Source organism: Trichosurus vulpecula, chromosome 2 (assembly GCF_011100635.1).
Source record: "Trichosurus vulpecula isolate mTriVul1 chromosome 2, mTriVul1.pri, whole genome shotgun sequence".
NCBI lineage: Eukaryota > Metazoa > Chordata > Mammalia > Diprotodontia > Phalangeridae > Trichosurus > Trichosurus vulpecula.
Genome location: NC_050574.1, coordinates 439,130,721 through 439,274,899, shown reverse-complemented (window position 1 = coordinate 439,274,899; position 144,179 = coordinate 439,130,721). Strand labels below are relative to the sequence as shown.

The 144,179-nt window shown below is 38.3% G+C and overlaps 1 protein-coding gene across 1 annotated transcript; it reads left to right on the top strand.

The window, feature by feature from the left end:
• Nucleotides 1–66,144: 66,144 nt before the first annotated feature.
• LOC118840002 (norrin cystine knot growth factor NDP) lies at nucleotides 66,145–121,247 on the top strand. Its single transcript, XM_036747514.1, has 3 exons — nucleotides 66,145–66,208; nucleotides 101,042–101,455; nucleotides 121,020–121,247. The coding sequence occupies exons 2-3, from the start codon at nucleotides 101,282–101,284 to the stop codon at nucleotides 121,245–121,247; spliced, it is 402 nt and encodes a 133-aa protein (XP_036603409.1). The 5' UTR covers nucleotides 66,145–66,208; nucleotides 101,042–101,281.
• Nucleotides 121,248–144,179: the final 22,932 nt, after the last annotated feature.

Sequence of the window (144,179 nt, the reverse complement as noted above, 5' to 3'; positions counted from 1 at the left end):
AATTTCATTAGTTTCTAATACAAAAACAAAACAAAACAAACAAAATATTCTCATATTCCACTACACAGCTTATGGTTGGATGCTTCAGCCATGGCAGTTTAAAATCTGCTAGCATTTTAAGTAAGCTGCTAAAGACTTTTTGCTGTATCAGATCACTTTAGTCTCTCTGAAGTGGATGCATTATGAGCCCCCAAGGAAGCATATTCTGAAATTCAGGTTGAGCTCATAGGTTAGGTGTTAAATCCTGGCCATAAAAACCTCATACATGACATATATTTACCTCAGTTTGCCACAAAGGATAGCAAATTTGAGTAATTTGAAGACTCCCAGGGGTGTTGTATAGAAAAATTTTAAATCATTTTTGCAGCAATGAGTTCACTACTCTGAGTATCAGCTTCGAAGGAAAGACCATTCATTAACAAGCTCTACCAGTTAGCCACATAGGGATAAGTACCACCCAAGAAGCCCCTGACATTTTTAGACAAGAGAAGGTAAGGCTCACTCCAACCAGGATATTTCACTGGGGAGTGGACTGATGTGCAAGTCCCTAAAACACCCAGTTGCTTAATATTAGGCAGCTGCTTGGTATTACAAAGGATAGTGACTATGGTCAAACCAGTTCAGCTCTCTGAGCTAGAGTTGCCTTTTCTGTAAAATGAGAAGGCTGGGCTTGAGAGCCTCTAACATCTTTTCAAATCTGTGATCCTATGAGCCTATAACTAGGTGCCTCCACCCAGCTCTAAACCCAATGGGCTTAAAATACTTGTCTGTCTCTTCTGGGAGTTTTCCCTTTTGCTCCTTTCTTGTACTTTCTCATCTTTGATCTCACCTTATTTACTGCTGGCTATTTCTCCACTGCCTACAAACATATGCAAATGTCCTTGGTTGTCAATCTTCAAGTGATCTTGCTCTCTATTCAAGCAATTATCTTATATCTCTTTCCTTTTTCAACCAAAGGTCTAGAAAGTGCGATCAGTACTTAGATATTCTACTTCCTCACTTCCCACTCCTCAACCCCTTGCAATCTGGCTTCTGACTCCACTACTCTACTGAAACTACTTTGTTCAAGTCCATTGTCCTCTTCTTTAGAGAAAAGAGCAGAACTGAGTCTTGGAGAACATCCATTCTCAGGGGGTAGAAGATGGATGGCAATACAGCCAAGGAGACTATGAAGAGCAGTCAACTAGAAAAGGAAAAAAAATCAGACAGAACAGTATCACAGAAGTCAGTGGGGGAGAGAATATTCAGGAGGAAAGGTCTGGGGAAAGGGGGAAGGGATCAAAAGCTGCAACTCTTTTCTCTCTCCACATTCTGTTTCTTTTTTAAAAAACTTTATTTTTATTTTATTTTTAATTTATGGAATAAAACAAACATTTTCATAACACAGTATGATAAAAAAGATGATTGTACATGAAACTGAAAATCTATTACGCACAACTTACTACTCTTTTCAAATATACAAAATTATCATGTAAATTTTTTTCTTTTTTTCTTCCTTTGGCCTTCCTGCCCTAAAGATAGCTACCATTAGACACAAATAAGTGAATATACGTAAATTATTCTATGCATACTTCTATTTATCAGTTCTTTCTCTGGATGTAGATAGAATATTTCTTCATATGCCCTTTATAATTAATTTGGGTGTATATGTTTTTAGCAGCTCTCTTTGTGGTGGCAAGGAACTGGAAATTATAGGGATGCCCATCAATTGGGGAATGACTGAACAATTTTGGTATTTGTTTGTGATGGAATATTACTGGGCTATAAGAAATGATGAGCTCAATGATCTTAGAAAAACATGGAAAGACTTGCATGAAATAATGAGCAGAAGCAACAGAACATTGTATACTCTATATCTTGATGACCTCATCTCTGCCTGTGGATTCAATCATCATCTCTGCAGATGACTCATATATGCACTTATCTGTCCAGACCTAATCTCTCTCCTGAGCTATAATCCTACATTGTCAATTACCCGCTAGACATCTTCAACAGAACATCTCATCAGCAGCATCTAAACTCAACACATTCCCAATTGACCACACTATCTCTCCCTTTAAATTCAGTTCTTCTCCTAACTTCCCAGTTTCTGCCAAAGCCACCACCATTCTATTAGTCACCCAGGTTCTCCAGAACAAGGTCATCCTTGATTCTTCCTTCTTCCACACCTCCCCCACTTCTCATCAGTTGTTAATTTATTGATTCTGATTCCATGCTCTTTTTTTCCATTCATGCTGACCTAATTTAATAAATAAACATCAGGCTTCATCATCTGTCACCTGAACGGATGTAATTAGCTTTCACATTGTCCTCTCTGCTCCCAATCTCTCCACTCTCCAAATCAACCTCCAAATAGTTGCCCCGCAAAAAATATCTTTCTAAGGTACTCATACCATCACCTTTCTGAAAAACCTTTGGTGGTTTCCCATTGCCTATAGGATAAACTACAACCTCTCTAGCCTTATTTCAAAGTGCTCCTTTTCACTCACTGTATGTTCCAGCCAACCTGGCTTCCATCTCTTCCTCTTAGCACAGGATGTTCCATATGTTCTGAATGGTCCTTCTCTTCACCTCTAATATAATCCTTCACTCCCTTAAAGCATCAGGTCAAGTACCTCTTCCTACAGAAAGTCTTTTCCAACCTCCCCAGTCATTAGTGGTCATTCCCTTCTCAAATGATCTTGATTTCCACTTTGTATCTTCTCAATAGAAATAAACATTTTCATTACCTAGTATAGCTAGGTGCTTATTACTTATTGAGTTATAATGGTATGCCCACCATGGTTACTCAAACCACAATACAGACTAAAATTCTGCCATCTGCATTTATCTCCTGCTCACTCAATAAAGACTCTGATTTTATCTCCGTTTCTATTCTATTCCAATGACCATGCTTGCTACATATGGTTCCTACCTGTTGACTGCCCAGACAAGAACCTGGTGGAATACTCCTAATCACTCATTATCAGCATTCCCTGATCAACTTCCTTAAAGGATAGGTGAATTAGCAGGAGACCTCTGTAAATAGGTTTGCCAAGGAGTCCTACTGATCACTCATTCCACTGGTCACAGGTATTATAAAACTTGAGTGGAGAACAATCTTTTTCTTGATTTGTTTTGTTGTTTTGGCTCCCCACCAATATCTCATTACTTGATGAAAGCCTAGGAAAAGTGGTATGGGATCAGATACACTTGAAAAGCAATGTGGCCAGCACGCATGCTTTTAGAAGACCTGTCCTAGTTAGACAAATGAGTAACAAACAGACCAAGGGATGATGGAAAAATGTGAATGCTCATGGAAAACTAACCCTTCTTTAATAGTCTATTTTGTCATTCTTTGACCAAGCTAGGGGCCTCTAGGTAGCACAGTGGATTAGATGCAAGCCCTAGAATCAGGAGGACGTGATTTCAAATGCGACCTCAGGCACTTACTAGCTGTGTGAACCTAGGAAAGTCACTTAACCCTATTTGCCTCAGTTTCCTCATCTGTAAAATTATCTAGAGAAGGAAATGGCAAACCACTCTAATATCTTTGCCAAGAAAACCCCAAATGGGGTCATGAAGAGTCGGACACAACTCAACAACAATAAAAGCCTAAGTTAGGGCTTTTTTTTAGGTCTAAACATTTGGTATGCATTTCCTGTAATAAAGCAGCATGTGATGATTATCTCTAGGATGTTAGTTATTTTTAAGATGATGGTTTAATACCATAGTTATTTGGTTTTTCAGCTGAACATCCAGCATCCAGATAATATCCAGCACATGTCATCCCCATCAGGTTGGGTGACCACAATGGCAGCTATTTTGCTAAATCCCCTTGAAACAGTTGAGATGGGAAGAAATACAATTTTCCTCTGGTTTATAGAGACTACAAATATGACACAAACATGTGTTGCACCTAGCATAAGTTTAGTCTTATATACAGAAGACCTTTACTGGCAATGTCCCTATGATATAAGATTACCTAGTTCAGAAAGTGACTACTATTGATTTCCGTTTTCTGATTATGTTACTTTAGTCATCAGCCATCACTTTTGGGGTGGGGGGTCTGGATCTGGTATTTCACCACAAAACAGCAACATATCTGTAACTAATTGTCTTAGACATCTTGGAAAATGGCTTGCCCATGGTGATACAGCTAGTCTGTATTAAAAATGGTACTTGAATTGAGCTTTTCCAGACTCCAAGATGGGCAGACCTTCTATGCATGACACTTTGCTACCTCTCCTCATATTCTTCACCATTCCTGTATGTTTGGTCTCCTTCTCTCTCCTATGCTATGTTTTTTAAAAACATTACAATAGATTGTGACTAAACAAAAAAACTTATTTTCTTACCTGAAAGAAGGAAGAAATATTGTATAATTAGAAGTGATCACTGAACACAAGGAGATTAATTTGGAATAATAGGGCAAATATATAAATTGGAAAATCATTTATATGAGAAAAAGAGGATCTTTAATAGGGCTCAAGGTTTCCCAAGGATTTTTGATATCAACCTAAAAGGTATCTAAAGCAAAGAAGAATTCATAGAATCCCAAATGCCAAAAATGATTTTGGTCAGCAGAAGAGAAAGGGCTGGGAAATGAGCTTTTGACTGCCAGTATGTGGAAAGAGAACCATTCATTTAGAGAAGGGGGGGGGGGGGAATCCAACCACACAGATTAAATTCTTGTTTAGAGGAGATTAAGTTTGATGTGTGCAAACCAATTCTTTCTGAAATATAAACAAGTCTGGATATGAGATACTCATGACCTTGAAAAAAAAGAGAGGTTGGAAAGGTTTGTGTATGCCTGGTAATCACAGCCACCACAGAAACACTCTTCACTTCATTGGCTCCTGCCCAAGCAGTCTCTGTAGGTCTTGGAGCGGGAAGGCTGTCAAAGGTGTCTCTGGGGGTGGTGAACTTGTGCAAAGCTGTTATTGAGGCCCAATGATTCAAGCCAATGCCACTGTTTCCTATGCTTGCAGAGACTGAAGGACTGTTCACACAGACATGGATTTGTTTTTGGTTTTTCCAGGTTTAAAATTGAGCAGGAAAATCGGAGCTGCCCACTAATTCATGGTCCATGAGGTCAAAAGAAATACTAGTGCTTTTCAAAGGTGACCTATCTATTTGATGCATGTAAATAACTAATTCAATAGCACATTGAGTACATTCAAATGTGCTTAAAATGTTCCTCTCCTCCTGAAGTCATGCAGAACAGAAAACAATCTCTTATTGTTTCAAAATAAGAAGGTTCAAAGAAGGCCGTGAGCAGGGAGTACTTCAAGTAAGGAGCATGAAGAAATAATGCCTTATCTCAGATAAGAAGACATTCCCTGAAAGGTGAAAGAAGGGCTTTTTTTTCCTATTTTTAAAATTCTGATGTTAACAAAGACCAATTAAATGAACCTTTCCATATACAGAATAGAACAGAAAATGATGATTGTATATAAAACTGAGAATCTCTATTATGCACAGCTCGCTTTCCTTTTGGAATATCTAAATAAATTCAACATGGTGCTTGAATAGAGAAACATTGAGGAGTTTCGTATCCTCATCTCCACCACCTGACTTCCTTCAGATTCTAGCTAAAATTGTACCTTTTATAAAAAGTCTTTCCTGATCCTTCTAAATGCTAGTGTCTTTCCTCCACTGATTATCTCTAATTTATCATATATATATATGTATATATGTGTATATATGTATATATATATATGTGTGTGTATATATATGTATATATATATCAGTCACTGTATATATATATATATATATATATATATATATATATATATATATATATATATTTACACAGTTTGCATGTTGCCTCCCCATTAAACTGTGAGCTTCTTGAGAGCAGGAACTGCCTTTCATCCTTCTTTATATACTTAGTGCTTAGCACAGTGCCTGGCATGCAGTAGGTGCTTAATAAGTGCTTATTAACATGTATGCCTGACTCCAGTAGACCCAGCATCCTATGACCCCTCATTTCATAAGTAGATCATATTTTTTTCATTTAGGGGGAACTTTCTAAGAGCTACTATGAGGCTCTAACCTTTTGCCAAGCACTTAGAACCTTTTGCCATGAGTGAATGAGGGAATAAATGGGGGTGGGGGATTGCTAAGCAGTTGTCATTGTTAAGTTGTTTTCAGTTGTCTTTGACTCTTCATTGTCCCATTTGGGGTTTTCTTGATAAAGATACTGGAGTGGTTTGCCATTTCCTTCTCTGGCTCATTCTACGGATGAGCAAACTGAGGCAAACAGGGTTAAATGACTTTTCCAAGGTCACTCACCTAGTAAGTTTCTGAGGCCAAATTTGAACTTAGGAAGATGAGTCTTCCTGACTTCAGACCCAGCACTCTCTCCACTGTGCCTATGTGCAAATCACTGCTCTAAGCACTAAGAGAGGGGCACAAATAGAAATGCAAGGCAGTTTCTGCTCTCAAGAAGTCAGCATTCTAATAATAAGGGAGACAACACATAGCAGGTTAGAAAGGGCCCCATGTTGGCAATGCCGATGGTGATGCATTTTCCTTAACGTCATCTTCATTAATAAAACTGTACAGTTTTCTGACATTGAGCCATTTGATAGTGCCCAGGGCTTTGGGAGTCAAGAACTCAACTTTTCCAGTTCTCCAGTGGCTGTGGCTTCTGAGGAGGAAGGAGTTTTTGCAAAGGAAGTCTCCAGGTCACATCTCCACATACATTGCTTCTTTTGATGATGGCTGCAGGGGCAGAGCTGGAGACAGAGTGAGGAGGGGGTGGGGTGGAGGAATAGGACACTACTATTTCTAGAGCTCTTGGGCTTGCCTCCATTGAGGTCTGAGGAGAAGTGGAGGTTGAGGCAGGGACATTGGTTTGACTGCTTGACATATGATGCCTCTTGTCTCTCCCTCAGGGGCCTTGCTACTTCTGATAGGCTGACTTGCCTAGCTCATAGGTAGCAGATGCAAAATATGGCAGCTACAAAAGATGGGTAGATATTCTCTTACATTTTCTCACCTTTTCTTAGGTATTATAGTATAGCAGAAAAAAATTAATTTTTTCAGCATCTCCAGCATCTGGCAACACCAGGGATCTGGGCTTTTCTTGCCCTCCATCCCACTTCCTAATCCTACCCAGATGTCACGAGAAGTGTGAAGCTTGAGGCACAACCCCACCCACCCAATTCCAGGGAGATGTGTGAGACTCGAGGAACAAATACAGAAGAAATTGAGGGACTTCATCAAGCCTCTGGATCTACAGGAAGTTCTGACAGGAGCAGAAGGAACATTACAAAAGTGCTAGGGGAAATGGGACATTAGCAAACTGCTTTCCTTCTCAATGAATTTAGAACTCAAAATTTGAAAAAAAAAGAATGTGAAAATTGTTTTTACATGTAATTGGGAAAAATAAAATATTAAATTAATTTTAAAAACAAAGGACAATATTAGGATAAAAGAATAAATTTATCCATATCTAACTCATATGCAGAATGAATGTCTTCTTGGAAGATGAGAGGGTCTCATTTATGAGTTTATCCCTGTGGGACAGACCCCACAAATGGACAATAAATTTGGCCTGGAAATGAACAGGAACAAGACAGCAGGCTGGATTGCTTTAGAAAATTGTTTAGGATATACCTCAGTGTACACTGAGGAAGTAGCAGTTCAAAGAGGAGGAGGGATGACAATAGGAAGGGATCTTTTCCCATGCCTAGGCCTACCCTGGACTTCAATCCCCTGGCACTTAACTAGAGGTGAAGTTGCATCAAGGATCGATTGGAGTCCTATCCAGACCAGCCACAGAGCAAGCCGTGTCAAGAAGATGTAGGAGGGTGGGGCAAACTTCACTGGAGGCTGGTTTGAGTGCTTTGGTTTCCTAACAGACTTAATGCTACCCCTATGAGAGACAATAAGTGGAAAAACAGATAGGGCATACTTAGGCCATAAGTAAAAAAGCAGATGTGGGAGTCTTGCAGCTTTAGGTGGGAGAGGTTAAGTCTGAGAACCTGGACTGTGTTTGGAATCTTCCAGGTTAGAGAAACATCTATAGTCTGATCAAGGGCTTCTTGGATTTAGGAGGAGATAGGATAGGGAGGATGGTGCCGCTAATATGTATAGTTTATTCCTTTTACCTCTAAGATCATAAATCTAAAAAATTAGCAGCTAGTTGGCACCATAGTGCACAGAGTACTGGGCCTGGATTCAGTCAGACCTGAGTTTGAATTTGGTATCAGACACTTACCAGCTGTGTGACCCTGGGCAGTCACTTGACTTCTATCTGCTTTAGTTTACTCAATTATAAAATGAGGAAATTAATAGCACCTACCTCCAAGGATTGTTGTGCCCTGCACATAGTAGGCGCTTTAATAGATGCCTGTTTCCTTCCTACAAAACAAATAATTACATACAATTACATGCGTATATGGCCAATTCCATTGTGCTATGCCCACATGCTTGAGTTCCATTAAGATCAGAAGAGAGGAGAAGATGGAGTCTCCCAATGACTGAAGGATATGCAAAAAGATTAATTAAATAAATCCACCCAGACTGTGCCACTAGACTAATGAGGCAGATCAGTGCCATCCACAAAGAAGCAGAGGGAGAGAATGAAGGTAGATACTCTCTGAGAACTTGATATGTTCCTCTGATGCCTTCTGGGGTTTGGCAGAGTGCATGACTACCAAGGTGACTGCCCTGGGTCCTCATCACTAGAAGGTCATGCAAATGTACAGTAGCAGTGCCATCTGGTAGGTTAAACTCACATATATTACTATGTCTGTGTGAAAGGTCTCTTCCTATTCTAAGATTCCCCATGGCTGATTGGTTTTCAATGTAAAGTGTGCTATAACCACCATCTACAGTGACAGCTTTAGACTGTCTTCAAGACAACTTATCCAGCTGAGGGTTCATTCTAAATACTTTGTGTTCACATGAGGAATTCCCCAAGGGCAAAACATCTGCTTCAGGCAAAGCGTTCTGCAGGCTAGCCTGAGCATCCCTCTACATTGTGCTCAGTAAAAGCCCACTGCCTCCATTTTCCCTTCCTGTTGCCCACAATTCCCCGCTCCTCGCTCTATGCACTGTTGGTAGCTGCCTTGCTATGAATCCTTCCCCCAGAATGACCTCTTGCAAGCTGGGCACAGACCCCAAATTGAGTTGGGGTACACTTCAACCCTCCGTTCCCTGCAGCTCAAATTCCCTTTAACTCCCAACAGTACGTTTCTTTTATTAACACCCTTTTATTAACACCAGGCCTGTTTACTAGCACATAAATCTTAATCAACCCCTGAAACGTTGCCACATTGCCTTACAAAGAAAGGATTTGCTAGTGAACAGTCAGAAGACATGCAAATTCTCCTGTTCTACCAAGAGAATTCTGTTATCAACCTCAACAGCCTTGAAGGCGGACAGAGACTTACCAAGGTCTATGGACATCATATCAGTGCTCTGCACAGTTTAACCTTTCGGCTGCCATTAAGAAATAGATATGGATGCTTTGAGGATTTTCAATGATTTTATATTATCTACGGTATCCTTTTATTAGACAATTGAGGATTGATTATATGGTATATTGGAAGGAAGGGTAACAAATGACATCATCCTCTCTACCCATTACCACCAAAAAGCATTTACTTACTAAGATAGTGCAAATTAAAGAGATTTCCCCCAAAATTATAGTATTTTCTATGAGAGAAATTATTTACAGATGAATCTTTTGGGTCATCCAAACGATTAGACTATTTTACGTCTTTTACTGTTAAAAATTTGGGAGAGCTAAGATGAGGAAGAAAGTGGAGGGAATTCTAAAATGAGGCCAGAAACTTGCAATTTAATTCAATGAGTATTTATTAAATACCTATTGTGTACAGATAGGAGATAGGTCTTGCCTTCATAGAGCAGATGGATTTACAGAGAGAAAAGATTCCCTCTCAGTTTCTCAAGTTATCATCTCTATGCTTTTTGCCTTTTAAAAAAAATTCAATTTTATTTATTTTCAGCTATGAATTCTCTCCCTCCCACTCATTTCTCCCTCCACTCACTGAGAAATCCAGAAAAACAAAACCGTTGAAAACATGTATAATCCATCAAAACAAATTCTCTCATTAGCCATGTCCAAAAAGAAAAAAAAGTCTTAATTTTCATGCCAAGTCCATCATTTCTGCATTTAGGAGGCACAGTGGATAGAACACTGGAGCTGGAGTCAAGAATACCATAGTTCAAATCTAACCTCAGACACTTAACAGCTGTGTGGTTCTGGGCAAGTCACTTAACCCCTGTTTGCATCAGTTTCTCCTTCTGTAAAACTGGCAACTACCTCTTAGGGTTGTTGAAAAGATCAAATGAAATAATTGTAACATAGCTAGCACACTGGCACATAGCACTATATAAATGAGCTACCTTTAGTCCTGTCTGGAGGTGGGTAACATCTTATCATTAGCTGATCAGAGATCCTAAGTCTCTTAAAGTTATCTACATTTACAATATTGTTGTTAGTGTACAAATTGCTTTCCTGGTTCTCTTCACTACACTTTGCATCAATTCAAACAAGTCTTTCCAGATTTCTCTGAAACCACCCAAGTACAATAGTATTCCATCACATTCATATCACCTCCATCCTTATCTGTTTACATGTAATAAGACCCCAGCAGAAAGTAAGTTCTTTGAAGGTAGAGACTTCTCATTTTGTCTTTGCCTAGTCAGTGCTTTTCATATACTAGGTGCTTAATAAATATTTTTTGGATATATACAGTCAATGTAACTGTATTCAAGAAGTACAAAGCAAAATGCTATAGGAGAGGAGGGGAAAGTTCGTCATTGACAAGTAGGATTAAGGATGACTTCATGGAGGTGGGGGCATTTTAATTAGGCTTTAATGAATTCCAAACAGCTTTAACTATTTGTTTCAGGCCTCCTAGATAGGCAGAGTGAGGTACAGGCATATCTCAGAGACATTGCAGGTTCAGTTCTAGACCACCGCAATAAAGCAATTATTGCAATAAAGCAAGTCACACAATTTTTTGTTTGTTTTTCCAGTGCATATAAAAGTTATGTTTATACTATGCAGTAGTGTAAAATAGTATTATGTCTTTTAAAAATGTACATTCTAAGTTTAAAGGGACTTTATTGATAAAAATGCTAACCATCATCTGAGCCTTCAATGAGTTGTCATCTTTTTGCTAGTGGAAGGTCTTACCTAGATGTCAGTGGCTGCTAACTGATCAGAGTGGTGCTTGCTGAAAGTTGAAGTGGCTGTGGCAGTTTCTTAAAATAATAAAGACAATAGTAATAATAAAGATGATAATAAAGTTTTTCCATATTGATTGACTCTTCTTTTCACCTGAACACTTGGAAGCTATTGTAGGGGTATTAATTGGTCTGATTTCAATATCGTGTCTCAGGGGAGGCCTAAGGAGATGGAGAGAAATGGAGGGACTGCCAGCCAGTGGAAGTCAGAACATACACAACAGTAATAGTTTGTTGTCTTATATGGTTGTGGTTCATGGCACCCCCAAATAATTACAGTAGTAACATTAAAGATCACTGATCACAGATCACCATAACAGATATAATATCAATGAAAAATTTTGAAATATTGTGAGAATTACCAAAAATGTGGCATAGAGACATGATGTGAGCACATGCTATTGGAAAAAATGGCACCCATAGACTTGCTGGGGGCAGGGCTGCCACAAACCTTCAATTTGTCAAAAACATAATGTCTGCAAAGCACAATTAGGTGAAGCACAATTAAAACAAGGCATGCCTGTACTCCAGTGAGCGTTAGAGAGAGGCTTTTTTATCTGGAGTTTTAGCTCTTCAAGATTTTCCCCTAAAACTCTAACTTAGGAAAATGTGTACAGAAAGATGAGGGTGAAAGTAGGGAAACAAATGACTGGAAGATGTTTGCTCTGCCACTGTAAAACACCACCTTTTAAAATATGAACCTTCACTTTCATGCCATGATTATTCTGCCTGGTGCAAAATCTTCATCAATTCAGCATTTCAAAAGCCTTAGAAATGAATGTATGTAAGGTAGTATTTGCTTGCAATGAAAAAAACAATCTTGTGGTATAATGTCACCATTAAATCCCCATTATAAGACAGTTTTATGCTTGTTATAAAGAAGCTTTAACAACTTTGTATGTAAGCACATGTCCTCTTGCTGTCCTATACCTTCTGAAATATAAACAAAGGAATTTATGTGAACAAATGAAATCTTAAAATATCTGGGTAGGTGGCAAAGCTGATTACAAAAGCACATTCTTAAACAAATCATTACTTGCATTGCAATTTAACAAAGCAGAATAAACAGGACAAATTGTCTCTTTTCTATGCTAAAGCTAACAGCTAACGCTTAGAATAAGCTTGGCAAGTGAAAAATGGATGAAAGGGTGTATGAAAAAGGTCTGTTCTAGCAACCAGACAGAGCTGTTTAAAGCCCCTTGACATCATCCCCCATTCTATGATCCTTTCTTCCATTCTCTGATGAAGAGCTGATCATCCTCGTCAAGCCCAACTCCTCTATGTGTAGCTTTAATCTCATCCCTTCTTGCACCCTGCAAATTGCTCCTCCCTCCAAATCACCACCTCATCTTGTCTTCCATATCTTCCATATCTTCTGACTCCTTTCCTGTGTCTAGAAATGCGCCAAACTAAAAAACAAACAAAGAAACAACCTTCACTTGAACCTACTATTTAGTTTTCATCTCATACCTCCACTCTCCTTTACAGTCAAACTCCTTAGAAAAAAAAGCCATCTTCCTATCCTCTCATTCACTTCTTACAAGCCTTACAGTCTGGTTCTTGGACTAATCAATCCACTGAAACTCTCCAGTTACCAGTTGCCAAGGCCTTTTCCCAGTCCTCATCCTTCCTGACCTCTCAGCATCTTTGGACTCTGTTTACCATCTGCTCTTTCTGGATACCCTTTCCTCTCTGGGTTTTTAAGAAATTACTTTCTCTCAGGTCTGCTGTCTTTCTGACTGCTCATTCTAAGTCTCGTTTGATGAATTTTTTTTCAGTTTCTTATTTTGAAAAATTGTTTTTTATGAATTTAACAACCATCCAGTGATCAAGAGAGATAAAATTATATTTATACATATATATGTATATATATATAAACACCTATATGCATATACACACATATGTATATATATATATATGAACAACTACGAGCTTATTAATGTATGTTTTGTGAATATTAAATCAAAGAAAATGGTAAAAAAAATCATCTTTTATTCCTGTCCCTTTCTGAGCTTTTTCTTTGTGTGTGTATGTGTTTAATGTTTTATTGATGCTATTTTCTTTTTCTTTCTTTTGCATCTCTATCACTGCCCACCTAATGCATCTCTTTTAATAGAAACCTTCACCCCCAAGAAACAAGTGTAGTCAAGGAAACAAATTGACACATTAGTCTTGTCAGAAAATGCATATCTCCTTCTATACCTCTAATCCATCACATCCCTGCCAAGAGGCAGGAGGCAAGCTTCAGCATGGTTCCTAAAGTGATGGTTGGTCACTGCATCAAACAAAGTTCTGAAATCTTTCAGATTTGTGTTCCATTGCATCACTGTGGTCATCACGTAAATAGGTCTCCTGGGCCCACTGATTCCACTCCACATCAATTCATAAAATCTTCCCAAGTATCTCTAAGTACAATTCATGTCATCATTTCCCTGATGTCATGGCCCTCTTCGAAAACAAAGGACAAACACACAAGTCTTTCACATTTGTTACTTCTTACAGCCCAATAATGTTCCTTAAGATTCAGATTTCATAATTTCTTTACTTATTCCCCAATTAATGGTCAATGACTTTATTTCCAGTTCTTTGCTATAACAAAAAAGTGCTACTACAAATATTTTTTAATTTTTTTATTCATTTTAAACTTAGATACGAAATGAGAAAAAACGTTGTCATATACATAGCAGAACATAGAGGATTCAATATAAAGCAATGCATTTGAATTTCAAACTGCTTACTTTAAAAAAAAACCTGTGTAATAAATACTAAGCATTGTTTTCAAAGTTACCCAGCTTTTCTCTGCTTCCTTCTAAGCTTTCTTTTTTTTCTCTGCTGTGCATTTTTATTTTTTCTCCCTCCCTCCCTCCTTCCCTCCCTCCCCACCCCTCCCCAGAGAAGGCTACAAATAAACACAAATATATATAACACATATGTACATATATACACACACATGTGTAGACATACACACATATCACATATATATGTATATATGTATGCATATACATATGTGTAAGACCATACTACACATATTTTTACTTGTCAGTTTTCTCTCTAGAGGTAGACATCATCTTCCTTCATAGATGCAAGTTTTTCTGTGTTTTTCTAAAGTCAACCAGCTCATCATTTCTTATATCACAGTACTATTCCATTATAATCATATGCCACAACTTGTTAACCATTCCCCAGTTGAAGGACATCTATCATTTTAGCCAGTCTGATAGTATAAGATGGTATCTCAAAGTTGTTTTAATTTGCATTTCTCTAATCAAGAATGATTGAGAGTAATTTTTTCACATAACTATATGCAGTTTTGACTTCTTCATCGAAAAGCTGCCTATTCATGGCCCTTGATCATTTATCAATTGGGGAAGGACTTGCATTTTTATAAATTTGATCAAGTTCTTTATATATTTGAGAAATGAGAACTTTATCTGAGAGGTTGTCTATGAGAGTGTTTTTCCCAATTTTCTGCTTTCCTTCTAATTTTGGTTGCATTGCTTTATTTATACAAGAACTTTTTAATTTCATACAATCAAAATTCTCCATTTTATACCTCACAAAGCTTTCTTTCTCATTTCTTCATATATTCTTTTATTCATGAGTCTGATGGTTAATATGCTCCATGTTCTTTTTTAAAATAAATTTTATTTTAATTTATGTAATAAAATGAGCATTTCCTTCTAATTTTCTTGTGATATCTCCTTTTATATCTAGGTCATGGTTTAAGGTATTGATCTATGCCCAATTTCTGCCAGACTGCTTTCTAGCTTTCTCAACAATTTTTACCAAATAATGAATTCTTATCTCAAAAACTTAAATCTTTACATTTGTCAAACACAAGGTTACTATAGTCCTTTACTACAATGTGTTGCATTTCTACTCTGTTCCACTGATCTACCTTTGTATATTGTAGCCAGTATCAGATAGTTTCAGTATCTACTGCCTTATAATATAGTTTCAATTATTTTTTAACATATGGGTCCATTACTCTTGTCTTTGCCCTCTTTGTAATATATGCCTAGTTGTGGTATTGTTTAGAAAAAAATGTATGTACAGTGTAGTACTTCTAGGGTATAGTTCAAAGTTCTTTTACAGAATATTTGGACCAATTCACTTCTACATAAAGAATGTATTAAACCTGTGTTTCACAGACATGCCAACAATTGCTATTTCCAGTTTTTGCTGGCTTTCCCATCTATTGGTGTGAAGTGGAACTTCAGAGTTGGTTGGGTGTTTCAACAATCTGGCTAGCAGCTGTTGTGGGGGTAGAAGACCAACACAAGCCCAACAACAAGAATGATACCAGCACGCTGCAAAAGCACAGGTTCTTTTGATCTGCTTTAGTAAGGAAAGCAACGTTAAGGGGTTGACAAGCTTACTTTAATTCAGCATACAAATATCATTCACTTAGTTCAGGGGAAAAAACCACCACCCTGAACTTCAGAGCAAAATACAAACAAAGTACAAACATGGACAGACAGACCTTGTCTCATTCAAATGCCAATACATAGTTACCAGAGTTTAACAAAGTCCCAGCATCTGGGTTTACAAGCTGGAGGGCCCTTAGCAACAGCTGCCCAGAGTCTCCCATCAGCACCATCATGAGTAAGAGCCCTAAACAAATTACAAACATCGACAGACAGACCAAATACAGATTCATAGTTACCAACATCTAGGTTCAGCCCGGGAGCTCATAATGTGGGCTGGCCCAGAGTCACTCGAGCCACCACTGCTGTGGGTAAGAGCTCCGAAGAAGAGAAAACCAACCCCTGGTTTTATATCTTTTTCAGGGTCAGGGGTGAGTCACACATGTGACTCACCCACGTGACCTAGAATCATCACAAAGAGGCGACTTAAACTCACAAGGTCTAAAAGCCTCTGCTGTCCCAGACATGTCACTCAAACTCATGTGTAAACTAGGCCCTCCCCTGAGGCAAGGAAGCACCAAGGACACCCAAATCTAATCAAGGAAACAAAGGCCAAACTCTTCAAGGGCACTTGGTTGAACTAAGTGCTAAGAGCCCAATTGGCTTACTAACACATAGGGGTTTTGGTTTTTTTATAATATGCTTAGTATTGGGGTACATTTCAATGTTGTTTTTGATATTTTGTATTTCTTTGTTTGAAAACTACTCGTTCATATCATTTGACCATTATCTTTTGTGGATTGGATCTTGTTCTTCTATATTTGCAGCAATTCCCTACATATCTGGAATATCAGACCTTTCAAAGACAAATGTGTTAAGAAGTTGCTCCCAGCTATTAATATTAACTGCCTTAATTTTGCTCATGCAAAAATTTCTCCAACTTTATGTAAAGAAAATTGTCCATTTTATTTTCAATGATGACTCTTATCCCTTGATTTATTAATAGTTGTGGAAATTATGTTATCTTTTTCTCATTGCCTCTAATTACTTTCTGATTTGATCTTTTATATTTAAGTAACTTAATGTGTGTCGTATGCTATCGGCCATTGGTAAATTTAATTTTTGCTATATTTCTTGGAAGTTTTTGATGATCAAGAAAGTCTTGACCTAATAGTTGATGTCCTTGGGTTTGTTAAACATTTTGCCGATGTGTTCTATTGGTTCTAAATCTTATTTGCACGGTCTGGTCCATTTTTAAATTAATGTAACAATGTAATATAATTTCAACTAATATAATATACAATATAGTTTATAATTACAAACTAATATAATTATATTAGTAGTATAAAAATAAGAAATAACATTTATACAACTTGCTATGTGCCAGGCACTATGCTAAGCACTTTACAGTTATGATTTCATTTGATTCTCACAATAACCCTGGGAGATAGGTGCTATTACTACCTACATTTTACAGATGAAGAAACTGAGGCAAACAAAGGTTCAGTGACTTGCTCAAGGTTGCACAGTTAGAAAGTGTCCAAGGGTGGATTTGAATTCAAGTCTATCCTCATACCAGCTCTGGTACTCTAGGTGCTCCACTGCTCCACCTAGTAAAAATATGTAGTATTGATTATTACTATTTTTATAGTATAACTTTGTATCTAGCTAGACCTGCTCCATACCTATTTTTTAAAAAAAAAATGTTTTCTTTTATATTTCTCTTGAGGCCCTTTTGATATTCCAGATAAATTTTGTTGTTCTGAAGTAGATGCTTAATAATGTTTTTGATTGATTGGTTGCTCAATTATTTTCATTCTCTGCTTCATCACTCCCTAGTTTTGGTATCAGAACCATATTTGCCTATTAGAAGGATTTTAATAGGTTGCTTTCTTTCTGTATTTTAAAACAATTTATATGTAACCAGGAGGTGTTGCTGTAGAGCAAAGTTAGCTGAGCTCTGACTCATTACTCCTCCTCCTCAGTGGCTTATGGGTGTGACCTTTTTTTGGTCCCTCTTTCTACTCCCTGCCTTCTTCACTTTGGAAGCTGGAATTTTCTTTGGTAAATCATCATTTATATGTCTGCTACTATGTGTCAGACATTGTGATAAGTACTTTACAATTATCTCATTTTATCCTCACAACAACCCTGGGAGGGTAGGTGCTATTGCTACCCTCCCTTTATACTTAAGGAAACTGAGGCAAATAGAGGTTGAGTGACTTGCCCAGGGTCACACAGCTTATAATTGTCTGAGGCTGGATTTGAACTCATGTCTTGTTCCAGGTCTGGTGCTCTATCTACTGCACCACCTAAATACTTAAAATATAGGTTATTCATAACAATAATCTGAACTCCTTAGAAGCAAAGCCAGATTGCTAGGATAGAGTTTAATTCTTTGACTTTTTAAAAAAAGTTCTATATATCACAGCTAGTTACTGGCTCACTCTATTTTCTTCCTTTCTAAGGCATGCAATAATTGTATAGACAGGCAATGCAAATGTACATGATGGATTGTGGATTATCATGGGAAAAAAGATTACAATAAGGATATTAATAAAGAGACAGACATGGGGAAGGGAATTGGAGGTAAGTAAAGTCTTTTGGAACCCTCCAAAGTTCTTAAAGTGATAGTGACCATAGACTGCCCCAGTCCAAATTCTTTGTTCCATTTGGCTGTTTGGGCTGCTGTCTTCCATCCCCTCACAGCCAAACTGTCAGCCTCTCATGGTCTGTGCCACTGTCCTCTCATGTTCTCTAATGATCCAAGTGTTTGTTGCTTTCTCATGGTCAGTGCAGACAGTCAGCCTGTCTGTACCATGTCATCTTAATCTTGGTCTGCCCATCACAAACTACATGTTCTTTTCAAAGCCCCCAGGAGCAGACGGAGTCTGGCTCCCAATTCAAAGATGGTGAAAGCCCAGATTATCTCAAGGAAACCTCTGAACTACAAGTACTAGAATGCTAGCCAGGTCTCAGACCCCTGCTAAATTCACGGCTTTAGAGTTAGTTGTTTCATAATGCTTGCTAAAATTTATTTGTAAATGCCTCTGGACCCAGGATATTTTTTTAACTTTGAGAGTTAATTAATGACTCATTTAATTTTTCTCAACATCACATATTTAGATCTCGCTTTCTTTTTCTGTTAATTAGAGCATTTTATATTTTTGTAATTATTCTCCTATTTTATTTGTCATTAGGGTTTTTTACATATAATTAACCAAAGGGAATTCTTACTATTTCTTTTATTTCTTATTCATCCTTTATAAGTAAAAATGACAAATCTTTAGGAGCCAAGCAGTGAAACTACATTATGCTTAAAAGGCACCATAAATTAAAAACAAAACAATACCAACAGTAAATAGATATTGAAAAATTACATAGCATCTAAGTACTAAATGGAAAAGATAACTAAACTATAAGGAGAATTAACCAGGAAAAGCAATAATCTCAAAATATCTCAATAGGTTCTTTTTAGATATTTAATTAGCATAGGGAATTATTAGTAAGGAAACTCCCTCTATCAATGCAGATCAGCATTTGTTTCTCAGTTTATAGTCTTATATGAATAAATGAATAAGGGAATGAATGAAAAATCTTTTATTAATCACTATATGCCAAGCACTGTACTAAGCATACAGGTTGCCTGGGGGCACTATGAGTTTAAGTGACTTTTCCCATAATCACGTAGCTGGTATGTGTTAAAGGCAGGAATTGAACTCAAGTCTTCTTGACTCTGTCAGGTTCATTATCTACTAGACAACCCTGTCTCGATAAGGTGATTGCTAATAATCTGTAACTGGGAAAATCTGATCCTACTCCTCTGTTTCTCTCTTCACTCAGACCAGAACTAGATCACTGTATCTTACCCTTTCTTTCTCTCCTTTTAATTCTCCTTCATAATTACCCCACTATAATTAACTGGTCTTACTATTCCCTTTTTAATACCACCCTCCCTTTAAAGTTCTGTTCTCCCCTCTCTTTCTCCCCATGTATTTCACCATTGACAATTATGTGTCTACACAACACTGTCTGTGGGTTGCGTTTTCAGGTAAATGAGGTTCATAAGATGCTCCCTCTTCCCAACCCCTTCCTTCATGCTTTCATACTTTTCCTCTGACATGTCCCTATAATAAGGGAGACACATTAAAAGCAAAAACAGTCCCTGCCACACAGGAGCTTTTATCTAATGGGATAGCTAATGTAAATAGGTATATACAAGATATAGATAGAGACAAGATATACATAAAAAGGCATATACATGATAAACAGGATAAATGAAGGACATTCTAAAAGTGAAGTAGTGGAATGGTGTTGGGGAGCCAGGAAGGGTCTCTTGCAGAAGTTAGTATTTGAGCTGAATCATGAAAGAATCCAGGGAAGCCAAGAGATAGAGGTAAGGAGGGTGTGGAGAATGTCCAGTGAAATATCATTATGGAAATAAAGACAGACTTAAATAATTGGAGAAATATTAATATCTCATTGGCAGGGTCAGTCAATACAATAAATGGGACAATATCATCTAAATTAATTTGCTTATCCTGGGCTATACCAATCAAATTACCTAAAGATTACTTTATAGTGCTGGGACAAATAATCATGAAATTCATCTGGAGGAATAAAGGGTCCAGAATCTTATGGGAAATTTAAAAAAAAAACTGGGAAGGAAGGAGTCTAGCAGTACCAACTCTCGAACTATGCTACAAAGCAATAGTCATCAAAACAATTTGGAACTGGTTAAAAAAATAGAAAAAAAATCAATCAAGAGAATATATTAGTTAGACAATATATGGAATTAAAGAAATCTAATAGCCTACTCCTTCTACCTAACGCTATACCTCAAATACCTTAATATTATCCCCAATTTTCTCCCCCTCTATTCCAGTCTCTTATCAATAACTAGTCCTTTCCTTTGCTAAGACCAGTCCCTCTATTGATCCTAGATGAAGTGGGATTGGCATGGTCCATCTTCCCTCTAGAAGCTGGAAACCAGAAGTGCCTGCAGAGCCCAAAGAATCTGAAAAGGGTTTAAGAAAGTAAGTAGATGGAAGAGGCTGGAGCTCTCTCCTCTCTTGCTCTTGTCAATTCTGCCTCATCCCTCAAGGAAGTAAAGAATATTGATCTCCACCAATAAGGAGAAGCTCACATCAGAGGCTCATGCTCATGGGCTTCCAGACTCAAGTTGCACATAAATCTGTCATTTTCATTTTGTTTACATTTCCACTGTCCTAATCCATCCAGGTTTCTCTTGCCTAATACCTGAATGCCTTACAATAACCTACTAAATGAGTCTCTTGCCTTCTTTTATCTTAAGAGGCTTGTACCTTTTATTATGCCTGTGCTCTCTCTGTTCTTCAATTTCTCCTATTCTCTGCTGTCTACAAGCATATCCATATCTCTTCTGTTCTTAAAAAAATCCCTCCACTTGAGCCTACCCAAAAATATTTTATATCTGTCATCCCAACTCCCACAAAAAGAAACTTCTAATTTGTTTCTGAGTCATTTCTGTCATGTTTGACTCTTCATGACGCCATTTGAGGTTTTCTTGGTAAAGATACTAGAGTGGTTTACCATTTCCTTCTCCAGCTCATTTTACAGAAGAGGAAATTGAGGCAAACAGGATTAAGTGACTCATGCAGGGTCACACAGCTAGTAAGTATCTGGAGGACAAATTTGAACTCAGGACAATGAATCTTCCTGACTCCTGGCCTTAACTTCCTTTTTTCTAGTCACTTTTCAACCTGTTCCAATTTGACTTCCATTCTTATGACTTAAATGGAACTGTTCCATCCAAAGTTATCGATGTTCTCTTAATTAATGAATTCAATGGCCCTTTCCTTGTCCTTTCCTGTTCTGTCCACTCTGCAGCACTGGACCCTGTTGATTATTCCTCCTTGGGGATATTCTCTCTTCTCTGAATTTTTGTGACATTGCTTTCTCTGCTTCTCTTCCTACCTGTTTGATCTACCTCATTTCTTTCACCAAATCATCATTTAAATCCTGTTCTTGTAGATGCCCCCCAAGTTCTCTTTTCTTCTCTCTACACTTTCTCCCAAAAATCATCAGTTCTCATGGTTTTGGCTATCATGCTTAACCCCTATTAACAAGTATATGCATGTATATAAATATGTACTTGCACATGTGTGTTTATATGTATTATGTCCCTATATACACATGTATCTATATCTGTGTACATATGTATTTCATCCTCTTTCCTGAGCTATAGTCCAACATAATTGTCTGCTAGATATCACCACTTTCAAATCTTCTAGGTATGACAAACTCTACATTCTCAAAGCAAAATTCATATTTTCCTCTTAACTGACCCCTTCTCTTCACTCCTCTTATTTATATCAAGAGTATTACCATTCTCTCAGTCACTCAAGTTTGCAGCCTCAGGGTCACCTTTAACTCTTCCCTTTCCTTCACCTCCACCATATCAAACCTGTTGCCAAATCATATCAATTCTTCCCCTACAAAGATTCTCACATTTGTCTCTACTTACATGGTCAGCATGCTGACTTAGGGCCCCTTCACTTTTTACTAGGACCTTTGCAACAGCATCCTAATTGGACTTCCAGCTTCAAGACCTCTTTCCAATCCATCCCCAGCTCAGTTACCAAAATAATCTTCCTAAAAAAACAAGTCTCATCATGTCCCTGCTCTAGAAACATTAGTGACTCCCCATTATCTTTAGTCTAAGCTACAAAATATTTAGCCTGGCATTTAAAGCCCTTAGAAATGTGGCTCTGTGCTATGTTTTCAGACTAATTATTCATCCCTCCAATAGACATTATAATCGAACTGGCCTCTCTGCTAGACAAACATGGCATCCTATCTCCCACATTTATGCCTCTGTCCGATCATTGTCTATACTTTGAATTCAGGCCCTCTTCACCATTGCCACTAGACTTCCTAGTTTCCTTTAATGAGTTCATGTTGCAAGTCCTAAGTGAGGCCTTTTTTGTCCCTCTAGTTCATGTTCTCTCCATACTTCTCAAATTTTCACATATGTGCTTATCTGTTTGTATATAGTAACTACAGCCATAGATACTATAGGATGTAACCTTGAGAGTAGGATACATTTGTTTCTGTTCTCTGTTTTATTTTTTTATCTCCATCACCTAGCACAATGTATTGAATATGGTAGGTGGTTAAAATGTGTATTGGATTTGAGGCAAGGAAACCATTTAGGAGGTTATTATAATGAATTCAGGTTTTAGGTCACTGCATGGATTAGCACAGTGGCAGTGGAAACAGAATGAAAAGAATTTGTAGAGCTTAGTGACAATGCTATGTGACATCATGGACAGAAATAGGCAAGTCAGAAGAAAGGGGCAGATTCATTTGTAAGATGATAAATCTCTTCTTTTCATTTTCATGTATTTGAAAGAATAGGAAGATGATCAAGTAGAACTCTTCAGTAAATATTTGGAGTCATTCCATAGAAATTTAGGAGAAAAGATGGGTAGGCAGAATTACATAGATAGATATGTAGATACACATTTATATCTCTATGTCACCTCTATACAAATCACTACTTGTATATAAATATATATGAATTTGTGCAGTGTATATGTGTGTATTGTATGTACAACATACTTATGTGTATATGTATATATACATATATACATACATATAGGTATGTATACATGTGTGTGTATGTGTATGTGAATGTACATATATATCTTCTGTTTGTCTAGTCATTCAGTCATGTCCAACTCTTCATGATTCTGTGTACCACAGCACACAAATACTGTCCATAGAGTTTTCTTGGTAAAGGTCCTGAAGCTGTTTGCCATTTCCTTCTTCAGGGGATTAAGGCAAACAGAGGTTGAGTGATTTGCCCAGGGTCATACAGATAGTAAGTATCTGAGGCTGGGTTTGAACTTGGGTCTTCCTGACTCCAAGCCCAGCTCTCTATCCACTGAGCCACCTAGCTGCCAGATAACCATTAATGTACAAGAAAATCTAGACTAAAAAAAGACCATTGGTTTACTCTGAATATATCAATTAATTAGAAATGTGTTGGCCTCCTCAAGTCAGATTTTTCTTTCATTTTTATTTGTTTGCTTTTCTAAAGAATGAAACAAGGCTGAAATAATATTATGTAGTCATTTTGTTTTGGGTATAGGAGTAGGGAGGGAGAAATCTAGCACCCAACAGCAATAAGAAATTATACTTAGAGCTGAAGGAGAGGTCATCTCTTAGTGCTCATCTAGTCCAGCCCTTTCATTCTATATATAGGCCCCACCTTACTTGTTAGCCTGGGCTTCTTCCCTAGTTCCTGCTGAAATTAGCTGGCTGAGTCTTCAGCACTTGTTTGACTACTACTCTCTTTAGGAATCTAAGTATAACCCAGAGAAACTGTTTAGTTTTTTGGTTTTATGGGTTGTTGGGTATTTTTTTTTATATTTTTGCTCATAAGCCCCCAGTGCTTACCATTGATTATTACCAGTAGCTTCTATTACCTTTTAGCAAAAGTATTTACTAAAATGATCTAAAAAGAATACGTGGCACAAAACATTCCTCCAAGACTAAGACCATATTCTCCCTTTGAACATACAGTCTTTGATTAAACTAAATTTCAAGTTAAACTTAAGTACATATGGCAAGGGTTAATTTACAATTTCTGGTCCCTGGAAGTCTTTTTCTCCCTTCATAGAGGCCTCATGAAGTTTCCCTTAAATATAGGGAGCCCCCAGCTCTACAAAGTTCTAAGATTAAGTGACTATATAGATGCTAAGCTGCCGCTTCTTTTCTGGCATGAGGAGACATGGTCTTTGAAGCTACTTCCCTCCTGTGGCTATCTTAATGTATCCATCTATGTCAGTATTTGTCCTCAGTGTGCCTTTTGCTATTCCAGGTGGGATAGGTTGCCTGATGCTGGTCCAGTCTCTATAATAACATGATAAAAAGCATTGAGGGCCTCCCTCTGCTCTCACAACCTGCTCTGTGCTGCCCTTTGATATAGGCACAAAGTAAGTTTCCTCAATATAATCCTCAGCCTGGAGTATCCCATTGCTTGTCTAACCCACTGTTGAACTGGGCAACTGCTAAAATTCCTCTCACTTCTTAAAGCCCCCAGGTGTGTGCTTAGTTCACTCAGTTAGCTGATCACTTAGTTCCCTTTTAACCCAATTATAGAGGAGTTCACACCTCATAAAGGGTGTGGACAATCTTGTTTACACATTTAAAAAAACCTCAAAACTAATCACTTCACAGATTGATTGAGGTGAGAGGGTCAGACCCTCTCGTTTCCTAATGTATGAGGCCCAAAGAGGATTTGACTTTTCTATGGTTATATGGATATGAAGTGGTATAATCTGGGATTCAAAGCCTGGGCCTTTGTCTTCAAATCAAGGGTTCTTAAGAAGGTACCACTTTGCCTCAATATATTTGCCATTATAAAAGATTATGTGTAACGTCAATTCCAGCAGATAGGTTGAGAGTGTGAGAGATAGCAGAGGGAAATGTAGCCATGTTGAAAGTAGGCACTGATAAGAATGACAACAGGAAAAGAAAAAATCCAGATGCCAAATGGTACTTGACACTGGACATAAAATATCCCTTACAGCATGTCAGTGGGCAACAATTTCACTTATAAGAAAATCTCAGATTGTCTCCAGGTTAATAATAATATTAGAGATAATTTTTACAAGTGAACCAAATAGGCAGTTCTATTGAACTCAACCTCAGTTTTAACCTCTGAGTATAATTTCTGAATATTGTCAGAGTCTCTCCATAAGAAAACCATTTCCATATTTATTAGTCCTTTAAATGAGTCCTACAAGTCACATGTCTACATTAAAAACATAGAATGGATCAAAAGAGGCTCAAATTACAGTATTAAACTTTAGATTACATGCCAGAATCACAATACCCTTGGAGCAACTTTTCCTGACCTTATTATGATTATTTTTAATATTTCCTTTATAGCTAATAAAAATGCCTCTTATGACATGGTCAAAAAACAGACATTAGTAATGGGCTTATATAGGAAACCAAATGTGTTTTGGGAATTTTACAAGCATACATATACACACACACACATATACACACATGCACTCACACATCCTCATGCACACACCTACAGCTAGATGGTCACATTAATAGAATGGTAGAACTAGATGGAACTTTTCAGATCCAGTACCATCTCTTCATTTTTACAGATCAACAAATCAACTGACCAATAAACATTTCCTAAGTATCTACTCTGAACCAGGCACTAGTCTAGACAAAAATAAAACAGTTCCTGCCCTGAAGGAGCTTACACTCTATTAGGGAGACAACATGTACTTACAATAAGTGCCTACAGAATAAATACAAGTTGTTGTCAATGAGGGGAGGGGGAAATTCTTACGGAAAGGATCAAGAAAGGCTTTCTGTAGGTGGTGACATACAGAGCTTTCAGGGAAATTAGGGATTCTATGGGCAAAGTTGAGGAGGACATACCTTCCAAGAGTAGGGTACAAAAGTACAGAGATGGTAGATGGGGTGTGTTGTGGGAGGAACACTGAAAAGGCCAGGTTGACTGGATTGTAGAATTTGTGAGGGGAGCTAATGTAGAAGGCTAGAAAGTTATGCTGGAGCCAGATTTTACTAGGTCTCAAATGCCAGACAAAAGATATTAGATTTTATTCTGGAGGGAATAGACAGTCATTGGAGTTTATTGAGCAGATGGGTGACATTTTGGTCTGTGCTTTAGTAGAGTTCCCTTTGGCATTGGTGGGTAGGGATCAGATTGGAGAGAGGCGTGACTTAAGACGTTATGGCAATAGTCCAAGTAAGATGTGATAATGAAATAGAATGGTGGCTTCGTGGGTGAAAAGAAGGATATGGATATGAGGGACATTGTAGAAGTAGAAGTCAAGTGATCAGATAAATGAGGTGGAAAGAGAATGAGTTAGCACTTGAAGATGATTCTAAGGTCGCGAATCTGGGTGAATAGAAGGATGATGGGGAAATTCAGAAGAGCGAATTCTTCAATGGAGAGACTGAGGTCCAAACAGGTACAAACACTTGCGCACATCACAAAGCTATTATGACTAACTTTATATGGTATAGTATACTATATGTAGTATATGCTAGAGTATTGCCAGCATAGCCAGGACCAGAATCCAGATTTCTTTTTCTCAGCCTAATGTTCTTTCCATAACATCATACTCCTGCATTATCAGCTGCCCCATCTTTTCTCCTTTCCACATGCCAGGCTAGTCCAAGGAATGGATTGCCTGATCCCAGAGGTACTATTGCCTAGCTTTGGGAACTGAAGTCTTGGTGATCTTGATACAAAGGAGATAAGGCGAGAAGAAGGTCCCAAGGAATTGTAGGAGTGATTATTTCAAACTCTTGCTTTTTTTGCACTTGTTAAGGACTGTTACACCATTGATACAACTCTCTGAGAATTGGAGGCTGGCTCCAGTTCCATCTTGTCTGAAGCAACCTTAGTCAGAACAGTACTGACTTGTTATTCATCTGGTTACTTAGAGAGGTGATAATAGTCAACTTATCTCATGGTCAGACTATATCTGTAATGTTTGTGGGCCCAACAGATTAGGAAGGCCATTGCTGAAGAGTGTCCAGAAGAGGATGAACAGAATGGGAAAGGGGTATGATCCAATGTTATATTAGTAACAATTGAAATAACTGGGGTTGTTTAGCTTGGAGAAAACTCAAGGAAGAGAGTGGAGCTATCTTCAACTACTTGAAAGGAATGGGTGGAAGAAGAATTAAATTTGTTTTGCTTGGGCCCAGAGAGCAGAGTTAAGAGTAATAGGTAGAAGATGCTAGGAGCAAAATTTAGGTTTGGCAAGGAAAGGTTTCATAACAATTTGATTTCTTTCAAATTGGAATTGTTGTGTTTGGGGAGATAATGGGTTACTCTTCATTGGAAGCCTTCAGTCAAAGTCCAGATGACACCTATAGGGTGTATCATCAGGGGATTATATATCCAGCATGGGTTAGTCTAAATGACTGTTAAAGTCCCTCCTAACTCTGAAATTCAGAATGCAATAACATCTGTTAAATGACCCCTAAAACTTAGGTATTTGCATCATTCTGCCATGTAGAATTACTGTGGAATCTTCCAAAAACCCATTCTTTCTTATAGCAGTAACCGTCAAATGAGTTGCATAAAAAAGTTTTGATTAAAAGTGATTAACTGGGGGAGATCTTGGAGATCATTTAATTGAACCTCCACATCTTATAGATGAGGAAACTGAGACCCAGAAAAGTGAAGTGGCTTGCCCGAGATTACACAACTGGTTTGAGCACTGGGGTTTGATGAAATCTTTCATGGATGGAGAAGGATCAAGTGTATGATGTATACACAGCAAAGAGGATCTTGCCTTGGATACACTATTTGAAGTGGAAAGAGATGCATACAAATGGTAATTTTGAAATGATACCATAATTCTGCCTATGTGATACCAACCTTAAATAGAATTAAACAAATTTAATTCCATACTATTGCTTAAGATTTTAGATGGTGACTCAGAAATGCAAAGTTAATTTAAAAAATATTTTCAAGTAAATGTCAAGTTTATACAAGGGATGCTGACAATTTCTGAATACTGTGAAATTTTAGAACTTGAGAAAATAAGAAATGACAGGAAGATCTATTTATTTTGTAGCAGCAAGACTATTTTAAATCTAAGTTCAATTATAGCTGAAAACTGTTGGGTTTTCATTTGAAGAAAAATGTTTTCTCTTCCTTACTTGCCAGGATTTTCACATGATCCAGTACACTTGAGCCAATGACTTAGGACCCTTTCTTTCACTGCCTAATTGATCATCATTTCCGCTATCTACTTCTATAAAGAACCACAGTCTACAGCTGCAAAACCACTGGGTGAATTTAATTTAAAAGCCAGATCCATTTTTTAACAATAGCTTAGTAACTATTATAGTCAATCTGACTTAGAATGAAATTGCAAAGGAAAAGGAGACTAGTAATTTAGAGAAAAGAAACCATGAATTCAACTAGTGATTTTTTATTTAAATTTTTATTGGTAACTTTTTAAAAATCATATTTTTATTCCAAACTTAACAAACATTAAACAAAGTGAACATTGTCACATACATAGTTCAACAGTGAAAAGTGCATAAAGTTACAGATCCTTACTATGTACAGCTTGCTTTTCTTTTTTAAGTATATAACAAGTTCACCAGGAAATTTCCAAAGCTGTTCTGCTTCTCTGTGCTTCTTTCTTGCCTTCCTTCTGTTCTCTTCTCTGAATTTTTTTGAAAAAGATACCCCAATGATGCTCCTTTCCTTTCCTTCCTTTTCTTTCTTTTCCTTCCTTTGTCCTTCTTTCCTTCCTTCTCTACCTCCCTCCTTCCTCTTTCCCTCCCTCTCCCCCTCCTCTTTCTGTCTCTGTCTCTGTCTGTCCATCTCTCTCTCTCTCTCTCTCTCTCTCTCTTTCTCTCCCACTTCCCCTAACCTATCCTTAACCCCTCTCCTCCACCTCCCTTTTGTTTTTCCCACCTCATACATTTCCTGGTCTGCACTATCCTTACAAAACACTCCCATGGAACAAAAGAAAACCAGTTCAACAGAACTCACTGGTACAGCCAATGCAGCCTTTTGCACGTCTTTACCAAAAAGAGGGAAGTTCAGCTAGTAGTTTAACAAATAATAATAGTAAATATTTTATGTAGTCACCCTTCAAAATGGTTTATGTGTATAGAATCAACTAAAAGAAAAATAGTTCCAGGGGTATGCTGCAGCCAGCTCCACTGGATCCCAGAACCTATTTTAAAATTTTCATTGTGAGCATTTACACCTGAGAAATTGACAATCTCTACAAATCCAAGTTTAATTTATTATTTTTTTGATTGTCTACACTTAAGAAAGTCATGGAAAAAATGTTAACAATGCAGACTAAACTTAAAAGTGTATCATCAGAACATTTTTTCCCCTCCAAACACTAGCCATTAAACATTTACCAGCACATCACTGATTCAGTATCCTCAGTTGGTGGATGACTGTGTCTATGTAGTAGAAATTGAGAGGTGGTTGACTATTTTAACTTCTCACTCTCTCAAATGTTGATCCAAATACCTAAGGCTTTAACAAAGTTTAGGATGTGCTATTGCAGTAAAACGTTACTAATTTAGATGTCACTAATTGGGAATTTGTAACACTACTAATATGAACTAAAAAAATTTATTTTTTGAAGAAAGAGCTTCATAGACAAACATTGGTATGAAAAATATGGTCAGAAAATATTGTTACAATGTAAAAGAACAAACTGAGTTCAAGGCTCCTCAAAGCACTATCAAACCATTGATGTGAATACATCAATACAAATGTATTTTTTTATTTTTTATTTTTCAACATTTATTTTCACAAGATTTTGAGTTCCAAAATTTTCCCCCTCCCTCCCTTCTCCTCAGGATGGCATGCAATCTGATATAGGCTATTCATGTATAACCATATTAAACACATTTCCACATTAGTCATGTTGTGAAAGAAGAATCAGAACAAAAGGGAAAAGCCATGAGAAAGAAAAAACAAAAAAGAGCCAATGGTATGCTTCAATCAATATTCAGACTATATAATTCTTTCTCTGTATATGGATAGCATTTTCCATCATGAGTTGTTCGTCGCACAATGTTGCTGTTACTGTGTACAGTGTTCTCCTTGTTCTGCTCGCTTCACTCAGTATAATTTCATGTAGATCTTTCCAGGTTTTTCTGAAATCCACCTGCTCATCATGTCTTATAGAACAATAGTGTTCCATTGCGTTCATATACCACAACTTGTCCAGCCATTCCCCAACTGATGGGCATCCCCTCAGTTTCCAATTCTTTGCCACCACAAAAAGGTAGTGCAAATATTTCTTAACTATTCTACAAAGCAGGTCCCTTACTGCTGTGGTCTTCAATCTTTTTCAAATAAACACCTTTATCAGTAAAAATTGGGGTGGGGGCCACACACACTCCTACTACATGACTATTTATTGATAATTATATACAAGTCTACTGTGTTATCATGCAGGTGTAACCAGAATGGACTCAGCTTACCTCGTTGAGCTTCCCTGGACACTGGGGCTTGCTCTTCCGGGGCAGGAGGCCCAGCGGCAGAGCCGGGGATCAGGGGGCTTCCTGTGTGATGAGTCATGGGGCTGGCTGAGGGGAGGTGTGTTAACCTGGTCTACGTTAGGGGGAGGGGCCAAGTCAAGAACCAATCGGCCCTGGTCGTTCAGGCGGCGCTTGATGATGTCAAAAACTCTATAAGAGGGGAGAGGACAGCTTGAAGATCCTCCTTGCCTTTTCCGGTTGGAGCCGCCTACATCCGAAGCTGAGCTGCTGGTAGCAGAGCTGACTGGAGGCTAGTGGGTAATCTTCTTACCGTAGAGGGGAAGCATGTATATGATTTTGCCTTATACCATCTCGCTTCTCTGTGGCCTCCTATTTACCCTTGTGAGGCGGACTTATTGGGCCTGGGAGCTTTTGATGAAAATATCAAAATGGGGACGCTGGTTTGTGGGATTGTTACTGTGGAGTATAAATACATGCTTTAGTTCTCCTGCCTTCTGCCTAGAGAATTCCTTATATCCTGCGGTTCCGGACCTTTTAGGCACATATGAGATTCTCTTTGAAATCATAAATTCTGCCTTCCTAATATAGCAGGTAATAAAACATATGGAAAATAGAAATTTAAAAGGATAAGATAAAGATTAAATACATATTTTAAACATAGTTTTTCTTTTATTTATCAACAGCACAAAAATAATGTTTGTTCTTTTTTAAAATTACTTTTAATACTAGTGATAGCAAGATGCTTGAAGATGTTTCAATATTTCTTTAAAATCTTGATTTAACACTAAAGTATGTGATATGGTTATTTGAAAGCCTGGTTTTAAGTTTAGTTTATTTTGAGACATGGTTTTAACGGCTGTCAAAGCTGCAAAAGATGCCCTAGAAAGATATGTACATATATTCAAATGGAAAAAAACCCTACATACTAAATCATGATACTCATTTTTCAATCCCATTGACTGATTTTCCTATGGTTTTTGTTGATGGGAAGCTAGCTAATTTCCATCTTCCTTAATGTTGTTTTTTGAACTAACCAGAAAATGTTGCATCTTTCTATTTTTAGCAAATGAGGACAAAACACACTGAATTTCTTACTTTGAAAGATTTTGAAATGAATTAGAATATTTTGCTTCATCTATGTTTTTTTAAAGTATGTAGATATGAGAATTTTTAATAGATAATACACTGTTTGCCATAACAAAAGATATTAAAATATCTTATTCATAGTGATAGATTCATCATTAGCTAATATCTCAAGGCACAATATATATTTGAGGCATTGAAGATAGTAGATGCAAACACATATTTCAAATAACCCTCTTTATGATTTTAAATTTTTGGCTAAATTCTTTTCAGATCTGATTGAGGTTATTATAAGGATGAAATGAGATAATACACATAAAATGCTTTGCAAACTTTTAAGTGTTATTGAATGTTAGCCATTCTTCTCCTTGGATTGTTTTTCTTCATAATGTGACTGGTGAAAAGCTCATTTTAGGAATACAAGAAATATAATCTCTGCCATCTTGTTTTTTACTGGAGCTCACATTATTAGTATTATCTTTAATCCATTGTTTTTTTGCAGGAATGTTTTTAAGCCATTTGTCTATTTTGACAGGGTTAGTCTAGCTAAAATTAAGTGATATGATCCATAAATCCACTTGACCAAGTGCATGCTAACTGTAAGATGCTGAAAATATGAATAAGTAAGTGAGCTGCCAATAGCAACCCTTCTGCATTGCAGAAGTCTCATTCTTGCCTCAGGATAGCTCACTGTAAGAGACAGGGAATGTGTGGAACACTTTATAGAGAAAGACAAGGCGAGCAAAGAATATATCTCAGTTCTAACTCCAGTAGTGACAATTGTCTTACCCAGCATAAAATTGAAATTCTTTTCCACACCTTCTCAGATAGGTGGTAGTGTGAACTTGGCCAAGTGACCCCCCCCCCTTATCAGAGACACTGGAACTCACTTTTGAGAGCCTACTGTTCAATTTTCAGGGTGAGCATTTATACCTTGGAAATCCGTAGAGGAAAAGTCTTGGGTTATTGATTTGTTGTTTGTCTAGACTTCAGAAAGTGATGGAAAAAATGTAATAATGAAGATTAAACTTTAAAATGTGTCATATATATATATATATGTATGTGTATGTATATATATTTATATCTATATACATATATATAGATATAGATATAGATATACATGTACAGAGCTGGGTGTTAAACATTTACCAACAGATCTTTATATAAAAATGTCTAAAGACCTACTAATATGACTCACTAAGTTGAATACCTAGGGGTAGTCTGAATAAAAGGAACTACCCTAATTAGTTTCTTCGTACCCTCTATCTGGATTAAATCATTGATGCTGGGAGGCTACATTATAGGCCACTGTTTAATAGGGTGTTTACCTGGGATTCCCCCTGCTTCTGGAAAGTGAACTTATTCCCATCCCATAAAAGTTCTTTTTGCTATCCCATTGTGGTTCTGTCTGTCCCAGTGAGCCTATGATTTGAACCCTGGTCCTTGGCCTAGTCATGGAGGAATCATAGGCTATCCAGGCTGAAGTCATGCCATTGTTTGCAGCAAATAAGAGAAGAGGGGGAAAAGGTGAATCCCTATAGCCTGTAAAAGAAGGAGGTAATAACAAACAGCAATTTGTGGAGACCTTTCATAGCCCTGGTGGCTTATGTGGAACCCTGCAGTTGAGACCATACTTGCACTAGAGGAAACTGTCAACCCCCAGGTATAGTGAGAATAAATTTTAGCAGGGCAGCTAGGTGGTGCAGTGAGTAGTGCACAGGCCCTGGAGTCAGGAGGACTTGCTAGCTGTGTGACCTTGGGCACTTAACCCCAATTACCTTGCCTTCCCCCTCTAAAAAGAAAAAGGAGAATAAGTTTTAGTCCCTAAACAAGATAGCTGGAATAAGTTTGCAAACTTAGCATAGCTGACTCCATTTTGTTTTAAGCCACCATTTTGTGATTGAGCTGTTTTGAGTAAGTTGTTTCTCTGTAAGTTGTCATTCATTAATCAAATAAGCAACTGAATGGTTTATAGTAAGCAATGTGTGTGTACTCTTAAATAGCTTTAAAACATGTGGACCCTCTGGTAAGATAAACCAGTATTGGAAAAAAATTATGAACAACTTTATCGGTGATTTTGAAGTAAGCTATGAATCAAATTGTGTGGTAAACAACTTTGATTAAAAGCGTAAAACCCACCTGAGACCACAAGCTAGCAAGCTTCTTGCCATCCTGATACTTTCATGATTCAAACCCAGACCATCTTCAGGCTATACTCCTATACTGAATGTGATAGGTGCTTATAAAACGTGAAGACAAATTGAGGACAGCAATGTCAGTCAGACCAGAGTGTCCAGCCTGTTTCTAGGTAGTGTCTAAGACTGGCTCCCATTCCCCACCCTTGAGACCCAAGCAGCCTGTGTTGGCTGGAGGGCAATGATGATTAATGGAGAAATGCCAGATGACCAGCTTGGAGGGAGATAAATAGCATCCAGCTGGGCAGAGAGGGAATCTTGTTGAGTCTGGTAATGGAAGAAATAATTATCAGAACTTCTTAGACTAAAGTTGGTGTTTTGTTCTTAGAACACACTATTTGCATGCTTTGATTAATAAAGTTTGATTGAATGCATTGAGAAGTGTAAATCTAATTAGTGTTTCATTACACTGGTTTGCATATTTAAATTGGCTATATACATATGCCATATGTTATACCAGGAAATAGTGAGGGTGGTGCTGGACTTAGAGCCAGAAAAGAGCAGTTGGGCAGACCTCAAGTCACATCTTGAGTGGGTCCTGCTTATTGTGTTCTCCCACATGAATGCATTTTTGCCTCCAAGGAAAGGCTGAAGGCTAACAACTGAAAGAGGTTGCTGAGACTTTGAAAGATCAGCAGATTGTGCCTAGAAAGGTTAGAGAGAATGTCTCTCTGAGGACCAACTAGTGGGAGAGTGGAAAAAATTAGAGCTGGAAAAGCATAGGGATCTCTTAAAGGTCATCCCAGAGCACTAGGACCCATCTGAAATTATACCCGGTCCAAAACAGGAATGTTATGGGTGTGAGGTAGGAAAGAAGATTTGGTGTTTCTATCTCCATAGATGGAGAGAGCTGGAAAGACCTTTGTAGTAGCTCTCTCAGAGTATCCTAGGGCACTGACTGGCTGCTTAGCTTTCCTCTAAGGATCCTTAATAAGTCTGTACCTGGGGTGGGGGAATGTTTCTATTTATTCCCCCCTTACTAGATGGTTCTTTTAAATCAAGGGAAGATGCTGAGATGGCCATGCCCAAAATGACAAGTTGCAGAACCACAGGATTGGAGGCCATTCTGCAAAATCAAAGCCTAGGACTGCACGTCCAATTTGTCAAGATGCTTTGCATTTGTAAGTATCTATACCCTGGATTCCTCCTGAGGACCTGGAAACCTATTAAGTCACTTTTGTTCAAGGAGAGGACTGTAAGGCTGTTGTTTGTACTTCATGCTGAAAGAGGACCAATGAATTATAACAAGAGACTTCATATGTAAAAACAAGGTGAATAAAGTATCTATCTAGAAACCAGCTATAGTAGTGACCGCTTCGGAACTTTCTTCTCCCTCCTCCCCCAACCCTCACTTTCATCCCCAGACAGCAGAAATATATGCCATAGTGTTTCAATGATCTGGCTAGCAGCTGCTGTGAGGGTGTAAGGCCAACAACAACCAGCTCACAGAACACTGCAAGCCCAGGTCCTTTTCATCTGCTTTATTAAGGAAAGCAACGTTAAGGTGTTAACAGTCTTACTTTAATCCAGCATGCAAATATCATTTACTTAGTTCAGGGGAAAAAACCAGCACCCTGAATTACAGACCAAATACAACTCATAGTTATCAACATCTGAGTATTCAGCCGGGGAGCTCATTTTAATGGCTGACCCAGAGTCACACGCCACTCCGGCTGTGGCTCAGAGCTCCAAGCGAGAATGCTAACCTCTGCGCTAATATATCCTGTTCAGGGCCCCAACCTCACCCAGGCTGGGCATGGAGAAGTTCCCCACCCCCAATATCACATCAGATACAAATCAATGGCTCCCAATTGCCTCAGTGCTGAGAAATACAAAAACATCCCACTTTATCTGCCCCATTCAGACAAAGGCCAGAATCATTAGTCAACAGCAAAAAGTCCCACCTTAACCAGCTTCAAAACCACTTCAAAACTTTCTCCTCCCTCCTCCCCCAACCCTCATTTTCATCCCCAGACAGCAGAAATATATGCCATAGCTGCTCAGCCAGGGAGCAGAGTGAACAACTGGTTAGGTGAACTTCCTCAGGCTTAATTACCTAGGGATTTAATTGTGTTACTCTCTAAGTTATACACCTAGGAGGTAGTCTTAATATGAGACTGTCCTAATTAGGCTCATTCAGGCCTCTCTCTGGATCCAGTTAGTTAACTATACATGTTATGGTACCCACAGGACAGTTATGTAGGGAAGCTACTCCATAGACTGTAGTTTTGTGGGGTCTTTAGTGGGGCTTCCTTGTAGTGCTGGAAACAAGAGTTTATCCCCACTCAGTAAATTATTTTGCTAGCAAGCTGTGGGTTCTTGCCATCCTGATACTTTCATGATTCAAATTCAGACCCCCTTCAGGCTACACTCCTATACTGAATGTGATAGGTGCTTACAAAGCATGAAGACAAATTGAGGATAGCAATGCCAATCAGTTTTTAGATAAAAAAACAGAAATAGAAGTTTGAATATTTCCTTCTTGGTCCCAAATGTATCATCTCACTTAACTTTTGGGAGGTATGTACTCTGTTTTGCAGACCACTGGTTTACTGTGCCCCAGAGCATCAATCACAACTGCTTTGAGAGGATCTTAGAGGTTACTAACGTAAAGACAGATGGGTCAGTAGATGTAGAAAGCACTACTCTCTTAGTTTGCTCATTTTCATTCACAGAAGGGAAAGTGATTAACTTGAGACACTCCTAAAGAGGTGGGGGAGGGAAGAGGAGATAAGGATAGGTCCAGAGACAAGAATACAACAGGATCTCTGAAGGCCCAGGATACATCTACAAGATGAAAGGAGTCCTAGTTGAGAACCCAGTTGAGGGTTCTAGTAAGATGCTCTCCAGGACATGGGAAGAAGAAGAAAGGGACCCAGTGAGAGATTCCCTTCTGAACCAGTACCCAGGTTTTTACACGCTCTTGTCACTTACCTTAAACTTGGGTTGACATACCTGCTTCATACAATAAGGCTTCTTTTTGATGTGAACAAGGGCCAAGTGTTTTTTGGAGGGATGAGGTCTCCAGTAGGCATCAGAGGTAGGATGTCATGTTATTAATAGGCAGATACCACTTAAAGAAGCAGTTAGGAATTTCCAGATTGACAGGTTTTCAATCCTTGAGATTTCAGTAAAGTGGATAATAGGCAGGAGGAGAGGGTTGGGATGTTTCTGTAGTGCTTCTACTCCAAGAAAGGCTACACTCAACAAAGAAGAATGGCTTCTTGGATTGACTTATACTGTCAGCCAAGTTTGACTAATATGAGGGAGAGTAATGGAATAGTTGAGGGAGTGTTCATATTAAAGTTAGGAAGGCTTGAGTTCAAATCTCACTTCAAACACTAGATGTATGCCCCTGGAAGTATCCATTAATTCTATGAGCCTCAACTTCCTTATCTATAAAATGAAAGTGATAATAACACTTATCTCATAGGGTTTTGAGGATGCAATTAGATGTCTTACTTTGCAAACCTTAAATCTCCATAAAAATTGAGTTATAATAATAATTATTATTATATATAATTGAAAGCAATAAAACTAAAATTTAAATGTATTACAGTTGGGCTGGGGGAAGGGGCTGCATTTAAACACAAAGTCTTCTTGAACTATGCTTTCAAGAATTTCACCTCTACTTATCCTACCATAGAATCTCCAGTGTTTTCAGGAAATGATACCATATGGTTTTGATACCCAGTCCATGGTAGAAGTCAAAATACCATGCAATCCAGCAAAGGTACTTCTTGTGCAATAATATTCAAAGGAGGATAAGAAGTATTCTGCAGGATGCACATTCAGGCAGTTTCCTTTCTAGATCAAAAAGAACCAGGAGGGAAAATAATAATAAAAATAATAACAAACAGGGAACTTTCTAGTTTCCTGAACTTTTCTTCTCTGGGCTTCCTCTGACTTATTATATTTTCAACTTTGCACTCACAACATTTTTTCCTCCTCATCTTTATGAAGAAACTCATAGAATAAGGAATTTATTTCAAAAAATAAAAAGTCAAGATAAAATCTTTCATTTTCTTCTTACAGCAACAGCTTTGTTCTTAAAGTGGTTCGCCTCCCCTTCCATAAGTTCAAAAGGTACTTCAATTTATAGCTGAGTCTTTTTTTTCCCTATGCTTTTCAAAGATCATTCCTGATTTATGCCTTTGGTGAGATGTACAGTATGTCTTAAGAAAAGACATCCTCTTGTTGCTTTGAAGAAACTCATAAAATGTCAGACAGACTGCCAAAGTGTTACTCACTAAAATAAAGCATTTATCTAGTAAGTCATTAACTTGAGTGGAGGGAATGGGATCATCCCTCCAGCTGATTGACTAAAGCAGGAGTGGGGAACCTGTGGCCACAAGGCCACATGTGGCCCTCTAGGTCCTCGACTTTGGCCCTTTGACTGAATCAAAACTTCATAGAAATCCCCTTAATAAAAGGATTTGTTTTGTAAAACTTGGACTCAGTCAAAAAGCTGAACCCAAGGACCTAGAGGGCCACATGTAGCCTGGAGGCTGCAGGTTCCCCACCCCTGGACTTTGAAATAATCTGAAAATCTTATTGTGCTTTCTGAGGTTTTCACCAGCATGAGCCCATCCAGTGGTTTCAAAAGGATGACTGCTTCTTTTAAAATCAATAAGCTTTGTTTTTATAGCTTTTATCTTGTTTTAAATTGGCTTTTTTATAGTTTACCCTTTAGTATTAAAATATATGTTTAATCTTTTTTAATATATACAGTTTCAATGGCCTTATTACCTTCAGGCCTTATACCATCTACCATCCTTTTCTATTTATTACTGCATTTAACTGACTTCATTAACTGGGTTCTCTACATAACCTGGAACTCTTTTCCCATGCCCAACTGGATCATAGTAGAAACTGTTGATCTTAGGGTAGCATTGTGAGATGAGGACTCTTCCCAAAGAACATGGTAGTCATTCTGGTTTTGTACCTCGTGTATTAACATGGACAAGACTGGAGGTGAGAAGAGAAGGGGGATTCTGAGAGATGAGTAAAGTTTCAACAATTTGCTTTGTTTGCCTTTCTAAGCTTAATCTTCTTTTTTCCCTTTAGAGTCAGATTTCTTCAGCCCTACTTTACATGAGTGGTCTTTGACATCCCACCAATACAATTAGACTTCCCAAAGCATATTTTTTCCTCTTGCTCTGTCCCCTTGATTATTTATGTGACTTTTTTATATCTGGATTCTATTCTAAGGAAACACTACCATTTTAAAATTTATATTTCTTTAATGAACAGCAACAAACACGAACATTTCAATATGTAAATGGAACATAAAAGAAAATTGGATGTAAAACAGTAAACTTCTATATATATACACATATTTTTCTACCACATTCAGCTTGTTTTTTTCCTATAAAATTCAAATTAAATATAGTAGTTTCAGCACTGCTCTATGTATATGCATCCCCTTCTGAACTTCTTTCTGCTATTTATTTTTGATGCTTCATTTACTCTCTTTCCATTCTTTCCTTTTTTAGTATCATCACTACCCCATCCTTCTGACTCTCCCACCTCAAATAAAAGTCCTACCTTGTAATAAGTAAGTATACTTACACAACACTAATCAACACATTGACTATGTCTTAAAATGCATGCTTCATTCTGTATCTCTAGTTCATTAACTTTCTGCCAAAAGGTGGGAAGTATGTTTCATCATGTCTTCTTCAAGCCTCTCACAATTGCTTTTCTTTACAGTGTTACAGTCATTGTATAACTCTTCTCCTAGGTCGGCATCAGTTCATACAAGTCCTCTCAGGTTTCACCAAATCATTATTTTTTCTGGCATATTAATATCCCCTTACATTCATATGTAGTGGTGGGGTAGTGATCAGGGTGTTTCAACAATTACTATTACCCTCCTTACTGTGCTACTGACTAGTTGTCAAGGTGTTGCTTTTTTTTAAAATATAAATAGTCCTTCTCTACTCTGAAAAGTATTAACAATGGAACTGTAATTTTCTTTATGCATTTGTTAGCTCCAAGTCTCCACCAGGGATGGCACTTCTGGCAAAACACCTCAGGGGTAGATCTATGACTGTCTTCCCCCAGAAGAACTGTATTCTTATTAAGTACATACTCACTTGAAAGTGCAATTGGCTAATGCTATTTACATAGACAAAACAAACATTTATTTAGAAAGGTAAAGAGACTTTCCTTGTACCCCCCAAAAAGGCTTCAGACTTTTATGAAGGAGCTCAAGGAGCGAAAGGAGATATAATAATTCCTTGGGGTCTATAGTATGGAAATAAGGAAAATTCAGCAACAGAACTTTTGTACAAATATTACACACTAGTCAAGTTACGGAGAAAAATTGTGATCAATGAAATAAATCATGAGAAAGAAGGAACAGGACCAAAAAAAAAAACCAACCCAAAAACAAAAACAAAAGAGAGAAAAAGAAAAAAAGGGGGGGTGGGGAAGGCTAGCATGAAGTGTGCCTCAATCCGCATTCATACTTCATAGTTCTTTCTCTGGATGTAGATAGCATTCTCCATCGTGAGTCCTTTGGAGTTGTCCTTGCACCTTGTGTTGCTGAGAAGAGCGAAGTCTGTCAGGGTTGGTCCTCACAGAATCCATATATCTGTAGATGTGTATAATGTTCTCCTGGCTCTGCTCCACTCACTCAGCATTATGTTGTGTAGGTTTTTTCAGGTTGTTATGAAGTCCGTAACATCCCCATTTCTTATAGCACAATAGCATTCCATTAACTTCATATACCACAGCTTGTTCAGCCATTCCCCAATTGATGGGCATCCCTTTGATTTCAAATTATTAGCTACCACAAAAAGAGCCACTATAAATATTTTTGTACATATGGGTCCTTTTCCCGCTTGTGTGATCTCTTTGGGATACGACCCTAGAAGTGGTATTGCTGGGTCAAAGGGTATGAACATTTTTATAGCCCTTTGGGCATAGTTCCAAATTGCTCTCCAAAATGGTTGGATCAGTTCACAACTCCACCAGCAATGTAACAATGTTCCAATTTTCCCACATCCTCTGCAGCATTTATCATTTTCCTGTTTTGTTATTTTAGCCAATCTGACAGGAGAGATGTGGTATCTAAGAGTTGTTTTGATTTGCATTTCTCTAATCAGTAGTGATTTAGAGCATTTTTTCATATGCCTATAGATATCTTTAATTTCTTCTTCTGAAAACTGCCTGTTCATATCCTTTGACCATTTCTCAACTGGGGAATGACTTGTATTCCTATAAATTTGGCTCAGTTCCCCATATATTTTAGAAATGAGGCCTTTATCAGAGGCACTAGTTGTAAAGAGTTTCTCCCAATTTTCTGCTTCTCTCCTAATTTTTGTTACATTGGCTTTTTTGTACAAAAACATTTCAATTTAACGTAATCAAAATTATCCATTTTGCATTTTTTAATGCTCTCTATCTCTTGTTGGGTCATGAATTCTTTTCTTTTCCATAAATCTGGTAAGTGAACTATTCCTTGCTCTCCCAAATTACTTATAGTATCAGCCTTTACTCCTAAATCATGAACCCATTTTGATTTTATTTTGGTATATGGTGTAAGATATTGGTCTATGCCCAGTTTCTGCCCTACCATTTTCCAATTTTCCCAACAGTTTTGAATTATTAGCCCAGAAGCTGGCCTCTTTGGGTTTATCAAAGAGTAGATTGCTGCAGTTGTTGACTTCTCCATCTCCTGTTCCTAACCTATTCCACTGATCCACAACTCTGTTTCTTAGCCAGTATCAGGTAGTTTTGATGACTGCTGCTTTGTAGTACAATTTAATATCTGGTAGGGTTAGGCCACCTTCTCTAGCATTTCTTTTGATTAATACCCTAGATATTGTAGACCTCTTGTTCTTCCAAATCAATTTTGTTATTATTTTATCCAGCTCTGTAAAATAATTTTTTGGTAGTTCAATTGGTATGGCACTGAATAGATAGATTAATTTAGGTAAAAATGTCATTTTCATTATATTAGCTCGGCCTAACCATGAGCAACTGATATTTTTCCATTTATTTTGATCTGACTTTATTCATGTGAAAAGTGTTTCATAATTATGTTCATATAGGCCCTGGGTTTGTCTTGGCAGATAGACTCCCAAATATTTTATAGTGTCTACAGTAACTTTGAATGGAATCTCTCTTTCTATCTCTTGCTGTTGGGCTTTGTTAGTAATGTATAGGAATGCTGAGGATTTATGTGGGTTTATTTTATATCCTGCAACTTTGCTAAAGTTGTTTATTATTTCAAGTAGTTTTTTACTTGATTCTCTAGGATTCCCTAAGTAAATCATCATATCATCTGCAAAAAGTGATAATTTAGCTTCTTCTTTGCCTATTCTAATTCCTTCAATTTCTTTTTCTTCTCTTATTGCTACAGCTAATGTTTCTAGTACCAAATTGAATAGTAGGGGTGATAATGGACATCCTTGTTTCACCCCTGATCTTATTGGGAATGCATCTAGCTTATCCCCATTACAAATAATGCTTGTTGATGGTTTGTGTAGATGCTATTTATAATATTAAGGAAGGTTCCATTTACTCCTATGCTTTCTAGTGTTTTTAATAGGGGTTGTATTTTGTCAAAGGCTTTTTCTGTATCTATTGAGATGATCATATGGTTTCTGCTAGTTTTGTTGTTGATATGGTCAGTTATGCTAATACTTTTCCTAATATTGAACCAGCCTTGCATTCCTGGGATAAATCCTATCTGGTCTTAGTGTATTATTCTCATGATAAGTTGCTGCAATCTTTTTGCTAATATTTTATTTAAAATTTTTGCATCAACATTCATTAGGGAAATTGGTCTATGATTATCTTTCTCTGTTTTGACTCCACCTGGTTTGGGTATTAGCACCATGTTTGTGTCATAAAAAGAATTTGGTAGGACTCCTTCTTCACCTATTTTCCCAAATAGTCTACAAAGTATTGGAATTAGTTGTTCTTTAAATGTTTGATAGAATTCACATGTAAAACCATCTGACCCTGGAGATTTTTTGCTAGGGAGTTCATTGATGGCTTGCTCAATTTCTTTTTCTGAGATGGGGTTATTTAGAAATTTTACTTCCTTTTCTGTTAACCTGGGCAATTTTTGTAGATATTCATCCATATCTCTAAGGTTGTCAAATTTATGGGCATACAATTGGGTAAAATAATTCCTAATTACTGTTTTGATTTCCTCTGCATTAGAGGTGAACTCACCCTTTTCGTTTTTGATACTGGTAATTTGATTTTCTTCTTTCTTTTTTTTAATCAAATTGACCAAAGGTTTATCAATTTTATTAGTTTTTTCATAAAACCAGTTCTTTGTTTTACTTATTAATTCAGTAGTTTTCTTGATTACAATTTGATTAATCTCTCCTTTGATTTTCAGTATTTCTAATTTAGTATTTAATTGGGGAGTTTCAATTTGCTCTTTTTCTAGCTTTTTCAGCTAGATCCTTGATCTCCTTTTTCCCTATTTTATTCATGTAAGCATTTAGAGATATAAAATTTCCCCTAAGAACTGCTTTTGCTGCATCTCATAAGTTTTGGTATGTTGTCTCATTATTCTCATTCTCTTGAATGAAGTTATTGTTTCTCTGATTTGTTCTTTGGCCCACTCATTCTTTAGAATTAGATTATTTAGTTTCCAATTAATTTTTAGCTTATTACTCCATGGTTCTTTGTTACAAATAATTCTTATTGCATCATGATCTGAAAAGTATGCTTTGACTACTTCTGCCTTTCTGCACTGGATTGTGAGGTTTTTATGCCCTAGTACATGGTCAATTTTTGAGTATGTGCCATGTACCAATGAGAAGAAAGTATATTCCTTTTTATCCCCATTCAGTTTTCTCCAGAGGTCTATCATATCTGCCTTTTCTAATATTCTGTTTACCTCCTTAACTTCTTTCTTATTTATTTTGAGATTAGATTTATCAAGTTCAGAAAGGGGGAGGTTGTGGTCTCCCAATATTATAGTTTTGCTGTCTATTTCTTCCTGTCACTCCCTTAATCTCTCCTCTAAGAATTTACATGCCTGTTTCCACAATCCAGCTAGCAGCTTCTGTGGGGGTGTAAGATCCACCCACAGCCAGCACCCAGAAAGCTGCCAACAGCACAGGTTCTTTTGATCTGCTTAACTAAGGAAAGCAAGGTGAAGGGGTTGACAAGCTTACTTTAATTCAGCACACAAATATCATTCACTTAGTTCAGGGGAAGAGACCAGCACACTGAACTTCAGAGCAAATTACAAACAAATTACAAACATCAACAGACAGACCAAATACAGATTCATAGTTACCAACATCTAGGTTCAGCCCGGGAGCTCAGAACAAGGGCTGGGCCAGAGTCACACGTGCCACCACTGCTGTGGGGAAGAGCTCCAAAGAAGAGACAGCCAACCCCTGGTTTTATATCTTTTTCAGGTCAGGGATGAGTCACACATGTGACTCACCCATGTGACCTAGAATTGTCACAAAGAGGCAACTTAAACCCATGTGGTCTAAAAGCCTCTGCTGTCCCATACATGTAAACTAGGCCCTCCCTGGAGTTAGCCCCACCTTGGGCCCCACCTTGGTTGCCAATCCACACCCACATAGGTTTTACACCTAATAGAGGTTTGGGCCTGGGGCTTAGCATTTAGTAAGACTCAATGAAATACACTGAATTACTCAAAGCAAACAAAAGCCAAACTCTTCAAGGGCACTTGTTGAACTAAGTGCTAAGGAGCCCATTTTGCTTACCAACACAATGCCATACCACCTGGTGCATATATGTTAAACAATGATATTGCTTCATTGTTTATGGTGCTTTTTAGCAGGATGTAATGTCCTTCCTTATCTCTTTTAATTAAATCTATCTTTACTTTTGCCTTGTCTGAGATTAGGATTGCTACACCTGCTTTTTTTTACTTTAGCTGAGGCACAATACATTTTACTCCAGCCTTTTACCTTTACCCTGTGTGTATCCCCCTGTTTCAAATGTGTTTCTTGTAAACAGCATATTGTAGGATTGTGGTTTTTAATCCATTCTGCTATCTGCTTCCATTTTATGGAAGAGATCATTCCATTCATGTTCACAGCTATGATTTCTATCTGTGTCTTTTTCTCCATCCTGTTTACCCCTGTTTATGCTTTTATTTCTCCCTTTCCCCTTCCCCTCCTCAACAAAGTTTTGCTTTTGACCACCGCCTTCCTCAGTTCACCCTCCCTCTTTATTCCCCTCCCTTATCTTTCTGTTTCCCACTTGCTACTTCTCCCCTCCCTTCTGACCACCCCCCTCTCTTTTTTCCCCCTTTCCCCTCCTACCTCCTGTAGGACAAGTTAGATTTCTATACTTATCAGGGTATGTTATTCCCTTCTTGAACCAGACCAGACAACAGTAAAGCTCAAATACTGCTCTTCTCCCTCCCTTCTTTCCCTCTACTATAATATGTTTTTTGTGCCTCTTCATTTGGTGTAATTTACCCTTTTCTACTACCTCCTTACCTCTTCAGTCATAGCCCTCCCTTTACATCTCTTAATTATGTTTTTCATCCTTATATCAGGCATTCACAATCTATGTGTATCCCTTTCAATTGTCATAATAGCTGTACTATTCTCAAGACTGACATATATATGTATATATATAAAACATATATAAGATGATATAATCCTATATAAAGATGCAAATAATTTGCCCCTACTGATTAATAAGGTTTGTGGGGGATTTCCTCCCTGTTTACCTTTTTATGTCTCTCTTGAGTTTTGCATTTGGAGATCAAATTTTCCATTGAGTTCTGGCTTTTTCATCAGGAAGGTCTGGAATTCCCTTATTTCGTTGAATGTCCATCTCCTTGCCTGAAAAACTATGCTCAGTTTTGCTGAGTAGTTGATCCTTGGTTGTAGTCCCAGCTCCTTTGCCCTTCGGAATATCATATTCCAATTTCTCCTGTCTTTTAACGTGGAAGCTGAGAGATCCTGAATGATCCTGACTGTAGTTCCACGATATTTCAATTGTTTCTTTTTGGCTGCTTGCAGTATTTTCTCCTTGACTTTGTAGTTCTGAAATTTGGCTATAATATTTCTTGGTGTTTTCAGTTTGGGATCTCTTTCAGGGGGTGATCAGTGAATTCTTTCAATGACTATTTTGCCCTCTGGTTCTAGGACCTCTGGGCAGTTGCCTTTGATAATTTCTTCAAAGATACTGTCAAGGCTCTTTTTTTCATTGTGGATTTCCAGTAGACCAATAACTCTTAAATTGTCTCTCCTGGATCTATTTTCCAGGTCAGTTGTTTCCCAATCAGATATTTCACATTTTTTTTTCTATCTTTTCATTCTTTACATTTTGTTTTACTACTTCTTGATGCCTCAAGGATTCATTAGCTTCCACTTGCTCAACTCTAATTTTTAATGAGTTAGTTTCTTCATTTTGCTTTTGAGTCTCCTTTTCCAATTGGTTGATTTTACCTCTCAGGGTGTCATTTTCTCTATTTAGATTCTGAATCTCTGTAGCCATTTCACCATTCTTATTCTTTAAGGACTTGATTTCATCAGTGGATTTTTTTCCATTTTTTCTTTTACCTCCCTAATTTGGTTTTTTAAATCCTCCTTTAGCTCTTCCAGCAATGCTTTTTGGGCTGGAGACCAGTTCACATTACCTTTTGAGGTATCAGATGTAGCTATAGTGTCATTGCTATCCTCTTCCAAATTGGTATTTTGATCATGCCTGTCTCCATAAAAAGAATCAATGGTCCTCGGTTTTTTTTGTATTCTTCTTCATGTTGGTTAGCCTTTTCCTGGCTTTACAATAAATTTCTGCCTTTGGGACTCAGGGCTCTCTGTCCCAGCTTTCTTATTCTAAGGGTTGTGAGTCTAGTTGTTGGCTTTGTGAATTATAGCCTTCAGTTTCCTGAGGTGTGGGGGAGAGGTCTGGCTCCCTGATGTCTCTTTCCCTAGGGTTGCTCTCCAGCCCTGTTGCTCTTCAGCAATGGTTCAGCTCTTTATTGTTTGAGCTGGTGTGGGCACCTCCCCTAGGGGAGCAAGATTACGTCTAGAGTCCTGGTGTTGACCCCTGCTGACTCTGCCCCTCTGGGACTAATGAACTTCTACTATTTGGCCACTGAAGCCCCCGTTCTGTCTTCTCTATTCTAGCGTTCTTTTTTTCCGAGAAATTCTCTGGGTGGGGGGGGCAAGGGATTAGAACCATTTACCTGGCCATTATGTCTCCCAGATGTTCAAGAAGCCGCATTTCATACCTTTGGGCTGCAAGCCTCAGGAGTTGGTGCTTCATAGCCAGTGGCGTTGCGCTGCCTCTCGTCGCTTCCACAGACTGCCATCCTGTGTTGGGAGGCCTGGGGATCTCTGCCAGTTTCGAACGCCCAGCTTTCTCCCAGCCTGTCTCCCACATAGGTTTCCCGGCTGGCCGCTTCTGCTTCGGTGCTGTCTGGGGCAGCCCCACACCTCAAGCACTCTCCAAGCCTACAGATTCGTTCCTTCGGCCTTCCAGACTCTCCTGGCTTGGAAATTTGCCCCACTCAGACTGCTCACGATTTCTAACTCTCTCAAATTTGCTCAAATTCACTTTGTTATAGGAATCTGACAGACCTTGTGAGAGAGCTCTGGTAAGACACTGTTTTCATGTGGCCATCTTGGCCCTGCCCCCCATCATTCTTTTTTCAAATGTCTGTGCCAATTCGATGGGTGTGAGGTGGAACCTCAAAGTTGTTTTAATGTGCATTTATCTTATTATTAGTGATTTGCGGGTAAGGAAGAATATGGTTGTTGAAAGCTTGCTTTTCTTCTTTTGAGACCTACCTTTTCAGATTTTTTGATCATCTATCCATTCAGTAATAGACCTTGTGCTAATATATTTATATCAATTCCTTTCATACTTTACGTATTTTGAACATTATTTGAAGAAGAGGTCCATAGGCTCCCTCAGACTGCCAAAAGAGTACATGATACAATAATGTTAAAAATCCCTAGTCTAAATCTGATTTTTCCCCAGCTGTTTTCTTGGTTTCCTAGAATTTTTACCATTGAATCACAGAATTTGGGAGGAATCTCAAAGACTAACTAGGCCAACCATATTGGAAGGAATATACAGTCTGCTATACCCAACAAGTGATCATCCTCTGCTTGAAGATCTCTAAGATGGAAGAACCTATAAGGAGGCACTCCCCACTTTTGGACAAGTCCGTTAGGAACTTTTACCTGACATCAAGCCTAAATTGGCTTCCTTGCAAATTCTTCCCATTAATTCTGGTTCTGCCCTCTAGGGCTAAAACGAAACAAGTCTAATCCACAGTCTTTCAAGCACTTAAGCATAGCTGTTGGGTCCCTCCCCCCATCCCCATCCCCATCCCCACAGTCTCATTTTCTCCAGGTTAATCATCCCCAGTTCCTTCAACTGATTCTCATATGTCCTTCAGCATCCTGTTTGCCCTCTTCAACTTATGAATGGCCTTCTTAAGCTGTGGTGCTCAGAACTGAAAAGAATATGCCAGATAATGTTTCAGAATGGCAAAGTGCACTGAATTTATTTCCCTGTTCCTAGAAGCTATGAGGCAGCTAGGTGGCACAGTGGACAGAGTGCTGAGCCCAGAGTCAAGAAGACTTCAGATACTTACCAGCTGTGTGACCCTGAGCAAGTCACTTAACCCTGTTTGCCTCAGTTTCCTCATCTCTAAAACAAGCTGGAGAAGGAAATGGCAAACAATTACAGTATCTTTGCCAAGAAAACCCCAATGGTGTTGCAGCCAACAAGCATTTATTACTAAGCCCATATTATATTCTAGGCACTGTTCTATGTACTAAGGATACAGTGAAAGGCTAAGGAAATCCAAAGATCACATTAGCTTTGTTGGCTACCACAATACACTGCTCACAAGTTCTTGCAGTCCACTTAAATTCCTGTTTATTTTTTCCCCTAGAATAACTGCTGTTTTCCACTCCTCCCCCATCTTATATTCGTGAAGTTGATTTTTTGTATCCAAATGCAAGACTTTGCATTTATCCCTGTTGAATTTCATCCAGTTGGGTCCTGACTGTCATCTAGCATTGTGTTATCTGCAAATTTGATGAGCAAACTATTTATGCTTTAATATGCTATGAGTAAAAATATTAAACAGAATACAGACAAGCACATATTACTAGATCTCTACTACCATGTTGACATTGAGCCTTTAACAACTACCCACTGAGTCTGGTCATACAACTAGTTCCAAATTAATCTGATTATATTATTGTCTAATCCATATCCCACTGTCTTCTCCACAAGAATAGTATGAGACATTTTATTGAAAGCTCTACTCAAATCTAAGTAAACTATATCCATTTATTATTTTGTAAAACAGTAAAGCCTTATCTAAAACAGTTGGAATCCTTTAGTTTTATCACTTTTTGTTGTTCAGTCATTTTCAGTCATATCCAACTCTTCATGACGCCATTTAGGGTTTTCTTGGCAAAGATACTGGAATGGTTCAACATTTCTTTCTCCATCTCATCTGACAGTGAGGCAACTGAGGCAAACAGGGCTAAGCGACTTGCCCAGGGTCACATGCCTAGTAAGTGTCTGAGGCTGGACTTGAACTCGGGAAGATTAGTCTTTGTGACTTCAGGTCTGGGACTCTATCCACTGTGCCACTTAACTGCCCTTTATCAAACACTAGACTGCTATCATCAATAGTTTATGGGTCTATGTTACCTAATTTCCATTAATCAACTTTTGTTTTTTAACCAGTCAGATGATCTTTGCTGTATATTTTGTAGTACAATTTGAGATTTGGTACTACTAGGCTATCTTCCTTCCCAATTTTCTTCATTATTCCCCTTAAGAATCTTGATCTTATGTTCCTCTAAGAATTTCACTATTTTTCCCCCTAGTTCTATAAAATAACTCTTTGGTAATTTGATCAGTACCTCAGTGAATCTGGCATTACTGAGATGATACCACCATATTTATTGTATTAGCACACCCCAACCACAAACCCTTAACATCTCTCTAGTTATGTAGGTGGGTCATCATTTCTAATTCTTGCATATTTCTTGGTAGTTGGACTCCCAGATATATTATGCATTCAGTAGTTATTTTTGTTTTTGTTTTTGTTTTGTTTTTTGTTTTTTGGTTTGTTTATTTTTTTTTTTTTTTTTTGCTTTTTGGCAAGGCAATTGGGGTTAAGTGACTTGCCCAAGGTCACACAGCTAGTACATGTGTAAAGTGTCTGAGGTCGAATTTGAACTCAGGTTCTCCTGACTCCAGGGCCGGTGCTCTACTCACTGCGCCACCTAGCTACCCCTTTCATTAGTTATTTTGAATTACATTTCACTATCTCTTCCTATTGGCTTTTGTGAATGGCATACATTGGGACAACTAGGTGCCACAGTGGATAGAGTGCACATCCTGAAGTCAGGGAGATTCATCTTCCTGACTTCAAGTCCAGCTTCAGATACTTACTAGCTGTGTGACCCTGGGCAAGTCACTTAACCCTGTTTGCCTCAGTTCCTCATCTGTAAAATGAGCTTGAGAAGGAAATGGCAAAGCACTCTAGAATCTTTGCCAAGGAAATCCAAAATGGGGTTACAAAGAGAGGGGCAAGACTGAACAACAAAACTAGCATACAGAAAGGCTGATTTATTTTATGGATTAATGTCCTATTACTTATTAAAGTTAATAATTATTTCAATTAATGTTAATTGACTAATTTTCTTGAACTAAAGCACCATGTTTTCTACAAAAATTGATTTTGTTTTTCACTTGATTATGCTTATTCTGTAAATTTCTTATTCTAGTCACTGATATAGAACATTGCTAGAACTATATCAAATAATAGGGGTGACAATGAATATCTTTGCTTATACCCAGATCTTACTGGAAAAAGCCTCTAGTGTTTCTGCCCTATAAATATTGCTAGCTCTTTCTTTTATGCAGATATTCTTTTATCATATTTAAGAAGTCTGTTTATTACAATACAATGTAATGTTTGTAACATAAAAGAATATTTTAGATTGCCAAAAGATTTTTTTCTGCATCTATTGATAAAGTCATGTGAATTTTAATTGTTCTTTATAAGGTATATTATATTTATGGTTTTCCCAATGTTGAATTCCACTGTCAGTATAAATTAATGGTATATTGTCTTTTAAATATGTTACTGTAACCTCTTTGTGATTTTACTCAGTATTATTCAATAGATTTCAATAGATATTCATTAGCAATAATTTTCTACAATTTACTTTCTCTACTTTATCTTTCCCTGGTTTAGATATCCAGACTATATTTGTCTCATAGATGATATCTGTTAGGATCACTTCTTTCCATATTTTCTCCAAACAATTTATACAATATTGTAATCAAATTTTATTTTAATATTTGAGAAATTTATAAATTCAACTGATCTGGAGTGGTTTACTTGGAAACTTTATGTCTGCTCATTTTCTTTTTCTGAGATTGAGTTACTCAAATTTTCTATTCCTTATTCTGTTAATCTAGTTTTGTATATGTTCATTTCCTTTAGTTTTCTACTTCATTGGCAAAAAATGTGCAAACTGTTTCTAATAATTTAATTTATTTCCCCTTCATTTGTTGTGAATTTTACTTTTTCCTTTTTATGTCAAGAAATTGCTTTTTCTTTCTTTTATATTAGATTAACTATCTTTTTTTTCTTTTTTAGGTGTTTTTTTTTAAAAAAAAACAGCTCCTTTTAATTTATCAATTCAACGTTTTTATTTTGCTTTGTTTTCAACTTTTTCATTCTCAAAATTTTAAATTTTGTGTTTGGTTGAAATTCTTACTTTTTTAGTTTGTTGCTTTTCTAATTTTTTTAAGGTGTATAGACAATTCATTGATTTGTTATTTTTCTCTCTTTTGGGAGAGATGAAAATACTTAGTCATATAAATTTTCCTCTTAAGGCTTGCCTTTTTTTCATCCCAAAAAGTTTTGGTATTTTTTCTCATTGTCATTTTCTTTAATGAAGTTATCTATTGTCTTTATGTTTTGTTCTTTGCCACACAATTTATTTAGGATTAAATTATTTGAATCCTTCCTTCCTACCTTTGAATCCTTTCTTCAAATGCCCTTCCCTGATTGTAATTTTTATTACTTTGTGTTCAGTAAAGGATGTTTTTAATATTTCCACTTTTCTGTAAAAGTTTTCTGAAGTTTTAAATGCCCTAATATATTATCAATTTAATAAAAGTGCTACAACTTCTTAGAAAAAGGCACATACCTTTCTTTTTTCATTCAGTTATCATATGTATTTTTGTTTTTTTTTTTTTGGCAGGACAATTGGGGTTTAATGACTTGCCCAAGGTCACACAGCTAATACACGTCAAGTGTCTGAGTCCGGATTTGTACTCAGGTCCTCCTGACTCTAAGGCTGGTGCTCTACTCATTGTGCCACCTAGCTGCCCCTAGCCTCTCATCTTAATTCTGCAAGAATGGTCATGTTTCAAATGTTTCTTGGAAACATATCATTGGATTCTGCTCTAAAATTCATCCTACTTGTTTCTATGAGTTGGTTTATTCCATCCATATTCACAATTATGATAGTTAATTGTATATTTCGGCCATCATAACTTTTCAACTTTTCCCTCATTTCCCCCCATCTTTTACAAAGTAAAGGCAATAGAGAGAGAAGGAATCTGATGAACGTTAGAAATCTGTCATTGAGGTTGTCTGCTCCTATTTCTCTGCCTCTCCTTTCTTCACAAAGCCCCAGACACAATCTTTGGTTCTTACACTTCATTACTTTCTTATTAATCACCCTTACAAATCAAATATGAAACCGACATTTGTTTTGCTTGTGATATTCCATTCCTAACTCTATTCTCCCTTTTATGCTCTCTCCATTTTTTGTGCTCATCTGTATCCCTATGAATTTTGTGTATTTAGACTACAAACTCTGGGTGTGTATGTGTGTCCTTTGTCTGGTTCAAATAAAAGTGAGGCCATGAGATACCTATTCTTCTCACTCCTTCCTCCATGTTTTTATAGGTTTCTTTTCCTATACCCTGTAAGTTCCTCCCTCTGCTTTCTCATTTTTCTTTAGCATATTCGTTTTCTTAGTCTTTTCTTTCCACTCTTAAAACCAACAAAGCAGAACAAAACCAAACCCTGTCCTTGCTTTTTTTCTTATTTAACTCCTCCCTACAAAACCCTTGAAAACATTAGAATTCTGAAGAATTAGTTCTCTCTTCTCACTTATTAGGTTATAATCTCTTCATCACCTTTTAGCTTTTTGTAGTTATTGAAAGCTATTTACCTCCTTAGGTTTGTTGTAACTACTATGCTTACATTTCAATGTTTATAGCCAGCTCTGGTCTTTTCATTAGGAATGTTTCAAAATCTGAGCTCTATTTCATTAAAAAATTATTTTTTTTCCTCTGTGGGATTATAGTTTTGCATGGCAAATTATGCTTGGTTATGTCTTTAATTTTTGCCTTTTGGAAAATTATATTCCAAGATTTTCTCTCCTTTATAGATGTTGCAGAATAACCTTTTACAATCCTAACTGTGGTTCCTTTGTGCTTAAATTATTTTTGGCTTACTACCTCCATTTTTGTTTTGTTTTTTTCCCCTTTGGCTTGGAAGCTCTAGATTTTGGCTATGAACTTTCTGCGTGTTTTCAGTTTGGGGTTGCTTTCAGGTGGAATCAATGGATTCTATTTTTATTTTGTCTTCTGCTTCTAATACAGGATGTTTCAAAAGTCTTAATTCATCTTTAAGCTATTAGAACTTAAAACTGCACTAAGACTTTAGGCATATCCTGAAGATTTGGGCATTTTTCTTTTGTGATTTCTTGAAATATAGTATCCAATTTGTTTTTTTTGTTGTTGTTGTTTTTTTGTTTTGTTTTGTTTTTTTGGTTAGGTCTTAGTTTTCAAGGAGATTAACGATGTTTCCCAGGTCGGTTGTATTTGATAGTAGATATCTTATAATTTCTTCATTATTTTCAATCATTTTATTTTCTTCTTTTCTTTTGCTTGGTTTTATTTTCTTATGGAGTTTTTATTATTTTGTTTTCTTATGGAGTCATTGAGGTCTGTTTGCTCCAAGAATTCTACTACTTGGGTAAGATTTTCTACCTTTTGTTCTGAACTATTTATTCTCCTTTCAATTTTTTTCCTTCCAGACTCACATTTCATTTATCATTTCCTTTCTTCTTATTTCATTTCTTCCAGCCACTCTTATTACCAAACCATTTTGCTTTTCCTCTGAGACTCTGCTTATATGTTATGGGGTTACTCTTCTAAGTGTGTATCTGATTTAGGCTTCATCAAAGTTGACCTTCAAACGGAGCAGAAACAGAGGAAATTAAACAAAAGATGAAGCTATTTCAGGTGTAAATGAAACATTCCACACCTGGGAAGGGTTTGGAATGTTCTCAATGACTCAATTGCATATGAAAAGAGTAGAAGATAAACAAAGCAATAGGTCCCCAAGTACAGGCTTCCTCAATACTTTAGTCCCCAGACACCAGTTTAAGATAAGTCTTAACAAGAATTTTAGAAATACAACTGATGATCATCATAGGTAAGGGTACTGGTACTTTATCACTGAGGGAACCCAGTTCTGAACCATAAATAATTGTAGAATAGAGTAGCTTCCATCATATTCCAATCTTAGGATAGAATACCTCTTCTACTCCCTACATGGAAGGTGATAAACCCTCAAAGTTAAGGTGACCAGGAAGCAGAATTAGAGAAATCCTAGGCCAGGGTTGGGGAACCTGCTGCCTCAAGGCCATATGTGGCCTTCTAGGTCCTTGATTGTGGCCTTTTAACTGAGTCCAAGTTTTACAGAACGAAACCTTTTATTAAGAGGATTTGTTCTGTGAAGTTTTGGTTCAGTCACAGGGCCACACTTGAGGACCTAGAGGGCCACATGTAGCCTCAAGGCCGAAAGTTCTCCACCCCTGTCCTAGGCCAAGGGTATCTGCCCTTTCTGAAAAAGCATAAGAGTATTCTAGGGAAAAGCGCATACCACCAATTGAAACAGCAAAGAAACACTCAGTTGAGCCCGAGGCTGGAGATGATAGAAACTACAGCTGCCTATCTAAGAACGAATATGCAGAGTCCAGTAGATCAGTCTATCCATGACAGACCCCATTCCCTGAGAGGTGCCAGCCTAGCAACTGAGCAACTTCGAAATAAACCCACCCAGCTGAGATCCTGTGCTCTGCAGTGAACAGAACAGCATAGATTAGCAACAGATGAACTCATTTGTCACCAACACCTCACCCTGCTGTGAATTTTGTGTAGACTCTGAAGAATGAAAAAACATTGAAAGACCCCGTTCTGTGAATTGTCTTGGACCCATGTGTTCACTGCACATCTGCCTCAGTACCATTGTAATTTAAGTTTGTATCCACTAAATCTGTCTCAGGCTCTGTTTTCCTTTGTGGGCGTGTGCTCCTATAGTTCTGAGGTTTTGGTTTCTTTTTAAGGAGGGGAGGGAAATTCTTTATGACAACTTCTCCTTGCTGTGCTGTTTGAGTAAATGTCATTTCTAAGTGCTAATTGAGTCTACTGGCTGATTGATAATGGGAAGCATACCAGGGAGGGCTCATGCACTATAATGTTAGAAGCGGTCAGCCCAGGAAACTGAGGAAACAGTTATCAGTCTGGTAATTCAATCTACCGGTATAAGTGTGAATCATGGTGGTGGTGGGGAACCCAGACAAGATGCTGTACTCTCTTCTTCTGGACTTTACTTCCCTGGGCTTCTCTTAACACATTGTTATATCTTCATTGCCTCTGGCATTTTCTTCTGTTTACTCATATTTTCAGCCTCAGTTCTTGGTTTGGGATTTTGCCCTCAGGCTAGTCCCCTTTAGCACTCTTAGATGGATTGGGTAGTCATTTTTTGGTGCTATCCCCATAAATGCTACTGCCAATGCCTATCCAGATGTGATAACTGTTATTAGGACCTACCCTCTTTCTTAATCCCTTACTTCTGTCCCAGTCTACTTACTAGTAGTCACTATGGGTTCTGCTCTCAACTAGACTATCTTTTCACTGTCACCAAATACAAATTAGTTCTATTCTCTGCTGCGGCCCTGATAGGTCCCAGGGGATGCTGAAGATCATGCTCATCAGGGCAGGTCATGGGGTCCTCATAAATCCACCAAGTTGGAGGGGCAATGACTGCCTGTGGCTGGGATTTTTTATGCCTTAGTGTGGCCAGGAAGCTGTGTTAGGGTAGTAAGGCCAATCAGATTCTAGGGATAACTTTGTCTCTTTTTAGAGAAAGTTAATCTCTGTTGAAGATAAGAGAAGAGGGAGGAAGGTCCTGGGCCTACCTTATGTTTTAGGTGGGGGAAAAGAAACAGTTTTAGATAAATGCTAGTGAATATTAGTGTTATCACAACTCCTCACCCTCCCTCACCCCAAATATCTAATTAGTTGCCAAATTTTATCATTTTTGTCTCTACAACAGCTTTCGCATTCAACCCCTCTATTCTACTTAAACATCTACCAACTTAGTCCAGGTCCTCATTACCTCTTGCCTAGACTACTGTAATAGTTATCTTAATTGACTTTGTTCTGTCTCTCTTCTCTAGTCATTTCATGGGATCAGAGTTCTAACGCTGTAAGGGACCTCAGAGGCCATCTAAAACCACTTCAATTTGTGGCTGAGGAAACTGAGACCTAGAGAGATTAAGTGGCACAGCTAGGTGGTGCAGTGGATAGATCACTGGGCTTGGCATTAAGAAGACCCCATCTTCCTGAGTTCAAATCTGGCCTTAGACACTTACTAGCTGTGTGACCCTGGGCAAGTCACTTAACCCTTTTTGCCTCAGTTTCCTCATCTGTAAAATGAGCTGGGAAAGGAAATGGCAAAGCACACTAGTATCTCTGCTAAGAAAGTCCCAAATGGGGTCATGAAGAGTCAAACAAAACTGAAATGACTCAACAATAATAGCAATAGTAAATGTCAGAGCTGAGAGTTAAATTCAGGTCCCCTGACTTTACAGCCCATGCTCCTTCACATGTACTATGCTCCTGCCAAAGAGATTTCCCTAGAGTACTTACTGATCTAGCTATGTCACTTCTTCTGTTTGTTCCCCCCCAAACTATCTTTTCAACCTTTATTATATATTACTTCCCTTTCTGAATTCTCTGGTTCAGCTTAAATTGGCCTTTTTGCTGTGTACAACATTCAATGTCTTGTTTCAATGCCTTTGAAAAGGCTGCTCCTCATGCGTGGAATGCCCTTCCCTTCCTTCCACCTCTCAGATTCCTTATTTTCTTCAAAATTCTGCTCAGGCGCCACTTTCTCCACCAAGCCTTTTAAGGTTTTCCCCCAGGTGCTAATCCCCCACCCAAAATTAACCTTAGATTTATTTTGTATAGTGGAGTGCTAAATTCCTTTATGGAGACTGGAAACTACACCTTTGCTCACTCCATTCTACATCTACTACTCTACCTGGCTTCAACTCCACAAAACCAGATTCCTCCTGGTCTCTTTTTGTGTGTTGTCTCCCCACCCCACCCCCGATAGACTGTGAGCTCCTTAAGAGCAGACTCTATCATGTTTTTTATCAACTGTTTCCCCAGCACTTAACATAGTGCCTTGCCAGGTAGTAGGTACTTAATAAATGTTTATTGGATTGCAGTGATGCATTTTTCTTTTGCATATTTATTCAGTACTTTTCTGGATATATCCAACTTGTACTTTTTCGTTTGTTTGTTTTGGAAGCAATTGGATTTGCAAAGTGATGCCCAGAGTCACTTGCTAGTAAGTGTTTGAGGCCCGATTTGAACTCAAGTCCTGATTCCAGGGCTGGTGCTGTCCCCCAACTTGTACTTCTCTTACCTGTGGGTTGGGTCCCCACTGATACATAAGATTCAAGTGATAACTCTGTAGGTCTTCACTCCTAACACTGATCATTATAGCTCACCCCACTGGTGTGCTTCCCATTAGCAATCAACCAATAGATTTAATTAGCTCTTAGCAAAGCTAATTACTCAGGCCACAGCAAACCTAGTAGTTATAAAGCATTCCTCCCATTTATCTGGGGCACATTCTTCTACAAATACGCACAGTGTCCACGGACAGAGTCGATTCAGATTTAGAGTCTGATAGTAGTAAGGCATATGTGTAAGAATCACATGTGATTCCTGCTACAGCAAAACCCTGAAGGCCTTTCTCTGTTTTTAGAGTCCTCACACTGGGTTCCCAGCATGGGCTACTTTCTTCAGCCTTATTTTTTTGTTGCCAGGGACAATGATCCTTGAAGCTTCCTCACTTGGGTCCCTTTCTTTCTAGGTTTCTTTGGAATTGGAGTCTCTGTTACCTGGTGGATGCAAACTCCCTCCCCACCTTTGCTGGCCTGTGGTATAGGCATAGGGACCTCCACCACAAATGCCTCTTTAACTTTCAAACTTACTCAATGTTCAATTCGTTAAAGCCCCCAGGGGAACTTGCTTGCTCAGCCAATCATGTTCTTCCCTTTTCATTTCAGTCAGAGATGTGTTCACATCCCAAAACACAAAGCATCTTGTTTACATTTTAAAATCTCATTATGTGTGTCTACATTCTGTGATTACATCAGCCAAGATGGAGATCAACTACCTCCTTGAGATTTATGCGGGAATATTTTTTCTCCCCCTCAGAATGTAAATTCCTTGAAGGCAAGGACTAGGTTGTTTTAACTTTCTCTCCAGTTCCTCATATATTTTCTATCACTTGTAAGTACTTAATAAATGCTTATTGATTAATTGATTTCTCTGACTGACAATGTGTCACTGTGTAGCCAAACTGGTAATGAACAATCTTTTCTGAAAGTAACTAGTCCCAGAATGACAAATATAGAGTCTGCTGCCACTCCTGTGACCAAAACCTTCCTAGCTTGGTAGGACTCTCCTCTTCTGTGCTGACTTAGCTTTCATCTTCACATCACGATGGGGCATCAGAGTCAAACTTTAGTGGAGGCTTAATTGATAATAAGTTGACTAAAACATTCTGTACCACACTTGTGATTTCAGGAGTGTGGGGAACTCCCTGGAGAGATAATTCCTTATACCAACGCAATCAGTACCTGCCCCAACAGTAATAGTCTTAGAGAATTGTCTGAAGGTAATAAGAGGATAAGTAGCTTGCCCACAATCACATTAAAGACTTGAACCCAGGTTCCTAAGACCAGCTTTCCATTCATTTTGCCATGGTAGGTCTGTTGTTGTTGTGGTTGGGTCATGTTAGTCATGTTCAAGTCTTCATGACCCCATTTGGGGTTTTCTTGGCAAAGATACAGGAGTGGTTTGTCATTTCCTTCTCCAGTTCATTTTTATAGATAAGGAAACTGAGGCAAACAGAGTCAAGTGACTTGCCCAGGTTCATACAGCTAGTAAGTGTCTGAGGACGGATTTGAACTTGGTCTTCCTGACTCCAGGCCTTGCACTCTATCCTCTGCATCACCTAGCTGCCTCTACAGTTACATATAGATTCAGTATAAAATGCAACCAGTGTTTCAGCAGAGATGGGAGAAGGCATCAGAAATCTGCGATGGCTTAACCTTAAACTTATTTCTTCATACTAATAGCAGCTTACAATCATATAATGGCTTAAGGTTTATAAAATATTTTCTCCACAATTGTTCTGTAAGGTTTCTATTGCAAATATCAACACCCTCATTTTATAGATGAGACAACTAACAAAGAGACATGACGTCACATGCCTATGATCATATAGCTTATAAGAGAGTGAGTCAAGATTTGAATACAAGTCTCCTGATTCCAAGTGCAGCAATATTAGGGAACTAAGCACATGTGGGGATCCTTCGCTGGAAGCAGCATGGTTTCTCATCTAACCTCTTGGATCATCCTATAAAAGACACAGCAGAACGGCAGACACTTTAGATTAAGCACTGGAGAGGAACTACCTGGGGAGGAGTACAAATAACCAAGAATCAGGAATATTTAGGAAAATGAAAGATATGTTATGAATTTTAAAAAATGCATATCCAGAGTGAAATACAATTGTCACAGCAGGATTAAAGGAAAGGATTGGGAATCTCAGCTGGGCTGCCCATAAATTTATTAATTTTTATTAATAAGTAACATAAGAGCTTTAAGGTTTACAAAGCACTTTCCTCATGAAGTATTTTCCCTGTGAGGAAGGCAGTATAAGGATTTTGTCTTCATGTTGCCAAATGAGGAAATCATCTCAGAAAGGTTAAATAATTTGCCCAAGGTTACATATGTAGTATCAGACTAAAACCCAGACTAGGATCTGACAATGCAAGGATTCATTCCCCTCCACCATTCTTACTCAAAACCATATACTGCTCCTTGTCCTTATGAGATACTCTATAATGGCATGCTAATAAATGTTTAACAACTGGCTCTCCAGTTGTTACATGGAAAGCATGTATACATGAATCACTTTTAAGTTTAATCTGCATCATTAACATTTTCTCACACAGCCATTAAAGCACTTGAATCATCAACAAAACAATAAACCAAGCCCTGATTTGTAGCATTTGCCAGTCTCTGAAGTGTAAATATACTTAAGCTAGAAATTTAACAATCAGCTCTTGCAAGCTAGTGGAGACTGATCTCTTGGACTTTTAGTTTAAGTTTAACTGAAAGATATTGCTATTTGTTCCTATGTATTGTAGAAATATAGACAAGTTATGCTAACATTAATGATAGGTATAGGTCTAGGTAGCTAGCTTCACATGAGCTCTGTGGAGCCTAGTAGATGCTCATATTTAGAATTTTGTACATACAAGGCAAGAGGCACATAAAGATTCAGAGAAAAATATAAATTGATCTGGAAAGTTGTTGGCTCTTACTAGAAGGAGGAGTGGATGAATGCACATTTGAATAAACCGAGACACCAGGATGTCCTTTCCCAGGAACTGGGGAAAGGATCTTAGAAGAGATCATATTTATATAGTCAAGGAGACAAGATTTGAGTTGAGATAGAGAATAGGAAATTTCCTTAATGGCATTTGTCCTGTCTTGAAGGATGATTTGCTCAGGCAATACATGAAACTTATCTTCCATACTTCCTTCATCTCAAGAGAATTTTCATTTTTTCCCTGAAAATGGAAAGTAAAAGGTAGTTACTTTGTGTGGATAGTGGCATTAAGGACTATAGTAGTGAAAACTCATAGCACAGTTGCACACTCACACACACATGCATATACCTACATGTATACATATATGTGTGTGTATGTTTGAGTGCGTGTACAGTTATCTCTGCCACATTGCAACTTTCTCCATTATAGTTTCGATATATCATGGGTCAGTATAAGAAATTAAACAGGAATTTTGGGGAAGTTTTGCAGAAGCTGCAGACAACACGAGAAGGCCAGCAGATGACTCTGAAAACATTTAGAAACTCAGAAATGCATAAAATATATGCATAGTATTGTATAATATCAACACATTTTATCTTAATACCATAATAATTCAGACTTCTTCTCTGGTACAAAGGGATGGCCAAAAACTTTTACGCGAATTTTCCAGATTATGGGGGCGCAATGCCCTTAATCCCCGCAATATGGAAGGGATAACTGTATATGTGTGTGTATATGCGTGTGTGTGTGTGTATCTACACATATATATTATATGCATATTTTAAAGTATGGTTAGTGTTTTGGAAAAATTCTTCTAGGTAGCTGCAACTGACTTAGAAATGGGCAAGCTGTTGTCCACTGGGGAGAAGGCAAAGTGGCAGTAGATAATGCCCTTCCTTGTGCCAGCCAAATAATAGAACTGCTGGGATCACTTTCAGGAGTGAGCCTGTTCTCACAAGCCAAATGCTTGCACATTGCCAAATGCACAAGTGTTTGTCATTTCTACACATTCCTTAATGCTTTTTTTTCTGAAGAACCTATTCCTGTGGGACTAGAGGAGCCAGACCATGGCTCATGAGAATTGAGTGCCCTTCCTCTTCTATCTTTCCACCAATGGAATATAAGCTGACTGGGATTCAAGGGAAGAAAGATAGAGTTTAGCCAGATGTAAAGTAAGGAATTGACTTTTTTTTTAAACTGAGGTCAATGGAAATCACATCGTTGCAACCTACTACAAGCTAGGTGGTCAACTAGGTGATGCAGTGGATAGAGCCACCTGCCCTGGAGTTAGAATTTGAACCTGAGTTCAAATTCAGCCTCAGACACTTACTAGCTGTGTGACCCCAGGCAAGTCATTTAACCCTGTTTGCTTCAGTTTCCACATCTGTAAAATGAACTGGAGAAAGAAATGGCAAACCACTCTGGTATCTTTGCCAAGAAAACCCCAAATGGGGTCACAGAGAGTCAGATACAACTGAAATGACTGAACAACAACAATATAGAAGAATGAAAAGATAAATTGGGTCCAGGTCGTTAAGGGCTTTAAAAGCCAAACAGAGAAATCTGTATTTATCCAAAAGGCAGTGGGGATCTATTGGAACTTACTGAAGGTGGAGGAGGTAACATAATCAGACCTGAAATGAAGGAAAATCCCTTTGACAATTTTGTGGAGCATTGGTATGAGAAGAGGCTTAAGGTATCAATTAGGAAACCATTGCAATAGTTCAGGTGAGAGGTGAACAGATCTTGAACAAAGGCGGTGACTGTGTGAGTGGAGGGAAAACAGACCAGATGGATGTTGTGGAGGAAGCACAAAAACAAGATTTGGCAACTAATTGGATATGTGGAAACATGGAAACTAAATTGAGATTAAAATCTGGGTTACTAATCTTGGAGCCTAGAAAAATGCCCTTGACAGAAATAGAAGAAATCCTGAGGATGGTTAAGTTAGAAGGTGGAGTGATATTGAGTTCTGTTTTGGACATGTTGACTTTGAGGTGTCTTTGGTACATACGATTTGAAATCTCTCATAAGCAGTCAGTGATGTAGGACTGGAGCTCAGGAGAGAGACTACGGTGGATACAGAAATCTCTAAATCTTGTTGGTATAGAGAGAGTGACTAAACCCTGGATAGCTATGAAGGGACCAAGATAGATAATGTATAGAGAGAAAAGAAAGCTAGGGGCAGAGCCCAACAGCTCTGCCACAGTTAGTGGGGCATGATAAAGATAAAAGGCCAGAAAAAGAGACAGAGGAGCATTTAGAGAGACAGAGAATGAGGAAATAGCAGCATCACAAAAATAAAGAGAAGAGAGAATATTTAGAGAGATCAGCAATGCCAAATGCTGCCAAGAGATCAAGGATTGATAACTTTATAGATGGATCTTTAAAGAAGTGCTTGGAGCAAAGAGATTTAAACTAATGATACAGCTAATCCATGTCAAGGACAGGATTTAAACCCTGACACAAAATGCATGGCTCTATCCACTCCACCACACTGCCTTTTCATGGACATTAAGTCTGGACATTTGACAGTGGCAACATCCAATCAGCTTATCCTCCTGCTAAATGAGATCTTAAAAGTCAAGCCAGGGAGTGCATTCATTGTTTCCACGATGCTTACTCAACGATAAGTCATTTCCTTCATTCTGAATACTCTGTTTTAAGGCCCAGTTTCCATCTGATTTTTGATCTGCTTCGTTAGACATTTAGCCAATATCATCATTTATCAAGTGCCAAGTTTCCTTTAAACACTTTGAACCTAAGGCTCTATCCATCTAGTCAGTAGATGCAGTTTGTGACTAAACAGTGCAGTCCCACCAGGCCAGATGGTAAAGGGGGATGCTCCTTAGGGTAACGTGATAAAGTTCAAAGCCTTTTTTTTAAAAGTCTTTTGTCAAAATAAGTTTTCTGGGAGGAAGGGGTGACCCTACAAAAAATGGTCATCACATGACCATTATCAATGTTGGACAATAGTTACTTACAATAACAAGTATTATAATAAACGGAGGATAAACAGTACTTCGGAGAGACAGCTTGACGCTTTGGACAAAAGGGCTGGCTTTGTATTCGGAAAAACCTGGGTTCAAATACTGCATCTGGTGCAGGCAAGCTGTGTGACCTTAATCTCTCAGTATCCCAGGCAACTCTATGAGTCTGTAAATTGCGAAGTGGTTGCTAATTTACAATAGTGGAGGGAACTTTCATAGAGAGTTGCCTATAACATTGAAATCAGTCAGGTCCTCATTACACACACTTAAAAACAAAACACTGAAAAAGAATTTTTCCATCAGGTCCTTGGTACAATACTCCACTATCTCCTAAAGGATGCAATCTCCACACTAGGAATTAATTCCATCTTTCATTAGTGCTACTAAGTAGCCTTTGCCGTGAGATTCTCTCCATCTAACATAAAAAGAATCAATTTAATAAAAATAAACAAACAAGCATTGGTAAGAAGAGTATTTGTGACCACTGATTCATATATTGGATCATTATCTAATTCTATATTTAATTTATTTAATTAGATATTATGTAGATGCCTATATAATACATATGCATATCCATATATTTGTATGTATGTGTATGTACATATACACATATATAACCTTTATAGATATATGTATATAACTATGTAACTATAAAGCGATATATGTACATATGTGTGTATACATATATATATACAGTTTTTTATATATATATATATATATATATATATATATATATATATATATATATATATATAAAAACCTTTCCAGCATGTGGATTGAAAGAAAGATGCTCATTCTACAATAAAAACAATTAATCTGAAAAATAACAAGAGGTAGAGAAGGGCCATTTCATTTAATAAAAAATGGAGTTGGAATTCTAAGAAATGAAAGGTTATAGTCACATCATAAATACCATTTGAAAGTATAATTTTCAAGTTTCTGTGCATGTTTGCATGTAGATGTGCTGTGTGTCATTTTTCCAACCAGACTGGAAACATCTTGATGAGTTGGAGATGTGCGTTCTATTTCCTTGTGCCTAACAAGACAATTAAGACATATTTGTTACAACAATGAATTTTAATATTGATTAGTTGGGGTGCTGATTTTCATCATTGCCTATATGTCCATAGCTATATAGTGTCTAGATTAGGGACATGTAGATAGATTTAAAGGAAGCTGTGAATTTGGATAGGAAAAAAAAAATATGTCTTTTCTTTTTACTAACCTCTAACTGAAGTTTAGCATTTCCTTTAATTCTGAATGTGGGCAACAAACCAAAGTACTCAGTAGCATTGACCAAACTATCAAAGGAGTCCATGCCACAAAAAAGGTTCAAAACAGCAGAGCAGGCATGATAGATGATGATATTGGTTAAATGTCTAATGAAGCAGAACCCTAGAGCCAGGGTTCTTAACCTTTCTTTGTGCCACAGAGCCCTTTGGCATTTTGGTGAAGCTTATGGACCCCTTCTCAGAATAATGTTTTTTAAGTGCATAAAATAAGATGCGGAAGCCAATTACATAGACTTGCAATTATCAGTTTTTTAAAGTTCACATACTCCAGATTAAGTAGTACCCCTGCGGACAAACCACAAATCTTTAAAAATTTAGTTCCAGTAAATCAGTAAATATTAATTATATGTAATATAGACAGGGATTCTGGTTATTCTGACTGTATATCCCCAACCATGTATTTTTCAACTCATTAAGGTGATGATTATATGAAAGGGGTCATATAAGAAGCTTGCATAGCAGAGGCATAGTCACTACCAAATAAAAATATCCCACCACCTACATAGATCTTAACAATATGGGTCAGAGCTCTGCAGCTACTTAAATATGCATTAATTGCCTGAAAAGTGCCTCTGGTTCCAATTTCTTCTCATCTTTTTAAAATTCCAATTCCATCCCATTCAGAAGCTGAAATAGAACTCACTTCTCTACCTCTTCTTACTTCTTAAATCGTATCTTAAATTGAATACAGTGAGCATCTTTCTTTCAGTGCACATACTCAAAAAGAAAAGTTTCTTTTTCACATATATATCTATATATATTTAAAAAGAATCATCTTTCTTTTTTTTTTTGGTTCTGCAATAAGATGCTCCTGCAGAAAGAGTGCTAGACTAGTGTACAGTGATTTCTCTTGATAACGAGAGCTTTCCCGTTTCTGTAGAGTTTCCCTTTGCCAGGGAGCTGCTGCTGCCGTGAGCCTGATTGATATATGACTGCAATGGCACTTTTCCATTTGACATTCTCTGCCTCCCTTGCTCTCTCTCTCCCTCCCTCTCTCTCTCCCTCTCCCTCCCTCCCTCCCTCCCTCCCTCTCTCTCTCTCTCTCTCTCTCTCTCTCTCTCTCTCTCTCTCTCTCTCTCTCCTCTAGACACCCCCCCCCCCGCCTGGCTTAAACAACAGCCCTAACTTTTGTGTGTTGCAAATATAAAAGGAAAGCCATGTGACAGAGGGACAGAAGAACAAAAGCATTTGGAAGTAACAGGACCTCTTTCTAGCTCTCAGAAAAGTCTGAGAAGAAACGAGCCCTGCATTTTCCCCAAGGTAAGCAGGAAAACAAGAGCTTACTACTTTCATAGCAAGTTACTTATTTCCAAACTGAGCATTTCATCATTCTTAAATAAACACATGGTCTTTAAATACCATTTAAATTTGCATTCCTTTAATTTTTATTCATTTGAAGCACTTCAGTATTCGAGTTTTCTTAAATTGCAGTGCCTTTGAAGTCTGTGACAGATAGATCAAGGGAAGACACACTAAGTGTTCCTTAACTCTAAAAAGCAAGCACAGTTTTTATTCTGTGGATTTAAAGACATTTCATTCGAAAACTGTCTATATTTTAATATGCAATGTTGTAATGGTTCTTACCATGTGATCAGTTGAAAGGACTATAGAAGGCACCACTCCTCCAGTATTAATTCATAGGCATCTTCCGCACTGCCTTTACCCCATTACAATGAGGGCACTATTAATGCAAGACCCAAGTCCTGCTAGCTTAAGAGAGCTGTTTACTTTGTTTTCTACTTATGTATGCTGCTGATCTCTCGCCAGTCATCTGCTGGAGTGCTTAGAATAATTTCAAACAATAGGCAATATTTATTTCTAGCTTTGTGTGTCATGCTTTGTAGGAACACTAGGAATCTGCACATTTACTGATTCTGATTTGGGATACTTTGCTGGGAAGGGCACAGCGCTCCTTAGAGTTGGGTATGGATTAGTGTATAGTTCCAATTGCATAAAAACACCCAGGAAATTCCTAGTGCCGGTCTTGGCTATATCCCTGAGTGCTGGTTATATTTAGTAGTCGGCTTACTCCTGAGGGGGGGACAATTAACACAATGGGGAGGTCCAAGGAATAGCTATGCAAGGATGCTTAGACCCAGCACCAGAGTCAGAAACGCTAAGGGCAAACTCCCAAACACTTTCTTGGGAATATGAGAGTTTTTTTTTTTTTCAATTTCCTGAAAGCATTGTTTTCCGGCAGAAAAGTTTTCTCTTTAGATGGGATTGTCCCTGTAGGAAGCGTGAGTGTAACTCTTTTCTTGTTTGGGTAAAAAGAAGTGGTTGACTGTGAACAGAATGTTAATGTGTCAGAGGAGAGCGGGACTGGGGCTCATTGTAGTGGGTGAACCACAATAAAACTTAATTTAAAAAAACAAGTCCCTATGTTACTACAATTCAGGTAAGTGAAAGACAGTCACTCAGTGAGGCTGGAATTTTGGAGAATCCATCGTTCATGATGAGAATGGTTAGTTCCATTGTTTATTTTGGTTTTCATTTATAACTTTACACTGTTTGAATGACAAAAAGGAATCTAATAGTGACGAACTCTTCCAAAGGATGTGTATGGAATACCAGGTGCATTTATAAATCCTTAACTACCCAAAACATGCACAATGTGCGGGTGTCATTAAAGTGAAGTCCATATTGATATAGAGCTTCCGTAGAGACTATTGAAACCAACTTTTAAATACCAGATGACTGAGTTAACCCCCATCTTACATGTTAAAATGATCTCCTGCCTCAGAAGTACATAGCCTAGAAAGGTTGAATATATGTTTTAGAGTGATGCTTACTCCTTGTCCTTTAAAAATATAGGCTTATTGGGAAATTTTCTAATAACCTGAACAAATACATTGAAATACACATCTGGCTTTTGATGCAGGTACTTTGGAATGCTGGGGATGTGGAGGGAAGATAGTCGATATTATAGAATCACCATAAAAGAAATTATGAATTCCATTGCCTTAAAATTACATGGTGATTCTTAACCAAAAACAAACAAAAAAATCATTACTGACTGTGACATCTAATTAGCTCTTGACTATTTTTGTGAAACCCTCATCCAGATCAATTTTGCATGATTTGCTCACAAATACTGTTGGTACAGGTAAAGGGCACAGGCAGAGGCTTAAATCCATGAGTATGGAGTGTGTAATGTATTCAGGGATGGAAACATGCCTGTTTAACTCTCATTTGTAATTCAAGTTTAAAAGTCACTGCCAAGAACCCATAAGGCAATTTTCAATAATACTGTTTCCAACTCATTCAGTTACTTGATCTGAAAAATGTGATGACTTTCACTGAGTGTATTCACTGTATTTTGCAGAATGTTTTCAACAAGGGTATTTTCAGAAGTTTAGATGCTTATAACTGCCTTAGAATATTACAGCTCTATTTTCCCTTCTGCAATGGCACCAGTTAGATTTCTGCTCTATGATGAGGAGATGACCCTTGGAAATGGAGGATTGAGCAATACCTTGCCTACTATGATAAGGCATGTTCCTATGCGCATGAAGATCCCTAATCATTCTAACATAGTAATTATCTTTCTTCTTACCTGTAGTCCGTCCTTTCTGACACCTATCAGTTGATCCTGGGGTATTCATCATTTTCACAACTAATCTAACCCAGAGGTTTTCAGAAGGGTTGAAAGAAATCTGGGAGAATACCAACTTGTCCTTTTTCTCTTCCCACCCTCACACCCCCCGCCCTGCCCCCCCCCCCACCAAGATCTTGAAAACAACCACACTCTTTCTCTATCTGGGATGGATATGAGTCACCTTCTCTGAGGCTGACATCAGTGGCACTAGATGAATCATTCAACTAGAATCATTCATGGAGAGAGATGCAGTTACTATCTCCCACCACCAGTCCCACCCCCAAGGTCAAAACATATGACCTCTGGGCCTGGCCTGAATTCAAAAGGTCCCTGGGAATTGGAAGCAGGAGGTTGTTCCCAAAACCCAGGTCTCCCTCAGAGCCACACACAGTGCTGCTTTCAAATCAACTCATCTCATCTCATGTTCTCTATAGCTGATTAGGTTATTTGTAAGCATCCCAAAACACGGAATCACCAGGGTCCACTGAACTGGTGCTTATCAGGAGATAATCAATTTCAGTGGGTTTAAAATGCTTATAACTTCCCAAGGGGCCCTAATTCATAACAATTCCTAGACCAGACCTAGCTGTTAGCCAGATGAGCCCTCCCATTTCTCCCCATGGCAGTGGGCTTGCATCAGTTCCCTAAAACTAACTGCCTACATTAGGGGGTAGAAGGGGGTCAGTACATATAAGGGAAAGGGGAAATAGGGATGTGGGGGGGTGCTTACTGTTGACAATCCTAGACATGATCAGCTGTTATTTCCTTTTTATGTATGACAGTGTGGAACATATTAAAATTTCTCTAGGATGGTATGTTTGGAATCCCTCTGATGCCCCACCTCACCAAGTTACCCGAACAATAAAAGAAAGGTTGTAAGCCTTTGAACAGATGGCAGGCTATATATTCACCCCTCTTTCTTTTACATAATCTAATTGTAAAAAGAATCTGGGCACCCTTGGCACTGCCATGTCTCTGACCTTCCTACATATGTCTTTCCTCTGGAATCTCCTCCTCTCCATGTAATCCTGGCATTTCTGTCTGTCTGTCTCTGTCTCACTGTCTGTCTGTCTCTGTCTCTCCCCCTATCTTTGTCTGTTTCTGTCTATATGTCTCTGTCTCACTGTCTGTTAATCTCTGTCTGTCTGTCTCTCTCTTCCTATCTTTGTTTCTGTCTATCTGTCTCTGTCTCACTCTGTCTGTCTGTTAATCACTGTCTGTCTGTCTCTTTCTCTCTCCCTATCTTCGTTTCTGCCTGTCTGTCTCCCTCTCTGTCTGTCTCACTCTCTGTCTCTCTCCCTCTTTCTTTGTTTCTGTCTGTCTCTGTCTGTCTCTCTCTCTGTCTGTCTGTCTCACTCTCTGTCTGTCTCTGTCTCCCTCTCTGTCCTTATCTCTGTGTGTGTAAAGATACTGCTTCTCTTTACTTCTTTCCCTCCCTCTTCCATTACTCCTTCAACTGAGCCCCTTCTATTGTGAATCCTCTTTACTTCACTTGTTTTTCTTTTTTTAATTATGAATTTGACATACATCAACAAACATAAGCATTTTTTATACAAAGAACAGGAAAAGAGGATTATGTGTGATGCAAAACTCTATAACATACAGCTAATTTAAATATATATATATATATTAAATTTAACATAGTAACTCTAATACTGCCTTATTTACGTCTCTTTTCTTCTGCCCTCGTCATAGTTTTTGTCATGCTTCATTAATGTTCATATGTTTCTTTTCTTTTTGGGGGGAGGCAAGGAATATCACCATTACCACTTCAATCTTTCTGTCACTCCTCCCCCAACACCGTCCAAAAGCCCTCACTTGTAACAAATAAGTGTATTCAAGCAAAAACAAAGATATACCTTGGGCTCCCACTTGTTTTCAAGATAGCTTAGGTGCAGCTCATTCTGCAGAAAGCCACTAAAAAGATTTTTCTGTCTCTGTATTAGTCTATATATGTTATTCTGGCATCAATCACTGTTTGGACGATACACTTCGGGGGCTCTTAGAAATCCAAGTTTGAACCTCCTTCTAAGCATGAGAAGCATTGTGGCTCTGCTGACCATTAGGACAAGCAAACTGGAGTTAATACTGAGGCCCTGGATTGGTCAAGGTTAGCCATAACAATGCGAATGCAGAACACATTTCTATCCAAGTGCTGAGGTGGGAGTTGGGTGGGAATAAAGGGGTGTTTTTCTTTAAATACATTTTTACTGATGTCTTTTGTTTTTTCATATCACTAGATTTTCTCCCAGTATCCCTGGCCCTCTCCACTCTCAGAGAGTCATATCACATAGAGGATATTTTAAAAAAGGAGAGAAAAAATCAGCAAAGTTGTTCAGTGCATTGTGAACATGCAATGTCTTGGATCACCCACCTTTGCAAAGGAGTGAGATGGGGCTGTTTCCTCATTTTTCTTCTTTGGGGCCATGCCTATTCTTTATAATTTTGTAACATTCACTTTTGGTGCAATGGACATTAATGGGGTTAACTTTGTAAAAATAGCAGTTTTCTTATTTTTAGGGGAAGTTTGAAGGAACAGAAACTAAAGTTCCCTGTGTCAAATAGGATCCAGGGTCAGAGATCTAGAGCTGTAAGGATCTTCTATTCCAAACCCTCCATTTTACGGATGAAGAAACTGAGACCCAGGCAGGTCAATTGACTTACTTAACGTGCCTCTGGTAGTAAGGAGCAGAGCTAGTTTTCAAATCCAGGTCCTCTTTCCACAAATCTCATGTTCTTTCCACTAAACCAAAATGACTGCCCATTTTTCCTCTTTACCTTTACCTTTACCGTATAAAGAGAGATATGGATGGCTCTTATTCTCATCAACAAACTGGATTGTCATCACTAAGTCAATCTGGTGAAGAGAAATCAGGAATAGACCTTAGCATGAAGCAAGCTGAAAGTCCATGGGGCCTTGAGAATGGAGACTTTGTGCTTGTTTTATAACAAAGCAACTGTTTGGTTTATAAGATGCAAATGGAAAGAACTGGACATCTGAATTAGATTTTCCCGTTTCAGAGTCTCACACAGCCCACTGTGCTGCTTTCATAAATGGTATAGCTAATATCCTCTGAATGGAAATGTAATCTTTGGGGCTGTTACCCTTTCCTTTTCTTTTCCTGGGGGCTTCAATACTCTTTACTGAATTAGCTAAAGTCCATTAAAAAGCCCAAAAGGAGAAAATTTAACACAGCTGAATTAAAAATGAGCTTTTTCCTTCCAGCTCTACCAGGAAAAAAACAACACCCTCCTCCTTTGCCACTTCTTGGGTTTTAATATGAATTATTCCATACAAGTCCCTAGAGGTTCTATTTAAAGACTCCTGGCAGCATGAAGGGAGAGGGTAAAAATACAGCCACTCTTCTGTCCACCAATGGTTTTCTTTGGGAGTGCATTAAGAACATTCCTATTTTCCTGTCTACCCCTGCCAGTGGCAACATTCCAGCTAGTAGTACCCACTGCTTACCCGTCAGGTCAGCAGCCATGAACTTCTATATTTGATTTCCATAGAAGACAAAGAGAGGGAATCCTTTTGAAACCTATGAGGGGCCTCAGGGGAGGGAAACATCAGTTGGCCATGCATACTGCATGCTGCATACAGACACACACACACACACACACACACACACACACACACACACACACACAGAGTTCCCACATCAGTATTTGGGGGAAGATTTGACTGAGAGTATCCCTTAAGGTGCCAACTTTACTGAACATCCCCAGGGGTTGCCTTTCCGGGGAGTGGGCTTGCCCTTCACTACTCACATACTCCCGCCCTGTTCCTGTGCCTCTGGCTCAGTGGGGCTCAGAGCCAAGGGTTGACAGGTGTCAGGGTTTATTTTATTGTCACAGACAGTACACCCACGTCAGGTAACCCAGGCTTCCAGCACCAGATGGGATTTACATTCTGGAACAAGCATTTGCTTATCCAAAAGAGTGCCGAGTTGGAGAGATTCCATGAATGGGGAAAACCCTTCTCAATGTTTTGTTTTGTTTTTCCCCATTGCCTTTTTTTCGGTGGGGGGGGGGGCACAATTTGGACTGTCGTAAGTCCCTCACTGTGGAAAATTCCTCCCCTCCACTGAAACAGATGGATAGCATATCTATAATTTATAGGTTTAAACATCCTAGAAGTATAACTTCTGATTTCTAATTCTTCTACAAATAATCTTGTTGGGCTAACTCTGGGATTTAAACACCAGAAACAATAACTCAAATTCTAAAAATAAATTATTTTCTGAAAAACATGAAACATCACAGAAATGCAACTTGCCTTTAAAAAGTCTCTTTCAGAAAGCATTCATTCCAGTGTGGAAACTTTCACAATTACCACAGATGGACAACTGCTCTAAAACATAAAGCTTTAAAAAATTTTCTGGACACTGAGACGTTTAAAACTTGCTAATATCTCATCACTAGTTCATGTCAGAGTCAAGACATCAATCTGGGTCTTCCCAATTCCAGGGTCAGTCCTCTATCTATCCTGCCATACTACTTCCACAGTGCTTGTACTTTGAAACTCTTCCCTTTTGGAGTCTATTTCCTACCAAGTTCTGACAAGTTTTTGAGAAAAGGTTTTAGCACCCTTACCCGATTGCAGTGTTTGGTAAAATCTTCTCTTTACATTTGATGGTTAAAATCTTTCTTGCAAGCCTTGGCCTAACCCCAACCCCTAAAAACAAAACAAAACAAAAAATTTTACTCTGACCCATGGCACTATTATTCTAAAATGGAAGTGTGGCATGTAAACTTTAAATTAAAAAATGAAGAAAGATGGTGGTTAAAAATGTGAACTTTTTTTCTGTCAAGCAGACTAAAAAGCAGAACAAAATTTTAACTGAGAAAACCTACCCTTACCAACTTTGTGGACATAGACGTACAAATTACAAGGAGAATATGAAAAGACCAAGTAATTCATACCATAATTGAGGTTGGGGACTTTCTTTATTTTAAAACAAGGAAAGATTTCAGGAGTTGATATTTTGGAGATTTTTTTCTGTTTCAGAAAACAATTCTCTTTTAGAATTTGATTTATTGTTCCTGGTATTCGAAGCCCAGCAATAGCCCAATAAGATTATTTGCAGAAGAATTGGAAATCAGAAATGAGAGTTCTAGCGTGCATTGTTCCAACAGTTCTGTGACTCTGGGGTTTTGGCAACTTGAGGAAATGTTTCCGATGCTATTTATTCTGATAGCTTCTGACATAAGTCTTGCTCAATGTGACTATATTGAAATTTGGAGTCTTGAATTGTATTACTCATATTCACTGATTGGCCCCAAAAAAGTCTATTTTAATAGTGAATGGAAAGATAAAGTAGTTTCCATTGTTAATGCTCACCCATTTCAAGGGTTATATATAGCTGTTAGGTGAAGTCACTAACTACCCTGTAAAAAAAGTTGCTGCTGATGCAAACCCAGATTCAGAAATATTCTATTAGGAAGTAGAAAAAGAAGGGGGGACCTAGTCCATAGAAAATCAACCCTGATTGACATCAGACTGGAAGTCATACCATTAATATGTATGATGTCTCTCTTCTTAGGGACATTCCCCAGTGTCCAAAGCTCAAAGTATCTAGGGATCTTAGAATGAAGGCACTTATGATAACCGGTTTCCTTACATTTTTCTACATGAAGATATGTGTGTTGCCATCTAGAGACCTTGAAATCCTTGGGATGGGGATTCTGGAAACCTGCTACCTGCTCTTCCAAGGATCTTAACAAATGGAAACTAGGAAGATGGGGTTGGGTCCTAACATGGCATTCCCTTCCTCACCCCTGGAGAGGAACAAGCATTCTAACAAGCATGCTCAGTCATATTTACCCATCAATCTTTCCTGAAATGACCATCAGTGAGTGTTGGGCTGGCAAAGAGGAAGTACGAATTGTGGCAGTCATTTGTGATTAGCTGCAAAGATGCAGTACGCTTACCTTCTTCAACCCCATAGAGTGTGTTAATACTATCATTCTTCATAATAATGACCACAGTAGCAATAAGTATAATAGTACTGATAAGCTCATTTGTTCATAAACTAATAGACAATAAATCTCTATACCACAGAGGCCTCAAGTAATCCTAGAGAATTCAATAAATAAGCTGTGCAGCAAATGGAGCGATATCACAGAGAAGAAACCATTGCCTACAATGACCCAGAAAAAAACCATCAAATCACAAAAACCTAAAAACAGCCCTTTCAAATAGATGTTGGTGTAAGAAATATGCATAACCTCTAATCTATGTGGCATGAGAAGCTTTCAAAACCTTGAGAACTGGTGAAAGAAATCAAAACCATGGAGCAATAGGATGAATACTGAGTACATGTCATCATGCTATCTACTACTATAATTATTCTGCAGATGATTTAGAGAGACTTCAAAAGATGAGCTTATGTCCCAATGCTTTTATTTTATTACAAAAATTAGCATTTACCAAAAGGAGTTATATTGTCCATCTGTATTATACTATTTATTTGTTATTTAGTTAATTATTTATTATATTAAATATGATATTATATATAAAAGATATATAGTTGTTGTTCAATGGTTTCATATCCAATGCTTCATGACCCCATTTGGGGTTTTCTTGGCCATTTCCTTCTCCAGGTCATTTCACAGATGAGAAAAGTGAGATAAACAGGGTTAAGTGACTTGCCTGGGGTTACACAGCTAGAAAATATCTGAGGCCAGATTTGAACTCAGGAAGAGGAGTCTTCCTGACTCCAGGCCTGGCTCTCTATCCACTGTGCCACCTAACTCACACACTTATATATGCCATATATAGATATATGATAGGTATATATGATATACATACATAACTGATATACAAATGTGTATGTGTGTATGTATGTGTGTATGTATGTATGTGGATAGCACCTTATCCCAGGACCATTTCTGTCTGAATACTACATTGAAAAAAGCAAGAACAGGACGAATAATAATAACTCACATTAACATAGTGCTTTAAGGTTACAAAGATTTATAAATGCTGTCTCAATTGATGCTCACAACAACTCCGTGAGGGAGGTGCTATTATTATCATGATTTTATAGATAAGGAAACAGGAACAGAAAGGAAAAGTTACTTGTCCAGCATCTGAGACATAATTTAAACCTAGAACACAGTGTTATTGTTCAGTTGTTTCAGTCATGTCCAACTCTTGGTGACCCCATTTGGGGTTTTCTTGGCAAAAATACTGGAGTGGTTTACCATTTCCTTTTCCAGCTCATTTGACAGATGAGGAAACTGAGGCAAACAGGGTTAAGTGACTTGCCCAGGGTCACACAACTAACAAGTGTCTGAGGCTGAATTTGAAATCAGGAAAATGAGTCTTCCTGACTCAGCACTCTATCTACTGCATCATGTAGCTGCCCCTGTAATTTTTTAAATTTTATTTATTTTATTCTGAACTTAAGAAATAAAACAATCATTTCTATAAAATAGTAGAATAGAAAAAAATTATTGTGCATGAAACTGCAAATCTCTTATGCATAACTTGCCATTCCTTTTAAATATGCAATAAAGTTACGCAAGTTTTTTTTTCCTTTTTTTCTTACCTACCCCCACACTCCTGCCCTGGAGATGGCCACCATTAGACAGAAATATGTGTATATGAGAAATCATTCTATGCATACTTCTAGGGTTACCACAGCTAGTAAATATCTGATGCAGACAGCATCTTCCCTTATAGCTCCTTTGTAGTTAATGTGGGCGTTTATAACAGTCAAAATGACTTAGTCTCTCAAAGTCATTCTTAAAATAATATTGCTGTTACTGTATACAGTGTTCTCTTGTCTCTGCTCATTTTGCTCTTCATTATTTCATGCAAGTCTTTCCATGTTTTCTTAAGATCATCGAGCCCATCATGTCTTATATCACAGTAGTATTCCATCATGATCATATACCACACTTTGTTAGCCATTCCCCAACTGATGGGCATCCCCATTAGTTCCTATGATTCTTTCTCTCACCATTTTATACCTTTCTGGCAATCAGAGGGGTGGGGTTATGGGGAAAGCACGAGTTGCAAGTGTTTCTGTGGGTTCTTAATGCTATTGGACGGTGCCTTTTAAGACACTTCTAGAGCAGTCAGTGTCATATAAATAAAAGCCCTGACTAGGCATTCCAGGATGCTATGAGCAACCTACTGATAAGGATTGCAGTACTGTATTTGTGAAGACTCGGTGTAGCCTTTCCCCAACTTATGGACAGTTTATGTTCCAAAAATGCATTTATAAAAATCATTTTAAAAATTAAATTCAATAAATATTTACGAATTGTCTTCTATGGTCAGCTGGGTGTTGCAGTGGATAGAATACCAGGCCAGGAGTCAGGAAGACCTGAGTTAGCCTCAAATGCTAACTATGTGACCCTGAGCAAGTCACTTAACCCTGTTTGCCTCAGTTTCCTAATCTATTAAATGAACTGGAGAAGGAAATAGTAAACCACTCCAGTATCTTTACCAAGAAAACCCAAAATGAGGTAACAAAGCATTGGACACAACTAAAATGACTGAAAGACAACAGAAGTGTCTTCTCTGGTAAAACACTCTTCTGGGTTCCAGGCATGGTTGTGCTAGATTTTTTTTAATTGTTAAATTGTCGGTGTGCACATTCATATCTCAAAAATCAGCAAATGTTACAAATTGGAGCACAACTTACTATTTTGTTGATTATCTATTCTAGATTTAAGAAAGTGGTGGAGAAAATGTTAATAGTGCAAATTAAACTTAAAAGTGTGTTATGTGTGTATATTTTTTTCTCTCCAAAAAGTTGTTAAAAATTTATCAGCCTACCACTGGTTCCATGGATGCAAAGAGAAAAATGAAATAATCCCTAACCTTTACTCAGATATAATATATACAGATCAGCATAATTCAAGTTAATTTGAAGACAAAGAGATCACTAGGAGCTGGAGTGGGAGGGGAAGGGATCAGAGAAAGTATCACAGAGGAAGTGGCCTCTGAGCAGATCAGAGGAAGTATCATCAATCACAAAGGGGGTCACCTTAAAGGATCAGTGTTAACTTGAGCATTGTCCAAGAAGGAACTTCAAGCTTGGCATACTCATGGCACTTAGAATGTGACCTTGCTCTAGGGGTTAATGTGTGAGTTAAGCAAATTGAAAAAGTGGATTGGTGGTTGGGGTAAATAAGTGAAACAAAAAATAGACAAAAGGGGAGGTGACTGGCTGTGGCTATGAAGTTATTGTTGAGACAAAAGAAAAGAATTTGAGAGGGTTAATTATTAAGAAGTTGTAAATGACTTTTAAAAAAAGTTTTATCCATGTGATTAGGTGTGAAGTATAAATATCCATGAGTAATTTGAAGATGTATGGTTTTAAATTCTCAACCAGTATGTTGAACAGGGGAAATTGTGTGTGACCTACATGTAGGGTGTTATGTTTGTATTTCTGCCACAGTTGAGTAACTGTTATCTATGTTGCAAGGATGGGCTGATTTCTCTCCTAAAGGAGGTAAAGGGATTTGAAGAATGCCTCTCTGCACCCCAGGTCATTAGGAAGAATGAGAGGATCATAAAGGAAGAACATAAAAGGCTCCAATGAGGGAAAAAATGATCCAAGTTGGAGGAGGAGGGAAGATGACCTTTGTAAGGATAATGTAGCATGGAAGACCGTCACGCAGAGGGGAAAGGGGGAAGAGGACAGCTGTACAACTAAAGCTTAAAAACACATTCAAGGCTGTTCTTAAAAAAGAGAAATCTGAATGCTCTGCAGAGAAAGAAGCTGCTTGTTCTCCCAAGAATGCCATAAAAGAAGCTCAGATCCACATCCACTAAGGGGAAGAAGAGAAAGAAGAGTAAAAGAGTAGTAGTCTTAGGCAGTTATTTTCCAACCTGATAACAACACTAGAAATGCCTCTTGTATTCCTGAGGGTAGATATTCAAGAAATAAAAGAAAATCTCCCAGATTCCATGCATGACAATTACTGATTCTTGGAGATTCCTTTAGATATAATGACACTACCAGAAGGAACCAAAAAAGTTTTGCCAATGATTATAAAGTCTTGAACAAGAAACTGAAGACCATCTTGGGACAGGTTGTGTTTTATTCACTGTTGCCCATCCTTGTGCCTATGGGATGCATAAGAGAAAAATAGAGAAGTGAACAGCTCAGCCAACCAAGACATACTTGTTAAGCACCTACTGTGTGCCAAGAACTGTGCTAAGCAAAAAAGATACAAAGAAATACAAAGAAAGGCAAAAGACAATCTTTCCTCTCAAGGAGCTTACAATCCAATGGGAGAGACAACAAGCAAATAAATATATGCAAAGCAAGGTATGTACAGGATAAACAGGAAATAATTCAAAGAGATAAGGCACTAGAATTAAGAGGAGTTGGGAAAAATTTCCTGTAAAAGATGGGATATTAATTGGTACTTAAAGGAAGCAGGGGAAGTCAGTAAATGGAGCTGAAGAGTGAGGGCATTCCAGGCATGGAGGAAAGCCAGAAAAAATGCCTGGAGACAAGAGATGGAGTATCTATTCAAGGAATGACAAGGAAGCCAGTATCATTGGATTGAAAATGACTATATAGTCATGGAGGAGAGCAAGGTATGAGAAGACTGGAAAAGGGGGAAGGGACTAGGTTATGAAGGGCTTTGAATGTCAAACAGAGTATTTTATATTTGATCATGGAGGTAATGGGAAGTCACTGGAGTTTATCAAGCAGGGGAGTAACATGGTCAGATGTGTACTTTAGGTAGCTGAATGGAAAATAGATTAGAGTGGAGATACGCTTGAAGCAGGCAGACCCACCAGCAGATTATTGAAATGGTCTGGGCATGAGGTGATAAGGGCCAGCACCAGGTTGGTGGCAGTATCAGAGGAGAGAAGGGGGCATATATGAGTGATGTTGCTGAGGTGAAATTGGCACTAGCTTGAATATGGGCCATGAGAGACAGTGAAAGATAGAGGATAGCATGTAGTTTGTGATCCTGAAGGACTAGAAGGATGGTGTTGCCCTCTATGATAATAAGGGAAAGTAAGAATGGGAGAATATTTAGGGGGAATGATAATGGGTTTTGTTCTGGACTGTTTAGTTTAAGATGTCCACAGGACAGCAAGTTTGAGGTATCGAAAAGACAGCTGGAAATGTTAGAATAGAGGTCAGCAGAGAGCTTGGGGTACGATATGTAAATATGAGAACCATCGGCATAGAAATGAAAATTAAATCCATAGGAGCCAGTAGATCACCAAGTGAAGCAGTGTACAGAGCGAAGAAAAGAGGGTCCAAGACAGAAGAAGCCTGAGAGACACTTACAGTTAGAAGATGTGATCTGCATGAGGAGAAGGAGCAGTCAGATAGATAGGAGGAGAACCAAGAGAGACTGCTGTCCTAAAAACCTAGAGAGAAGAGAATATTAAGGAGGAGAAGGTTATCAATAGTGTCAAAGGTTGTTGAGAGGTCATGGGGTTGCATTGTATAAGAAGGTATATTCATGTGAGGAAAAATAGGAAAGGGAAGCATGATAGAGAGTATTTGGATAAAGGTCAAAGGAGGGAGAAACAGAAGTGATTTTGTCACTGGAGTAGACTACAGACCACTGGGACAACAAGAGGAAATAGATGAGTTTTGGAAATAAATCAAAAGCTTTGTGCAGAGACATGATATGGTAGTGATACAAAGAGCTTCAATTATCCAGACATTTGCTGGAACTTTCTCTCTGCCAAAGGCAGAATAGCTAACTACTCTTCAACTTGTCTTAGTGATGATTTCACTCTCCAAAAAGCAGAAGAACCAACCAGGGGAACTTCTATTCTGGATCTGATTCTCAGTAAGAGGGAAAAATGTGTTGCTGAAGTAGAAATAGTAGGAACCTTGAAGGGAACTGACAATCCTATCCCAGAGTTTGTGAGGAAGAAGGAAACCTGGGCATAGGATGATAAGTACCCTAGATTTTGGGAAAACATGTTGCAAAAGGTTCAGGAAAAAGATAGTTGAGATCCCATGGAGTAAAATATTTTGGGGAAATCAGTCCAGGAAGGATGGGAGATGCTCAAGAATGAAATTCTAAAGATTCAAATGAAAGTAAGGAGGCAAAAAAGAGATGGATATGAAGAGACAGATGTAGATAAAAAGAAAACTCACCACTCAACTTTATCTTTAAAAAGAAATGTGCAAAAGATGGAAGCAAGACCAGGTAACAGAAGAGTGTATGTAGGACAACCATCTAGAAAGGATATTAAGAATGTCACAGCTCAGAATGAGCTGGGACATGTATAGAAGACAAAGACAACAAAAGAACTTTTTTAGTTATATTGATAGATGGAACATCAAAGAAAGAATAGGACCATTGTTTAACGTGAATGGCACAATGATAACTGACAATAGAAACTAGGCAGAGATGCTTAGGTTTTATTTTGTTTCTGTTTTTCCCTGCAAAGTAGAGAAAAAAAGTTCACACTAAAAAGGATAACACAAATAGTACAAAAATAACTGTTTGAGAGTTGATAACCAAAAAGTCACCTAGCCCAGGTGAACTAGCTCCTAGTGCCTCTAAAGTACCGGTAGAAGTGAATACAGAGCCACTCCTAGTAATACTTAAGAGATCATGGAAAATGAGAGGGATACCACAAGATTGAGAAGGGAAAATGTCCCAATTTTCAAAAGAGAGTAGAGAACAGAGTCTGCAAGCTATATGCCAGCATGCTTGATTTTGAATCCTAGAGAAATTATTGAAAGTATTATTAAAGAAATGGTTGGCAAAATCTAGAAAGCAAAACAGTGATTACAAAGAGCCAGCATCGGTTCAACATGATCAAATCATGTGAAACTAACCTCATTTCCTTTTCTTTTTTTTTTTACTAGATTACCAAATTAATAGTTGAGGGAATGCTATAGATATAATTTACTTAAATTTTAGGGAAGCTTTGGATAAAATATCTAATATTGTTCTTGTGGAAAAGATGGAGAGATATGGATTTGACTAGAAATTCCCCAACTTTCTCCATTCTCAGTACCCTGGGTGTCTCAGTAAATTTTTCATGGCACTGCTAGACCAAAAAAAATGCTTAATGGTTTCATTTAAGTAGTTGAGCCCAAACAATGTAATAAGCACTTATGTCCCAACAATTTGGTAGCAATTTTTGAAAAGTAATACACACAAATAAAAAAAATATATTCTTAAATAATTACAGTTACATACTAATGGGATGTGTGCTTTTGTCGGGCACTGCACAGATTCTCAAATCTTGGAATAGGATTAGATACAACTGTCCTCATTTCTGTTCCAAGACAATTTTCATATGAAACTTGCTTTTATCAGAGCAATCACCAAAAGAACAGCTTCACAAAGATGTGGTTTCATGAATAAGACATTACTGGTGTAGCTGAAAATGCATGAAAACAAAAACAAATGCCACATATTGGAGAATGTCATCAAGAGGGATGCAGCATGACCCAATATTAGAATTGTGTATTACCTTGTATTTTGTGCATCTGATAGATGTAGAATATCACTGTGTCGTGCCCCCACCCAAAGTTGAGAACCATGAGATTAGATGATAACAATTGGATAAATTGAGAAATGGGGAAAGAGTAGTTGTTAGTCAGTCAATGTTAAACTGATAGGAGGTCATCAGAGGAGTACTTCCACTGATAAGTTTTGCCTTGTGCTATTTAAATTTTGATCAATAATTTGGATAAAAGTTTACATAGTATACTCATCAAATTTGCTGGTGTCACCAAGCTAGGATGGATAGCCAACATACTGGATGACAGACTCAGGATCCAAGAGGATTCTGATAGGTTAAAGCTGTGGGCTATATCTAATAAAATGAAATTCAATAGGCATAAATGTAAAGTCTTGCCTTTGGGTTCAAAAAAAAAAAACAACTCCACAAATGGAAGATGGGGGAGACAAGGATAAAGAAGCAGCCCTTCTGAAAAGAATCTCAGGCCTTTTGTGCTCTGCAAAGCTTACTATCTGTCAGTATTATGATGTAGTAGCCAATATGCCTCGTAATCTTGAGCTGAATTAGGAGAGGAATAACTTCCAGGAATACAGGGGAGTACTCTACCCTTAGTAGATGGCATCTTGATTATCATTTTCAGTTCTAAGCACTTTTGTTTAAGAAGAACATTGATAAGCTAGAGTGTGTCCAGAGAAGACCAAATAGGATAGAGAAAGGTTTTGATTATATTGTATTTCATGTGAGGACTAGCTAAAAGAACTGGACATGTTTAGCTCAGAGAAAAGGAAAATGGGGAAAGGAGGAGGAGCTTAATAGTTTTGTTCAGGTATTCAGAAGGCTTTCATATGGAGGAAATTTTAGACTTCTGTTAGGGGTTAGAGGGCAGAAACAGAAACAAAGCCTGAAGCTGAATATAACAAGAGGGAAGAAAGACATTTTTGTGTCATGATGTTAGGAAAAAAATTTATAGCTGTTGGGATATAGGTAGTACAGTGGGTAGAGTGCCAGGCTTGGAGTCCGAAAGACTCATCTTCATGAATTCAAATCTGGCCTCAGCCACTCACTAGCTGTGTGACCCTGAATAAGTCACTTTACCCTGTTTGCCTCAGTTTCCTCATCTGTAAAATGGGCTGGAGAAGGAAATGACAAACCATTTTAATATCTTTTGCCAAGAAAACCCCAAATGGGGTCACAAAGAGTCAGACATGACTGAGACAACTCAACAACAGAGCTGGGAGTGGGATAGGCTCCCTCCAGGGGTGGTGGGTTACCTCTCCTTGGAAGTTTTTAAGTGAATGGTTGGTGATTCTTTGTATACAGATTTGATTATATCAGGTGGCCACTGAGGTCCCTCCAACTCTCAAATTCTCTGTTGAACACTTTGCAACATGTACGAGTCACACAATGTTAATGGGTAGGACCTTAGAGGTTATCCAGTGTGCTCCCTCATTTTACAGATGTTCAAGCAGAGACCTAGAGCAATTAAGTGAGTTGCCCATAGTCATACAGATAAATAGTAACAGTGCCAGGACTAGAATTTATTCTAAATTTAGTGATCTTTCCATTATAGAATCAAGAAAATTCTTAGGTTATCAAATCTAACTAATAACCATAGTATGAATCCCTTTAACAATGTCTGAGACACAACTGAGAGACTTGCCTATCTCCCAAAGTAACCTATTCCATTTGGGGCCAGCTATAGATATTATGAACATTTTCCTTATAATTAGCCTTATGTTTTCCTCATATTTCCTTGAAATCTGCCTCATTTCAACTGTTCTAGTGTTAAGGAGAATAAGTCTAACCCCTTTTCTCTATGGCAGTCTTTCAAATACTTAAAGACAGTTATGTCTAGTCAACCATTCCCCACCCTCCACACTGCCCAAGGTCTTCCTTTCATAAGGTGAAACATTTGCAATTCCTTGAACTAATCCATACATGCACCTTAGGGCACAACATACACACACTTTAGACACTAAATTTCTATATATGCTTTTCATCTAGTATCACACACAGAGAGAATTATTAGGGTGTTTACCCATTACTGACAAGTAAATATAAATTGGAATTAACAATATAGATTATTGAATAGAACTAGAGAGAAAAAGGCATAAATTACCAGAAAATAAAGACCTGTGATAATGAAAATAAGTTATATACTCAAAGCTTAGGCATATTCAGGTGTTAAGACTCAACCAGAGATTTAGGTTTGACAATTTCAATTTCTCCCCACCAATGTTTATTACTTTTAACACTGACCAAATATGGAATGTCAAGTTGATAGATGGCGTGTTAAGTTGATTATTTTCAGTTGTGTCCAATTCTTTGTGACCCTATCTGAGGTTTTCTTGGCAAAGATACTGGAGTTTTTTGCCATTTCTTTCTCTTATTTTGCCGATGAGGAAACTGAGGCAAACAGGGAGTGACTTGCCCAGGGTCACACAGCTAGTAAGTATCTGAGGCTAGATTTGAACTCAGGAAGATGAATCTTCTTGAGTGTAGGTTCTATCCACTGCACCACTAAGCTGCCCCAGTAGATGCTTGACAGTTGTATAAAGGACTAGAAGCAACTTCCTCTTCATTTTCTCTTTTGCAGCATCCTTATTTGGTAAGGAGTATTATTTATTATGATTTCCCCCAGCTATCTTCCTCATTAATTTCTCTTCCCTCATCTTTGCCCTCTTTTCTTCATTTCTTTTGCTCAAAGACAAATATGGCAGTGATTGAAGTTACCATTCATGGTGAGATGGCTTTGAGAAGACACAGTCAACTCTATCATAAAGGCAGAATAGTATTTTAAGTCCCATATTTTTATGCATTTTCTACACAGAACAGTTACACAGTGAGAGTCTTTTTCTTCCTACAAAAGGAATAATAGAAATATATTAGGAAGGACAATGATTAACTGGCAAGAATCCAGAGACAAGCCACCTGACTGAAATGGCTTGAAATCATGCCGAATGAAGGTGTTTGAAAGAATTGAGGTTATTTAGCAAAGAAAAGGGCAGACAACGGGGAGAGGGGATAAGATATGCTAGCTGTTTTAAAGTATTTGAAGGGCTGTCTCATAAGAGGGATTTGAATTATTCTGGTTGCTCCCAGAGGTCAGAATTAGTAGTATAGCTGAGTCCCAATTAGTGTGAATAATGAATCCCCTGTAGTAGTGGAATATATTTGGACATTCAGACACTATTGGAAGTTATAATTATGTAAAATGTGGTAATTGGTTCCAGCCCAATGGAAATGTGCAGTATGAATTCAAATAATGTGATCGCTTTAGGGGGAACTCTATTGTTTGCACTAATTGGAACCTAGGTGTAATTGGTGGGAGAGGAACATTTAGGTGCAATGTTGACGCCGGTAAAAACTTCCTAACAATTAGAACTATCCAAAAATAGACCAGTCTTTCTCTGGAGAGAGTAAGTAAGCTTTCTCACATTTCAGATATTCAACTAAAGCCTAGGTGTTAACTTGCCTGGTATATTGTGTTCAGGTATGGCTTTGACTAGACAGTCACTAAGGTCCCTTCCAAATCTGGAATTGTGAGAAAGAATGGCTGTAGGAGAGGGAGCAGCAGTGCCTTTCAAGGGACCCGCGGGGTCCAGCCTGAAATAATGGACCACAGCTGCTGCTGCCTAATGGGCCTGCCATTGTCTGGAGCCCCAGCTCTTTGGCTTGTTAAGCATTGTGTTACCGTTCAGCACTGTCTTGGCTGCTACTAAACATGTAGCCCAATAGGAATAATATTAAAAAACATTCACTGAGTGTGCTAAATGCTTTACACAATCCAACATGCTGTTTGCAGTTTATAAATTAAGCACCATGGGAGAAGGCATTCCATTTATTTTTTGAGGCATTTGCTTAACCAAAGCCAACTAGAAGACTCTGGATACCTAGGAAGGGGATGGCTGGCAATTTGTACTCCCAAATTTCACCTGTTTCCTTGATTTTCTAATTCTATTGTAAAAATCTGTTTACAAATAACCGCCCTTTTGCACTTCTAGTCATCAAATATTTTAAGTAATTTATTTAGCTGAAGAGACGACTAGAATATTATTGAATTTGAGAATTGGAAGGATCTCAATGACTATCTAGCCCAACACATATTTGAAAAAATCCTGATTACAACATACCTGAAAAGGATCATGCAATCTTTGTGTAGAGATTTCCAGTAAGGTGGATACCACCCCCTCCCAAGTCAACCTGTTCCACTTATGAAGAGTTCCTTTTTTTATTTTAAATTTTATTTTCATTTCCAAATTCTCTCTGTCTCTCCAGTCCCTCCCCCACTCATTGAGAAGGCAAGCAATACAATTCCTATTATACACGTGAAGTCATGCAAAACATTTCCATATTAGCCATGTTGGGGGAAAAAAGGCAAGAAAAATGAAGAAAGTGAAAAAATATGCTTCAATTTGCACTCAGGGTTTATCAGCTCTCTCTGGAGATGGATAGCATTTTTCACCATGAGTCCTTTATGGGGAATTCTGATTGGTAAGAAGTTTTTCTTGACCTCAGACTTAAATTTATTTCTTTGTAACTTCCATTCCTTGTGTCTGGTCTGGAGCCAAACAGAACAGGTCTAATTCCTCTCCTCTACATGACAAGTATTTTGTCCTCCCCTCCCCCCATCTCTTTCTGTGAATCTTCTCTCCTCCAGGCTAAACATTCCCAGTTCCTTAAGTCTACCGTGATATGACAGCATCAGTAGCATCAACAGCACATAAGACTGGATTGAAAGTTAGGAAGACTATGAAATTCAGTAGTTGAGTAACCCTGGACAAGTCATTTAACCTCCATGTGCCTAATGGGTGGGGAACCTACAGCATCAAGGCCACATGTGGTTTCCCACCCCTGGAAGACAGTGAACTCCCTATGACTTGTCTCTTAATCACAGAGGTTGTAATCTGCTTTGGTGGTGAAAGCTACCACATTGGGAACTCCCTACACTGAAGACCACAAGATAGTATTTGAGTAGTCAGTAGGAAGAGTAAGTATAATCACCTGCCTTCCTCTCTGTTTAAAAAAATAAATGAATAAAACTATGTACCAGTGAGAGCAGGATAGACACTGGATCTTTTCTGGGGCCATGGTTTTGTCATCTCATTTGCTCAACACAGAAATTGGTTCAAGGGAGTTAAATCTGAATTGATCGTTTAGAGCTTATTTCTTGGCATGAGCTTAGCAGAAAGAGTAAGAAAGTGAGTAATCATCCCTCCTTCTCCCCACCACACCCCCATGTAGATGTGTATCTTATGCTTGCAATAAGAAATGTAGGGACCACAGTTTCTCTCTAGAGCTTACTCTTTAGAGGCAACAGAGGAAAACTTTAGTATTACTAAGCTTGATTGTCAGCTTTATCCAGTGATTTTGAAAGGCTCTAATTCAGATAATATATAACAAGTACTTTCAATATATTTTATATTATATATACACACATATATGTAGAAGGCATTTATATATGTAGAGAGAGACAGAGACAGAGAGAAGTCTAATTCTTTGTATCATACTTTAAAATATCTATGTACTATGTACTCTATTGTAAGTCCTCTAAAACAAAAAAACCTTTAAAGGTTCAGTATCTGGCATAGTGCCTTCTATGCATTAGGCATTAATTGGATTCAGTGAATTGAATTAAATTGACCGTTTCAAAAAATCACATCCACTGTTGCCACCACCAAGAAGAGCAAAAATGATGGGCAACAGGTTTTAAAGGCAATTTTGAATAAGCTTGCAAACTCAAAATTTCCAAAGGAGGAGTCTACATTTATTAGTGCTAAAAGCCGTCTGTAGGGAAGATGTGAATCCCAAACCTCCTTTTTCCATTGCCAGGTGAGTCAGAGCCAGGATGAGGCCAGCTTTGGCACTCTCTGCCCTCTGTAGTTTGCTTAGCCTGTCACTGAAATAAATTATGTGAGTACAGCATGGTATCATCTGCCAGTTTGGAAGGTCAACATACATGAAAGCCAGCCTGTGGGCATAAAACAAACTCTTACCCAGGAGACTAGGCCTCTTTGTGAACTTGTGTTATGCTATACCACTCATGAATAACAGGTGGGGGATCTGGGCACCAGTTGTTTGGATTTTTTTTTCCATTAGTACCACTTGGAGAGTAGTTCCAAAAAATAGGCACTACCTCTGACTACAGTGGTTTCTTGTTAGAGACATTAAAATGCCCACTCAATGGATGGTTACAACTCATTGTCTTATCTGCTGTGTGGAATCCTGTATCTACAAACATACAGAGAAGTACTGCTATAAATGGCAACTTCCTGTCTCTGATTAGGACAGGGTTATGAAATTCACTATCATTGCTTTCACAATATATGGCATTTAAAAATTTTTAAACAATAGTTGATTGACTTTCTTCAATCCTTCAAACATCTGTGATTTTATCAATATGGGTTTCCTTTACAACAATATAGATCATAATCTCCCTTTAGTATATGATCTTTTAAAATCTCTGAGGCCAAAAATGATATTATCCTGTGACCAACCTGGTGATAAGCTGCTCTGAGTTGATTTCAGTTGGTCCACATGTCATCAATATCACTAGTACTTGAGGAGGCCTTTTTGGAGTGGCAGGATTTAACAGCTTAAGCTCTGCTGGTATAGGCATCCAGTAGGCAGGATTGCCTCTGTGACATGATGAAGTTTTGGAGGAGGACTTGAATCCTCCTTGAAAATTAATTTAATTTGGAAATTTTTATAGTAGCTTTCAAGATAATAAGATGAACACCAGAGTATCACATAATCAGGATTTGAAATCACTGGTTCACAGAATCTCAAATTGAATGGAACATGGGGTTATCTAGTCTAATCCAGAACCGAACAGAGCAATATCTCTGACAAGTAACCATTCAGACGCTACTTAAAGACTTTCATTGGTGGAAAACATACTGCCTTCCAAGGCAACCATCCTCCTTTGGAAGGCCTTAGAATGCTTTTGCTTACGTTTGCTTAAAATTCTCTTTGATCCTCCCTGGCATCTGTTTTCTTGCTCACTTTGGCTGATTTTGCTCTAGCCCATTTATTGGCCCTTCTAAGCTGTAAAAATGGATAACAACAAAAGTAACAGAAAAAATAAAGATTCATAAATAGTCAGAGCTGGAATTGACTTTAGATATCGTATGACTTATTTCATACTAGGTCGTTTCTGTGAACAGCTCTCCTTCCATTCCTTGATCCAGTTTAGCATTTCCTCCACTCTGAATCTTGTCATTTCTTGGTGCATTATATTTGAGTGCTTACAGCAAAAAACACCAATCTTACATTGCCCTGGATTCTTACCTTTTCACTTTGAAACAGCCTTCTGTCTTTGTCAGAAACTTTCACATGGTTGTAGAGTACTCCTATTTCAGGTTTTAAAGTAAAATCAGAACTAAAATGCTGAGGCTCGAGAGTTTTAAAGGAAAATTGACTCCTCCTAGTAGGGAAGCAGTCTTGCCTTGGAGTACCGAATGGCCACTGATTATGGCTAAAGATCCCAAACTGTACCATCTCCCTTTTATGTCCTCTTCGTTAACACTTCTGGGTCCCAGTCTCCCATATCTGAAGTGGAAAAAAAATAAGAAGTTTTATTTGAGACTATGAACAGGTTTGGGGTTCTTTATTTTTATTTTTTTGTCTTTTTTTTATTCTGGACCTATGGTTTTATTAGTGGGAGACTCCTAGTGAGGAAATTCCTTATACCAATCTGGAACCACAACTGTTCTTACTGTTTTTGGTCTTGGAGATCTGTCCAGCACATGGAGATATTAAACGTCATGCCTGTGGTCACACAGCCAATATGTGTCACAGTCATAACTTGAACCCTGAACAACTCATTGTATTCATTACCCTCTCTCCATCCTCCCCCTCTTCTGAACCTCCCTATTCCTGTTGAAGGTACCACTATTCTTTCAATCACCCAGACTTTCCTCTTGGATAAGTCACCAGTAACAACCTCCAGCAAGATTGAATCGGCTCTGAACTTACACCGCCTCAATACTCCCCTGTCCCTGGGACCCCTCCAGGAGATCAGTCTGATTCAAGAGGATAAAGGGTAGACTTTGATCAGAGTTCTCCCTTTAAGGTGAGGGGCTGGATGAAGCCACCTCACAATTTCCCACCTAATTGCAGGTACTCACTTCACCAACTTGTCAGCTTCTTTTTATTTTATGTGTTATCTTCCCCAATTGGATTGTGAATTCCTTGAGGGCAGGGACTGTCGTTTGCCCTTTTTTGTACCCCCAGCTCTTAGCACAATGCCTGGCACATAGAAAATGATTAATAAATGTTTATTAACTGACTGAATGATCCATGTTACCAATTGGTATCATCCTAGACATCCTATCACCTAATCTCATTCACTCCACAAACAGTTGCGACATCTTATTTCCTCTCCATTCACAGAGCTGATAGCAAACATAAATCAAAGACGGTATACAGAGGAAAATATATACCAGACAATATATGGAGTGAATGATCTCTCCCACTGGGTTCAACCAAGAGAAAAACAGTCCTAGATCTCACCTTAGGGAAATTCCTACAAAGTCTCTACAGAGAGGGACAGGATCAAGGGCTTGGATTCTCTCTCTCTCTCTCTAAAACACACACACACACACATACACACACATATACATATATATGCATATGTATCAATGTGCATATATGTATTGCAGATATACACATATGTACATATGTATATGCACATCTATACACATACATATATACATGTGTAATATGACTCTCATGGTAATGAATATGTTAGGACTAACATATGTAATATCTTGTGTCACATAAGATATATATGTTATATAATATGATGTAATATATGTGTTCTATTATATTATATTATGTTATATAGTATATGTATTAATCCTATTAGGTCATATAAGATATTATATGTTGTATTATATAATATAATAGATCTTATGTTAGTTACATAGGTCTATCTATAGTTAGTTATAGATATAGATATATTATACATGTTAGTCCTATTATGTAACATAAATATTATGTTTATTACATTACATTACATTATATTGTATCATATTGTATTATATCATATTCCTAACATATAACTATGAATGCATACTTACTGGATGGATAGACAGATAGATAGATAGATAGATAGACAGATAGATAGATTAGTTTTTACATATCATACATCAGTATGGGATTTCCCAGTGTGAAAACTACATCTACTTCTTCCAACTAGCAGCTGGTCTATAATTGGTCTATGATTTTAGAAAGTTGCCTAGACACTGAGCGGCTAAGTGACTTGGTCATGGTCATAACGTTAATATGTATCAGAGGCACTACCAGAATACACACCGTCCTGACCTCAAGACCAGGCTTCTTTCAACTATGCTATGCTGTCTAACCATGGTTTCTCTGTTTTGTAGTTATGAAGTAGTTGTTTAAAAAATTTCTAGCATAAGGATTTTTACATTTATCTCTACTAAATTTCATTTCATTATATTTGACCTAACAAAAAGATTTGGCCTGTAAAGATCTTTGTTTTTCTTGACTCTTTTGTCCAATGTGTTATCTATCTTCCCAGCTCTGAGTCATCTGAAAATGTAATAATAATCATGCCATTTGTGACCTTTACCAAATTATTGACAGAATCCTGAAACAGGCCATGGTCAAGCACAGATCCCTGAGACAATCCACCAAAAACCTCCTTCCAAGTAGGTATTGAGCCATTAGTAACCATTGCTCTTTGGATCCAACCATTCAAACAGCTCTGAATCCACTTAATTTCACTATTCCTATCCTCTCACTTTTTCCCCAAGAATAACACAAGAGACATCTTTAATAATATCTAGGCAAATTCCATCTATATTATTCCCTGAACCTACCAGTCTAATAACCTTGTCCAAAAATAAAATGAGGTAAGTCTGGAAGAATCTGTACTTGTTGAAGTCATGATGGTTCTTTACTACCTCTCCTCTCTTTTCTAGATACTCATTAACTCTCCCTTTACTAATAGTAATCAGAACTGCATCTGAAATTTCACTGACATGAGCAAACTCCCTCTGAGATTCAGTTGCACCTTCTCTGGAACTTAAGTCTTAGGGAGTTGACTAGAGGACTGGGAGGTTGAGTGCCTTGCAAAGAGTCATCCAGGCAATATGAATCAGAGAAGAGACTTACACCCGAGTGTTCACAGGTTCAAGGTCAGCTCTTTATCTACTATACCCCACTGCCTCCCATTAATAATATTACCGAAATTGAATGTAAGTTTGCTGGCCTATGGCTTGTCAACATTATTCTCTTCCACTTTTTGAAAATTGGGATAATATTTGCCCTCCTCCAAAACTGACATACATTCAGCCTCCACAATATTTCAAAGATATGGCTCACCATATGGCTTACCATGGCTCAGCAATCAAATCTGTCCAGGATATAGGTCAGCTAGACCAGATGACCTGAATTCATTAAGAGCAATTAATTAGACATTCTTACTATCCTTTTACTTATCTTGGATATCAACTACCTATTTACCATTTTTGTTCTATTCTTTCAATTTGAAAGACATTTCTTCCCGGAAAAAAAAATAGAAGGAAAATGGGAATTAAGCCTTGATTTGTCATTGGTTAACATTGTCCAAGCCACCTGGGACAGTCCAATTCTTTCACTTTTCTCTTCCCCATCCCCATATGGCTTTCATTGTTACAAATGAAAGGTGTTACAAAGGTCTTAGTGTAGTTGTAAGATTTAGTAGCTAGAAACTGTTGGGATATCACTCATATGCATATGGAATACAATATAAGAAAATAAAAATGTGTATACAAAATATGTATATCCTTTTTGTTGTCCTTAGCTCTCTTCACCAGCTCACTTCAGTATGAGCTTGAACACTCATGACACTGTGATTTGAGCAGAGTGAAAGCATTAAAAACTGGGAGGTATCAGGAAATACTTCTGTAGGAACTGAGTTAAGCTTTTAAGGATGTAGCAATCCTTAAAGTAGAGTTGGAAATGGAGCACGTTCCACACATGGGCAACAACCTGTGCAAAGGCCTGGAGCTAGGGTGCCATGTTAGGTTCAACAAATAGCTAATAGGCTAGTTTGGTTGGAATTTAGAGTGTATGAAGGAGAGTGATATAAAATTATGTTGGAAAAGAAGATGGTGGTCAGATAGTAGAGGGCCTTGAACATCTGATTGAGATTTTATTTTATCCTAGAGGTAATAGGGAGACACTGAAGATCTTTTAGCAGGGGAGTAACATGTTGACACCCATACCCTAGGAAGACAGTTGGTGGTTGTAGAGAAGAAGGATTCTGGAATCCTTAGGAGACCATTACAAAAGGCCTATGGAGTCCAGATGAGGAGGTTCTGAACTAGGAAAGTAGCTCTGTGGTGAGGAGTGGGGATAAGCAGATAGATGTGAAAAAATCTTGAAATCAATAAGATCCAGCAACTGATGGGATATAGAGGATAAAGAAGATGATTCTCTCATTACAATCCTACCCAATTAGAAGGATGTTAGTACCCTCAATAGGAAAAAGGGATTTCTGAAGAGCAGTTTAGTGGAGAAGGTAATATACTCTTTTTTTTGACAGTTTGAGTTTGAACTGCCTATGTAGCATCCAGATGGAGACGTTCAATAGGCAGTTGTTACTGAGACTGGGCTGGAGTTAAAAGAAATTAATGATTAATTTGGGGAGTCATCTGTGTAAAGATAATAAGTTAGCCCATAAGAGGAGATAATCAAGGAGAGAGAAAAGGGCATAAGACAAAACTTTGCAGCACATATGCATTTACAATTCGGTAAAAGACAGAAAAAGAGCAGTTGTACTGGTAAGAGAACGGAGAGAAAATTGTCATGAAAACCAATGGAAGAAAGGGTCATCAAAGGCTGTAGATCACCCAAGGAGAATAAGACTGAAAAAAGACCCACCGAAATTCACAGTGATCAGATCACTGATAATCCTGGAGAGAAGAAATGTTCACTGGTAGCATTAGAAGCCGGAATGCAAGGGGTGGAGAAGTGAATAGGAGGTGAGGAAACAGAGACAAAGAGTGTATGTGACTCTGGTAGTTTAGTTTGGAAAGCAGAGAATAGATAAAGGTTAATAACTTGGGAGAATAGCAGGATAAAGAAGGTTGCTGCTGCTTTAAGAATGGAAAGAACAGGAGATGGTGGATTAGTAGAGATTTAAGATGAAAGAAAGAATAGGGTCAAACTCCTTGATGATGCAGGTGAGGATGGAATGACTGGAAGACACTGGAAGAGACAATAGAGGAGAGGTTAGCTTTGGCAAGGAGAAAAGTCATGTCTTCCTCACATGCTATTACAAAGGAGGCAAGAATGGGTGATTTTGTAAAGAAGTTTTGAGGTATGAAGTAGGAAAGAAAGGGAGTTTATGGGAGATGGCTTCTATGTTTTTCAGTAAAATTTGATATACAGGCTTTGATTAGGCCACTCCTCCTTATGATTTACCTCTCATGAGATGTTTGAATGACCCTGGGGCAACTTAATTCTTCTCTTATTCATTCAACAAGTATTTATGGAGTCTACTACATGTAAGACAAGCTTAGCGTCAATGTTTCTGTAATTTCTTTCAGAAGAGAAAGAAACAAGTTTTTTTTCTTGCTACTGAAAGTGTGTCTTCTCCAAATTGTCTCTCGCATTCTTTCCTTTGATTGAAAAGCTCTCTTTTCCAGAACAAGCACTGTTGTTATTGCTTAGAGTTTATTGTTACCAGGAATGACCTGAGAGATAAACTGCCTTAGGTTAAGGGGCTTATTAATTTTACAATGAAACAGTACATTTAAAATTTCTTTTAGTTTGATTGAAGTCTTTGGGTTTTAAATCACATTTTTTTCATATACACACCACCACCAAACAAATATATATCCACACCCATACTCACGTCCCACCTTCCCTTATAGCAAAGAAAATTAGTTAATGAAAATTAACTGAAACAGCAATCATGTCTGACAGCACATGCAACATCACTTGTCCATAGTCTACATCTCTATAACTAGGTAAAGTAAGATGATACATTTCTTCATCTCTTTTCTGAGTCCAATGTCTTTCATAATAACTAAACAGCAGAATAGTACACTTTACTTATCGATTGCGATTTTTTTGTTTTCAATTTTATTTATATATTTTGAGTTTAAGAGTTTTTATACTTAGGGTTTTTGATTTATTGCTTTTCCAGTTTTTTTTTTATTTCATGCGCCATTTATTTGTATGTTCTTTTTCTCTTATGTTGATCAAAGTGTTTAGAGACATAAATTTCCCCCAATGGTTGTGTTGGCTGCACTCCAAAAGTTTTGGCATAATGTCTCACTGTCATAATTTTCTTTGATGAAATCATCTATTGTTTCTATGTTCTCTGACCCACATATTCTTTATGATTATATTATTTAGACTCCATTTAAATTTGAAGGCTTTCTCCAGATGTCCTTTATTTTTTATATTTATTATTACTTTGTATTTGCTTAACATTTGTACTTTTTGTGTTTGCTTGTGAGATTTTTATGCCCTAGAACAGGGCCAATTTTTGTAAAGGTGTAATGTGCAACTAACTTATAAGTATACTCCTTTCATATTCTATTTAATGATCACTAGAGATCAATCGTATCTAACTTTTCTAAAATTTCTATTCCAATTCTTCATTTATTTCTTATTTATCTTTTATGTTAGACTGGTCTAGGTCTGAAAGAGGTGCATTGAGATCCCTAACTATCATAGTTTTTTTGTTTATCTCTCTCTGTATTTCAATGCACACACACACACATACACATACATACACACATACACGTAACATAGAGGTGGTCCCAAATACATATGTATATATATATATATATATATATATATATATATATGTGTGTGTGTGTGTGTGTGTGTGTGTGTGTGTGTGTGTGTGTGTATACATACACATACATACAAGTGGTCCCAAATGTCCCAGTGCAGTTCAAACCACACTAAGACTTTTGGTACTCTCTCTCCCTATCTTTCCACATAGATATACATATATACATTTATATTGATATAGACATTACTTTAATATTTATGATTTCTTTAAGAATAAACTAATTTCAATGTTTTAAATATATCAAGTTTTACTGTTGCCTTTGAATGAGATCATGATTATGATGATCACCCCCTTGCTATTTTGTATTTACCTGAAATATAATAAATTCAGCTTCAACCCTTCTTTTTAACTGTGTAAATCTTTATGCTTCATGTGCATTTATTGCAAATTACATATTAATTCTGATACTGTCCTCCATTTTATGGGTGAGTTCATCCCATTTGCATGATTATTAATTGTATTTTACCTTCAAAATTTGCCCTTATAATTTTCCTTTATTGCCCCCCATCTCAATCTTTTAAAAAATGTTTAAAGTAAAGGAGTATGATCAACATTACTAAACCATAATTAAACTGGTCTAATCTGACTTCAAAGTTCTTGTTCCCTTCACCTAGCCCAGATCCTCATCTGAGTTTCTTACTTGTTTCATTCTCTATCGTGTGACTACTTCCATGACAACTCTGACTCTTCTCCTTTTAAATCATTACAACATTGTTTATAGGAGATCTCAAATCCTTTAGATTCTTTCATGTCATCATCTTAACTTAAAGAATACATTTTATATGGAAATTTTGAACAGAAAGTTAAATTGAAATCACAACTGATTTCATCCCATTGTGCTTTATAAATCATCTCTTAAAGTCCCTAGACAAGGAGCTGAAACCAACATCCCTGTGCCCTACTTTGACCCTGCTACTTTTTGAAACAGAACTAGCTATGGCAGTGATAAATTATTATTTAAGAAAAGATAGTGGTATAGATCGAGATCAAGAACAAGCAAAGGATCTTAATTCTGCATCTTCTCTCCGCTCCTATTGCCAATCATAGATGAAGGACAATGTCCATAGATCATAAGAAAAAAATAGAGTAAATTGATGTCTTCTTTTTCTTAGAGCAATCAAAATCCAGCAGAGATAGGTAAACATCAAGAAAATGTCAGTAGGACTTAAATCTATGTGAAAATCATTAATAGTACATCGCTTTAACATTGTTGTATTTGTCCTTCATTTTTGAAGAGGACCATGACATCAGGGAAATGATGAAATGACTTGCAGTTGACTTTGATTTGAGTGACAGAGGTATGTGCAAGGTCACCAACCTCACTTTCTCCTCCAGAGCCAACTGGATCCAGCCACCTGATATTCATCAGGATGACTAGAGATGACCCAGGATGCAATAGGAGACCCACAAAAACCTTCATTGTTTGAATTAGAAAGTCCTTGAACCCTCAGTAGAATGTAAACTCTTTAACAGCAGGAACTATTTGGTTTTTTGCTTTTGTATCCCCAATGCCTAGCTTAGAGTCTTACATAAAATAGTTGCTTAATAGATGCTTGTTGAATTAAATTTAATTCAATATAATGCATAAGGGAAAACTCTTAAGTGGGCAATGAAAGAGAAAATAAAACATGACTTCTCCTGGGTCCCCAAACTTGCAATATGTAACTATGTTTAATTCCAATTGAATGAATTAATCAAAATAGAAACTGTGATTAATCTGAATAAAGATGTACTCTCCAAAATGTAATTCCTAATTATGCACTCCTCTGTACATGAAGATAATACTGAAGACCCAGAAAAGAAAGTTCTCAGTGCCAAAGTCCTTGGCACCATTAAATGGTTTAACATCAGAAACCCATCTCTGTTAAGTAGCAGAAATTCTCATTCCTCCAATCAGTTACCAGTAGCAATGCTTTTCTTCCAATCAGCCCTTTCAGTCAATAGAGCTGTCCTTCCAACCAGCTCAGATTCCTCCTTCCTTCTATCCTCCCAACAGATGTAAAGCCTGTTTCATTCTAGGCATCTCAGCGTAGCCTTTTTCAGCTTTCATTTTGATTGCTTTTCTATGAGCCACCCACTCTACTGGGCTCAAATTCCTTTACAGTAGCAGAGAGAAGTTGAAGTTCTGAGTTTTCCACTTATCCAGACTCAGCTGGGCTTAGCTCTCCTCCATTCTGCTTCTTTCAAGCATCCTACTAATGCAGTTTCAGCTTTGATTTTATCTTATTCCTACTCTTCTTTCTCTTTACTCATCTATTCTTCTGGCTTAAAGCAGGTTCTCCCCTCAAGACATGACTTACCTCTATCTTAGGGTGAGAACTCCAAATTCACATTTCTTTCAGATAAACCACAAATAGGCAATATACAATTGTCTCGTATTTACCCAAAGTTCTAATTATGAGTTTTTCAAATACCAACTTAAAATCTTGATAATTAATTATATGTTAGCTTCTGAGAAACAAGATACTTCAGACATTTTTGCCTTCAATAAAGATTTTTATTTGAAGATGACTTTTTTTCTTCAGGTCTTCTCAAAAGGGTCTCAGTTTCTGAATACTTTTCTCTAAGGGGCTGCTATTTCAGAAATTCTCTCAGAGCTGGTTTCCTCCAATTTCTACAAATAATATTGCCCAAATCCAAAAACATTTCATTTGAAGCTTAGCTGTCAGTAAAAGATATGTGATTTTCCAAAAGCAAACCTGCCCATCCTCCTTCACATTGCCAACTCTAAGTCCAATTCATTGTCCATCTGTACTGTTTGTTCCAGAGAAGCATACTATTGGACAAGATATATAATATATCCATCCAAATTCATGTTGAAATCTGGGAAATAGACTATCTTCAATCATTCAACCAAAAATCATTTATTAAGCACCCATTATCTACTCTGTTTTTCCTGTGTTTGTAGACAGACCAAACTTCTTTTCATAATTACTGATCTTTTCCAGAAGGATCTACAATTTCCTAGAGCTTGATGCAATCAACACAATATTATCATCAAACAGGACAATCTGGAGGACTCATAAAACCATATAATCAGAGTTGGATACAGAGCCAAGACTAGGATAGGTCAACCAGGACATTGGTCAAGGGTACTAACACCCAGAAGATGCACCTGTTTCCCATGACATTTCCTTACCTGTAGAGCCTACATCAGAGCTGGCCCCTTGCATCTTCACCCCAAATAATCCTGCTTCCTTGCTCAGCCTTGGGCTGCTAACCTTGAGGGACACATTGCTATAGCAATCCTCTCTTAAGTCCCACCTTCCTTCATTGTCTTTTCTACATACTGCCACTTCTCCCAACTTTCTTCTCCCAGGATCTGAGAGAAAGATGTGGCTACACAGGACTGGGTTATATTGTCTGTAACTGGACTCCTTCCCTCCCCCCAGATGAGTTTGCTCTAGGTTGTCAGAATTTCTAGTAGATTAGAAAGGACCTCAAGAGTATAACCTTTACCCGAATTGTGAATCCTGTCTACAATAGACCCAACAAAGGGTTTTCCCCCCAATATTGACCATTCAGTTCAAAATACTTAATATTTTCCCCTGAGCTATCCATGTTCTTACTCTGTCTGTTATATTGTCATTAGTGTTCCACATATGGCAAATGGCTGATTAGAGCTAGGACTACAGCCCCTAACCAAGGTTGTCCTTTGCAAAGCAAAGTTAACTAGCTCATCAAAAGGATGGAACCCATGATTTTGGCCCCATTGGCATTATGCCTTGATAATTTTTGTTATCCATAAAGTGTGAGAACTATTTTCTACCCTCAATAAAGAATAAAATTAGAATCATCTGTCTGAAGTGTTTTATGAAGACTAAACTTATAAATACTATGCTTCTTTACTTAGGACATAATGTCATAGCCCCTAAATTTCCCAAACTTTTGAAAACAGTTTAATATTATGTATATATATATATATATATATATATATATATATATATATATATATATATATATGTATAATATTGTGTGTGTGTGTGTGTGTGTGTATAATCTGGCTTCCTTTTGTTTTGTGGCATCCATACTTCCCATGCAGCATGAGAGTTTTAGAGTGAAATAATTTGGGGAGACTTCTGTCCTCTTCTCCTTGTGACAAATGAACTTGTGATGACATCAACGAAGAGCCACTACTCTACTCATCCTTTGCCCTTCCAAATCCCTACATGCATTAAGAATAAAGAGAATCTGCAGAAATGTGTGATTTTGCTCACAAACACCATATGTGTTTCCCTTTAGGAATTTTAAGATGCACTGGGGGGCAATATGAAGCAAAATGTATATTTCAGATGTAGTGTCTCATCCAAGTGGATGGCACACAGATCAGGGACAATAACAGAAGTCAAAAATTAGGTGGGTGGATACATGGAGATGGGAAAAAACGAAGTCTTTAACTGATAGAGAATGAGAGCCATGATTCCACCCCTAAGGGATTGCTCATTACTCTTGACCCTGAATCATCTTTGTTTTCTCAGGGTTTTTAGAGCCAGATCTCTGGTGAGTTGAGGCTGTCACTGATGGCTTAGTGAGAAACTGGACAAACATCCAAAAGGAAAAGAACTGAGACCACCCAACTCACTCACATTTATGGCTTTAAAAGAAATTTCGTCTTTCACATGGGGAACAAATTATACTCATTCTTAAGAATATGCTTTTAACCAATTAAAGCAACCACATGCTCCCATTAAATCAGAGCGTGCCATTGGACTAGGATGAGTATACTCAGTGAATTACTAACTGGGAATTTGGGGATGAGAGTGGAGGGGAGGTGTAGCCTAAAGGCAACTTAACTCTTATCGCTAAAGTACTTAAACTAAAAGTACCTTGAGATGGACTTCTTAGGATCTACTGTAAGGATGACTTTTGCTCCCACAAAACATTTTTAGATTGTCAGTATCCTATCATAATGGTCCTTATTGTTGTGAAAAACAATAACATACTATACCATAATGTACTACTCCATTGATAAAGATAAGAAATGAGGGAATAATAGTAATAAGACGAATAACAAATAATAGACTGGCTTTGGAGTTTGAGCCTCGAATTCTATTTCTGTCACTTCCTAACTGTGCGTCTGTGGGTAAGTCATTAACTTCCCCGATGCTCAGTTTCCGCATCTGTAAAGTGAAGGAGTTGAACTCCAATGTCTCTTTAAGCTCTAAATCTCCAGTCCTCTAATCCTATTGGTTTCTTGGAGAGTTTGTGTCTGACAGATGATTTATATTCTCATTCCAGCTGTGCAGGGGTTGCCGTGAAGGATTACAAGCAGCAAACCGTTTTGCCTTCTCCCAGCACCAAGGAACACAACATCCAAAGGACAATGACAACCCAGAGGCCTCAGCCAGATTTTGCATTTTCCCTGAAAAGAACTAGGTCCTAAGATTTGAAGGTGTTTTTTTTTCTTTTAATACTCTACCTCCCTCTGCTGTTATTACCGGGAATTTTTTATTTTATTTTATTTTATTTCTTACAACAATGAGAAATCATGTACTAGCAGCATCAATTTCAATGCTCTCCCTGCTGGCGATTATGGGAGATACAGACAGCAAAATGGACAGTGCCTTCATGATGGACTCTGACCCCGGGCGCTGCATGAGGCATCATTATGTGGATTCTATCAGTCACCCTCTGTACAAGTGCAGCTCAAAGGTAAGTGAGTCCCTGGGAAAACGTCTATACCTAGAGTTGGGTCACCAGGAACACGAGGAAAAGAGTCACTATGGGCTTTTTGTTTTGCTTTTTTGCTTTATCATATTAAGGAATCACAATCTTTGAGTCTGGCTGCTAGGGGACTAGCTTCAGGAGGAAATTACCTTTTCAAGGGCTTCCTGCTACGTGTTATACATTCTTTGAGAAAGACAGTGTCATTTGTCATTTGGTGCTCTCCTCGTGGTATCAGAGTGCTGGCTTTGGAAGGAGAGGAGCTGGGTTCAAATCCTGACTCTGATACTGGCACCTGTATGACTTTGTCCTTGCCACGCCATCTCTCTGGGCCTCAGTTTCGCTTTCTGTAAAATGAACAGGCTGAACTATATGATTGTCCACCTCTAAGATCCTAAGGATTTCTAAAATCCTATGCATGTATTAGCACCTAGTCTTATGGAAGCTATGTCCATCACCCAGAGATTTTGTGAAGAACGTGTGTTTGCCTTGAGGTTGTGGTTTTATAGGTAATGGCTCCTTCTGTTTCTAAAACTTAAAAAAAGGCAAATAGTACTTATTTCCACGTTCTTCTAGTAAAGAATGAAAGAACAAATAACAACAAAGAGGAAATAAGAAAACCAATAATAAATACAGGCAGCTAGGTTCTTGTCGTTCAGTTGTTTCAAACTCTTTATGACTCCATTTACTGTTTTCTTGGCAAAGGTACTGGGGTGATTGGCCATTTTCTTCTCTAGCTCATTTTACAGATAAAGAAACTGAGGCAAACAGAGTTAAGTGACTTGTCCAGGGTCACACAGCTTAGTAAGTGTCTGAGGTCAGATTTGAATTTGGGAAGATGAGACTCTAGGCCCAGAGCTCTGTGCCCTGCACCACCTAGCAACCTTAGCTACAGTCAGGAATCCATACTCAAACACTTACTAGCTGTGTGACTCTGGGCAAGTCATTTAACTTCTGTGGACTTGAGTTTCCTCTTCTGTAAGATGGGTATAATAAAAGGACCTGGGCTGCAGTGAGGATCAAATGAGATATTTGCAAAGTGCTATCAATTATTATTATTGTAACAGCGTTGAGCTCTAAAGGGCCCCTGAAGAATAACAATAAACTTGCATCACTTCTTCACTGTGTGTCTGTGGGTAAGTCACTTAACTTCCCTGGTCCTCAGTTTCCTCACCTGTAAAATGAAAGGGTTGGACTCTAATGTCCCTTCAGGTTCTAAATCTGTAAATCTTCCTCTAATCCTACTGGTTCCTTGGAAAGTTTATGTCTGAAAGATTATTTATATTTTCATTCCAGCTGTGCAGGGGTTGCTGTGAAGAATCATAAGCAACAAACCCTTTTGGTGGCATGTTCAGAATTGGTGGAGTTAACCCATCTAGACATAGAATTAATGCTTTTGAGTTACCGTTTCAATTCAGAGGTGTGTCAGGCCAGCAAAGCTCCCCAGTGAGTCCTGAGCCAGCCCAAAAGGTAATCTAGAAATGTTTAACAAAATAGATGAAAATACAATACAACACAGATAACATTAATTGGTGAGTTTTATGTCAATATGCAGCCAGCAGGAGTCTATTTCTGTTTTGAGTTTGACCTGGTTTAAGCAACTGATATTCTTGGTATGTCATGGCAAAAAGGCAGATATTTTCAAAGCATTGATTATATATTATTCATTCATCCACTCAGCAGCCATTTATGAAGAGCTTGCTATGTGCAAAATACTATACTAGGCACTGAGAATTGTTCTGGGTGTTAGAAAGGCATCACGGTGTAAAGGAGAGCACATTATGCAGAACCCAGAAACCTCACTTCAACTCTGACCATGACCATGAGCTCAGATCTAGTTTCAGAACAGGAGTAACAATGCATTATCTACCTCACAGGGTGGACAGTGGAAGTGCTTTGTCACTTTAAGCTTCTCTATTGAGGTGATTATGGATTATGTCATCTTATAAAGCCTTAGTCTATTACACATCCTCCTTGACTGATCTCAGGGACAAGTTTGTAAGGAGGAAGGCCTTGGTCAAAGGGCCTTGACTCCTGTCCAGAAGGGAGAAAGGGTAAGGAGGAAAAGGGCATAGCAGTTAAAACTTGGTTTTCAGAAATTGTGACTTTGGTTTCACTTGAGGGTCACTGCCTCTAAACTTACACAGCTGTACCTCCATTTTTCCAATCAATGAAATATGGGTAATTCTGGCTGACCTTGGAGATGTTCATTTTTAGCCATAATCAATATATTCTCCAGTAAAAATGGAAAATATTTTAGAAATTATCACTTTAATGATACTATGCGTGGATGATACCAACCATTAAAAGTAAGGCCAAACTGGTTTCTGTTAAGCATTCATATTTTTTAATTGTTTATCACCTTCTTCTCTGATTAGCATTTAAGCTTTCTGAATGATTGTAGTCCAATAAGGTGATGTTTGTTTTTATTTTTGGTGAGGCCAGATTCTGAGCTAAGTCACTTTGGCCATCACATGTCTGTGGGAAAGGATACATATTTTCCACTCTAAGAAAAGCTCTCTGACATTTATTTGTATTTGAGAGACTCAAAAACAGTGCCTGGGTAACAAAATTAAAATTTTGCATGGCCACAATCCTTGTTAGGAAAATCTAACTAAAAGAAATTGACAATAAGATAGAAAGGCATTTTTACAACCATAATGGTTCAGAAATGACTGGCCTGAGTATGTCACTAGAGTATTTTATTTGCTGGTTTTTCCCATCACCCTTGCTGAGGCAGACAGTCAAACTATTTGAACTTTTTCTTTTGCCTAAATTATTTTGATTGGATCATTGAGGGCAGACTATGCTTTATTTGTCTTTACAAATAGCAGGTGTACAATAGATATTCAATAGGAACTGAATTACACTTGGGAAACTCTGTCTTCCATGAAGGTCCCCAGAAAAAGCTGCCCTAGATTTGAAACACTTAACGTGTCAGCATCCACTATAGCTAAAAACCCTCCACCAACATGTTTACTTCTAGCAGTCAACTATAACACACATTTACTTCAAAACCAAAGACATTTGGTCAAGCAGCATAGCAAATAAAGTGATAATTTTAAAAAATCCCTTCATGCATGTGTGGAGCACACTCTTCCACAGGTAAAGGAAGATACATAAAGAGGATTCATATGCACACATGTAATGAATATGAGTGTACATGCATACACACATATGTGTATTGTGTATGCATATTTATCTAACTACCTATATCTATAATGTATCTGTGTGTGTATGTGTGTGTGTGTGTGTGTGTGTCACTTTGAGCTTCTCTATTGAGGTGATTATGGATTATGTCATCTTCTTATAAAGACTTAGTCTATTACACATCCTCCTTGACTCAATCTCATAAAAAAATTTGTAAGGTGGAAGGCCATGGTCAAGACAGCCTTAACACCTGGGAAGTCATATATGCTGTACAGAAGGGAGAATGAGTGAAGAGGGATAGACAGACAGATAGACAGATAGATAGATAGATAGATAGATTTATATTTATATTTATATTGAGATCAATGATAGATATAGACATAGGTAGGTAAATGTAGATAAATATAAGTCCTATGTAAAGGAATGTATGCCAGGAATCCATGTAACTAGGGGCAGACATGTAAAAGTCATACATACAGAGGACATGGTGACCAGGTCAGCTCATAACCAAAGTATTTCATGGATGTTGATGTCCTTCAGTGGTATCACCATGCTCTCTCTGCTACTCCTATCAACTAAGCTGAGCACCCCATCTCTGTCCTAATTATAATATTCACATTTTTCTATGGGCATTTTTTTACAATGTCTCTGGTAGGCATATCTGCTGGTCTTTTGGTTGTTGGGCTTCTGTTTGCTCTCATCTTATGGGCTTCAATCCACCAGGACCATCTACTATGTCCTTAGCTCCTTTTTGCTAAAGTACAGTGACTAGAAAGCCTTCTTCTAAGCAAATGCATGCTAACGCTTCTTTAGGCCATAGTAGAACACCTAGCTGAGGCAACAGACAAAAGCCAGAGAGAATAACTTGGGCAAAAATTAAGTCTGTTCTTTTGACTTTCTGTTTCTGGTCCTAATTCAAAGTCCATGGTGCCAGAAAACTCTCTTACTTGGGGTGAGAAATTTCTCGTAACTACATTTAACCTCTTATGGGAAACCTGTGTTCCTAAATTGCAGGTTGGAAATTCTAAAATATTTGTCATTGTGGTCATTCAGTTGTTTTCAATTGTGCCTGACTCTTTGTGACCCCATTTAGGGTTTTCTTGGTAGAGATACTGGAGTGGTTTGCCTTTTCCTTCTCCAGCTGATTTTATAGATGAGGAAGCTGTAGCAAACAGGGCTAAATAACTTGCCCAGGGTCACACAGCTAGTAAGTGTCTGAAGCCACATTGGAACTGAGGAAGATGAATCTTCCTGACTCCAGGCCCTGCACTCTATCAATTGTGCCATCTAGCTGCACTTCTAACATATAAACCAAAACAAATCAATCACAAAAACATGGGAACTGAGTGGAAGTTAGGGCTACAAAGCACACTTTGTTCCTAAGATTCTTCCCAAATAGCATAAAAATGTAATTGAGTAAGAAAAAAAGCTAAGCAAAGGTAAGGTTACTGCCCCCCCCCACCCCCCACTCCTCTTATCCACATCCTTGACTTTATTAGCTTGATTCTGTGCTATATTCTGGGCAGCACAGAACTTTGCTGCCCTTTACCCCAACTCATCTCCTGTTTTTCTTCTTTTCTTTCTTTTCCTTCCTTCCTTCCCTCCTTCCTCTCTTCCTTCCTTCCCTCCCTCGCTCCCTCTCTCCCTCCCTCTCTCCTTCCTTCCTTCCTTCCTTCCTTCCTTCCTTCCTTCCTTCCTACCTTTCTTTCTGTAAAACCGCACCAATCGAATTCTAAAATAGTGAAGAGAAATGTCAGACTGAGGTAGAAGCACTCGGGAAATTAAGGGAAATTGAGAGGCACGAGAAGCAATTAGATGAATAGCAGATAGTTATAACAGAAAAAATACAATAAAACCTCATTAATTTATATCTCATTAATTCACAGTTCATAATTATTTGTACAGGAGCTAGGCTAAAGTTTAGCAAATTATTCTCTGAGTAGATCCTTTCAAATGTACAAATTAATATAAGATCTTATCAGAGTGGGTATTCAATCCAACAATACAGACTGCCACTCATCCAAGCCTATCTATCCTGTGTGATTCTTGTTCATGCTTAACATGATTTCACCACAAGGGCTCCACTCAATGTCCAGGGCGACTTCTTCATTTCTCTTGACATTTCAAAGACACAGTAGATCATAGTCTATACCTCAATTAACTCTTGCTCTTGTCATATGACTGACCATCTCCTCTTTCACTCAGACATTTCTTTGATGATATTTCCTCTGCTTCTCCATCATCTCTTGTTTGTAATATTTGGCAGCCTGTTTGTGCCCACTAAGCATTTATCAATTGCCCTCTGGGTGATACTCATTGTCAATTCCTCAGAGACTACAGGGTTCCCAGTATTTGTAGCTATCCAATAACACCAGAAAAATATTGATATGCAGATATGCATTATCTGCCATTTGTTCCAATGTGTCTTTTATTTTTTGGCTTGTCAGTTACTTCATTTTCCTCTTGAGTGTTCTCTTTAGCTTTTCATTCTTTAGTCCTCCTTTGTCCTTCCTGAGTCAGTTCCTCCTCTTTACACCTCTCATAGAAACATGTAGAATCTGAACTTGAAGATTATTCAACTTTAAATTTTCCTCAATTTCTCCCAAATGTATCCTCCCCAACCTCAATCTCTGGTCTTCTTCACCAGTCCAAGAAGGTTGTGGGAGGAGTGACAACTTTCTTTTCTTTCTTATTAATCTCAGGTCCTTCCCTCTTTCTTGTTACTCCTCCCACAACCTTCTTTTTTTTCCCACAGAAGCCAACACCAGATTATCACACAATTTACAGCCATGCAACATCACTGGAAGAATGTTGGCATTAAAAAGATGGACATTTGCTTCAGAGAATCATTAAAATAAGCTCATAATTTCAAATCTTGGCCCAACTCATAACCCATTTTTAGTACCTGCTCAAGGTAGATAAGTGACAGACAGATGGATAGATAATATGCAGGTAGATAGATAGATTAATGATAGATAAGTAGAAGGATAAATAGATGGTTAGAAAGATGATACATAGGTAGATAGATAGCGAGAGATAGATGACAGAGATAGATAATAGATATAGACAGATGATAGAGATAGACAGATGATAGAGATATAGAGACAGAGATAGATAGATAAAGACAGATGGATGATAGATATAGATAGATAGATAGATATACACACTGGACCTTCGCTAACATACTTCAGCTCTTCATCCTGAAGCCTCACTCATTCCTATGATTCAAACATTGAAAGCACCCTCTGCTCCTACAGCCTCTCCTAGTGATTTGATGGCTCCTCCCAAAACTTTCATTTAGAGAAGGCATTAGAGCCAGCCAGGTGTCTTTCCATGTCAGGCTGTACTCAGATATTTCTTTATCATGCACCTGAGATGAATACCAGCACCTTTGTTGTTACCCCTCCCTTTTCAGTTTACCTTTATTTGTTGACTTCCCCCATGGATTGTCTTACCCTAGACTTATTCCAGAATGTTAGCTCCTTAAAGGTAGGGACTATCCTTTTTTCTTCTTGTATTTTTATTCCCAGCACTTAGCTCACTTCCTGGCACATACTAAGTGCTTAATCACTTCTTGCTGGCTTAATTCACACACACACACACACCACACACAAGTGGTCAAGCCCAGTAGTTTATTCATTCATCTGTATACCAAGTATTTTTGCAATAGTGGGAAAAGATCTGGACTTAAAGGCAGGAAGACCTGAATTCGAATCCTGGCTTAGACACTTAGCTCTCTAACCCTAGCCAAGTCACTTAACTTTTAAGCTCAGTTTCCTTATTTCTAAAATTATGATAATAATATCAACTACATCGCAAGATTATTGTGGAGAACAAGTGAAATACTGTATATGGATACATACAGGGGGGTCTGAAGTCAAGAAGACTCATCTTTCTGAATTCATATCTGGCCTCAGACACTGTATGACCTTAGGCAGGTCACTTAAGCTTGCTTGCCTCAGTTTTCTCATCTGTAAAATGAGCTAGAGAAGGAATTGGCAAACCATTCCAGTATCTTTGCCAAGAAAACCCCAAATAGGGTCACAAAGAGTTGGATAGGACTGAACAACAGTCCTGAGTACCAAATTCCTCACTGCCTGAAGGCTACATAGGGTGCATTTCACCCCTCCTCTAGAGTTCTCAGTTACCCTTTAGTGGGGATGGTGAGTCTAGACTCTCTGACAATGACACCTGCCCCCACTAATGGTGTTTCCTTAGTGTGCAGGAGTTGGTGTCATGCTCTAGTTCCATTTAACCACAGAATAGTTTTTACAAAGGAATATTTACTTCAAAAGGTATAATGACAAATGCACAAACTTACTCCACAACACCTAGGGCTTAATCCCCCATCTATACTATTTTAATCTGTAGGGAGGGGAAGAAGATTAATTTCTTGGTTTAGCACAATCCCAAATTCTAAGCCCCAAACTCCCTTTGGGCTCAAGCCCCAGGCACTCTGACTTTTCAAGGTTTTCCTGCCAGGCTGGTAGGTCATAGAACCCTGCCTGGAATCCTGGCTTCATGTTCACCACGGTTGGAACTCCCAGGTCTAGTGGGGATTGCTACCTGCACCTGAAACTGAGAAGGACAAATGAAGCAGAACAGAGAAATTGGGCCCATTTCTCAGAGCTAGGGTAACAGGCAGGGAGGATATTATCTCCCCCTCCCCTGGTGCTCATGCTATGGGTGAACTGGGGTGTGACCTTCACTCTCTGGATGTGACAGGAAAGAGACTGTCCCAGTCTGACAGTTTTTAAAAACACAGCCTGTTCCAGCTATTAGCTAATCGAAGACAATTTAGTTGTCTTCACCCACCCATCTGGGAGAACACAGAAGGTGGGTGCCTCAAAGTTGGGGCATGTTCTGAGGCCCTCATAGCATATATAAAGTGCTTCACAAATCCTAAAACACTTTATATGTGCTATCCATGTTATCGTTGGTTCTCTCCGGACATCTCTCACGTTCTTGACCTTGCCTTCACTGGTCATGTCTACCACCCTGAATCAATTCCTCATCATCTCTCACCTGGACTACCTCCTTTGGTCTTCCTGCCTCAGCTCCTCCCTCCCTAATCCATCCTCCATACAGATGCCAAAGTGACAAGCCTAAGGTATAAGTCTGTCAATATTGCTCCACCGCTCAGACAGTTCTGATGACTCTAGTGTGAAGTGGAAATTCCTCTATTCAGCATTTAAGGCATTTCACAATCTGATACAAATTTACAGACTTTTACATTCCTCCCCTTCACACACTTCCTTATATTTGACATCCCATCCCCCATTTCTGTGTTGTTCCCATGCCTGGAAATTGCCTGTTCGTCACCTCTACCTTTTAGAGCTGCTAGCTTCGTTCAAAATCCAGCTTAGGTGTCACTCCTACATCAGACCTTTTCTGTTCCTCCATCTGTTAGTGCCCCTGGTCACCATGAAATTAAATTGTATTTATTTTGTATGTATTTTGCATTTAGTTATATATCAGTCAGTCACTCAGTTAATAAACATTAGGCACTGTGCCAAGCACTGGGGATACAAAGAAGGCAAAAGACAAACCTCAAGGAGACAATGTGCAAACAACTATTTACAAACAAGCTATATATAAGATGAATAGGAAGTAATCAATAGAGGAAAACTCTAGAATAAAAAGGTCAGGGAAAGCTTCCCGTAGACAAAGAATTTTGGATGGTACTTGAAGAAATCCAGGGAAGCTGGGAGGTGGAGATGAGGAGGAAGAACATTTCATGCTTGGGGACAGTCATTGAAAACACCCAGAGGTAGGAGATGGAGTGTCTTATTTGAGGAAGAGCCGGGGGGCCCATGTGACTGGATCCAAGAGTAAAAGGGGATGAGGAATAGGAAGACTGGAAAGATGAGGTGGGGAGGTGGCAGAGGGGAAACAGGTTATGAAGGGCTTTGAATGCCAAACAGGATTTTATAGTTGACCCTGGAGGTGATAGAGAGCCACTGTGTGCGTGTGTGTGCGCGTGCGCGTCTGTGTCTGTGGGGGGGGGGGGTGGACGTGGGAGAGAAGTACCATGGCCAGACCTGAACCATGTATACGTGTTGTTTCTGCTAAAATTGTAAACTTTTTGAAGGAAGGGATTAATTTTTTTTTACCCCCAGTGCCTAGAATAGTGCCTGGCACATAGCAGGTATTTAATAAATACCTTTTCTTTTGATTGAATTTATATAGTTTTATTCCCACTGATTGGTCACTGGACAATGATTACAGTAACATTTATATGCAGTACAAAAATCATAATATTTTCATTACTCTCTACTTTACTTTTGTTCAACTCTACCACCATCACTGCAGAAACTGAAAAGGGCCACACCGGGTGGAGGACAGCTGGCATTTTTCCTTTTCTCATACCTTAGCCCTGTTGGACTATTCATCACCAAGAGTACAACCTATTGTTGATAAACCTTTCCATGCCTAGCTAGCTGGTCCTAGGAGAGCAGACTTAGTCAATTCTGTATGGTAGAGTCTGCCAGTTAGTGTTCTGTTACGCATAGTCCTCAAGTACCCACTGTCCATTCAAAACCACAATGACCCATTTTATTTGGTATGACCTTCTCCACTCTGTGTAAATAAGAAAAGTCAATCATTTTCAAATGAGACAGTAGGAGAATGTATGAAATTCTCAAAAGTAGCAAATTATTCTCAAACTCTGCTTCCTAAGCATGTTGGTAGAATAGTACTTTTATGCAAATTATGTCATTACTTGTAGATGATTTATATCTAGTAATTAAAGCAGGATTGTCAGAATGTCTGCTTTCAAACCCTGATGTGCATTTCTGTATTGCTAATCTTAGAAGTAACAATCATTTTTATTTTTAAGATATTTGGTAATTCAGACTTATTTTTTTACTAACCCTGACCAGCCTTCTTTCATTTGGTCTGAATTGATGAAGTTTTATTATTTCATAGAATTGAGATTGCATGCATGCTGTACCTAGAAAAAGCAAACGTTTTGCCAGGAATTGACTGCCAGATGTACTGGAGAGATAGATGGAAATATCTTAAAAACTTCTGTTGGTTTTCCCAAAACAAAGTGTTTCCCCGATCATCATGTTCAAGGGAAATTCAGTAGACACATCCACGCTGGTTGGCAGTCAATATGTCAAGTTCACTGTCTTACCTTGACCACCATGTGCATCTCTATGAAAACAAAGAATTTGAAAAAAAAAGAAAGAAAATAGTGACCAGCCTCAAGGAATGGGCAGCTTGGCTGCTCAGATGAAGACATCAGTGCATGACCTTTTCACTATGACTTACTAAAAATTTAATGAGTTATGCCCATTTCTTTTTCTAACAGAGAGAAATAAAATGCTCATGAGCTTCCACATATGGTCACAGAAACCACATGCTAACTTAATAACAGGCCTTTGGAAAGGATGGGTGGAAAATAGCATTTATTAGGATTTATTCTCCTGTCAGTGAAATAAATTACTGTATTGTCAAATTACTATCATATCATCCAATCATTATCATATTAACAAAATCTTATCATAAATTATCATTAATTAATAATAATAAATAGCTAGTATTTATATAGTACCTACTAGGTGCCAGATAGTGCTAAGCGCAGCCAGGTTGCACAATGGGTTGAGTGCCAGGCCTGGGATTAGGAAGATCTAAGCTCAAAGACCAAAGTTCTGATGCTTATTAGGTATGTTACCCTGAACCAGTCATTTAACTCCTGTTAGCCTCAGTTTCTTCATCTGTAAAAATAAGGATAATAATAGCTCCTACCTCCCAGGGTTGTTGTGAAGAACAAATAAGATAGTAATTCTAAAGTGCTCAGCACAGTGCCTGGCACATAGTAGGCATTGTAAAAATGTTAGCTATTATTATTACAAATATTGGCTCATTTGATCCTCATAATGATATTGCACTTTTGTAGCCATTTTTTCACTAGGCAAATAGCAGATTCAGAACACAGGATCAGAGTTCAAATGGCATGAGTTCAAATCCTGACTCAAATGCTAACAGTGTGACTCTGAAGAAGTCATTTAACCTCTCTGTGCCTCAGTTTCCTCATATGTAAAGTGTGAATAATAATAGCACCACCTCACAGGGTTGTTGTGAAGATCATACACATGAAGCACTTTGGAAACCTCAAAGCTCGTTATCATCATCATTTTTCACGTTCTGGACCCTCCACGATGTAGCCACGACTGATTTCCCATTATTTCCTTATACATACTTTATATTACATGCTAATTAGATTACCTTTCAGTCTTCTGCCTGCTTCAACCTAAATACACTTTCTCAAGCCAAACATCATGTGCAGAATGCTATGGTTTCATGGCCCAGGGTCTGCTATTACAGCTTTGCTCCCTTTAGGAATTCATTCATACCTCTTAGTTACAAATCTTCAATATTGCCTATTCCTCAAATAGGGCCTCCCCTCCGGTACCCAGAACATAGCGTGACTGTGGGTCAGTCATTTTCAATAGTGTCCAACTCTTCATGACCCCATTTCGGGTTTTCTTGGCACATACACCAGAGTGGTTTACCATTTCCTTCTCTAGATTACTTAACAGGTGAAGAAACTGAGGCAAAGAGGGTTAAATGACTTGGCCAGTGTCGCGCAGCTGATAAGTGTCTGAAGCTACATTTGAACTCGAGTCTTCCTGACTCCAGACCCGGTGCTCTATCCACTGTGCCACAAAGCTGCCCTAGAACAAAGTAGACACTTAATAAATAGTTGTTGTTGACCCGAGGTTGAGCCATATTCTTCAACCAAATTGAGGTATCCCCTGTGATGTTCATGTTTACTCCGGTCATGGAGAAAGTGGCTTCTCTATCATCAGTTAAAGGGATTGAGATCCGAATCCTTAGAGAGAGAACCCACACCTACGAAATCATGGGGTCCTCAAGGTGTCAAAATAAGTTTGGTAAGGTTCGGGGTATTTAGTTTCAGGGTTCTAGCAAAGTACCTGACACATAGTGGGCACTTAATAAATGCTTACTGATGGACTGACTGACCCATTTTCCACATTGTTCTAGTCTGCATCTTCTTTGACTTACTTTCTTTAGGATCTCATGGTTGTCCTTCCCATTACTAACATACCTTAAAATCATATGAGCTCTTTTGACAATAACTAAATATATGACTTCAGGTAAGTTCCTGTCTTTTGGCTTAGAACTCTAAGCCAAACCAGGTTGGATTTTGCCTCTGTTTACCCAGTCTTTTGCCTTATACTTGTCCATGTTGAATTTTATTTTAAGTTATAAAGACCAATATGTTCCCCTCCCCCACACATAGAATGATGCAAAATCATTGAAAACTCACCCTTGGTACTGTTGATGGGGCTGATAATTTTACCAATGATTCATTATTGAAAGCAATTTGGATTTATGCTAAGAAAGTGACTAAAGCATGATGCCCTTTGAACCAGAGATCCCACTGCTAGGCATGCAGCCCCAAGGAAGTCAAAGATAGAAAGAAAGGTCCCATATATACTAAAATTGTAGTACATGAATATAATGTCTAAATAAATAACATAAACACAACAGAATATGATTGTCCTGTAAGGAATAAGGACTATAATTCAGAGACACATGGGAAGATTTATGAAGTCACACAGAATGCAGGAAAAATACATACATACATATGCGTCTATATACATACACACAGAGAGAGAATGACTACAAAATTGTATAACCAGGGGCTTACAAATGCTTTTCTGCTCAGAGTTCATGATATTGTGACTGAAAATTAAGCCTCTATCTTCTTGGAGAGAAGGGCAGACCAAAAGATAGTATGTGTGAGAGCAATTTCAGGAGAAGAGAGAGAGAGACAGAGAGACACATAGAGAGAAACAGAGACAGAGAGACAGACAGAGACACAGAGAGAGACAGAGACAAAGACACAGAGAGAGACAGAGATACAGAGAGAGACAGAGACAGAGAGACAGAGTATTTCAACAATCCAGCTAGCAGCTTCTGTGGGGGTGTAAGATCCACCCACAGCCAGCACCCTGAAAGCTGCCAACAGCACAGGTTCTTTTGATCTGCTTAACTAAGGAAAGCAAGGTGAAGGGGTTGACAAGTTTACTTTAATCCAGCATACAGGCAGCATTCACTTAGTTCAGAGGAAAAAGCCAGCATCCTGAACTTCAGAACAAAATACAAAAAAATTACAAACATCAACAGACAGACCCTGTCTGATTCAAATCCCAATACAGTTACCAGAGTTCAACAAAGTCTCAGCATCCGGGTTTACAAGCTGGAGGGCTCCTTAGCTACAGCTGCCCCAAGTCTCCTCATCAACACCATCTAGAGAGCCCTTAAACAAATTACAAACAGAGAGACCCAATACAATTCATAGTTACCAACATCTAGTTTCAGCCCGGGAGCTCAGAACAAGGGCTGGCCCAGAGTCATGTGCCACCACTGCTGTGGCAAAGAGCTCCAAAGAACAGACATCCAACCCCTGGTTTTTATATCTTTTTCAGTGCCAGGGGTGAGTCACACATGTGACTCACCCACGTGACCTAGAATCGTCACAAAGAGGTGGACTTAAACCCACATGGTCTAAAAGCCTCTGCTCTCCCAGACATGTAAACTAGGCCCTCCCTGGAGTTAGCCCCACCTTGGGCCCCACCTTAGTTGCCAATCCACACCCACATAGGTTTTACACCTAATAGGGGTTTGGGCCTGGGGCTTAGCACCTAGTAAGGCTCAATGAATTACTCAAAGGGAACAAAAGCCAAACTATTCAAGGGCACTTCTTGAACTAAGTGCTAAGGAGCCCATTTTTGGTTGCCAACACACAGAGACAGAGACAGAGGGGTGGGGGCAGGCATGCTACATGTCAGTGAGGAGCCCAGAGAGTCTATGTCTGTTGCAAGGAAAGGAGATTGTAGCCTCAAGAGAAGGTAGAGGCAAGGGCTGCTTCCACAACCTCCTTAGCCAACAACTTTGACTTTAGGAGTGACTGTAACCCAAAGAATGAGAATCTCTCAGTGCACTCACTGTTGCTGCTGCTGCTACCCCCACTAACCCGACTAGAGCACAACAGAAGAGACTATAGCTGAGCAATGGAGGAACAGGAGCAGCTCATACAGAATGCAGGAGAAGTTTTCCTAGCTTGCTAAGAACCTCACTGGTGACGCTTCCCTACTTGTCCCTTATATCTCTCTGGCTCTCTAATCTGTTCGCTTTTTGAATTTTCATTTTCATGCATTTGTCCTCAAGATAACCCGGTGTCCTTAAGGAAAGGTAAACTTAGTTATGATCATCTGAACACAGAGAAGGAAACTCTTTCTTCTCTGAAAAGTTTCTGGGGTACCAGCTGAGGGCTCCAAAGAGACTGAATTGAATATTATTACATCCTCCTGCCTCCATCCCTCACCCCACCCCCACCCCCAAATTATGGAAAAGCATTGAATCTAAACCAATGACTCTAGGCAGAGTCAGTAGGAGCTGAAGACCACATTCTCTTCCACTGTTCTCCCATTTTCCTTTCTCTCCTATCTCTCTTTCCCCAAGTTGACCTTAGACAGCTCCCCTCTCCACAGGTCCTCTACATGGCTATTTAAAAGTCCTCACCGCAGGGGTAGAACAGAGAGCTATGAATAAGGGAAAAGTCACACCAAGAGATACCTGAAGGGAAGAATTGGGAAAGAATGATTTTGTCCACATGAGAGTGGGGACCAGGGAGCCAAATACTCCCCAATCCCCACCCTACAAATATAAATTAACTACAAATATACTACAAACTACACCTATACTACAAGTATAAATCAAACTATCAATCAACAAAATCTTGAAGCTGAGCATTGTGTGATTATAATGACCAAGGTCAACCTGAAGAAGATGTGAGATGACAAAGCGTACCTTCCTTTTGTTGCAAAGGTACATGTCTATGGGTATGATATAGGACATATAATGTCACTCGGGCTATGGGGGGTGTTCAAGGAAGACTAGCACCTCTGATAAGAATGCTTGCCAAGTCCTTTTCCTGGCCGCTCATCCATCTTTGGTGTCCACCTATCACCCAACTCTCACCTGTGGCTCCAAGGTGCTGTAGCATGCATAACAGTCACACTCCATGTAACCACCTCAGCAGACTGTCTAAACCAGATGGAGTGTAGCTCAAGTCCCTGGGTGAGATAAGGAGATGCCTACCTGATAAGATAAGAACAGTTTGCTTCAATGACCATGAAGGCAGCTGAAGCAGGCACTGCGGAGCACTTAGAGCTTAGTCTGACATCAGACACCAAGATCATCCACTGTGTCTTGGGTCATTTCCAGTCATCTTGACTTTTTTTGCTTTGCCACTGGACTTTGATGACTCTGGGAGAGAGACTGAGCTTGATTACTTTGGGCAAGTCTGCATCACTTAAATCCAACTCACCCACAAGTCAAGACATCACCCCATGATGTCACCAGTCTTCTTCAAAAAATGAAGGAAAAACAGCAACAATAATATGGCTCAGCTGAATATTAGTTAATTTGCTTACAATATTAGTCAAATATTAGTTAACTTGCAACAACTTTTTTTCTCTTTCTTTTTTTATTCTTTATTAAAGCAAGGGATGGCTCCCTCAGTAGGAGTGTGGTGAAGGCTGTATTTGAAAATGAGGGACAACAATAAAATGTTTTTCAACGGAAATAAAACCATCTCTTGGTCGCGACTCTTGATCTAGCTTTTCATCCACCTAACATGACCTGGATTAGATATTGACAATCTTTCAGCTGTAATATGTCAGTTTAGTGGTCCCTCTTCTGGTATACCAGGAGTTGTAGAAACTGGGATCATAATCTTATATTGACTTTTCTGAGCAGGTAATAGGGAGGAATAATCATGCCAGCCTTTGTAAGAAAGGGTGGTGGAAGGCCATAATTCTCACAAGCATCGATGCATTGGGTGTGAGTAGCCATAACCAGCCATCTGCCATCTTTGGCATACATGTTGTATAGCTGACAACCTCTGGTACAGATGTATTGGGAACCGTTGAAAGGGCTTCATGGAAGAGTCATGTCCAAAGCATTTATTTGGTCCTTCATTAGGTCCAGCATTTAGAAAGGGAGGGACAGTAGGAGAGCACAAAGCGCAAGGAGGAAATACAATTGCAGTTGTTAGCATTGCAGGAAAAAAGGCTTCATGAAGATTCTTTGACAAGCTTCCCCAAGAACTTGGCACACTGTTACAAAAATCTCTCTCTGCTCCTCTTGGGTTTGATGGGTAGAGCTTCTACATCCATAGCAACTCCAAGTATGCCCCTTTAAGAATGCTGAAAAGGCTAGGTATCTTATTGGCACAAGTGAAGCCTTGCTCAGGTCTAATTGATTTTCTGCCCCTGAGGTCACAGGCAGGTAGGTGTCCATCACCAAGGTTGCCTGGGGGATGGAAGTCTCTAGCACTAAGGATTTCGGAAAAGGAAATGGATATTGCTCAGGAAAAAAAAAAAGATGTGACTAAGGAAGAGGCAGACACTGGGCTTGGAAAACCAATATGGTACTTTCTGAGCTTTTCAAGACAAAACTGAGTGAAAAGCCTGATTAAAATGAAGATAGTTTACCTATCTTATTTTTACTGTTATTATGGCATGCTCTTATATAGGAGAAATAAATTAAATCAGTCTGTCATTATTCGTTCTTGGCCAAGGTATCTTGTTTTTTATGTGGTTGCTAAGTGATTGCTTGATTCTTCGTGTTATCTCCCAGATAATGATGTTAATGTTCTACAATTACTCTGGTTGTATTGTTAATCCAGAGGAAATATAAAGGGGGAGGACAGTTAAAAGGGGTCATTAAAGGCTGTGACTAAGTGAAGCACATGGTACCAATTGAAATTTCTCTGATTTAGGACATGGAGGAGGGGGTGGTGCACAGCTGAGAGACTCATGAACAAGTAGAGGTCAAAATTATAAGACAAATAAGGCCAGATCTAGAACACGATCGGTGAGATCCATCATGGAACTCAAAGAGCTAGAGGTGTTTCCTGGCTTCCTTTAAGTCCCAACTAAAATCTCATCTTCTTCAGGAAATTTTTCACTTTCAATTCTATCCATTTCTTTTCTTATTTTCTATTTATCCTGTATATAGCATGTTTTTTTATATTTCTTTGCTTGTCTCCCCCATTTCATTGTGATCTTGGGGTCAGGAACCAGGAACCCAGCCTTAGTTCAGTGCTTAGCACGTAGTAAGTGCTTAACAAATGTTTATTGATTGACTGATGAGTGGAGAGTGATAGCTAAAGTGGAAGCAAGGTCAAAATGAGTAGCCACCACCTAGTCAAAGAAGGGACTAGCAAATGGTGAAGCCCAGGGTTCAGGCTGCAAAAGTTTGGTATCAGGCAAACAACAAGGGTTTGAATGAGATAATTAAATTCCATCAGATAAGCATTTATTAAGTGCCAACTATGTACCAGGCACTGTGCTTAATAGTAGGCATACAGAGAAAAAAATGAAAAGGGTCCCTGCTCTGAAGGAATTTACATTCTACTGGGGGAGGGGGCCAATGTATTCACAGAAATATAGGATATATTTAAACTATATACAAAGTAATTGGGAGGGGATGGGAAAGGAAGAAAGGAGGGGAGCTGTACCTGTATTAGCAAGGCAATAAATACAACATTGACGATAATTGTGAATATGCCTATGTAATTCTGTATCACAAAATATGAGAAACTCTCCATATAGAAGGTAGAAGTAGAACATTTATTCAGACACCAGATGACCAAATCTCATAACCAATAAGTCCAACCCATCCAAGCTGCAAGCAACAAACCCAAACCAGTAAGCCCACTTTATCATAACAGCAAGGAACTTAAAACACAATGTCACAGCATGGAGCCTTGCCATCCCATAACCTTCCGCCCCCTGCTAGGGCCTTCCCACAAACTCACCCACAGCACAGCACAGCACATCTGCTCTCTCTCTCCACATTTCCTGTCACACACTTTCCTTCTCCTCTCAGCAATCTCTTCCTACCACAGCACGTTGTTCTCCCTTTTCCCATCCTCCAGGATGAATCTTGCTCTCTTGGTCTGTCTTTAAAGGTGACTATAACATCTATATTCTTTAAACCAGAGGTCCCAGGGGTAGGCACGTGCCCCAAGAAGAAAAACTAAAGAAAACAAACAAAAACAAATGGAAGAAAAGGTTGCGTATACACCAAAATATTCATGACAGTACTTATCGTGGTAGCAAAGAATTGGAAACAAAGTAGATACCCATTGATTGGGGAATAGCTATACAAAATGTGTTGAGGATGTGTACATTCTCTCCTGCCACTGTGAAGAGTGCAGATCCTAAGGCTTTCCCACTGGAGGTGCTATAGGACTGGCTGGCATCATGGATGCAGTTGTGGGGCATGAGTGTAGGGAGGTGTCATTACACTACAAGAAACAGTGAATATGAAGAATTCCATGGGAAGACTTGTAAAGTAAGCAGAGCCAGGAAAACAATGATAACAACATAACCTGAAGGAACAAAAATGCACAACTGAACACTGTACAATTATACCAACTAAGACTGGCCTGGGAGAAGAGCTGAGAAAAAAGCACCATTCTTTCTTCACTATATGAAATATTTCATGGGGCAGCTAGATGGCCCAGTGAGTAGAGCACCAACCCTGGAGTCAGGAGGACCTGAGTTCAAATCCAGCCTCAGACACTTGACACACTTACTAGCTCTGTGACCTTGGGCAAGTCACTTAACCCCAGTTGCCCTGCCTTCCCCCCTACAAAAACAAACAAAAAATATATTAAAAAAAAGAAATGTTGCATATACTGTCAGACAGCTGATGTGTTAATAGGTTTTGTTAAGATGCTCCCCCCCAGCCCCAACTTTAAATTTTTGTCGCAAGGGATAGTTTCCTAGGTAAAGAGCAGAGGAGAGAGACATTATGTATTAATAGAAGGCATTAGTAAAAATGTTGGAATAAAATATAACTGCTACTGACTTTCTAGTGTGTTCTCTTAATTCTTTAATTACCTTCAGGTGGGGGTCCTTAATGTTGTACTGAGGTAGATACTTACGATTTTGTCTGCATTCTCTCCTTTTCTGTCTGGTTAGAAACACCAACGTGAAACACAGAGTATGTGAATGAGTAAAATCTCTTTGGGGAAATTAAGATTTTGTTGTTGTTGTTCGGTTTTCTTTAGTTGTGTCTGACTCTTTGTGAAACCATTGGGGGTTTTCTTGGCAAAGATACTGTAGTGGTTTGCCGTTTCCTTCTCCAACTGATTTTACAGATGAGGAAACTGAGGCAAGCAGGGTTAAATGACTTGCCCAGGGTCACCCAGGTAGCAAGTGTTCCACAGCTTTTTCTTTTGTCTCTGTAATCACATGCAAACACACACGCACACACACACGTACACACTGAGGCAAAAAGGTGGATATTTTAGCAAACTTGGTTGACTGTTTTCATTTCTTTCTTTTAGATGGTGCTGTTGGCAAGATGCGAGGGGCATTGCAGTCAGCCCTCCCGCTCAGAGCCTCTGGTCTCCTTCAGCACGGTCCTGAAGCAGCCCTTCCGCTCTACCTGTCACTGCTGCAGACCTCAGACCTCCAAACTGAAGGCCCTGAGGCTTCGATGTTCTGGAGGAATGAGACTCACAGCCACCTACCGGTACATCCTGTCCTGCCACTGTGAAGAGTGCAGCTCCTAAGGCTTGCCCACTGGAGGCACTGTAGGACTGGCTGGCATTGTAGTTGCAGCTGTGGGGTTTTGGAGCCCCAAAGGACAGATGGCTGCAAGACCCAACAGGATAACTTCTCCCAACTGAGGCATTGGGAATAGAAAGGGAATAGAGAAAGGCAGGGAAGGAGTAACACTTTCTGCCCTGTCCTATTCATGTTCTACTAACAGACGTTAAGAGTTTGTTCATAAAGAGGAAAATACTGGGGATTGGTTTTGGTATCTTCCTGGTTTCCTCCTCCTTCCCCCTGCTCTACCTCCCCTTGGACCAAGTTCTTTCAGTAGTTTTTAAGATTCCTCTTTTCTCCACTTTGCTCTAAACACTCTCCACCCCTGAGCACTAGTGGGGGAAAAAAGGCAGGCAATAAGCCGCCACCCATCAGAAGATGCCATGGAAGAAATGACATTGGGCAGAAGGAGGCCCAGGCCTCGTCTATGGAGTCTTCTTCTACTGTTGAGTTTTCATCTCCATGTTACATTATTCTTGATTATGTTTGCTGCTGCTGCTGCTAAAAGTTGTCATTTGTCTATTCCAAACACCAAGTATGTGGACATGCTTGACCAAGTTTAGCCTGGCATTAAAAATAATTAACAAGAAAACTCAGGCTCTCTTTTGGGATGCTGGAATGTCTAGACCTTGACAACTACCCGGCTCATTTAGGAATGGCTTAGGACAAACACAATGATATCTATTCGGGCATTTACTTGTAAGATATCTTAAATAAATTATGTTTGTCATCAGTCAAATGAGTGTAAGGGCAGAATTTCAAAGACCTGTACAGATGCATATGGACTAGTTATATTCATGTATACAAATGCTGAAACTTCAGCTATCAACCAACATATATATGCACTATGGCTTAAGCAGCTATATTTGTATGTTCATCTAATCTCCCCTTCATCTCTATGAGACTTAGTGTCTCTACCAGGTATCGAACTGGTGGCCTTAACTCAGCTACTATTTCAGTTTTTGAACACTTGACCCACAGATGCTTTCAGTCCTTTAGGCAATTATTACAGTCAATTGAGAATGCTATTAGATCTGTTAAATCAAAAATCCTTCATTTTAAGGAAAAATAAACTCTCTTAGGATTGATAACTGAAAAAAAAAACTTGTTATATATAATCTTATCCAAACACCTCATTTTACAGATAAAGGAGCCAAGATACAGAGATGCCAAGCAATTTGCCCAAAACTATGCAGTCAGTGACTAACTAAATCAGGATTCAAACCCAGGTCATCTGAATAGCCATGGAGTGTTCTTTCTCTATAGCACTATCTCCTACAATGGTTTCCTTAGTCAGACTATTACAGACTTAGCCTATCTTCCAAGTTTGAGGTTCAAAATGCAATAAGTCCTTGGTGGACCATAAAATCTACTTTAAAATACTTTACTAATTTAATAATTAAAATAACACAGTTTAAAAGGTTAAAATAAAACACTATTTGCTTCTCCTGTAAAATCAACACAGCAAATAGCCCAGAAGGCCTTCCTTGAGGGCTACAAACCCTAAAATGCGGCCACCTTTCCCCCACCACCACCACCCACACCCTAGGCAAAGGTCTTTCATTGTTTTACGCAAGAGGAAACCTTGACCTTCTTAAGGGATCATTCTGGTTTACCAGCCAATCACAGGGGTTCTTAACCTTTTGTTGTGTCATGGAATGTTTTTAAATGCATAAAATAAATACATAGGATTACACAGAAACCAAAGTACTTCACCCGAGTAAAGGTGAAAATAAAGTTCACAATGCCCCTGACATCTCTCTGTGGGCTCCTTGGCAGGTCTGCAGACCTCAGGTTAAGAACACCTGCTGGAATAACTGTGGGAAGGGGCAGCCAAGGGGAAGGAAGCAGGGAAAAGAAGGGGAAGGGCCCCCACCCTGGAAATGGCCCCACAGGCTGCACACAGCCCCACAAGCCCATCCTCAGAAATTCCTACGTCAGACAAGCTCATCTCCTCTTGCTAATGATAATCCTCTAGGCCAGTACCACCCTTCACTCCAGACATCCATATAAATCATATGCAGCCCCCACCACTCAAATATTCTTCCATTGCCCTACTGTGAGAGTGCTTCCTTCCCCACTCAATGACCTGTCATGATACACACAGTAAGATCAGATGCACTTACTTAATTGGCATAGATACCGGACAAGCATGCCGGGAAGCATTTTTTTAGCCCATGAAAAAAGGGAAGAAGGGTGTGCTAGGACACATAAAAGAGCTATTTCTGAGATTACTAGGGGTTTTTTTTGGTGTTTTTTTATGAGGGGGTGAGGGTTGATAGGCTTACGAAGTTTTCCTTTGGGGCTAGGAATGAAAGCAAATGAGAATAGTTTCAAAATGATCAAGGTCATAGGATACTCAAGAACAGAAATGAAATCCTTTCAGTTCACTATAGTGAACACTGCCAGAGCCCCATTAGGCTTTATAAAACACTTTCTTTGTGATAGTCTCGTGAGTCAAGAAGTGCAGAAGCTCTACCCGCTTTATAAGTCAGGTGTCAGATGTGTGTGCAGCAACACAATAAAGAGTTTGGAGTCCAAGCCCCAAATCGGAAAAGGCATTTATTATTCTTTCTCATGAGAAAGGACGCCACCCAAGCAGTAGAGGTTGGCGGCACTTTCATTATATTTTACATTTATTCGGTCTGAATAAATGGGTATATCCCCTGAACAGAGTACAGGAGAATACAAAGGATTCAGATAGACACCAGTCCTTTTATTCACACACACACACACACACACACACACACACACACACACACACACACACTTCGAATCTCCTGCCAGGCTCTTCATTGGCCAGATACAACCCCCTGACTGACTACATCATGCTCTCCTCAAATGGCTCCTTCAAACATGCATACATGCCTCTAACCTTTTACCTGAGAGCTTTGATTAGAACTAGTTATAACCAGGCACCTGACTTGCATTCTGCTAAAGCTGGGGGTGGGGTGCAGTGGGGAGGGGGAGGAAGAGGGATACTTTCTGTGGAAACAAAACTGCTCCACCCATTTCCTACAGATGAAGGACTAGAATCTTGGTTTCCTGGTGCTGACCCCAATACTTTTACCATTATCATTAATAATAGTAACTAACAATAATAATAGCTTATGTTTACAAAGCACTTAAAACCTGGGTTTGGTGGGGTGTTGGGGGGGATGAGGCAGTTGGAGTTAAGTGACTTGCCCAGGGTCACACAGAAAATATGCAAAGCCCTTTGCACACATGTCCTTTGATCCTCAACAACTCTTTGGGATGGGTGCTATTATTATCCTTATTTGTCAGAGGAACAAACTGAATCTCAAAGGAGGGAAGGGACTCACAGTCACACATCTAATAATATCTAGGACAGAAGCTGGAACCAGGTCTTCCTAACTCCAATGGCAGCTATGCCATTGGGATTGCAAAGAGCATAAGCTGCCTTTCAATTCCTATCCATTCAAGGATGTGTCCATCTCAAGAGATATCTGAAGAACCACCGGGGCAGTTGCAACACAAAAGCTGGTGGTCCTCAGAAGAGGATTCAGTAATATTGCTCAGGACTACCAGAAGTAACCATACTCAAAATGATCAGTACAAGCACTAACTCCTCCTTGAGCCTTTAAATTGACCTGTCCACAAAATTCCAGAGTGTGCTATGTCATACATACAGACCCGTCTTTCACATACTGATGTCACATATACATAGGAAATAATTATATTTTGAATTTAAAATTTTCCAGTTGTAAATCAACAAAGTGAATGTACTCTTCTCTTTGGGCAGGTCCCAGAGTATGATCTGGTAGGAGCAACAACTGGCGCTTTTGTGGTGTTGACCAGAACACCTTATGAGTAGGAAAGCAGGGCAGGAAAGAAGTTTCAAATGAGAAATTCAGTAATAAGCCACAGAAAGAAGAAGAGGTTGAAAAATAAAGAGTTTGGTACTATATGAATGACAAACAAAAGCCCCCTTGAGAAGGAAAGAACCTCCCATACCATCTGACGTTAGGATGTCTTAGATTCCATAAGGAATCCTAACACCAGATTGGTTGATTTGGGCTGAATCAATCATAAGGGACTCTAAAAATATTTGTATGAAGCATTAATGAGCATGGAACCATGGCCCTTTCTAAACTATTAATTGAAGTACTTCTGAAGGAAGCATATACCAGATGAGGCATAAATAGCCAATAAACATTTATTAAACTCCTACTATGTTCCAAGCACTGTGCTAACTAAGCTCTGGGGATACAAAGAAAGTCAAGACAGTTCCTGCCCTCAGGGAGCTCACAATCTGATGGGGGGAGACAACACAAAAAATGAAGCTTAAATGGAAGGAAGAATGGGAGAGGGAGTGTACATGGTGCCAGGCATGGTGAAGTTCGACAGACAGATGGGAAATTATGAGAAGGCTGCCTTTGCCTCTCTTTATTAAATGGAGGATCTGGGAGGAGCTTTCCAAGGTCCACCCTCTACCCTCTCTCATCAAAGAAAGGGAGGAAGCCCGGGGCAGAGGGTACTGAGGAGATGTGAGTTTTCAGAGTTGATGCGATCTTTCAGGAAGATGAGTTACTGAAGACTATGATGAAGTCCAGGAGAGCAGCCAGGTGGAAAATTATAAGGTGACTGCCCTGGACCAGCCAAGCCTATGCTTACCATGCTCACCATGATTTTTATACAAATGGTATCAACATCTTTACCATTATACAGTTGAAGGAAAGCAGGGGAAAGCACACTACAGTTAGACCAAGAATTCCTGGGTTCAAATCCTTGTTCTACTATTTTGTCATTGTTTGGTCTTAGGCAAATCATTGGACCTCTATGAGCCTCCATTTCCCTATCAATAAACTGAGAATGAGGACACTTTTATTAACTCTCTCAGAGTTACAGAGAGTAGAGTTTTGTATACTATATAGTGCATATTATATAAGTGTATATTATTATATATACATAAGCATATATAATATGCAATAACATTATATATTAATTCTAAATAATAAATTATATTAATTATATATTAATATAATGTATACTTATGTATAAGTATGTATTGTTTTTATCAAGTTAACAAGGCAAATTACTTCCTTACAATGGTATGTAAGCTGAACTCTACTTATTTGTTCATTAAGCAATAACACTAAATTGTTTACATAATATTCTGTTCAATCTGTGGTCCACTAAGAATAGTACATCTTCTTCTATTGGTAAGAGAAGATATCTAGGTTCTAGTGTTAGTTCTATCATGGATTACCTGTGTGAACTTGGGAAAGTCCTTTAAATTCTCGAGATGTCAGTTCTCCAACGTTTTTGAAATGAGGAAATGGAATGAAATGATCTCTATAAAGTCTTTTCCAGCGCAAAGAGTCTCCAGTTGTAAAGCTATGACATTTCTGGACATCTCTCTTCTCACAATTAGAATTTTTACAAATTACATATTAAACTTTTATTTTTCTTATCTAATTTTGGTTCTAGAAGTCCCCTTTTAAGATCCATTCTTGGTAACTATTAGAAGGACCTGGAAAACATGTCATAGGATAACAAGATGAAACTTTTCAGATCTTCTCCAACCACAGAGATCACCTAATTCAGATGAAGAAACTAAGGTTGCCTGTGTTTTCTCCTATGTGGCAGCTACCCTTGGAGAAAAAGTAAAGAAATACCTTGAAGAAATTAACCTTCTCCTGATTTCTGGGTTCCCCACTCAACACACAAATCTAACTGCTTTTCATTTCAGCATACATCATCTTGGTTTTTGTTTATACATCATAACCTAGTCATCTTAAATTTCCATCTGGAAATATATGAGCATATTAGTGCCATAAGTCTTTCATTTATTTTTTTAAACAAATTTCTATGTTATTGAAATATCCTGCTATATTCCTTGAATAAGAGAATTAAACTCTCTTTAGGACAATATTACTCCTCAATAAATAAAAGTAAGTAGGTAGTATGTAGCATAATATTTGGCTTGTTCTATCCACATGTAGCAGGGGCCTATTAAGTCCTTTTTTGATCCCCCTACATCCTTACAACATACTCAATATCAAGCCTAATTTGAAATTGTTAAAGCAATAGGACATGGAAGTCTCAGCTTTGTCTGAGAAATTAATTCACTGCCTTACTGCTCCAGAGAATTCTTCTCTGGGTGTCATCCAATTACTCTAACTTACACATTCCACAAACCTTCTCCAGACCTTCCGAAATATGTACACTCCTGGCTATGTCTGGCCATATGGGGACAAACTATGTAAGCTAGTCACTTATGCTGATGACTCACAGTTAATTTTAAATTCAAGATGAGTCAGATAGGAATTGAGGCCACAAGTTCATGATAACAGTAACAACAACCCAAAAAATATATTCAGTATTTTGTATAGTATATATTTAGTACATATAGAATGTATTTGAACAATAGCATGTTGCCCAAACATGACCACTTCCTTTGTGATATCATTGGAACAGTGAAGTAGGATAGCTAAAATAAGGAAAGATTAGTGTTTGTTCAAGTGACCTCACAGAGAACTGGCGTCATTTAACTGACTGCATCAGTAGGACATGTCAAAGCATCTATATAGGATTTTTGAAAATTCATGGAGAGACAAGTCTCCCAAGATGGAGCAAAAACACCCATATTTTTAGAAATGGTTGAAAAATGTTCGCAAATGAGAGGTCAGCTAGCACTTAAATTTGATGCTTGGGAAGATATTAGAGAAATTGCCAATCAATTGACTGCCAACTTAAAGACTTAACCTACTAGTTGCCAACATGATATTGTGAGGAATAGATAGTTTCAATTCAATCTATGGTGGGAAAAAACACTGCACCCTAGATTAGGCAGGAGACCAGGGTCTTAGAATTGACTGTTATTAATTTAGTATGTGAACTTGGGTGAGTATCTTAATTCCTCTGGGTGTTGATTTCCTTATCTACAAAATGAGGGGACTAGGCTAGATGATCTTTAGTGTTTCAGTTCTAACATTCTGTGAAACTCACTCTGCACATATAAATATAAACACATATGTATACATATGTCTATGTATGTAATAATACTATTAAGTGCTTGAAGGTATACAAATTCTCTTCCTCCCAAATATCCCATGAGGTATATAATGCAAAAAATTTTACAGATGAGAAGACTGAGGCACCAAGCATTTAAATAATTTGGTTGATGTGATATAGTGGCAGGACAGCTAGATAATGCGGTGGGATAAAGAACTACGCTTAGAGTCAGGAAGACTCATCTTTCTGAGTTCAAATCCAGCCTCAGACATTTATTTACTAAGCCATGTGACCCTGGGCAAATCACTGAACCCTATTTGCCTCAGTTTCCTCATTTGTAAAATGAGCTGGAGAAGGAAATGGCAAACCATTCTAGTATCTCTGAAAAGAAAACCCCAAAAGGGTTGGATGTACTGGAACAACAACAACAACAAACATAGTGGCAGAGGCCATAGTAGAACTTAGGGCTTATGTTTCCAAGCACATATAGGATGACATATTTAGAGCTGAGAAGAACCTTAGAGGTAATTAAGTCTACTCTCCTCCTTTTACAGATGAGTAAACTGAGCCAAAAGAGGTAAAATTATACCCAAAGTCACAAAGTTAGTCCTCATAGAATTAGCATTGGAACCCAACTCCTCTGACTCCAAATCCAAGCTTCTTTCCACTGTATGCCACTGTTCCTCTCGTGCTTGAGCTGAGGCATAAATTCTACCGAAAGATTTCACTGTATTACTTCAATTGATTCAACCAACATACAGCACCCTTTCTTCCTTTTCCTCCTGATAGCTCCTCTTCTCTCTTTTTTCAAGAACTATTTCATATTTGGAGGAGAGAATGAGCATGTATATAGCACCTACTATGTGCCAGGAACTCTGGTAAACACTTTACAAATATTGTCTCATTTGATACTTACAACAACCCTGCAAGGCAGGTACTGTTAATGATCTCTATTTTACAGTTGTGGAAACTGAGGCAAACAGATGTTAAGTAACATGCCCAGGGTCAGAAAGCTAGTTAGACCAGATTTGAAGTCAGGTCTTCCTAACTTCAGGCCCTATCCGCTCTATCTGCACTGTCCCACCTAGCTGCCTCCAATATTAATGATTTGAATTGAAGGCACGCAAAGAGCCATAGATTGTTTTTGCCAAATAATACAACAGGTGAGATGCGATGGTGCTTTATCAAACTGAGTTCCGGATAAGGTAAGCATTTGTTTTAGAAAAAAAATTATTTTTAAAGTTGGTATATTCCACCTCAAATTTGCAAACATGTCACCTTTTCATCTAGTTCCATTTCCCTCTTTCATTCTCTTCCCTATTAGAAAAATCCTCAAATAACAGATGGGCAAGCATCTTTGTTGTTGCTAGTGAGTGAATGAAAGCCCTTCCTTTTGTGATCTACCCTGAGACTTTGTCTCCAGCTCAAAGATTTATGAAACACATGCTGAACAAATACTCCTAGGCAGATTATTCATCTTAAATTAAATAGCTTTGTTTTTGTTCCAGTAAAGAGAAAAAGCACATATCCCAACTGCAAAAGAAATGTAGAGATTCTTCTGCTGCATTCAGTCTTCTTATCTTGGTAAAAGATGCAGCCAGTGTTGTTCTGGCTGCACCCTGTATAGATGAAAAAGCAAAATATTCCAAGAAGAAAAGGCATGGGTCAGGGCCGGTTGTTAGAGGAGCCTGGAAGGAAAACATGCAGCATTCATCTGAGATCCGTGCTTTACCCTACTCCCTAATCATCTTCTCCTTGCTGTCTTTGGCAGCATGCATGCTCTACCACCCTGTTACTTTGCTTTTAAGTACTAAAGCTATGATCAAATCAATATGGACAGGTTTTTTTTTTATGGAAAGGGGTTGTCAATTTGCTTAGCCATGGCTCCACACAACTTTCCACACCAAAATACCTCACCAAGGCCGCCATTCCTCCTGTTGTCCCCTTGAGAGTAGGGACTTTTTTTCTGTATCCCTAGGCTTAGCACAGTGTTTGGCACATAATAAGCACTCAGTTAATGTTTTTTTCATTCATTCATTCGTTGTGAATCTATCATCAGGAGCCATACAAAGATGAAAAGGATGGTATCAATGAGTGTTGTATTAATGGTCCATCAGTAGAGCTTGTCTCAAAGGTAAGAAAAGAGGGAGAAAAAAGCAGAATGGGAACCTGAGGATGATCACACCACCAAAAGCAATGGGAATCTCTGCCTTCCCCTCCAGTTCTTCAATATTATCAAACCCTTTCAAACATACCCAAATCAATTAAATTCAGTCTCATTTCAATAAAATTGAATTGAATCCTACAGGGAACATCAAATCCTTTATAGGATACACTTTTCTAAGAAAAAAATGTCTTTATCCATTGGCCTCTATCCTAGAACTGCTGTACTTCCAAAGGAAGGAGCCATCCCATGGATATTGACTATGAGCCAAGACATTGTTGCATTACATGGCTCAAAAAGCTATCTTGATTGGCTAATATGACAAAACAGGAAAATGATAAATGCTGGAGAAGATGTGGGAAAATAGGAACACTGTTACATTGTTAGTGGAGTTGTGAACTGATCCAGCGATTCTGGAAAGCAATTTTGAACTATGCCCAAAGGGCTATAAAAATGTGCATACCCATTGACTCAGTAATACCACGTCTAAGACCATATCCCAAAGAGATCATACAAGTGGGAAATGGACCCATATGTACAAAATTATTCATAGCAGTTCTTTTTGTGGTGGCAAAGAATTGGAAATCAAAGGGATGCCCATCAATTGGGGAATGGCCAAACAAGTTGTGGTATATGAATATAATGGAATAGTATTGTGCTATAAGAACTGAGTGAGGGGAGTAGAACCAGGAGAACATTGTACATGATTACAGACACACAGTATCTGTGATGCCTAACTTTGATAGACTTGGCTCTTCTCAGCAATACAAGGTTCTAAGACAGCTCCAAAAGTCTCATGATGGAAAAAGTTATCCACATCCAGATAAAGAATTACAGAATCTGAATGCAGATTGAGGAAAACTATTTGCTCTCTCTTTTTTTTCTTCTTTTTTGGTTTTGTTTCTTCTTTCTCATGGGTCATTCCATTGGTTATAACTCTTCTTTACAACTGGACTGTTGTGTAAATAAGTTTAATGTGGAGGTATATGTAGAACCTATATTGGATTACATGCTGTCTTGGGGGGAGGGGGGAAGAGAGGGAGAGCGAAAAAATTTGGAACTCAAAAACTTATGAAATTGAGTGCTGTAAACTAAAGATAAAAAACAAATTTTAAAAAAGCTATCTTGAGTAAAAATGGAGCTAATATTTAACTTTTGGGCCCTGTGATTTTAGTGAAGTAAGGTACTTTAGAGAAAGAAACTCTACACTGACTCCATAGCTGCTGTGCAGTTTATAATCTTAAACAGTCCCTGGGGCACTGGGAGGTACCCCAGTGACTTGCCCAGAATCACAATATATGGCTGAACCCAGGCCTTCTGGAGTATCCTATCCAAGGCTGGCTCTCTATACAATGCTACCTTAATAAGAACCATCTATGGTAAGACAAGAGAAGAAATCAAAGAATCCATCCTTGCCTAGATGCCAACAAGTGATGGACCTGGAGTCAGGAAGACTTGAGTTTGAATCTGAACTAGATACTTACTTAATAAATGCTTGCTGCTTGCCAAGCTCTGTGCCAAGTGCTGGAGAAACAAAGAAAGACCAAAACAGTCCTTGCTCTCTGGGAACTCCCATTCTAATGCACTAGAGGAAACTGAGATTCATTGAGGGGGAACTACTTGGCCAAGGTCAGTCAGTCAATAAAAATGGTGGCTCCAAGAAGCTGTAGCTTACACAGTGGCCATACCCTAGGAAAACCATCGTGGCAGATGGACGAAATCAGGTGGAAGGTAACTGAGAAGCCTCAAGCCTGTTGGTGATTTACAGGGATGTGTACCCCAAGCATGTGAATCCTTCTCCTGGCAGAATGGGCAGATGGGAAAAATTGTTCCAATGGCCATGAAGGTGGCTGAAGCAGATGCTGTGCAGCACCTAGAGCTTGGGTCAGACGTGGAAGACACCAAGGTCATCCACTGCACTCCAGACCATCACCATTCATCTCGACTTTTGTCCTGCCACTGGACATTAATGATTCTGGAAGAGTGAGTAAGGCTGAGGACTTTGTGCAACTCTGCCTCATTGAAATCTAATACATGTGCAAGTCAAGACATCACCCTGTGACACCATTGGTCCTCTTTGAAAACAGAGGATGAACAACAGATATGTACTAACTGTGTCACCTCTGATTGACTCAATGTCCTCATCTGAAAAACAGGGATAATAAAAGCACCTACCTCCCAAAGTGATGTTAACTACATTCATAAACACTGAAGTAAAGAGATTTCAGAGATCCTTAAGTTCAGACCCTTATTTTATAGATAAAGAAGCTGAGCATTTTGGGAAATGAATGACTTACCTGATCACAGTGAATTAATGGCAGAGTCAGGGATAGAACCTAGGTTCTCTGGCTATATTTTCTGTATTATACACACACACACACACATGTGTATGTATGTATGTATATGTGTATGTGTGTATATATGAGAGAGTAACCTAGCATTTGTCACTTTTGGTTTTTTTTTTCTCTGTAAAGGGGGTGGGGAAAATCACACTCTTTTCAGTATACCTGTCTTTCTCCTACATTTCTCTTGCCATCGTAAACAGAAGTGTTATCTGTTGCCCACGCATCCCTGCTCCATTGATAAGACAAACTTCAATCCTTGTATGCTAAAGTAATATATTGCCCAAGACTGAGAAAGATGCCCGTACAAAGAAACATACTGTGACAGCTTCTGGAAGACAAAGACCTGTGGACAGCCATTTTACAAGAGATTCCTGCAAAAAGAAAGCTGATGTACAAAAAAGAAGTGCCCACTTCTTCAGGGGAAGCATTACAAAATTATCCAGTAGGGTTTACTTCTAAATTTTAATAGCAAGGGAGAACACCGCTAGCTAGCAGGATATCAATTACCAGTTGATTTTTAACTCTCCAGCAGGACAGAATTTCATCAGCCTGCATGCTCTCTTCCAGTATACAGATGGAGCATTTGTATAAAGCCTTTAGGTGGCGCTAATGCATCACTGAATTTTAGCAACAGCACTACTGAAATCTATACAAAGCATGCACGAACACCATGTTTCTGAGGATGAAGAGGCTGGAGGGGGCCTCAAGTCCCTATCTAATCAATCCCTGTGAGAGACAGAATTAAAGCACCCCGTGTACACACACACACACACACACACACACACACCCCATCATTAGAAAAATACTGAGGCTATACAGTAGCCATGACTATCTGTTTTAGTGATGATGAAATAACAAATAACCCCAGAGGGCCAGGTTTCTTTCTATCAATACTGTTCTTATAAATGTCAATTATCCAAATTCTAAATAACTTTCTCCTTTCTTATGCAAGCTGAAGCCTGACTTGAATCTGTTTTGTAATTAGTTTATATGATGATGATGTTGTTCATTTGGAAAGGCAGGGTGATACAGCCAGTTTTCTTCACATCCATGTACCTGGAGAGCTATAAATAGAGGCCAAGTTTATTTATTTAAGAAAGACAGTTTAATCGAAGCATCCTTAGACTCTCCTCTTCAGAATGGTCCTCTTTACTCTTGACCTTCAAATAGTTCTGGATGGGGCTGCAAACAGGAAGATTGGGTATCTCCCTTCACTACCGCAAAAAAAAATGCCTGCCATCTAGAGCTAATAGGTTGGTCCTTTGTCCTTGTGGTTTGATGATGGGGATGTACAGATGGGGAATTTTTTCACTGGCATTTCTCTTGGAATGGTCGTCTTTTTTATTTGGTATGTTTTCCATTGTTTCCAAAGTCGTTTTCTTTGGAGCAGGGCATTGCTGGTATCAACTTCTTCCCAACCATATGGAGCATCCCATCAGTGCATGATTAGGCACAGGCCTCCTCAAAGAAGTGAGACCAGGTTAAAAAATAAAAGGATGGAAGGAGACCACATACCAGTCCTCATGGCTTTCCTGATGTATACCCTGAATGAGCAAATGTACCAAAATACTAGTCCAAGGATAGAAAATCTTTACCTATTTCTCAGTAGCTGTTTAAAATGTAGGGACCTAGCTAATTTGGATGTTTAACTAAATAAGAAAGAAAGGTGGGGAGCATAAGAAGTATCAGGGGTCACTAAACAAGGATCCATAAAATTGGTTCAAAAATACAGAAGAAGAAGCAGATGAAGCAGAAGAAGGAGGAGGAGGAAGAGGATGAAGAGGAGGAGGAGGAGAAAATTAAGAATTCTTGCCTAAGCAGAAGAAAGTTAGAAAACTTCAATGAGCCATTAGATACATGCCTACAGCATAAACTGAACTTTTTGTGTCAAAATTCACAGGGTCAGGAAGGATCTACTTCCTATGGACACACCACCCTTGGACCCTTGAAAATACAACAAGCCTCTGTGGTAGAGGTTGTTCTACCCAATAAAAGGAAGTACTGGTATCTTTTAGTGGCCCCAAAAGTGGGAATAAATAATTAATGAAATTATTAAAATGAATTCAAGCCCCCAAAATAGTCCATTCTCTCATCCCTCCAAAGTAATCAGTTATGTCAGAAGAGAAGCATAAAATTCTGATTTTATTTTCTCAAATGTAAAGAGAAGAGAACAAATATTTATTAAGTATTTACTATGTGCCAGGGCTCAGATACTTACTACCTGTGTGACCCTGAGCAAGTCACTTGACCTCTATTTGCCTTAATCCACTGGAGAATGAAATGGCAAACCACTCCAGTCTCTTTGCCAAGAAAACCATTGGTGTGCTATGGTCCATGAGGTCACAAAGCATTGGACCAACTGAACAATAACAAATGTGCCAGGCACTGTGCTAAACATTTCACATTTATTATCCCATTTGATCCCACAACAACCCTAGAAGGTAGGTGCTATTGTAATCCCTGTCTTACAGCCGAGGAAAATGAGGCAAAACGAGGTGAAATAATGTGCCCATAGTCACACAGCTGGTAAGTGTTGGAGGTCACATTTGAACTCAGGTCCTCCTGACTCTAGTCCTCTATCCACTGTGCCACCTAACTTCCTAGTCAGATTAAATGAATGAAAATACTCCTTGCCCTTAAGCAAAGTGAAAAGATATGTCTTTGTTTCTGGAGGCAAAAATCAATGAGCCGTAGGTGAAATACTGTGGAAAACCTCATATCTCTTCCTTATAGGAAAATCAAATACTTCCTTGCCCTATAAATTACCTATGATTCAAGCCAAAGTTTTTCCTTGCGTTTCCTCTTGAGATGATCATTAATACTCTTTTACAATAATGGAAGACTTCATTAATTTAAGATTGTTTTGACCAGGAGTGAAGACTAACTAAGCATAACCACATGGATACCATTCTTCCCCATGATACCATTCCCATCCACCCCTACCACGAATCGTTTTTGTTTTTTCACCCAATGTTGTCAGAAAAGTCTTTAGACTGTTAACGTTTGCATCCTAACATTGTAGTATGAGATAACTTTTCCTCAAAAATATTCCTTACTAAAGATTTAGGTCAAACTACTTACAAGAATCCTTGAATTTTGGCTTCTTGATCAGCTGCTGGACATGTATCTAATTAGTCTCTATTACATACTCGAGACTAAACATGAATTACCCCTCCCCAGTCACTTGCTTTCTGTGACACAGAGTTAAGTTCTCTGGATTCCTGCCCTTCATTCTCATTCCTTATTAGGCAACTCAGAGAATACCCTGTTTTCAGTGGCCTAGATGACTCACTGCTTTCCTCTACAGATGAGGGAGGAATCATGTAATAAAGCCATGTCAGTTCTTCGTCTAAAACTCTTTATAAGCTTGATCTCTGATTGGCTTGGGTCCTGAAATTAAAGTGTGCAGAATGAAGCATGATCAAGCAACTGGTCTGTCTGTGGAGAAGGGAATGAGGGGTATTCCCTCTGCTATCCCCCCTTGAAACATGTCCTTCTCCCATGGCTACCATCCCAGCATAGCAGTGTTGATCTCTGGAAACAATTTGCTCCATGTTTACCCTGCAAAGACCCAGTGTAGCCAAGTACAGAAAGACTCACCAGGAGAAAGTAGATAGGATGACTATTTTTCTAGCCATCATAACCAAGGAAATAGACGAAAATGCATTATGGCCCTCATTCCTGTACAGCTCCCTCTATTTCTACAGCTACGGTGGCAGAATTATGGAAAATACATCAGATGTGTTAAGAATTACACAGCTCTTAAATTATCTATGAACACTGATTTAATGGTTGATACTCTAAATAAGAAATCTTTGTGCCACGAGTAATAAGAAACTGACATACCGCAAGAGGAGCTGAATAATATGATACCATATGATATGATACGACATGACACAACATGGTATGGTATGGTATGGTATGGTATGGTATGGTATGGTATGATATAACATAACATATTATATCATATGATATATAGAAAAGATACTGGAGTGTTTTACCATTTCCTTCTCCAAATCATTTTACAGATAAGGAAATGGGGGCACACAGGGCTAAGCGACTTGCTCAGGATCACACAGCTAGTAAGTTTCTGAGATCAGATTTGAACTCAGGTCTTCATGACTCTAAGTGCAGTTCTCTATCCACTGCCAATTCGAGCTGTTCAGATTTGGAATGGGCTACCTCCAGGATGGCCTTCCTCTTTTTTCAGGTTTTTACGCACAGGCTAGATCAGTACTTGTCAGCTATGTTACAGTAGTGGATAGAGCTCTAGGCCTAAAGACAGGATGATCTGAGTTCAAATCCAGCCTCAGACACTTACTAGCTGCGTGACCCTGGGGAAGTCACTTAACCCCATTTGTCTCAGTTCCTCATCTGTATAATGGGAACACACTGTAGAAGAAAATGGTAACACTTCAGCATCTTTGCTAAGAAAATCTCATGGATCATCATTTATTAAGTACTTACCATATATCAGGCACCATATTAAATTCTGGGAATACAAAGAAAAGCAAAAATATTGTCACTATCTTCAAGAAGCTCACATTCTAATGAAGGAAACAACACATAAATAAAGCTATGTCCATATAACATAAGCATGGAGTGGATGGAAGATGATTTCAAAAGGAAGGTACTAGTAGTAAAGGGGGTGGGGGTGGGTACTGAAGAAGGCCTCTGGCAGGAGGTGAAACACCACAAAGATAACCACAATTTGAGCATGAATAAGGATTGCATAACATGAAAAAATTAAAAGCAAAGCAACAAAAACAACTTCTCTACAGATCTTCCAGGATCCTCCAAAATAAGTCAACATGTACTTGTTTTATTTTTTTTATGTTTTTATAGTGGTCTTTTGTTTTGTGTTTTTTTTTAATATCACCAGAATTTTCCAAGTATCCTTTCCCCTCACAGAAAGTCAACAAATATAATGAATATTTAAAGACAAAAATAATTTGGAGAAAAAGGAAGAACTAGCATAACTGATAAATACTTCACAAAGTCTGAAAATATGTTCAATGTATCATACATGTGGATCTCCTACCTCTATATTGGTGAAGGGAGAGGATGTCTTCTCTTATCTCTTATTCTGAGCTATGCTTGTTCTCTGTAATTTTGCAACATTTACTTTGAATTATCTTGTGGCTGTCCTTTTTGTTTAAATTGCTGAAGCCATTGTGTATATTGTTTTCTTGGTTCTACTTCCCTCTGCAACAGTTCACATAGATCTTTCTTATTTTTCCATATTCATAACTCACATAATTTCTTATAGGACGGTAATATTCCATTACATTAATGTACACACTTTTCTTAGCTATTCCCTCAATCAAGGGATATTTATTTTGTTTCCAATTTTTTTAATCACAAAAAGTATTATTCTAAATATTTAGGTGTATGAGAGGATTTTCTTCTTATAAGTGCATCAAGGAGTATAATCCTAAGAGTGGATCTCCAGATCAAAGGTTATGAACATTAAAGTCACTTTATTTTAATAAATCTAACTACCTTCCAAAATAGCTATATTGATTCATATTATTGCCGGTAATTCAATATATTCATCTTCTAACAACCCATTCAACACTGACTATGCACATTTTTTGTCATCTTTGAAAATTGTTAAAGTGTGAGGTGAAACCTCAGGGTTATTGTGCTTTGCATTGCTCTTATTATTAGCTATTTAGAGCATTCTTTGATATAGTTGTTAATGGTTTGCTATTCTTTTTCGATATCTATTTGCTTATATCTTTTGAGCACAGAATTATTGAATAACTTCTGGACACAAAAACACAAAAGTGAAATATATGTGTGTATACATGTTTATTATGAAATTATAGTTATATAGGCATATAGGTATATAGCTACAATTTCATTTATCTGTATGTGTCCAGAAACCACTCACTAATAAATACACTATACGCACTAGATTCTGGTTTCTAATCCATTCTGCTATCCACTTGCATTTTATGGGTGAATTTATCCCATTCACACTCACAGTTATGATTACTATGATTATTCCATCCTATTTTTCCTTGTTATCCTTCTTTCTCTCTCTCTCATTCTCTCTCTCTCTCCCTCTCTCTCTCTCCCTTCCCCCCCCCCGTCTTTTTCTCTCTCTCTCCTCAAAAGTTTGTTTTATTTCTGACCATTGCCTACTTTAATCTGCCCTTCCTTTTATCAGCCTCCTCCATTTGTTTTATCACCTTCCCCTCCTACTTCCCTATTGGATAAGATAGATTTCTATACCCAACTGATTGTGTCTTTTATTCCCTGTTTGAACCAATTCCAATGATAGTGAACTTCAAGCATTACCCAGCACAACCCCCATATTCCCTGCCACTATAAAAGCTCTTTCTTTCAAGCCTCTTTATTGTGAAAAAAAACTTTCGCATTCTTCCTCTCTGTACTCGTTTTTCCCAATTCATCCCTCTTTTTCATACCTTAATTTTTTTTAGATCATCCCATTATAGTCAGTTCACATCCACACTGTCTGTCTACGTATACTCTTTCTGGCTGCCCTAACACTGATAAAATTCTTAGGAGTTACAAGTATCATTTTCCCATATGGGAATGTAAATCATTTAACTTTATTGGATCCCTCATGATTTCTCTTTCATGTTTATCTTTTTTATGATTCTCTTGAGTCTTATATTTGAAAATCAAATTTTCTATTCAGTTCTGGTCTTTTCATCAGGAATGTTCAAAAGTCCTTTATTTCATTAACTATCCTTTTTTTACCCGGAAGTATTACACTCAGTTTTCCTGGGTAAGCTATTTTTGGTTGTAATCCTAGTTCCTTCATCTTCTAGAATATCATATTCCAAGCTCTCCACTCCTTTATTGTGGCAGACACTAAATATGTGTAATCTTGACTGTGGCTCCACAGTATTTGAATTGTTCCTTTCTAGCAGCTTGCAATATTTTTTTTCCCTTGAACTGGGAGCTCTGGAATTTGATTATAATATTCCCAAGGGTTTTCATTTTGGAATATCTTTCAGAGGTGATCAGTGGATTCTTTCAATTTCTATTCTACTCTCTGGTTCTAGAATATCAAGGAAGTTATCCTTAGTAATTTCTTTTTTAATTTTTTTTAAATTTATTTTTTATTTTTAGTTTACAACACTCAGTTCCACAAGTTTTTGAGTTCCAAATTTTCTCCCCTTCCCTCTCCTCCCTCCTCCCCTCCTTAGTAACTTCTTGAAATATGAGGTAGAGGATCTTTTTTCTCATGACTTTCAAATAGTCCAATAATTCTTAAATTATCTCTCCTCAACCTATTTTCCAAGTCAGTTGTTTTTTCCAATGAGATATCTCACATTTTCTTCTATTTTTAATTCTCTTGACTTTATTTTATTGTTTCTTGATGTCTTATAGAGTCATTGGTTTCCTCTTGCCCAATTCTAATTTTCAAGGACTTACTTTCTTCAGTGAACTATCTTTTTTCCATTCAGCTAATTCTTTTTTTAAAGAATTTCTCTTCAGTGAACTTTTGTGCATCTTTTACCATTTGGTCAATTCTGGTTTTAAGGTGTTATTTTCTACAGTATTTTTTGTGCCTCTTACCAAGCTACTGACTCTCTTTTCATAATTTTCTTGTATCACTTTTACTTCTTTTCCCAATTTTTTCAACCTCTCATTTATTTTAAAATTCTTTTTGAGCTCTTCCAGAAATTTTTATTGGGCTTTTGTCCAATTTGCACTTTTTTCCCTTTGAGGCTTTGCTTGCAGCTATTTTGACATTGATGTCTTCTTCTGAGTTTCTCTTGATCTTTCCTGTCACCACAGTAACTTTTTATAGGAAGGTTCTTTTGTTGTTTTCGTTTGTTCATTTTCCTAGTCTATTTCTTGATGTTTCACTTTATGTTAAATTTCAGCTCCATTCCTGGGGTGGAGGGGGCACTGTCCAAAGCTTCAGGTTGGTTTTTTTTCATGCTACTGTTTTCAAAGCTAGTTCTGGGGTGAGGGTGCTTTTGGTGGTCCCAAGATGATATGATCAAGAAGAGATATGGTCACTGCTCTCTTGACCTGTGCTCTGGTCTTTACCTAGAAAGGGATCTTGCTCCCCTGTAGCCGCAAGTGTTATCACTCCTTTTGGTCCTGGAGCTTTGACCAGGACCCATGTTTCCCTATAGTCACAAGTACCAGTCCTCCTGTTCACCTTGGAACTTCTATGTAGAGCTGTGTATAGGCAATGCATCAGGGTCCTGCACCAGCAAAGAGTTCCCTGTAATCATTTTCTGACCAAGTTGTCTGACCCGCTTACTGTCTCTGGGCAATGAGCTCCCGAAACTGCTGCCCTTTTTGCAGGCGCCTCCAAGGTCCACTGTTGGTGTTGCTGTGCTGTATACTATACTCAGACCAACTCCTACCTCTAGTGTCACAGAACTTTTCTGCCAACCTCATTAGTTGTCTTGGTCTAGAAAAAGAACCTAATAATTCATTATTTATCTTCCCTTTCTGTCTATTCTAGACTTTTATTCTTTCATTGGTGACTCTTATACTTATTTATTTCTTCTCTAATGTCTCTATTCCTCATGGAATTTAAGGTCCTAAGTTATCTGTTTTGGGTTCTCTTTTCTAAACAGCTTCTCTGTTATTGCCTTGTAAATCCTGACCCCTGGCCCTATTTTTTTCTGTTGTGTCTCAGCCTTGGAAATACCAATTTCTGGAGGTGATAGAGAAGATTATTGCTCCAGACTATGTATTTTCTTTTGTTAAAATTAGAACATGTGAGAGACTATTTAAAAACTGACCAGGGAAACAGGTCAAGGAGAGAGAAATTAAGGATTATCAGATTCTGAAAACCCAGACCAAACAAAAAGTCTGGAGACCATATTTAAAATTATCCATCTCTATTAGAAACAGAAGGAAAATGAAAATAGAAAAATTCCATTGGAAAATCTATATTGAGCATGAAAAAGCCCCATTTGTCTGGGTCATGTCACATCGGACTAAGTTTGTGTCTGTTTGGCTCTGCTCAGATTCCCAGAGCAGGGTGCAAAGAGGAAGCCCAGAATCTACACAAGGAAACACTTTTATCTTTGCCCTTCTTGTCAGCCATGGAGTCAGAGACACACAACTCCTCAGCTTTTTCTACTCCTAACACACCCAATACTCTCAACACAGTGCCCTCATTAAGATTTCTACCTTAAGATGCTCAGTGCTGTAAGTATGGAATGAATAAAGGGGAGAAAGAAAGGAAAAGAATAAGCATTTACATAATGCCCCATTATATGCCTGGCACTGTGTTAAGCACTTTTTTTAACAAATATTATCTCATTTGATGATGACAGTTGGATTGTGGCAGCTATCAGCTGGACTCTGGTTTCTCATACTCATTTTGCTCTGTGTGGGTTACTCAGACATATAATACCAGATGAATTCAAGTACACACAAAAATAAAATTTGGAACTCCAGAGGCAAGACTATCAAACTTTACAAGTTTCCAAGAGAAGGGAAGGAAATAGACTTGAAATAAGATTCAATTTGCTTTTTAAAGAGGAGGGAAAGGGAGAAATGTCCAATTTCAGCAAGGATAATATTACTTTCACAACTGGTTTCCAATGGTTACTACTTAGCCCAAGTAACTTTTTCTCCTCACTATAATTTACCCTCAGAATTATTGCAATAAATATTTACTGAATTGAATCGATAATTAAAATTTAGGGAATACCAGTTGTGTTCACAGCACTATCTTGGAACCAATGAGAATAGAAAGTAGAGTCAAAATTCATTCCTCAATAGAAAAGTAGTCAGAGCATATGAACAGTTTTTGAAATAATTATTAATTATAAATATGCTTGACTGCTATTTAGAAACATGCTGCAAATCAATAATAGTAAGAGAAATTCATATTAAAACAACTCTAAGTTTTACCCTTTCACGGGGAAAATTGTCCAAGATGACAAAAATCTTGAAGGGGTTGTGGGGAGAAAGGAACTTTAGTACACTGTTGGTATTGATGCTTCATATGAAATTATGCCAAAAAATGGGACTCAGTTGCTTGTACCTTTTGACTCAATAAATCATTCTATTAGACATCTTCCCCAAGGAGCTCAAAGACAAAAAACAAATATCAGGACTCTTTGTGATAGAAAAAAGCTGGAAACAAAGCAGATGCCCATTCAATGGAGAATAACTAAGTAAACTGTGGCATGCGACTTTAATGTATATTTTCATGCAATAAGTTAAGAGGAATTCAGAGGAACTAAGGAAGATTTTTATGAATTCACATGGAGTACAATAAACAGAATGAGAGCATACACTGTGACTACTACAACAGGAAAGAAAAGATCATGAGAAGAAATCTGAGCTCAGAGTGATTCAAAAAGCAAAATAGTCCTAGAGAACAGATAAAGGAACATGTTTATCTCCTTTTGACAGAGGTAAGGGAGTAGATTATGGTATATGTTGTCAGATACAATGACTTTGAGGTATATTTGCTTACGTGTATTTCTTTGTTACAAAAGAGGATTAAGTGGAGAGCTGTGGATGGGAGTGAGGAGTGGGTGGAAGGACCATGTCAGTGATAAATACCTAGAAATAACTGTAATGGAGGAATAAAAAGCATTAGTAAAACATTTTAAGTACAAAAAAGGAGAAGAAGAAAAGACAAGACTCCACCAATTACCTTCTGAAAGATACTCAAAATTGAAAAGACCCAGAAACTTCACAGCCAAAATCTAGTCAGAGGGGAAATATCTGGGTATAATCCAACAGAGGGAAAATAGATTTTTAGTAGAATAGAAGACAATTAAGTATTCCTAATGAAAGGACCAGAGTTGAGTAGAATCTTTGAAATAAATAAAAGGAGAGATTCCACTAGTCACCTCCTGAAAAATACACAAAACTGAAAACATTGGGAATGTCATAGCTTGGATGCAAAAAAATAGCATCTTACAAATCTGAGTATAATCCAACAGAGGGAATATGGATTTTTATTAAAATAGGAGACTTTCAATTATTCCTGATAAAAGAACCAAAGTTAAATAGAAGTTTTGAAATGCAAACATAAGAGACAAGAAAAACCTTTAAAGGTAAACACATTTGAGCAACTGGAAAGATTTTAATGATGTTAAATAACAATCCTTATATTCTAGGTAGGGGGAGAAGAAATGAGTATCCTTTCCAAATCCTATTGTGTTTGAGATTTCTTTGTGGTTGTTTTACACACAACATGACATAGAAATCAATGTCAGTTTTCATTTCAAACAGTCCCCCAAATTCTTTGTCTGCTTTTTTGTATAGAAAACAGTACCTGCTGAGTGAAATAAGTTTAGTAAGAAAACAGTTGTATCTTCTCTAACTCTTAACAGAAAACAGGCAAGTAATATAGGGCAAAAGGATTACAATATTCTTCTATCCATTTGAGATTTTCTAAGGTTTAGTTCAGAGGTCTTAAACCTAGCCAAAAA

Excerpts from the sequence above, each read along its gene's own strand:
- LOC118840002 (XM_036747514.1), top strand. The coding sequence starts at position 101,282 with ATGAGAAATCATGTACTAGCAGCATCAATTTCAATGCTCTCCCTGCTG. Across the intron at positions 101,456-121,019 it reads TGTACAAGTGCAGCTCAAAG|ATGGTGCTGTTGGCAAGATG; the intron begins GTAAGTGAGTCC and ends TCTTTCTTTTAG.